The 103,697-nt window shown below is 41.1% G+C and overlaps 11 protein-coding genes across 18 annotated transcripts; 2 read left to right on the forward strand and 9 right to left on the reverse strand.

Annotated features, from left to right (window-relative positions):
- Positions 1–1,003: 1,003 nt before the first annotated feature.
- Positions 1,004–7,085, reverse strand: car15 (carbonic anhydrase 15). The gene is made up of 8 exons (XM_004538123.4): positions 6,899–7,085; positions 6,739–6,768; positions 4,678–4,854; positions 4,458–4,603; positions 4,256–4,348; positions 4,104–4,170; positions 3,855–4,015; positions 1,004–3,758 (listed from the first exon to the last, which is right to left on the reverse strand). The coding sequence occupies exons 1-8, from the start codon at positions 6,948–6,950 to the stop codon at positions 3,534–3,536; spliced, it is 951 nt and encodes a 316-aa protein (XP_004538180.1). The 5' UTR covers positions 6,951–7,085; the 3' UTR covers positions 1,004–3,533.
- An 807-nt stretch (positions 7,086–7,892) lies between these two features.
- On the reverse strand, positions 7,893–29,820 carry dgcr2 (DiGeorge syndrome critical region gene 2). Of its 3 annotated transcripts, none has more exons than XM_004538124.5 (11): positions 29,423–29,820; positions 21,054–21,086; positions 18,129–18,251; positions 12,891–12,968; positions 12,598–12,802; positions 12,267–12,343; positions 11,984–12,172; positions 11,694–11,897; positions 11,129–11,281; positions 10,218–10,454; positions 7,893–10,118 (listed from the first exon to the last, which is right to left on the reverse strand). In XM_004538124.5, the coding sequence occupies exons 1-11, from the start codon at positions 29,502–29,504 to the stop codon at positions 9,886–9,888; spliced, it is 1,614 nt and encodes a 537-aa protein (XP_004538181.1). In that variant the 5' UTR covers positions 29,505–29,820; the 3' UTR covers positions 7,893–9,885. The 3 variants fall into 3 exon arrangements, with proteins under 3 accessions (XP_004538181.1, XP_004538182.1, XP_004538183.1); XM_004538125.5 differs by having other exon boundaries at positions 11,990–12,172; positions 29,423–29,819; XM_004538126.5 differs by lacking the exon at positions 21,054–21,086.
- Positions 29,821–30,758: 938 nt separating this feature from the next.
- Positions 30,759–38,757, reverse strand: ess2 (ess-2 spliceosome associated protein). Its single transcript, XM_004538122.6, has 10 exons — positions 38,364–38,757; positions 35,809–35,977; positions 35,594–35,677; positions 35,214–35,383; positions 33,700–33,817; positions 33,438–33,571; positions 33,160–33,262; positions 32,754–32,863; positions 32,555–32,670; positions 30,759–32,456 (listed from the first exon to the last, which is right to left on the reverse strand). Exons 1-10 carry the CDS (start codon positions 38,508–38,510, stop codon positions 32,177–32,179), a joined length of 1,431 nt encoding a protein of 476 aa, XP_004538179.1. The 5' UTR covers positions 38,511–38,757; the 3' UTR covers positions 30,759–32,176.
- Positions 38,758–39,460: 703 nt separating this feature from the next.
- Positions 39,461–41,110, reverse strand: LOC112431577 (visual system homeobox 1). Its single transcript, XM_076887078.1, has 3 exons — positions 40,157–41,110; positions 39,843–40,075; positions 39,461–39,704 (listed from the first exon to the last, which is right to left on the reverse strand). The coding sequence occupies exons 1-3, from the start codon at positions 40,371–40,373 to the stop codon at positions 39,624–39,626; spliced, it is 531 nt and encodes a 176-aa protein (XP_076743193.1). The 5' UTR covers positions 40,374–41,110; the 3' UTR covers positions 39,461–39,623.
- Positions 41,111–47,430: 6,320 nt separating this feature from the next.
- On the forward strand, positions 47,431–50,998 carry LOC112430010 (uncharacterized). The gene is made up of 2 exons (XM_024803322.2): positions 47,431–47,699; positions 49,926–50,998. The coding sequence occupies exons 1-2, from the start codon at positions 47,570–47,572 to the stop codon at positions 50,636–50,638; spliced, it is 843 nt and encodes a 280-aa protein (XP_024659090.1). The 5' UTR covers positions 47,431–47,569; the 3' UTR covers positions 50,639–50,998.
- Positions 50,817–55,817, reverse strand: rnf185 (ring finger protein 185). Of its 3 annotated transcripts, none has more exons than XM_024803323.2 (7): positions 55,691–55,817; positions 55,186–55,454; positions 53,588–53,606; positions 53,346–53,458; positions 53,202–53,256; positions 52,055–52,172; positions 50,817–51,974 (listed from the first exon to the last, which is right to left on the reverse strand). In XM_024803323.2, exons 2-7 carry the CDS (start codon positions 55,347–55,349, stop codon positions 51,874–51,876), a joined length of 570 nt encoding a protein of 189 aa, XP_024659091.1. In that variant the 5' UTR covers positions 55,350–55,454; positions 55,691–55,817; the 3' UTR covers positions 50,817–51,873. The 3 variants fall into 3 exon arrangements, with proteins under 3 accessions (XP_024659091.1, XP_024659093.1, XP_024659092.1); XM_024803325.2 differs by having other exon boundaries at positions 50,817–51,971; positions 55,691–55,816; XM_024803324.2 differs by lacking the exon at positions 55,691–55,817 and having other exon boundaries at positions 55,186–55,684.
- A 2,595-nt stretch (positions 55,818–58,412) lies between these two features.
- LOC101467407 (chemerin-like receptor 1) lies at positions 58,413–61,446 on the reverse strand. 2 transcript variants are annotated; one of them, XM_004538117.2, is made up of 4 exons: positions 61,372–61,446; positions 60,384–60,514; positions 59,309–60,271; positions 58,413–58,926 (listed from the first exon to the last, which is right to left on the reverse strand). In XM_004538117.2, exons 3-4 carry the CDS (start codon positions 60,261–60,263, stop codon positions 58,916–58,918), a joined length of 966 nt encoding a protein of 321 aa, XP_004538174.1. In that variant the 5' UTR covers positions 60,264–60,271; positions 60,384–60,514; positions 61,372–61,446; the 3' UTR covers positions 58,413–58,915. The 2 variants fall into 2 exon arrangements, with proteins under 2 accessions (XP_004538174.1, XP_004538173.1); XM_004538116.2 differs by having other exon boundaries at positions 58,413–60,271.
- A 7,189-nt stretch (positions 61,447–68,635) lies between these two features.
- On the forward strand, positions 68,636–71,054 carry LOC143419506 (iron-sulfur cluster assembly scaffold protein IscU-like). Its single transcript, XM_076886486.1, has 5 exons — positions 68,636–68,794; positions 69,792–69,905; positions 70,085–70,195; positions 70,306–70,384; positions 70,481–71,054. The coding sequence occupies exons 1-5, from the start codon at positions 68,693–68,695 to the stop codon at positions 70,570–70,572; spliced, it is 498 nt and encodes a 165-aa protein (XP_076742601.1). The 5' UTR covers positions 68,636–68,692; the 3' UTR covers positions 70,573–71,054.
- A 781-nt stretch (positions 71,055–71,835) lies between these two features.
- tmem119b (transmembrane protein 119b) lies at positions 71,836–76,893 on the reverse strand. Its single transcript, XM_024803234.2, has 2 exons — positions 76,737–76,893; positions 71,836–74,804 (listed from the first exon to the last, which is right to left on the reverse strand). Exons 1-2 carry the CDS (start codon positions 76,737–76,739, stop codon positions 73,941–73,943), a joined length of 867 nt encoding a protein of 288 aa, XP_024659002.1. The 5' UTR covers positions 76,740–76,893; the 3' UTR covers positions 71,836–73,940.
- Positions 76,894–77,787: 894 nt separating this feature from the next.
- Positions 77,788–81,837, reverse strand: LOC101466560 (uncharacterized). The gene is made up of 3 exons (XM_004538113.5): positions 81,588–81,837; positions 81,223–81,326; positions 77,788–80,796 (listed from the first exon to the last, which is right to left on the reverse strand). Exon 3 carries the CDS (start codon positions 80,776–80,778, stop codon positions 79,495–79,497), a length of 1,284 nt encoding a protein of 427 aa, XP_004538170.1. The 5' UTR covers positions 80,779–80,796; positions 81,223–81,326; positions 81,588–81,837; the 3' UTR covers positions 77,788–79,494.
- A 3,440-nt stretch (positions 81,838–85,277) lies between these two features.
- Positions 85,278–100,758, reverse strand: coro1cb (coronin, actin binding protein, 1Cb). 3 transcript variants are annotated; one of them, XM_004538112.4, is made up of 11 exons: positions 98,572–100,758; positions 92,028–92,227; positions 89,908–90,030; positions 89,514–89,643; positions 89,117–89,298; positions 88,907–89,026; positions 88,475–88,579; positions 88,229–88,374; positions 86,974–87,031; positions 86,598–86,840; positions 85,278–86,268 (listed from the first exon to the last, which is right to left on the reverse strand). In XM_004538112.4, the coding sequence occupies exons 1-11, from the start codon at positions 100,451–100,453 to the stop codon at positions 86,149–86,151; spliced, it is 3,309 nt and encodes a 1,102-aa protein (XP_004538169.2). In that variant the 5' UTR covers positions 100,454–100,758; the 3' UTR covers positions 85,278–86,148. The 3 variants fall into 3 exon arrangements, with proteins under 3 accessions (XP_004538169.2, XP_012772852.1, XP_012772847.1); XM_012917398.4 differs by lacking the exon at positions 98,572–100,758 and adding an exon at positions 95,377–95,442; XM_012917393.4 differs by lacking the exon at positions 98,572–100,758 and adding an exon at positions 95,094–95,430.
- Between the last annotated feature and the right edge of the window lie 2,939 nt (positions 100,759–103,697).

The following is a 103,697-nucleotide window of genomic DNA, read 5'->3' on the forward strand; positions in this document are numbered from 1 at the left end:
GCACACAAGGTTTTCACAGTTTCACAGTTTTCATGTGAGACTGGTTCCCTGTATCAAAATTTCAACCATCTAGCTGTTGATTTGACATGAAGTTGAAGATTTCGCAGGTAGTTTTTCACCACCAGTACCACTGGCAAAAACAGCCCCAGAGCACGATGCGGGCAGGTGCAGATGCAGCTGCAGATTTTAGTTGACTTTGAAGGCGTCAGCAGCCTCTCAGGCTGGTGACAGTAATGCTGTTTCAGCAGTTTCCCGGTCATGGCAGGGAAGAGACCTTTCCAACTTGTGTAAATCTACAATTCAGCTTCTTACACCTTCACTGAGGTTCTTGGACTGTCCTATTGCTCGGAGCATCGGCCTATCCAGTGAGTCAAAACAAATCCTTTCTATGCTGGCAAAGAGAAACTACTAGTTGTAGTCAATCATAATCCCTAATGAGAAGATAACAGGCCATGTACATGCCAAGTTAAAGGACACTGTAGAACCTTTAGCACCTCTTATTAAAAGATTTAAATGAATGTATGTATATAATTTGACTGTGTGGCCTCAAGAAGATCTAAAAAAAATAAAATACAGCCACGTGCACCTAATTCTTGCCATTAAAACCATTAATGACATATGCTGTACAATCATTCCACCCTGACGTCAAATAAATAAAGGTCCAAAATTATCATGACAATCATGTCCACGGTGACTGGATGCAAACGTCTGAGCCCAGCTGCAGGTAGCTGCTTGGTGGAGTATTTGCATTTATTTGCTTGTGTTATAAAAGGCCTGAAATGCTAAATTTAGAGAGATTTACATCCCAGACTTGGTAGATGATTAAGGTCACATGGATGTTGTCACAGTGGTGACCATGATCACCATATATTCTACACCTGTGTGAGTCGGCTGGCATGTTTCCCCATTTATTGCTGACCACAGTTCAGCCACATACTTTAACCTATACTGAAACCTTTTTGCATGAGGAATAACAAAAAAACAACAGCAGCAAATAGGATTTTAAAGAATGATTTTATTGTTAGGATACACAAGTGTTATAAGGGAGCGAGTCACACTTTAAAGAACAGTCACACAGAAAATATTAAGGCTTTTGTTTCCTTGCAGGTTTCTTTTTTTCCTGGCGTAACCCGCAGTCCTCCTTTACACGACGTACGGCCACACTTCAAAATTCAATGCAGACTTGAGCACTGAGTACAAACTAATGTTTGCATGTTTTTGCGTGACGCTGGTAAATCGGCTCATTAGGCAGCCATTACTGTGCTATATTCTAGCACCTTTCCTTAACGCCCTCTTCTTTTCAAAACAGACCTTTCCTCCTGCTACTGTAGGAAAAGCAGGTGAGGCACCATGCAAAGTAATGTAACTTTGGATTTCAAAATGTCTGCAGTGAAAACGTACTGTTGCAGGAATAACCGTAAAGCACTAATGTTCGTCCCAATCAAAGGCTAACAGTGCCCAGGGGGACATTTTGCTTTAGCCCAAGTCATTTGGAAAGGAATGTACAGGCCTGCATGATGTAATAGTATCATAAATCTTTTAAACAGCCAGCTTAAAGTATGGCTAAATCTATTAGAGTTGAAAGGGTTAGAGTTTATCGCTAACCAACACAAGCACACAGTTAAGCAATGAGTAGCTGGCTCGGTGGTTAAAACAGCTAAGCATCCTCTCCATGCTCTCTTGACTACTTTCTGAACTAAAAATTAAACCCTTAGAAAACACACACAGTTAACCTTAATCAGTAATGTTAATATCACAATTAAGGTGCTGAAAGTAGTTTGGAAAATTGTTAAAATAGCTATGAGTAAATTATAAAGAAGTTAAATCCTTAAAAGTATTGCATTACATAAAAAAGCTGAAACTACTGATGTTAATATATAACTTACACTAATGAGTAAATAGGAAATAGCTACAAACGCGGACAGTTTAATGGGTTATAATCTATCAATTTTCATATCATTAAGTGGTATTAAGTGTTAAATAACAATAATTTTGAATGGTGGTGATGCTGACGGAGCAGCGACATGTCTGTGCTTCAGAACAATGTTGCGATTGACTCTGCATCTATTGAGGTTACTGAACAGAGGAGTTACACTTAGAATTAATATTAACCTCCTAGGACCTGGCGTACACATATGTGGACATCACATTTTGGGTTGTCTAGACCAAAATACTTAATTTTTCTCTACAAGGACCTGATATCCACTTACGAGGACGTTATACTGCCACTGTTCTATCAAAGTTTAAAACGAATGTCCTCAACTGTGGATCTCATTTTTCTCAGAAACTAAAATTAGGTTTAAAAAAAAAAGAAATCTGCTAATTCTTTGTTTTTAAATTCATCAAGTCCCAATCAACCCAAATAGCAAAGAAAAATTAAAAATGCATGCCATGAAAGAGTTCAGGTCTTAGGAGGTTAATATTAATTAATATGAATATATTTTATAGTTTTGCCTCATTATAACACAACAGTGGATACTTTATATTAAAACAAAATCAAGAAATGATTGAAGGGTAAGACCTTCAGCTTCATATAGTGGCTTTTCACTCTAATTTTAAATGTGAGGCCCATAAAGGTGGAAGTACAAGTAAGGGAGACCTCTGTTAGCCTGAAATACATAAATCTATCAGAGCGATAGCAAAAGCTTTAGCAGTTCAGTTCAACCTTAAAGGGAATAAATACTAGGCAGCTTGGCGACATCAAAAAGGTCTGAAAGACCACAGAAATGGTGAAGTGGATGACCACAGAATTATTTCGATGGTAAAGAAAAAACAGTTTCACATCTAGTCACACTCTTGAGGAAGTAAGAGTGTCAGTTTCAACAATCTTTATGTTTAAATTCATATGGTTTGTTCAATTAATTAAAAGACGGTATATAAATTTTATAAAACGTTTATAAATTAAAACTGAAATTCTCATTTAAATCACATCTCAACTGTTTGAAATCCACTGTAGTGACATACAAGGACATGGAAATTATGTTGTCTAATGAATTATAGATCTAATTGTATTTTTCTTTATATATTTCTTTACTTTTTTCATAAATCTGCATTACTGCGTTATTTGGGCATATTTTTAAATCATTATCATCAGCTTAAAATGCCTGACCAATACTTTTAATTTTTCAAATGTTTTTTAAACAATCAATCTTGTTAGCATGCTAACATGCTATGCTAACCAACCAAGTTTTGCTTTGACTTAACTTTGCTTTTATTTTTATTTTTTAATTGCTCACTACAGAAAAACAAAGGTATACGCATGTACATTAGGTTGTAGTTTTTAAAAGCACACTTTGAATGCAAAAGGCTTCACATTAAACGGTTAGCAACATGCTAATAAATTCAAATTTCCTGAAAACACACTAGACGTTAAATAACACTTACAGTACTCTTCTTCACAGTTTGCTTGTTTTTCCTAGAGTATTTCTAAATGTCTGAAAACTTCTCCTTAAATGAAAAGTTCAACTAACCTGTTCTTTATTTAATTTTAATTTTGGTGTTGTACTATTTCACGCCTTGGATTTACCATGGTGCTAAAGTCCAGATAAGAAGCCTCCCAGTAAAAGGACTGGAAGCAGATGCACTGATGTAGCAGACAAGAGGCTTCGACCTGCCGCTCCTCTGAGGAGTTTGGCATCTATGGAGGCTGAGACAACGCGACTGAAGATGTGATGAATGTGTCTAAAATTGTTCTGGAGAGGGGTCACCTGCTCTGCGTCCTCCTCTGTGGAGAAGATCTGCGAGGTAAACTGAGCCAGCTGAGGAGACAACCAAACCCAAAAATAATATTTTAAAGCAACAAGTAAGTCTTTTAAAAAAATAAATAAAACCTGATCTGAACCTAGGCGACTTACTTGGGACCATGAAATGTAGATGGGGACCTCATACAAAGTCCACACAACCGCTTCAGAACATGGAGGGGTGGTAAGGCTGCCGTAATATCGGTAATACTGACTCATGTTGTGCTTCGGCAGGAGGCTCATTAGAGGAAATGGCTTTACTTTAGTTGCTTGCCCTGGGGGAAGGATGCACAGACATAATGAGAACATTGCTACGACTAACACAAGAAGGCAGGAGTGGATTTTTCTTAAGGCTCCACTCACCTTTGTAAGCAACAGAGGAGAGTTTCTGTGAGATGTGTCCAAAGTGCACATTATCTGCATACACAACCTGAGAAATATGATAATGTCTTAATAGTTTTGCTTTAAAAATCCTTAAAAATGTAGTTCAGGACTAGGCTGAGAAATAAACTGACATCAATGAAGAATCCAAGAACGGCAAGTCCCGTTGGATCGTCGAGGGCTGCAGACAGATTTGGATGGATGGACTTCATGTTGACTATGTGCATCTGGAAGTAAAGAAAGTCCACAGAGACATTAAGGGAAGGCTGCACTGCATCTGTGTGCTTACACAGGTGGCTTGTGACTGTGTAACTCCGTCTACTGACCATACTGTACCTCCATTGGGTATCTGCGTCTGTCCACAGTGTGCTCTGAGCCGTTGGACGCCGGACCTCCCCAGTGGAAGTGCAGCTGGATGGTGTGGTACACATCTGGAAGACCGCCACCACTCACCGCCATGCCGCTGCCGACCTGCAGTATGACTGAGAGCAACAGCGCACGCGTCACCCCCAGCGCCCACGCGACAAAAACGCGCTACAATATGCGGGGTATTCACCTGAGTGCCCGTCGTTTTTGATCGTCCAGTGGCCTGTTTGCGTCTCCTCGAAGCCCTCTAGATACAGAGCGCCCAGAGAGGCGTTTCTGACCATGTGTTCGTCCAAGTTGATGGGAGAGTGATGGTGATTAAGTAAAGAGTAACAGGAAGGGACCATGTCTCCCCATGAGTAAGGATCTGAGGATGTGAAAGAAGACTCATGAGCTCCAGACAGACAACTAAAAAGTGTAAGAAGAACCTTGCTTGCTTAACCTTAAAATCAGCTCACAGCATTCAGTTTTGGACAACCCATGCTTTCCGAATATCTGATATTTTGGCTTTTATTTTGAAAGGATACTTTAGACCCAGGGTCCCCAATCCCAGTCCACGAGGGCCGGTGTCCCTGTAGATTTTAGATCTCACCCTGGGTCAAAACACCTGAATCACATGATTAGTTCATTACCAGGCCTCTGGAGAACTGCAAGACATGTTGAGGAGGTCGTTTAACCATTTAAATCAGCTGTGATGGATCAAGGACACCTAAAACCTGCAGGGACACCGGCCCTCGTGGACTGGGATTGGAGATCCCTGCTTTAGACTTTCAACAGTGACTTCAGCTTCAGATCATCTAATATATGTCTTTTTGCCTTCAGCATTGCCTTAACTCTTCATGGCAGAGATTGAACAAAGTGCTGGAAAAATTCCCCAGAGTTTGGTCCACACTGACATGCGAGCATCACATCCATGATGTCAGTCAGCTGTTCCAGCACATCCCAAAGGTGCTCTGTTGGGTTGATGTGGTCAGCAACCATCCGGCTGATAGGCTGTTGAGTTTTAATGATGCTCAGTTGGTACTAAGGGCCCCAAAGTGTGCCAAGAAACCCACACCATTACACCACCACCAAGTTGATACAAGGCAGAATAGATCCATCCTTTCATGTTCATTTCTGATCCTCGCAGGCAAATGTTGCAGTAGAAATCGAGACTCATAAGACCAAGCGTCAACATTTCAACTCTCTATTTTCCAGCTTTGGTGGGCTCATGTGAATTGTAGCCTCGGCTTCCTGTTCTTAGCTGACAGGAGTGATACCTAATGTGGTCTCTTCTGCTACTGTAGCACATCTGCTTCAAGATTCACACACTTCTGCACACCTTGGTTGTAGCAACTGGTTATTTACTGTTGCCTTTCATTCAGCTTGAAGCAGTCTGCCGCTTTATTCTCTTCTCTGCTGCCCACTTGACATTTTGTCCTTTATTTATTTATTTTTAGACCCCGTACAGTAAACTCTAGACATGGTTGTGTGGAAAATCCCAGCAAATCAGCAGTTTCTGAAATACTCAGTCAGCTCATCTGGCATCAACAATCAAAGTCACTTAAATACCCGTTTTGAACTTCAATATGCCCCCTTGACCATGTCTACATGCCTAAAGGCATTCAGTTGCTGCCACGTGACTGACTGTTGTCACATTCAGATGGTCAGAATTTGGTGTGAACCATATGAAAGCATGAACTCATCCTGTGTGGTATCAATGGTTCAGGCTGCTGGTGGTGCAATGGCAACTGAGCATTAAAGCACTACCACCAGAGTATTGTTGCCGGTCACGTCCATCCCTTTATGACCACAGTGTGGCCATAATCTGATTCCAGTAGGATAACATGCCATGTCACAAAGCTCAAATCATCTCAATTTCTTGAACATGACAATGAGTTCACTGTACTCAAATGCCCTCCACAGTCATCAGAGCTCAGTCCAATAGAGCACATCTGTGATTTAGTGGAACAGGAGATTTGGATCATGGGCGTTCAGCTGACAAATCACTGAGTAGTATTTCCAGCACCTTGTTGAATCAAGAATCTGGCAGATCTGAAGGCAAAAGGGGTACGAGCAAGGTGTAACCAAAGAAGTGGGCATTTGGTCTGTATTGTGCACTGTAACTGTGTCATTGATGGAATTTGATAAAATCCTTTCTAAAGATTTCATACTATCATCGTGAATCCTTTTCACCGTTCTAATCATAAAGTGAAAATGTGACATCGTGACAGCGCTCGTTTTAAAATTAAAAAACAAATAAGTTACTCACCACAATGTGGCTCATCATAACAGTAGTCATCTGCGAAATGAAAACGGCACAGTGACGACAAACATCACCTTTCTTTCCCTTCCATCCAATTACACGAAATTGCGCGTAAGAGACGTTCGCAATATCTTTTCACCCCGCGAGACCAGAGTCGTGCCCTCACCTGAGTCAGCGTATGAGCCGACGATCACGAGGAGAGCTGCGGTCCAAATCATCCCAGGATCCTGGTGGAGCGCACAGTGAGGTAGACTGAAACAATCGAGGGCGAACGTCCGGCTTAAATATAGGAAGGAAGGTGAAAGCTGAGATTTACTTTCTCCTGGGCTGATCAGTCAACCGTGTCATTACCAGTCTAGTGGTCTTTTCTGATAAACAGGCTCATTGATACAGGGAGAGCTTCACCCCCCCTACACCCACACACACCCCCACCTCCCCAGCTGCTGCTGCTGTAAGCATAGATGCCCAGTGACTAGTAACAAGACCCATTCATCTCATGGGAAAGTCAGAGGATGTGTTAGGAGGCTGGATTAGAAGTGAACAGAATATATATGACTCGGTATAAAGAGGCTGTAAAAATGACACCGTGTTTAAACTTCAGAGGTTCTCTTTATATTTGCTCATCACTGCCCCACGCTTTACAGTGGGAGGGACCACCCTCTAATCAGTGCCAAGCTCTGGGAATCCAGTTAAAAACCCTCAAATTAACACCTAATTTTACACTTAAACGCATGTTTTTAAGTGATGTTACACTTCCTCTCCTAACAGCTCAGTGTTAAGTGTTACGTGTTTCCCATCCAGGAATAGATTGTGCGACTCCGTCACTACTCAGCCTGCATGAACAAAGCCTCTTTTCTCCGACGGTGCTTCTCGGCTGGGTATCACTCTCTCCTCTCCGCCTGCCCCCTTGTGAGTCACCGCAAGGTGCACTATATCTGCTTTCTTTAAATTATGAGAATCTTTTCATTGCCGTGTATTGGACACTGGTGCGAGGAGGCGGGGGGATTTCCCTGCATCCCACCTTAATCTAAATTGACATTTGGTGACCGCAGACGAAGGAATTTCCTCCTCAAAGCCTCGCAGACCAGCTAAATGTCACGATGTAGCGAGGTTCAACGTAAAGTTCAGCATGTGTTCAGAGCCACTGACGCACAAGCTCGTCCTTCATGGTGCAATTTATTTGGCATTTGATTAGATGTACATCTACCTCAGAAAAAACACAAGCTCCCCTGCAAATTAAGCATTTCTTTTTTAAATGGTAAAGGCTATGAAATAAACATCAATGAAATGTAGCATCTGCTGTATTGTACATAAAACATTTCAAACCCCGCTCCCCCTCCAAATCCAAAAAACAAGCTCTCACGCCACCATCAACACCACCTTCTAGCACAGAAACTACAGTGTAAATGCAGCCGGATGGGTTGTGGTGGGCACGTTTTGGATGCATACGGGGATATTAAACTATATGCAGGAGTCTTTTGAGCCTACTGTACAGGACACATGGTTGAGCATAAAACATTTTTGCCCAAATCAAAAAGAACAAAAACTAAAACTAAAAATCTCTCAGCATGCCAAAAGATTAAAAACATGCACCACAGGTCGAAAACGCAAAAAAAGCAAAAGAAACTTGATTTAAAATAAGAAAAAAAAAAAACATAAGAAAAATCAAACTGAATACATCATTTCCTAAACACACATGAACACTTTCCCACAATTTCTGTGAACATGATTTTGTTTCTTGGACAATCCACTGTGGATTGTCAAAGTAAAGAAAAAAAAGGGGGGAGGGTAGTTTAAACAAAAATAAAATAAAAAAACAAGCAAAAAAACCCCCCCCCCAAAAAACCAACTTCTTTTTACATACAATACATTCAAACATAAGTTATACAGATGTGCACAGTCTGACATGTTTAAGCCGTTTTTCCCTCCTCGAGGCAGATCATGAGCGGCTTGGATGCTGGTGGTTGTGGGTCAGCTCTGATCTGCAGACGATTACTCCTCTGATGATTGACACCGTAATTCTCCCCAAGTATACAGACCCTCATCACTGACACATTAAAAAAAAAAAAAAAATCCCGCCGCTGCAGTTGGTGACATCCCATCACTAACTGAAGACAAACCTCAGTAACGGAGTTGCAACTGCATGAAGAATAGCACAGAAACGCACCTGATCCAACCGAGGGAGGAATTAAATCACAAAGAAAATGCAGAATTATCCTGGAAAGAGTTGGTAATGAAACAGAAGCAACTCTGGGACCATCTGGATGATTATACGACTTAATGATTGGAGCATTTATCTCATATAAATGATTTTGTTTTTTTTGGGGTTTTCAAACTTGATCTTCACATATACGCTCATAAAGCCTTTTGTCGCTTTGTTGATGGACAGGGAAAGAAAATCAGCCTATATCTATCCCACAATTAAACAATCAAGGTAACGACCTGCAGCCATAAATTATTATCAAAAAAAAAGAAAAAGAAAAAAAAGAGCACAACATCCTTTGACACTACGACGCCACATGTCAGCTTCGCCCGATAAAAACCCCACAGCAGGAAATTTAGCCGTATCTCGCGAGGTTGAACCTCTCAACTACAAAACATGTTTTTCTGCAAACTTGCTCTAAAAACCTGGAAGACGGCTTCGTGTGTCAGACTAATAAACACCAGGGGACAGTTTCTGTACGCGCTGCAACAGACTGTGGGGTGGATGAGAAAGTTATCGTAGCCTGAACACTGATTGATACGTATGTGTTTGAAAGTATGCCGCAAACACAAACAAAAGTTGGCTCTTCTGTCCGTATGCGGTTATTTTTCCTCGTGCTGTTACAAATCTGACCAAAGGGTGTATTTGCACTAGGGGCTTTGTTTTTTTATGACCAACAGGCCCGTTTTGAGATGTTTGAAAAGCTTTTCTCAGTCTGGGCTAAAAGCAGAAGTGTGGCCTTCTCAGCCTGGATGTAGAGTTTTTGTCTCTTTGCTCCTTCAGATGTCATCGTCTTTAAAAAAAACAAACAAAACAAAACAAAAACACTCTGATGAGTCTGTACAAACTGTAACTGTCCTCTCTGCAGTCAGCATTTTGTGCTCCTGGTACGGAAAACATCTACGACCCTCCTCCAACTGTGGGTAACGTGCAGGTGTCTGCCCACAGTCTTATACCACGGTGCTGAGGGAGGAGGCGCAGTCTGCAGGCATGGAGACGGGGGCGTGGCCATCTGTCGGTGTGTCGGGCCCCACCAGGAGGGTGCTGCTGTCTATGGAGTCCTCCCTCTCCTGACAGGACGGCGCGGAGTCTGGCACCGGGCCTGTCGCGTTGGGAATATTGGCCTGGAGCCCGTCACCCATGGCGTTCATCTGGCTCGGCACGATGGAAACCCCACCATGCCCTGAAGATACAGACGCAGACAGAGAAGTGGGAAACGAGCATTTATCACTCCGCACATGACGATGTTGGTAAAGAACAAGAGAAAAGGATGTGCGCCTACCGAGGTCCACGTAGAGGAGGCTGTCTGGGTTTATGGAGGCTTCGTATGGAGGAGGGGGGTCGTCGGGATGCTGGATGTCGGGGTATTTGTAGGCTGCATAAGGCGGAGGAGGCTCTTGGAAATGAAAAGCGCCTCCCTCCCCATCATCGGACAGATGCAGGGGAGTGAGACCAGTGCCGAAGGCGTCTGGGCCGTAGTCAAAGCCTGGGACTCGTCTTCCAAGGTTAAAGTGGTGCACTGAGATTAAAGCAGAGTTTAAAGTTTAAGGTGCATTTAAAGTGAGCTTTTTGGATTATTCAGACCATCTAAAAATAATAATAATAATAATAATAATAATAATAATAATAATGGATTGCATTATCATCTCTGTCTTATTGCTGTTTTATCGCACTTAAGATGCTTTGAAGATGGCAACTGACTGAGTGGTCGCAGATCTGGTCTCCGTTTCCAAAGCAACCACTTCAAAAACAACAAGATTGTAAGTTGTCACAAAAACTTTGTGCTGCCATCTCCAACAACCTATTTCCCCAATGTGACTGCAGCAACAGCCAAGACTGTTGTTACTCTCATTTGTATGAAGATGCAGAAAAATAGAAATAAATGTAAAATAGAAAAAAAACAAACAAATACATTTTAGCTGTATAAAGCATAAAACAAGAGGGGAAATTAAACGAATTAATAAAAATAAGTAGCTTAAAACATAAATATCAATATTTAGAATTAATTTCAACAATTATTTTATTTATTTATTTACTGTTGTTTGTGGCCGTTTTTGCCATCCTTATTGAGTTTTCATTTTTAGAAAGGAAGATTTTTATCTCAGCTTTTTAAATCGTTCCTCATACAGACAAAGATTAAAAAGTGACCACAGGTGTAAACTTTGGATCTCAGTGCTGCAACACTTTACTCACAGTTTCCTCCAATCAGCGTTTCGATGCGTTCACGTCTTCTCTGACGGAGTCTGTGTACCATGAAGAGCAGCAGAGAGAGGATAAGGAAGGACGAGATGCAGCTGACGATCAGCCTCATCCCGCTGGCCATCGAGTCAAACAGACTATTCCCATCTGACGGAGAAGACGGGAAAAATCTAATCAAATCAGGATATGTCCTTGCAAACGTACTTTGTTAAAAACGTTCTTTTGCTGAGCTTCGAAGGAAATTCTGCACCGTTTATGTGTGAATGTGACACAATTTGCACATTAAACAACACTTTCACATCTTTTCCTTGCAGCACTATTTAGAAGAGGAGCAGGAGCTAATTGTTTATATAAATTAGGCAATTTGAATCCTCCTGACTCATTTAACTTAATATACTGAATATCAAACAGTGTAAAAATGTGTAGGTGACGAATCGTGATGCAGAATAACATCTTATAGGACTACGAGCACTGGAAGGCTTCTAATGACTGATAATCATTACACACTGGTGGTGGTGGTTTGTAACCAGTGGGATGTGTTTGGATGCGGTGGTAGTACCTGGATCGAGGCAGGTGAACTTGCAGCACTCTTTGGGATCCTTGCGGAAGTGCTGGCAGCCTTGTGGCCGCTCACACAGCGCGGCGACGCACATCTCAGGCTCGCCGTCATGACACGTGCAGCTGAGACACGGGTCGTCTCCTTTGGGGGTGAAGTAGTAGCCCTCGTTTACGACATTGTCTTTTATATCCACGCACGTTTGCCCTGTGGCACAGAGAATATCAAAATAAACACATGGCCCCAGCGGAGCAAATAACTGACACATTTTTGATAACAAACAGAAAATTAACCCGTACTCCTCTTGCACAGAAACGGAAACTTCTTGTAGCAGTTCTCAGCGTGCCAGCTGTGCAGGCCTCGCTCGTTCATGCTTTTGTACTGAAAGCGCTGCAGCTGTGCACAGAAGACATTGTCTTGGGTGGCGGAGGCCTCCCCCAAGTCTTTCAGACCCTCAGGAGGCAAAAACACCTGCATAGAGCCTGAACACAAACAATTCACACATTAAAGCATTCAAATAAATTACAGAAGACAAACAGCACATGTAGGTACTTCACAAAGCTGAATCTTTTATACCTTTGTATGCTACTTCCCAGCGGCCATCCAAGGAGTGGCTCTGATTGGTGATCACATACTGGTAACCCACCCAAAATCTGAAACAAACAACACCACTTACACCATGTCTAGTGATGACGCATTAGCTACTACCAGCCACTAGATGGCCTGCAACCAGCTACAGAGCAGTATAACATCTAAAACAACAAGCACACGCACTTCTGCAATATCTTCCTTATTAAAAAAACAAAAACAAACCAGAATTAAAGCAGAAGTTTAAAGACTGAAATGAGATCTCTGTTCAGGAACTGAAACCTGGCAGCTTATTTCTGTGGCAATAAAGAAAACTTACTTGCACTGATCTCTGCACACTTTATCGTCAAAGTCCACCTCGATCTTCAGTATGAACTGCAGCTCCTCGTTGGTCACAAACGTGGCCAACGAGCCGTTGACTTTCTGACACGTATCCACGGCCTGCCAGTAGTTCTCGTTCTTCAGGTACACTTTGTAGCAGCTCGCTGTTTTCTCGTAGTGATGCCACCCGCTGGGACATTTCTCTGCAGACAGAGAAGACAAGAGTGAGCACATGATCGCCATGCAGATTCGATTCAAATAAATCTGCTGAGAGCAAAGTGAGACACTTACTGTTGAAGCGCACCGGCTGAGCCACACCGATGACGTCTTCCACCTGGTCGTACCCGCTGCCATAACGAAACCTCTCCTCTTTTATAACAGCACAAATCAAGACAAAAAGGTTAAAAAAGTGGACTTGTTTGTACGTTCTGCCATAACAAATGTAACTGAGAACAACAGATGGTGTTTTCAGTGTGTAGGATAATTGTTAACAGCCCGCGATAATATTTAGAAGTCAAAACCACCACACATCAGTGAAAATAAGATATATACTGAGGCTGATTCTAATCTGAGGAATATGAAAGCAGAAGCAATGCTTTGCTGACCGTGCAGATAGCATCCTCTACTATGTTTTATCAGGAGTTCACAGAGACTAAAGTCTAGACTGAGGGAAGCACCCCAGTACCGTCTATGTGCAACACAATATAATATACACTTTTTAATGACAAAGTTGTTAATGCGATGGATCTCTTGCTACTCTTTGACTAGCTAGTAAGAAAATAAAGTACGTAGGTATGTTACAAACTATAAAGAAAACACACTGTCTCAATTGTGGCATCTTTACTACTTTTTCTTAGTATAAACTAGAAGAAAAAGATCAGATTTAAAAACGGGGAATATGCTTGATCTCTTAGAGCACATATGATATATCAGCAGATAATAGGTGTTTACTGATATTGGCATTTATAACAGCTGATAAATGAGCATTTAAAATGTAAAAAGACAAGAGAAACAGCCTTCAAATGCTTTTCTGTGTTGATGCTGCATAATCTGTCCACCAGAGGGCCCTCTGTAACTTCCCTGTTAGCAAAACACCTCTGGCACAACAACCAGAGGTGTGTTGCTTTTTTTGATGGTGGCTATATTGGACAACGGATGCTGGATTTGGAGCAGGCAGGAAGGAAGAGAGGACGACCTCAGAGGAGGTTCATGGATGTGGTGATGTAGAAAAGAGGACAGGCTGGTGTGAGACAATGGTGACCCCTGAAGGGAGTAATGGGTAGCAGATAAAAAAAGACTATTTCTCTGTTACATGACTCAATGAGATTTTGTTCTTGACTGATGCTTCAAAAAGGAAGGAACTGCAGGCTATAAAAACAGCAAATACTGAAGAACTTAACTGAAAAAAACCCACCAAATTTGAGGAGCATACACTTTGTTTACATTTATAACAGCATTTATTTTGATTTTGCACTGAGATTCATGACAACTAGAGATGGCACGATACCACTTTTTAAATGTCCGATATAGATATCATAAATTTGGATATCTGAAGATACCGATATGAATCCGATAGTGTAATTTTTAATCAATAAAACTTCTTTAAAAAAAAAAATAAAAAAAATATCTTGCTGCATTTTGTATAAGTTCATATTCAAGTCTAAAAACAAAACAAAACACTAAAGCTATTCTGCTATATTTGTATGCAAAAAATACACTGCACCCAAAATATTTCATAGTTCAGCAATACTGATCAATCTAATAAACTTAAACCTGCAACGTCCTTCCTATTCTGGTGTTTTAAAGAGTACTTAGCAGAAATATTAAACAACCTAACTAATAGGGATGTCAACTACCAGCAGAAAAAAAATAGGGAACAGCTAGACATTTTAAATGTGCCCCCGTTTCCCTGTTAATGCCCTATCGGCCCCCTGCATAACTTTGCTAGATCCGCCCCTGCACAGTTGCCAGCCGTCAGCTACGTAGAAAAAGATTCTGGTGTAGAAATTAATATTAAATAAATTCTAACAACAGCTTATCACGGTTAAACTTGCTGCTGTTGTTTAGCCGCTGGTTTCCTTTTTCTGGTGCAAAGTGGGCCAAAAACTAACAAGAGAGACGGACTCGCAACAGAAAAGCTGATCAGCCGATCATTGATCAGTTTCATGATTGAAGTAGCAACAGGAGAGGGAGGGAGAGAATGAGAGGCAGTCGCTCCATATATTGGTTGTTAAGCTTAACGTGGGAATGCTTTACAAACATTCACAGATGAACTTACACACTTGCTTTACTTCTCTCTGGGTTAACTTTCTCTGAGATGAAATGCCGGTTTGGTAGCGAGGCTCCAAATGCTCAACCAGACCGCCAAGAGGTCTCGCACGCTACAGCCGCTCTATCATGTGACACATATTGGACTGATGTGCTAAGGTTATGAGCTGAGTTACGCCATGTTGCAAGTTTTGTGAGGTGCTTTCGTGATATTTAATGGATTGGATTACATTTTTTATTTCTCTCCGACATCCGATCCAGTAATTTAGGTCAGTATTGGACTAATACGGATACATAATATCGGATCGGTCCATCTCTAATGACAACAATCTGTAGCCACAGTTTTCACTGCATACAGTGACAGGCCTTCAGCTGGGTATTTTCAACTTTTCAAGTTTCTCAACTGTAAAGTTGAGACGTTTCTTCTTGCATCGGCCACTCTGCTGTTATTATAAGATTGAAGGATTGCTTCACCTTTTAGTGTTATTAAAAAAAGTTAAGTGCCCTAACAAGAACAAAGACTCTCCAGCAAGCCGCTGATTAACGTGACAATAAGCCCTTGACTTGAGTAAGGCTTGCATTTCTCAGTAAGCTCACACTTAAAAAAAACAAAAGGTCAGTAGTTGTCCCTCTAAACATGCAGACTATCAGATATATGAATTTGTCCAGTTTTACTGCTGAATAAACAGAAAGAAAAAGAAGCAGAAGGAAATTACTTCTCAACTTCTTAAGCTGTTCTGTTAAAAATGGGGTTTTACTGCAGAATGAATAGACTTCAGTGTGAACCCTTAATCGTTTAACAGCAGTGCTGGCATGGAGCGTTAACTCGGAGCGTGGACGGCTGCTGTATGGAGGTCACATGCTGCACTCAATCCTTTCACTAACTCCTGTTATGCTGTTAGAGATCTCGGGATAAGGTCTTTCTAGATTTAAGCGGAGAACAATAGGATTTTGTGGTTAGCACTGTTGCCGCACAGCAAGAAGGTCCTGAGTTCAATTCCACCATCAGGCCGGGGTCTTTCTGTGTGGAGTTTGCATGTTCTCCCCGTGTTTGCGTGGGTTCTCTCCGGGTACTCCGGCTTCCTCCCACCGTCCAAAGACATGCAGCTTGTGGGGATAGGTTAATTGATTAATCCAAATTGTCACTAGGTGTGAATGTGCGAGTGAATGTGAGTGTGAATGGTTGTCTGTCCCTATGTGTTAGCCCTGCGACAGACTGGCGACTTGTCCAGGGTGTACCCCGCCTTTCGCCCTATGACAGCTGGGATAGGCTCCAGCGCCCCCCGCGACCCTGAAAAGGATAAGCGGAAGCGAATGGATGGATGGACAATAGGATTTTGGTCAAAGGCTTAGTGACATCTATGCAGTGTAGGACAGATGAACCAGCAGTAAACAAAAACAGAGACACATGTGCAGCCACTCAGCCTTTAACCCTTCTTCCCCCTGCCATCTGACGCTGTCAATAGAGCGGACTCACTGTGAGGGACTATGAGGACTACAAAACCACATCTGAGCAGCTGAGCAAAAGCAAATTTGTAAGACAGGACTGTTTATGTGGGTGGTTATTGTATTAAATGCAACTATGCCATGCTGCAGTTCAGACAGGGACGCAAGGGCCAAGATTTACTATTTTTACGTTTGGTAGGAAAAACCTCTGTGATAAAAACAAAGCTATTGTCAGTATCTGTTGAAGAGGTGCACTGAAAGGAGTGGACGCAGGTATTTAAAAGTCATAAAACCTGATCTACTAATGCTAAAGGCAGGTGATTTTACTGCCAACTGTGCTCAATTTAACTCAGTTCTCCAACTTCTCTGGAATGAGAAGGAGAGATGGCATGTGTTCAAAGTAGAAAAACTTAAGGCTGAGCGCCGCATATTTCTGGCCCTCAATACTACCGATATTCACCCAAGTGACATGTAATTCCTAATTTTCCACTTCCGAACTTGCTCAGTAACATACATACACACTGAACACCAAACGTGTGAATGCTCAGTGTCAAAAATAGCACTGTGAAAAAAATAAAAAACACTGACATGGGGCCAGCTGATTTTTCTGAACAAGAAAAGAAAGAAACAGATATTCTGGCTTCATCCAGTTCAGACCCAGTTAGTATTCCAACCGTCTCCTGTAGTGCAAAAGCATGTTTATGGATGGTGTGCGACTTGCTTTGTAGCCGTGTTCCTGTGGGATTACGCTTTAGCAGGAAATCTACAACCTAACTATGTCGAAACTCAACGCATTAGCCTTACATGCACCTCCCTAGAAATGTAACCACACATTGGGTTAATGCAGCCCACAACTACTCTGATTGGTCAATTATTCCTGTGTATGTCTGGCTACTTTTTGGTTCAGTTTTTCAAATTTATCAGTGAGAGCATAAAATCATCGCCTCAATGTAAGGAATAATAATCAATATTAGAACTCACAAATATCAGCAAATTCCTGAAGGGAGATTGTTGAAACTATCAGAATGAAGACGAGGGAGTGTACAAAGAAATGGAAAAAGTCCCCTCAAGCCCCCGAAGAACACTGACCACAACAAAGCATTGACATTGCCTGGCATCGCATGGAAAACACCAGGACACGACCACACTGTAATTAACATGTAATGCACCAGCACAAGAGTAAGTGCAAGCTGTGGGCTCCACAAAGCTTCCCTGCACAGGTCTGGCGCACTGGCGACCTGTCCAGGGTGTAGCCAGGTGGGATAGGTGGGATAACTCCAGCCTCCATACAACCATGAGCTGGATAACCGGTTTAGATGGAAGGAGATTACCCAGAAAACAAAAACATATTGATTTTCCTTCAGCTGCCTCTCATTGATCTGAGCTGCCATGCTCTTTCAAAGAGAAAGCACATGTCCTGTTCATCCTGCTCTTTTACTCCATCATATTCCTTAATACACACTCACTCAATCAACTCTTCTGTATGTAGATGTCACTGCTCATTAATGACATGGACTAACAGCGTCTTTGTTTACAAACTGAGGCACTGATGGCTGATCACCTGCAGATAACTTCCATTTACCCTGTATACTAAATCTGTGCATATATTCACCTGAACATCTCTCAGTTTGGCTTGATTAGATTGCGCTACATCCTCCGCACCTGTATTCAGAGCTGCTCAGCTGTGGTCTGATCATCCAAGCGTGAAAAGGTTCTAAAAGGTTCTGGGTGTTGCTAGACTTTCCAAAAATCAATCATGTTATGGGTGTTAGGTAACAGACTGAGTGTGAAAGGGCTTAAGTGAGCTGCACTCACGGGGACAGTCCATCTCGTCACTCTTGTCCTCACACGCTGTCCAGCCGTCACACTGCCAGGACATCGGGATACACTGCATCTTCCCACTGCGGCAGGCAAACTGCCCGGGGCTGCAGCGCTGCTCTGAAATACACACAAAAAAAAGAGGGTTTATGTGGTTAAACCTGCACATAACCAAGGCCTTTTTCCTAAGAAGAGAAAAACCATTTAAACTCAGAGTGCAGCAGTCTGAATGGCGCCGTGTGAGCTTTCAAGGCAGTTAATAAAATAAGATGTCTGAGATGGTGAATGGGTAAATGTACAATTAGAGCTGCTTGATCACGGCAAAAATCATCATCACCATTACTTCGTGAGTATTGACATTGGGATGATTTAACACAACTGCTTACACGCTCAAAACAAAAACAACAACAACAAAAAAACCACAACAGGCCAAATGCAAAGGAAAGGGATGCACTTTTTGGCCAAACAAGAGCATTATTGGAAAACACACAACGTTATTATGTTAATAAATGAGTGGAAGACAAAATTGTAACTGAATAAAAATTCAATCAACTGTGCTTCCTGTGATTGTGACTGTCCTAATTATTACTCTTAGGGTACTCTTAGGGCAGAGCTACTGTCCTAAGAGTAGCTCTGCCACTTTAACAGAATTTGTCTGGTATTTCCTTTGACGTAGTGGTGTCATTTCTGTGCCTAGGAAGTAATAGTGACCCTTAAGCCCCTTGCTTAAGGGCCTTTTTCCGCCCCTTGAGGCCACAGCCGCTAGCGATCACGTATGTTTGGATTTCTTAAACTTTATCAGAGATGTCGATCAACTGCAAGGAGGAAGATAATCTGCAGAGCCATTTCATCATGTCTGCAAGCCACTGCGTTATGTTTATAGCCTGACATTAATAGAATCTGCTGCTAAGAGTATTTCATGATATTCAGTAACATTAGAGCGCTGAGTACTCCTGCAAGCAGTTCAGTGATGACAGCAACTCAAGAAGAAGCCTAAGGCACACAGCAGACAATACTGAACTTCTATGTTCTGTCTGTTTAGCGGCCTATGAAATAAACTGAGCTTTCCCGATGCAGTTAAACAGCTCAGTGGGCAGTGTCAACATTACTGATCATCAGATCAATAACTTATCACTATTTGCTTGTTTTTAGATTGTTACAGAAAAGGGTAAGTTCAACATACTCGGGATATCGCTTGCCTTTACTTAAGCTGTCATATGAAAGTACATATACTTCTGTTAAGTGTTTCCAGCTGGGCATCGTGTACCTGGAGTTAGGGCTGCTCAATTAATCAAATTTTAATCACGATTACGATCTGGGCTTTCAACGATCATTAAAAATGACTGAGCCGATTATTAGCCCCTCCCTCATTTATCCGCGACACCTTAAAGGCCGGTCCGTGAAAATATTGTCAGGCATAAACCGGCCCTTGGCGCAAAAAAGGTTGGAGACCGCTGATTAAGAGGACCCGAGGGAAGCTCGGAAAGCTAAGCAGAAGTTATTTGGAGAGGAGAGTGACTGCCGTTGGTTGAAAAGAGAGGTAAAAAAAAAAAACCTCAGTGGTGTTGTACACTATTTTATATTATTTTTTAAAGTCATTATTCAATACATTGTTATTGTTAACCCTTTAAAGCCGGTCAGAGCACCATGCTCCGTTTTGTGTAACATTTTTAAATCCCTGTAGAACCTGAACCGTGTAAGCGAGGAGTTTTACTTACATCTTATGCCATCAGCTTGTCCTCGGTCACGGTTTCCTTCCACATATAGCTTTGCAAAAGTTGCATAAAAAGCGCTTGCAGGAACAAAAACATAATATTCCAGAAACACGCTTTGCCGATCCGATCAGCTGTTCGTAACACTTCCCACAGTGAAACAGACGTCAGCGCAAACTATCGCATGTCCGCCATTTCCTGCCCGAAACCGGAAGTGACATAATTTTCGCGGAAAATGTAGTTTTTTACTTGTAGGCTTTAAAAGCCTATACTGGTGTTTTTATAAGTCATGTTTGACTTTTCTGAATAGTTTCTGGGATGCTTGCAACTCGAATTGCACTGCTGGAAATAGTTTATTTTGATGCACCTGCTGTTTTTAGATTTCCTGTTGTTGTAAACTATTTTTTGCAACTTTTTTGTATTTAAAAGTTTTGAGGGATAAACCTCTTAAATTTCTCCAAGTAGAAATATATGTAAAAAAAAACAAAAACGATTTTCAATTTTTTTCTAGTTTATTGCACTTTTTTGCAATTAATGTAGTTACTATGGACTTAATGCATACATATTATTAAAATATGGGCTATAACAGTTGTATAGCAACTTGAAATGCTCCCACAAATGGCACTACAACATATAAAAAAATAATATAAGCTCTGGCGGACTTGGTTCTATAGTAGGTCGTAAGGGTTAAATAAATATTGTCAAATAATCGAGATCTCAATTTCAGTGAAAATAATCGTGATTATCATTTTTGCCATAATCGAGCAGCCCTACCTGGAGTCAAATTAAGAAATTAATATAGCCACTACAGTGACCATCAAAACGATGAAAAAAATATTGCCGTAAACAGTTTATTTTGCGACACCACGAAACAAACGATAGCGTAAAATGAAACGATAGACGTTTTTATATCGTCATCCGATATATATCATTATATCGAACAGCCCTAGGACAGAGTGAATGAAAATAAAAACTGAAATTTAAGTTCCTTTCCTTAATACAGGGTATTATTTTCAACAATAGATTTAACAGTCCTGCCCATTAGAGATCAGACTGTGCTACATGAAGCCCATTAACTAAAATCTGTTTTAGCCCACCTGGTTTATATTAAAATATAAATTTGACTGCTTTAAAAGGACTTTTAGTTTAATACAGGGTGACTCTTATATTGAAAATCTGCTTGAAAACCCCAAAAACATACTGTGCTTACCTGACAATAATCTTGCCAGAGCTACCCGTGGACCTGAAACAAATAGAAAAAAAAAATAGAGTGACTAGCCTGTATATCAGTGTGTCGTCTTTCAAAAAAAAGTAAAAATATATTTCATTTAATCCAGTCCGATTTAAAAAAAAAAAAAAAAAAATTATATTTTTTTAATCCTTTTTATGCTGCTCGTGATTTTTTTCTTTATTTCTTACTGTCACCTGTTCTCTCCACCCTCTTGTTTGTGAGGACACAGGTAGTCATGTAAACCTGCAGAGGAGCTGCATCACCCACTTGCCTGACAAATATAGCAACACTATTTTTTTCTTAGAAGAGAGAGAAAGGGAGAAAAAAAAAGCTTATTTAATTTAAAACCAGACCTCCAGCTTTGAAAATCAACACAGCTGCGACCACAACCTAAACTGGACTTCAGTGTTAAATATTATTTATTTGTACTACAGGTGGTGCAAAATAAATAAGCAATTACAAGAAAAAAAAAAAAACAGATTTCCCAAATAAAAGCTGTCAGTTAGTTATAAGAGTTAGTTTTGATGTCAGATTTTCTAAATAAAAGTTATTTCCCAGATGTCTGACTTCATTACCATCATACTTCAACTTTTATAGCCAAACTATTTAGCTACCGTTCTTTTGCAACAAGCATTAAAGCCCAACAACACCACCGGATTTCCAGAAAGCCTAGTTCTGATTGCTGCAACCTTACTGCACAAGGATTCCTTAGACACTAACAACCCTGTGGGAACTTCTCACTGGGCTTTACACCATGATTTAAGCATTAAAAAGCTTTTTCTAGTACTGGACTGTACATCCCTATTTTATAGAGAAGCAGGATGAAGAAAAAACCCCACATTGTGGCTGGGATGAATTCATTGCAATTTGTTCTTGGAAGCATTACAACGCTACCAGTTCATCTATATTTCAGTGTAATGCTTGTCCGAGGGTTAAACAGCGCTAGAGTTGTTAATTTAAGCTTCGGAAAGCTAATGTTAGATCGAAGCAGTGCTACTGAACCTGTAACCCTTAAGGTTAACAAGATCACACAGTGGTGTTTTAATAGCCATCTCACACAGAAATGTCACCTCTTGGTTAATGCTAAGTGGACTGAGGTGCATTACAGACACATCTCAGTCTCCAGGGAGTGAGTGCATCATCAAACTTGAATGTGTGTCAAAATGACAGATAACTTTAAAGACATTAACAATTAAACACATTAGAGGGAGCTAATAATAATAATTCATCCTTAAGTTTATGATAAATAATTGTTGGCGGATGGGTTAAAAAGCTTTGTTTACGGTAATCAAACAGGGGCAGAAGGTGATGGCCCTTAGTTGGAAGCAGGCTTGTTTTAGAGTCCGATTTTTTTTAAATCTAATGCCCCAGTTCAATCAGTGCATTGAATGAAGCTTCGCTCAGATTCCCTCATATTTGCCCTCTTAAAGTCCTGACATTATGACTGCAGGCAATCATATTTCAAAAGTGAGGGGATTTCCCCTTTAAATGCTTCCACAGGGGGGATTTATACACTTTGGGAGGGATCAGGGTCAGTTTGAGGATCAAACTGTTGGGGGGATAAGCCGAGTGAGCTCAAGACTGGAGGTCCGAATAACCGATAAGTAACGTGCAGGTCACTGGTTTGAGTCCCTGTTCAGATGAAGGCACTTCCTTTTTCTCCAGAGTGTGATCCTAGGTGTCTTAAGTAGATTTAGATGTCTGCACTCTGTCAATTTCACATCTTTTAAGTCTCATAGAAACATGGAAGGAAAGCACATCAGACGTTGTCCACATTGGATGTCAATTCATCTTTGGAGCAATTTGGACCAGTCCGGTGCAATGCTTTTAATTGTTTTGGGTATTTTCCTACATTATAAATGCTAATTTGAGGCCCTAGTTTCTGATATATAGTATTCTCCATGTGCAGGAAGCAAACAAGACTTTTATTAGCAGTTCTGGTTTCTATTTTGAGTCTTACTGACTAGCACAGACTTGGAAAATAGGAATACATTGGCTGAAATGAATCTCAAACACATCAACACTTTGTCCAATCACAATTCAGCTATTTATTGAGTTTAAATAAAAAGCTCCTTACTCATAGTCAGACTGCAAACAGTGACTGAAACACAAAAAAGGACATCCAGACTTATGTGTGATTTTTCTTTTATGTGGATACCCACCGGCTATGGTAGTAGCTAAGGATTTTGGGAAGTGGCGACCCTGAAAATTGATCATGAGGACAGGTTGACTTTCCATGCTTTTTATTTACAGAAAGATAAATAAAACACAGCCCAATAAAACCTCTGATAAAACCTCTGATATGCCACAATAAAAGCTGCTTCAAATCAAAATCCCTAGTGTTTCAGTGGACACTAGCAATACAGTTTATTGAAACGCGCATGCTTTTATTGTGAAACATTTTCTTGTGTATTAAATATATTACAAACGAATTAACCAATTACCTTATAATGTACATGTTTGCAGACTTGCTAAAGAAAACAAGCCTCTTGCTGTGTGTAGCTGAATAAACACTTTCATCAGAGAAGGATGTGAGCTTTTTCCTCTTCCCTACAAGGCTGCCAGATAATTGTAACAAATCCTCCGACAGGGAACAATATTTTAATTTAAAAAATTTTCCCCATACATTTCCCACTAATGAATATTGCAATAAGACTTGTTGCTAAGGCTAAGAAGCAAACAAAGCCAAATCCAGCTTGTTACTGGCTGACTCTTTATATAGTTACATGTGCTCCTTCAGAACTATAAAATACAAGCATATGTGCTCCATTTGAATGATGACTGTCTGTGCACATCAGTATTCATGCTTTCAGTGCATAGCTGGTATCTGTACTGCTCGAAAACCCACAAATGCTACTGGAATCAGAATAAGATGCCAGCAGCTGCCTGCTTTAGGTTATCAGACATTACAAGCTGAAATCAGGACTTGTGCATATCCAACCTGTTCATATATCAGAATAACAATGATTAGGCAGTTATTGTTTTGTTACTGCTGCGGGAAAACACAAGGTCAGAAAATCAGAGATCTCAGTTTAGTTAAAGGCAACAGGGGCAAAAAAAAAAAAAAAAAAAAACAACAACTAAAAAACCCCATCCCTTGCCGAGGCTTTTTTTCAGGATTTTATGATCTGTACATGTTGACAAAAGAATCAGCAAACACTGGTTACCCTGAGCGAAGTGAGCCTCTGCATCTCTTATATAACCGACAGGAAAGCACAATAAAGACTATGAGACTGCCCCAGCTCGGTCCCGCTCAAGTGTAACGGCACAGTGAACCGGCCTTGTGCACACGCTGCATCATCTCCAGCTGCTGATGATTCATATCAGCACTGAGCTTTGCTGTTAAAAGCACTGTGTGGGTATGGACATTCATTTATTTCTTTTTCATTGCACCATCTCACATTAACAAGCCATATTTTTATCTGCACCTTGTGCATGAAAGCACTGCTGGTCAGCTTCCTGTGATAATTAACCAAAGTAAAGCGCCTTTCCTGTGCTAACACTGTCAGTTCAGCTGTGAGACACACTTAATATTTAAAATTGTAAACAAAGCTGTGTGACTGGAAGCTACAATGTTATTAGAAAAAGTTAACACTGTTTCCAAAGTAAGTAGTGTCAAAGGGGCAATACGGATTATCTCTATAGACCAATTCACCATGTTAGCTATAAGACGCCTTATGAAATCAGTCCTTGAGTCATTTCTATATTATTTTAAATTCCTCTACAAAAGCAGTCCCCAGCAAACCAGGACGAGAAGTGTCAAAGTGAAAAAGTTTTGCTCTACAGCCAGAAATGTGAAAGGGGATGGGGGCTGTCTTACAGCAATCCTGCAGAAGGAAGTAATTCACCCGTATAGACACTATTTACCCCATAAAACAACCAAATGGAAACCATAACTTAGCCTCATGTCTGGACAATGTTGACATCAAATTTCACGAGTTCTCTCAAGCGCCATATTATCTCATTTACTGCTTTTCGCTAGCTGCCAGAATACACGTACACAGGGTTATTTTGCCCACATGTCATGTTTCAAACATTTGCCTCAGTGACCTTTCAATAAACTGCATCACTGTATTATTGCGTGGCTGTACTTCAAGTCTACCTGTTAAAATCCTCAAACGATAAATGGCACAGGTTGAAACACCGCCAATTTTTTTGTGAAAAACAGACTACTGAACAGCCGACAGTGCAACACAAATCGGCTGCTCAGACCCACAGACAAGACCCAAAGATTAGCTGACTGCAGCTCAAGTTTAAGCTGATGGTTGTGTCAGTCACACTACACAAAAACAACCAAGCTCTGTTCACTTTTATACGCTGTTGGCTGTGCTTAACCTCTTGACTCTTTTTTTAGAGCGCATACTGAAGTTTTTCACTCTCAGACAGCTCGGTTCACCTCTAGTCTCTGTAACCCACAGGACACATGCTAACCACTGGGCCTATCATGTGCATTTCTGCTTTTATCTTAACCATACATACTGCTTCTAGCGTGTATTGTTATGCATCATGCAAATGCAGGAAACCTGCTGATTTGCCTTATTTGCACGTGAAACTCAGCTGGCCAATTGAGATGATCCCGATCACATAGATTTGCCTTAAAATGTGTGACACTTCAGTGTTGCCTGCCTCATTGGAAAATGCATAATCTGAACCTTTGAGAGTTTGCTGGAGTCAGCTGTGAAACAAATGTAGAAAGCAGGTATGCCCTTTATAAGTGTTAAAAATGTATGAGGATGATGTGGTTTAGCGGGTTACATCAATACCAAGTTAATGTCTCCACAACACGAAGTCTTAAGCAATTATTTACATGTACGTTCAGATTTGGAGTTATACTCCCGCAGTCTTGATCTCAAGTCAAATGACCAAGTCATGGTTGAAATGGTGACAAAAAAAAGCCAGCCCAACTTATAAAAACACAAGATGATGCATTCACTCCTGAGCATTTAAGAAAATCATGACTGTACTATTTGGAAACTCCTAATATAAATAAACATTTGCCCAGGGAACAAACCTCGACACGACCGATAAAAAGCACGCCCTGTTTGGTGTGCCAATTGTTTTCTAGGTGGGAGGTTTCTCCTTTGGATCGAGGCAGACAATAAAGTGTTTATTCATAAGGCTGAACTGATAGTCTGAACTGAATATCAGGATCACAAGACCGGGATTAAAGCAAACCACAAGACGCATTTGGCCTTTCCCTGCTCAAATGGACATCTAAACAGCACCTTAGAAGCTCTGCATTTGAAACAAAAGTAGAACACACTTACAGCAGAGACAAATAATAATTTTTTTTTACCTGTTTGGATTTCTATGACCTTCCAGGTGTATTTTATAATTATTCACTGTCACCAGATGTGCTCAGGTACTTTCAAACAAGAGCTGCTGTTTAACTGTTGGCATTTCTTTTTAGGTACTGCTGTTTCCTTTGTGCCAGGCTGCAATTATAAAAAGCCTCATTGAAGGTTACACTGACTCACTAAACCATCTTCGAGTTTAAAATGGTATTACACAAAAGTATAGCACAGCACTAGTTCTTATTAAGTGGGCATCTCTTCAACACAATACACACAAGTCAAAGTGATTGTTCCTAAACATCAGTTGATAAGCTCTTACTTTGGGTGGTTTTTACAGATATGAAACAATATTGTGTTAAAATGGAGAGTAGTTTTAAACAAAAAAATGCATTTCTTTGTTTAGGGATTTGATTGTTTCTTTTTCCCTTTTCAAATGTTACAGTGTGTCCTGTGCAGGGGTGCCATGATATTTAAAACAAATACTGCCATGATGTTAATAATAGACATAAATCAGGGTTCCTTTTGCTCAAAATGAGCTTTTGGCAGTGACTTTTGATATTGATCAGGGCGCATGTAGTTAAGGCAAAAAGCCTGTGTTACCTGATTTAACAAACCTTTTCCTTTTATTGTATTTAACCTTAAATCAACTAAACTCAGCTTTAGAAAACTGATTTGCAACACACAATCCCCGTCTTTTGTGGACTCTAAAATATATATAATCATCTAAGAAAGGTGTTTTTCTGGCTACACTCCCTTACCCTACCTCCCTGCTAGGGCTGGGCCATATTATACCGTTCACGGTAATACCGGTATAATGTTAGGCAACGATAGGAAAATGAAATATCGCGATAGAATGGGAGTAAAACGCGCATGCGCAGTGCCTTTGTTTTCATACGCACATGGCCGATTGTTGAGTGAAACAGATGAACCAGAATTGGTTTGTAAAAATGGTGCAACTTCCGTGATGTGGAACTGGTTTGGTGTTTGTCCGTCAGATACACAACAAAGCACATTTTTTTGCAGAACATGCAAGCGGCCGTCGTTATTGTCATATTTGTTGGACTAAGATGCTCTTAAATCTGGGAGTAATCTGGGTCCTAAACTCCATATGCTTCAGGTCAAACAACACTGCAGCATCACTTAGAGTTAAAAACTGTCTAAATTCTTTCATCTTTAATAAAACGATCAGCATTGCTGCTTTACCAGGTGTAACTATAAAGTTTAACTTCCAGGCATCCATGAAAACAAAAGTTATTACATTTAACGGAGTTAGAAGTTAGCAGGAAGCTAGCGGAAGTTAGCTCGCTAGTTTCGCTAATTACCTAAGCATGATATTGCATGTTCTGACTGAGAGATTTCTGAAAAAAATCAAACGTACAGCTCTGCTATCACTTCCAACATAAATGAAGACAGGAAACTAAACAGCAGTGACGTTTGTAGGGTTACTGAAGTTGGGCTAGCTGGTATATAATGATGTGCTACGTGATCGCTAGCGACACAGCTATGTTAGCATAACATAAACAGTGAAGCTGGAGGACGAACACTAACACTTTTCCACTTATAAAAGTTAACGTGAAGGTTCTTCATGGTTAGAGACAAATGCAATCGCATGGCAGGATGCTGTAAAAGGACCAAACTTCAGTCAGGAGAACAACTGAGATAATCCATCCACAATACGAGGTTAGTCATTAATATACTGCAACAACATGGGAATAGAGCAGCTGCCAGAGAATTCAACATTAATGAATCAATGGTACAGAAGTGGAGGAAGCAAGAAGAATGAGTTTAATAAAGTTTGATTTATCTGACTGCTTTGTTTCGCTTAATGTGCCTTATAATCCCGTGCACCTTATGGTCCGAAAAATGCGTACTGCACCTCTTTTTAACTTCAGTGGATATTATACATGGTTATGCTCAGGATATGTCAGCCCATTTCTACTGGAAATGCCTTTTGGTTAAACTTTCAGCAAGGAATTTGCATTTGCACTGTTACATTTTTATAAAGCTTTAATGTACATAAAAACCAGCTTCTTGTTTAAGTGAAAATAAATGGAAGGTTGTCTTTTTGCGCTAGTAATGTTGTGGAGTTGTATTTTGTCTCGCATCAATTATATCGTCGGTTATATCGTTATCGCAAATTTTCAAATATATATCGTGATAAATATTTTTGGCCATATCACCCTGCTCTACTCCCTGCACTAATGTGCTGCAGATTTTTAGTGCAAGCAATTTGTCAAAATAAGACAAAACATCCAATAAATGAAGTTAAACTGAATTTTTCTATACAGATGTTTTTTTGACCACTATATTCATATAGTGGCACCACTAGCCCTGAGTATTAGCTTACGAGCTTATGTTGCCACAGAGACATGACGCATTACCCTTTAATCTCTATTCATCAACTAAGAAGTTTCCTTCAGACAGCTTTATCGTTTTAGCCATCACACTGGTGTGTAGTGCGATGTGCCTGGGCTTGCAGCTCTATGATGTGAGACAGGTTTAGTGATGCAGGAGCATGAATCTCTGACATGCATTTCAAATTGAGGCTTCACGGCGGAAGCGGAGACCAACCCTGGAATGTAGTGAAGCCTAAATACACCTACATTGTTTACAAAGCTTTGGATTGAGCCAAGATATCGTTTCCACCTTGCGTAAGCACAATTAAGTGAATAAATGATTATGAGCTGTATCAAAAGGTCAAAACTAGACGGTTGACTCGAAGCGACCTTGTTTATTTTGACAACAACACACAGCCTTACTTGATTTTCAGGTGAAATAAATTATAATTTCGTTTAGAGATTTCAAGCTGGTGGGCATTACTTTAAAAGATTAAACATAACAAGAGTGCCAGCAGCAGCAGTAAAGGGGTCCTCCCCGCTGTCCAGCAGCAGCAGGAACACGGGTTAAAAAGTACCGGAGTCCCCGGCTTGTGGAGCAGGCCTCCCCGGTGAACCTGCCGCCCCCTGCCTCCAGCTCTAATCCGTTTCTCCCACTTTCTAGCAGAGCCCGGGGGGAATACATGCACAAGAAAAACAACTCGGAGAGGCTATTTACCTGCCCGTGGTGGGTCCGTTAAGGTGAGGACGAAGAGAAGAGAGAAGAGGACGAAACTGCTGCTGTCAGCTTTCGGCAACATTTATCCTCCATTCATAGTAACTCCTCTATCCAGAAATGTAAGATATATTCCGAGGATCTGCACCGCCGCCGCCCTTTCCGAAACTACACCGCGAAAAGCTGAACGCAATTTGTGCCCATTTTCACGCAGTCGGAGCGGCAGCTGAGGGAAGAAAACAGCGTGTGCACAAGCATAGTCGTACCGCTCAGCGACCAGGGTCGTGCTTCCGAGGGGCTAACGTTAGCTAGCTGAGCCGCTCTGCCGTTAACGTCCCTCCCGCTGCTCGGTGCCGAGCGACTCTCATCCAAGATGGCCGCGGCCTCCCATCACAACAATCCCAAACATGCAGCGCGCACACACAGGCCATCAGCTGGAGCCAGGGGCGGGGCTTACTGCGCGCGTGCGTGTGTGTTTGTGTGTGTGCTGAGGCCATTCAACTCTAAATATCGCTAGTTAAATAATTTCTTTGACTCAAGATAAAACTAAAAAGGCACAAGATGTACATCATACTATTATTATTATTATTATTATCATCTCTGGGAAATAATAATATTTAACGTGAGAAAAGGGTTTTAAGACTAATGTATCGAATAAAACGTTCTAAATATAACTGTTATTCTTGTAAATTTAACTGATTGTATTTAGTATTGTCTTTTCTATTTTGTTGTAAATGTATTTAAAACAGTCAGTTCAGTTTAAAGCTGAAAATATTTACTTTCAGATAATTTGCACATATTTCAAGCTGTGTGCACATTTTATGTTTTCTTTTTAGAACTTTTTTTTTTTTTTAAAGAAAATTAAACTTTAGATAATTTATCCTGCAAAGTTATACAAACCTATGTCAATTCTGAAAGACTTTAAACCAAATAGTCTTTTTCAATAAAAAATTAAGGAAAAAAGCAGCTGAGAAAGAGTATAGTTTAACCCAACAACACTAAATCGTGCCAGACATTTGGAACATGTCTAGATGAAGTTTGTGGAATGTGGATGACAAACCTTGTCCTAAAGCTATTATGAATCTTACTTAAGTTTCCATTCAACCCCTCCAGCCGGTTGGGGCAGATGGCTACCTCTCCCTGAGCCTGATCCAAACAGAGGTCACTTCCTGGTAAACTGGAGTTTTCCCACAATCATCTAGTGCTTGCTCACAGGGGATCATCTGACTGTTGAGGTTTTCTCCAAAACTACTGCAGAGTTTTTACCGTAAAGCACCTTGAGGCAACTGTTGTTGTGTTTTGGCGCTGTATAAATAAACTTGAATTGAACTGAAGAAGCTTACATTTAAAATAAATCACATTGTTTGTGCACTAGAAGACCTAATGATCAGTGGAATTATTCTTTCAGACAACACAGACAGTGAATGCAATCTCTTCCCACTTTACTACAACATCATTTAGAGTCAGTAGCTTATTAAAAAGGAGTAAATTCAGCTGAAACAATAATGTTTTATTATTCACCCTTACCTCTATCAAAAAATGGAGGTAAGAGGAAACAGGTGAGACCTTTGTACGAAAATAGCTGTATTGTCAGATGACACCTACTTATGGAAGCTCCTTTCCACCACTGAACAAAAAACCCAAAACTTTTTTTGCCATCTGTAATCAAAACTTTGAGATAGCAACTTAAAACGTTGACAAGCTTTCATAACTACTTGACTGAAGTTTCGTATTGGCTTTATTTATTTTAAATGTAAATATTGTCTCTGCCATGTCTTAGTGCTGTCCTGCACAAGAAAGGAATCTCTAACATTGGAAAAATATATATTTTTTTAGTCAGGCCAATCATTCTTTAAATGGACATATGGACATGAAAAGTGTGTGGCAACTCTACACAAGCACCTTTTTCTTTGAGATAAAACATACTTAGATCAAATAAAATGTTAACTTTAACTAGGATGCACACAACTGACAGGGTGACACTTTAAATCTGTGGCAAGTTAAAAAAAAAAAAAAAAAAAGGGGCCTCTTTACCATCAGTTCTGACAGCAAACCAGACTGAAGGCAAACTGGAGCATTTGAAAACATAAAAGCATGACAGGTCTTTTTATTTGGACCCTGACCCAACTCCTTTAGCACCAACAGATGGGAGAACAAAACTATACGGCTGACAATTCATTATCTGATTGCAAACACAGATTTTAGCCCCAAAAGGTATATTTTACATTTAGAAAGTTTAGGAAAGGGTTCTACATCTTTATGATGGTGAGAGCAGGCTCAAGCTTTAATAAAACACATTTTCTTCTCCCATTTGGAAACACGGCAGCCGGAGATTCCTGTTCCTGTCCTGATTAATTCCTGTGAAGCAGAGAAACTCTGAAATGTCATCTCATTTATCTGTGAATTTTTTGGGAAAAACGTTCAATGACAATACAAATGATTTAAAATATGCAAATATTGTCTGTTGAGAATGTCAGTCTGTTAGAGTAGCAGGAGCTGTTTAAAAAAACCCAAAAAAAAACAACAAACAAAAACCCTTGTATGCGAGATAAAGACAATAAAATCAAAATAGAATTCAGACATTCAAATTATTTCTCTTGGACCTACAATGACCTTTGTTGCATTTTAGTGCATAAAGTTTTTATAGTCTCTACTCCACCATTTATTTCTTTTTCCAGTCCTCCAGCAAAATGATGTGCTCTTTAATGTATATGTTAAGTCTTTTTTTTGTACAATCCAAGCAGAGAGGTGCTGCTCTTAGAAAAAGTCCGATGCTTTCCGTCTTTTGGGAAGCTGCAGCAGATTGTCTGTGAGCGACGTGACGTCCTGAGAATTTGGAGTCTTTGCTTTGTTTGGCGTTGGCGTTCCCGAAGGAGTCGCCGGGCCCCCGAAGGGAGACTTGCATGCAGCGAGTCTGTGTGAGGGTGATGGGGTGTAACTTGCTCGCAGTGCTTTGTCTGTGTATTTGCTGGAAGTCCGATTTACGAGCCGTTGCAGGGCAGGCGAAAGGGCCGGGCTCAAACCTTTAGGCGTCAGGCTGCAAGACAAAGAATATAATGTTAGTTTCATTTCTTCAAGACTTCACAACTTTAATTCTGGTAGAAATGAAATGACAGACGCAGTGAGCATCAATACCTTGCAAGGTTCTCTGTGACTTTTCGTAACGCTTCCTGTTTCTTTGCACGGTTCTTAGCGGCAGCCTCGTTGGCCATCTTTAAACCAAGCCTTTCTCGTCTCCCTGGTTCTGGGATCTTTAACAAAAGGTAATTAAAGTCAACTATTTTACTTAAACAATTACAAATTAACCATCAATCCACCTGTAAATTCTCAGCACCTTAAAAGAAGGTCCATGATTCCTCTCAACATACGGGGTGTCTGATCCATCCAGACGAAATGGTGTGCTCTCGATCTCACCCCAGGTCATCAGAGGTGACTCAGCTACACCTGAAAGGACAAATGCATTAAGAGATCTAGTGCCAAAGCAGCTCCAAGCTGATTGTGGAAACAGATACTTTGGTATTCATGTTTTATCTGCTGTCTATCAAATACCACAATCGCTAACAATGAGAGGGGGGGGGCTTGATTTTTGGCAGCAGGCGAAGCGAACAGACGAAACGTAGTCACATCACGTCTTTGATAAGGAAACAGTTCAATGTGGTAAACTTTTAATTCTTTAGCTGCCCCAGTCAGATAATGGAACAGGTCTGTTCTATGCAAAGCACAATAATAAGATTACTCACCAGGTGCAGGTGAAGGAGTTTTTACGTAACCATATCCATTCATTGATGGGGATTCATGTGGGATAAGCTCTTTCCCATCAGGACCTACTTTACCCTGTTTGAACTACAGAAACAACACAACATATGTTCTGCATCATCAAGAAATCCACTTTTTTGCCTCCCCTACCTCCATTTGAACAGACTGGCAGGCAGTGCAAGCACTTCATTCAGAAATAAGTGGCACATAAAGGCAACGACAGTCATTGTTTTAAATACAGTATCACATTAACAACACCTACCTGTGCATTGAGAGCTGCTGCCTGCTGAATCTGGCTCTTGTTGAGAGCTTTGCTGAATGGGTCTCCAACAAAGCGAGTGTTCTTGTGAACCACCTCCCTTGGTTTCTTGAAGATGGCATCATCATCTTTAACACCTGATTTTAAAAAAGGAAGAAAATAATAATAATTGTAGAACAAAATAAAAACCTCACTCACTGACACACACAAGTGAATTTAGCCAATTTTGCAAATTCACACAACTACCGACGCTCAAGCCTCCTACCCTCTGGATAATACATCAAGGCATTCTTGGCTTTGTACTCCCAGGTCTCCAGTCCAGCTTTGGTGCATTCGAGTGCTGCCTTCTCTACTGATGGTAAGGCAAGGTTCTGCTCATGACGCTGGAAAACAATCACAAGCTTTTATAAATGATTTGAATGCAGCCAAGAGGTAGGATCTATTAACACTCACCTAAGTCTATTTGGTGACTCAGTTTAGCATGTTTTAGGTGAGTGGTTTACTACTCAGGGGCAGGGATAGCTCAGTAGGTAGAGTGGTGGCCCCATGATCGGAAGGTCGGGGGTTCGACTCCACTGAACGGCTACCCTGAGGTACCCCTGAGCAAGGTACCGTCCCTACACACTGCTCCCCGGGCGCTGCACTGGTGGCTGCCCACTGCTTCACTGGGTGAATGGGTTAAATGCAGAGGAACTATTTCCCTATGGGGACTAACACGCACACTTTACACTTTTACTTTACTCGACAAGCCTGTTGCTCTTATTTTGAAAGACTGTGAAACAAAGACTCCTGTTAGGAGTCTATCTTTAGAATAAGGGACTCATACTCATCCTCTTCAACTCCAAACTCTTCTCAGAAGTTACACTACGTCACACTAGCTTTACCTGGTGGAGTGACTAAAGTTTATTTACATTTATTTTGTCTTTTGGTTTTTTTTTTAAGGAGTTCTGCACAAGACTGTCTTGGTAAAAATCTTTATAAAAGCAATCTTCTGTTTGTACAGTAGCATCTGGGAAATAGCTTCGTGTTCTTGTTTATTGGCAGCTGACAAAGCTTCTGGGTGCACTAATGTCACCTTCTGGTGGCACAAGTCTATTACGTCATACCAGACATGAGTTTCTTTTTTCTTGTTTTAAAAAGAATGGAAAATGCTGTTTATCCTTTAAGACAAGAAACAGCTGCACAAAGTATTTTTTTAAGCAATGTAACTGCTATTAAAGGGGGGAATAAATCCTGAGTATAATTTAATTAGTTAGTATATAATTAGTTAGTATATATACTAAGTGAATATATAATGCACCTCTACCAGAAGGAAGTGGTATTAATGGTCCTACAAACTGTTCGCTGACCACCATGCGATGAGCAAATAGAAGAAGCAACACATTAGCTTCCATTTGCTGGCAGATAAAAGGCGTGTGGCACATTCAGATGCGATGCTACTATATAAAACAGGGGAAACATGCAGAGCCAAAGAGGACTACAGCCTGAAAAACAAAACAAAAAAATCTGGTTCACCGCAAACTCCACCAGGTAAAGCTAGAGTGAGCAATCTCAAAAAAACTGTTTCTAGTTTTTGGTGAATAACAATTCTAGTTTAAATGGTCATCCCTAACATACGTGCTCCACATCACCACAAATTATGAGTTTAAGTCTGTGGGAAACTAATGCAATGATTTAAATACTTTTACAAGTTTTTGCGATAAATTGACACTCGTGAACATATGAAAGCCCCAGAAAACAGATCAGCACACCTGCATTTACACAGCTAACCATCCATACCTGTTTGAATTCAGCTTCAGCCTCATACAACCAGGCATGCTTCAGTTTCTCCTTGTCTTTTGCCAGATCCATTATCTGTTCAAAGGATGCATTATCCTCACTGGTATTCTTAGCGAGGAAGCGGTCCAGGCTGGGCAGATTTTGTTCTTCTGTGTCGTCAGCCCTCTTCTCTAGAAAAAAAGAAAAAATACCAATAATTTCTCATAGTCGATCAATTTAGTGCCAAACATGTTAACCACTAATGAGAAACAGAATGGTATACAATATGGGAAAGCATGTAAATGTCAAAAGAAGGATTAACAGCGAGACGTGGATGTGAAGCTTTAACAAATTACACATTTACTGCATGTCGTTATGTGTTCATCACCCTGCTTACTTACCTCCATCTACAGCTTTAGCAGAATAAGTGGAAGCAGGGGATCCCAACTGGCCCACTGGTGTTTCAAAGCTAGCAGGCGTCACATCTTACACAAACAGAAGAGAAAGAAAAAATTTGAATGAGAAAAAAAACACCTGTTGAATTCAAGTATTTTATCATTAACAAGTATTTTACTTGGAGAACACATAATGTCTTATTTAATTCCACTTCACTCACATGGTGCAGAAGACTGCGGTGTAGATTTTGTCAACGAAGATCCGTATCGGATGGAAATTTCTCTCATCCTCTCCAGGTCTCCATTTTCCTCTGCTTCAAGATATTCCTTCTGTGCCTGCAGCTTTGTCACATCTGGGAAAAAGTCCCTCTGGATAATTTTCTCTAAGCTCTGTCAACAAAAACAAAACACAAGCAGAAGGTTAATACAGAGGACATATTACCAGGAAATATGGGCTTATGGCACATAGAGATGTGTTCAGATGTTTACATACACTCATCATGGGCATGGATGTCATGGTAATTTTAGTCTTAATTTTTTTTTTGAATAGTTTGTTTCCATGGTGCAATTACTGCACAGTACACGACTTTAATCAATTAAAAAATTAACAACAACAAAAAAACAAGAGTGTACACATTTGAATTCACTTTGGATTTTCTCTAATTCAAACAGGGTTAGATATATGTAAACAGGTTCAATATATACACACACTAAAATCTTTTGAGTGTTGCTAAAGGTTTAACAAAGCCAAAACAAGGGCAAGGACACAACAAGGACAAAACTTTGTGTAACTGATCACGACTGACTACAACTGGTATTTTCTCTTCACCAGCATAGAAAGGATTTGTTTGACTGTAGTCACTGGATTGACCAATACGCAGAACAATGGGAAGGTCCAGTGAACACAATGAAGATCTAAGAATGAGAAGTTTAGATTTACACAAGTTGCAAAGATCTCTTGAATCCATTTCTAAACAACTGCAGATTACAAGATCATCATTTCAAATAACTGTACGTAAAAGATTAACAGATGTGTCACCACTTTGCAGAGGTCTTAAAGAAAATCCAAACTGTCAACCTCAGATGACAGGAAATTGGTTAGGCTGTTCAGGAACAACCCTGTAACCACCAAGGCATAAAACCTGCCATGAACTGAAAACTGCTGAAGAAAAAAAAAGTTTTTCCACTCACTGTGGACCAACTGGGAGCTGACCAAGAAAGAAGCCTCTGCTCTAAAATCGATACCTTTAAAAACTCGACTTAAACTTGTTGCTGCCCACATGGAGAAGCCAAATGCCTTCTGGAGAAAGGTTTTATGGTCAGAAGTGACAAAGTTTGAGCTCATTGGCCACAATGTCAAGAGTTACATTTGGAGGACTAAAGGTGAGGTTTCCAAACAGAAGTTACGAAGGTAATTATGGTTCTGTGAATTCCCAGAAGACTGCCAGTGACAATAAACAATGCAGCTATGTCTTCTTGTGCTCAGTGCAGGTTGAGATTTCATATAAACAAAGTCAACTGTGTGACCTGTAGGCTACCTACGCGTGTACACCATAAAACCCCCCCGGTACCCTACATCCGATCTCTATAAATGTTCTTGCACTGAGATGCTCCAAGTGAACTGCATGACTGGCAGTTATCTGGGAGTTCACAGAACCGTGGTAACTTTTGTAACTTTAATTAGGTTTCTTTCCCTCCTGCCTACAGAAGTTGCAGTAAACAATGAAGATGACTTATACTAGCAGTGTCGTGAGGAAAAACTTACTGGTCAGCCAATGGCAGAATAGTTGAAGCTTGAGTGGGTCCTGAGACCAGATTAAGTCAGGTGACCCTAGCAACCGTGTAAGGCACTGCCAAGGATTCTGCTGCACAGATTTCCCCTCATGGAACACCTCGAATTACTGCCCAGGCAATGTTCCTGGTAGTGTGGCAACTAATATCTGAAGAGACTTTTTGTACATCTGTTTTACTGTGTCAACAATCTGGTGGGAAAGCTGTTTTGGCAGAGCTTTTCCCTTTTTCTTACAAATATAACATATAGCCCTGCTCTGAGCTTAAACTCTGAGTTGCCACAGTATACAGACACACAGGACCCCACTCACCAGACTGAGGAGTGTGGAGAACCAGATCCTTGATGGCCATCTAGGTCCTATCAAGAGACCCTGTGGTCTGACTGCCCCACTGTGTGAAACAGTAGCATTATTAAAAGACCCTCTGGATGGCATTGTGGCAATGGGCTGTGTGCTCCAACACAAGAAAATTTGTAAAACTTGTGGACTGCGGTTAAAGCCACGTCTGTGCCAGGAACCAAATCAGTTTAAATGAACTCTAACAATTCTTCTAAGAAGAGTGATCTAATATCCAGCTAGATTTATTTAGGGCTTTTTGATAGCTACTTAAGTGTCTCGTCGTGGTGCAACTGGTTAAACAATTTTTAACCAAATATTTTCGGGGTATAAGCATGCCATTACCATGCTATTCATGTAAATTTAGTAACTTAATCCTTACTTGAGCAATTTGCTATTGCACTTTCATATCGTGAAGTACTGTCATAACAAGCACCTTACTTTAAACCTATACGTAGATTTGATAAGTAAACACGTTTTCCACACTGACTGCATAATATTTGGAGCTGTTATACACTTCTATGTCTGTCCAGACTAGTACAATAAAGTATTTAGTCTAAAGAAATGTAGCTGTGTTGTACATTACCTGCCTGCTAACTTACAGTTGTTAGCTAACACAGTCGCGCCTGTCTATGTCTGCTATTATTTACCTCAATGTATTCCTCCTCATCCAGGACGTTTCTCTTCAGCGTTCCCTTCTCCTCATCCTCTGGTTGCTGTTGAAGAGCCACTGTTGAGACCGCCAAAGGGACGAGAGTCCCGGACAGTGCTTTCCTCACGCTGGCGCTGCCCTCCATTGTGGTCCCTGTTAGCCTCCTAGCCAGATGGCTAAATAATCTTCTACTACAAATAGCGACGAAAATTAAGCTATTAGAGGGTGTTTCTTTCAGTGGGTTAACACCGTTTAAATAGTTAACCAACAACGTAAAAACCCGATACTTAAAAATGCCCAACGCCACCAACTCTAACACGTTAGCTGACTTTTAGCCACCAGCGTACAAACAACGCACAGCCGAACAATTACGTCACCGGAAATTTACGGCTTCGCTAGAATTTTCCAAAATAAACCCTGAAAGCCAACAGCGGTTTGATAGTTCGCAGACCTTAACTTAAATAAATAAAAAAAATAATAAAAATATTTATATATATAATTTTTAAAAAGGCTTTATATAGTTTTTGTTTCATGAAATACACTTACACTCCATTTACAGTACAGAAGACAAACTCTAGTGTCATGTCTCACAGTGGCTTTACAAAAGCACAAGACCTTCACATGTGGAGTTTTTAGTGCCTAACAATTTAATAATTTTTTTATATATTTATTTACAGTGTAAACAATTAGTCAGAAGTGATTTAAACTTTTGAAACATTTTCATGCCTGTCATCACCAGAAACGAACAACATTTTGTGGGAAAATTTATATTAGACATACTAAACATATTAATGACTTCATTGTAATTTTCAGATATAGCAAACCATCCACTGAGCCATGTTGGACTCTTTGGCGGGCTAGTTCTGACCCCCTGGTCGTTTGTTTGACAAAGAAATGCTAAAGAAATCGATAAAGTAAGGCGTTAAAATTCTATTAAAAAAATAAAAAATAATAATAATAATACCGTAATAATAATAAGTTAGCTGCGTTTTCTATTGGTGGCACAAAAAAGGCATTTCTTCTTTTCTTAAAAAAATCCCCAGACAACTGTATTTTTTCTCAAGGACACGTTTTTTTTTAACAGTCTGTGCAAACTACAACAACCCATTTACAAATTCAAGGTTTTACTTACAGTAATAGTATCAATACATGCCAGGATTTTACATATATGGTTACATATAAGAATTATATGTTACATATAGGTATATGCAAACTATTTTGATTGGATCACACAGAGCCATGCAAACTTCTTTTTTTTTCACTTTTTTTCTGTGTTTCCCACAACAAATGAAAGTCTTTTCTGACGTCTCCACTTGGCTCTTCTGTTTTTAAACCAAACCTGATTGACAGAAAAGAGGCAACATTGTTGAGCTGTCATTTTATTAAATTCAGTATCTACAGTAGTCTTTATTCACATTTACATTATTAGCAGACCATCATATTTAATAAAAACAATTATGTGATGCTGCAGTGTTACCTCCACTCTCTCTTCTCTTAAGTGAGTGCGCTGTGCGAGTTTCTCTCTTGTGTTCACATCTGGGTACTGGTTCTGCAGGAACAGCTCCTCCAGCGCGTCCAGCTGTTCCTCAGTGAAAATGGTCCGGTGACGCCGGGTTCGCCTCTGTTGACTGGGTGACTGCTCCTCCCTGTGAGTGTCTCCCAGCCTGCACGAATCTGAGAGGATTGCTGGGTTCCAGCCATACTGACAAGCTGCAGGGAGGAGGTCTGATTTAAGGTTGGGGGAGCAGAATCAAGCTCAACCACAGACAAAAGCGGAAGGTATGGTCCTACCTTCGTGGATGAAGTCAGGCTGGAGTATGTCAGCACAGTGGGAGCAGTAGCAGCAGCACAGGCAGGCATGATGAACCGCCTCTGTTTGGCCTCCAGCAGGACTCACTGTCTTCTCTTTTAAGCCAAGACCACTCGCTCCGTAGGACCGTTTATCTCCACTCCTGCTCGGATACTTCAGGATGTTCTCAATAGTAAAGGGGAACTTCTGCCTCTCCATCCTGATCAGTCCACCTCCAAAGAGGTTTCAGTGAAAGCTCAAAAGCAGTGGTGATCACAGGTTATTGTGACACACACACAGAGGACTTTTCGAGCCTCAGTTGCTCTTCTCCTTCTCCTTCTTCTCTTTACAGCAGCGTGTCAAGCCCTTATAGTGAAATTGGGAGGCCAAAAAAAAAGAAGCAAAACCATAATCCCCCCCTATGGACCAGACACATAAAAACGGTTGAAACTTAATTCCTTGCTAATCTGGGCAGTTTTGTGAAGAGGTTAGGGAGGATGGCAGATTCAGTTAATCTCGCCTCATTCCTTTCTTCAAAAGAAATCAGATTTCGCTGCATAAAATGAGAAGTGGAGAGCTCCTAAGATCCTTATTGTTAAGGTTTTAGAGGAAAGGGGATTTCTTGGTATTAGAAACCTGGATTTAAAGATGAGCGTTCTTGGTGTGGCCACAGACTTGTGTATGCTGAGTCTGAGGATTAGTTCTTCAAATTCACTTCATAATGTCGCTTCCACGTATAGCTCTGTCAACAAACGATCCTGCATAAATTGGTATATTTATTTACACAAGCTGGGGCTACACTGTCAACAACAATGCAGACTTAAAGTGATTACAAAGTGATTAGGGCGCTGCAGATGATGGGGTGACTCATTTGGCCCGTGTATGTTTGCACACAGAGAGAGAAAATTCAGAGATATGGATCCATCCCAGTCGTTTGTATTCACGATCGTGCATCATGTGTCTTATCTTTGTGCTGCAGTCTTTTCAGTCTGACTTTTCTGACAATGTGCGCAGCTGAGGTAAAGCTATTACAGGTTAAATTCAGCCCCCCCACCACCACCACCTCCAACCCCGACAAATCCTGTGATTTCATACAAGGCAATACACCTTTTTTTTCCCCCTCCCAGAGAATTAATGGATTTCCACAATCTGTCCTAAGCTCCCTTTATAAGCGCTTTTTGAAAACAGATAACAATAAACACCATCTCATCCTTTTCACTCGGGTTTAATAGCATCCAGATTGTTGATGTATAGTTTGCGCAGAAAGTGAGATCCTTATCTGCAGTTATTGTGGTTCTCAATAGAAGGAATTGTACTATATCCATGTTGGTTCAAACAGTTCAAAATTCATTACTGGGGATTACAACAATAAAGATCCATTTTATTGTTGTAAGCAATATTTGGTACAAGGAGTAAAAGAGAAAAGAACCACAGCCGATGGGTGGCAGATGAATTCTTTTCCGCATTTTTAGGAGATTCAAAAATAGTATAAAACTCTTTGTCTTAAGGAAAAATCTTGCTTGATATGCTGGAATTTATTACACTGAATATCACATGAATTGTACAATGTATTTTTAAAAGTGCTTTATAAATAAAGTATGTTGGTATGGTATTATAAGGTAGTTGTGAATGAATAACTGTTCAAAATAATAATTTCATAATCATAATCATTAAAATGGACCTTGGCTCAGCACCTCTGTCAACATTCTTCTGATTGGCTGCCTCTACAATACACAGGTGGACAGGTTGACTATCTCCAGTGCAGAAGGTCTGCAGAAGTCTGGGGAGGATGTATCTACACAGCATCAGATAGTAGTCTGTAGGATGGAAATCAACAAGAGGAAGCGCGTGAAGGCAGAGGCAAGGATTAAATAGTGGAGGTTGAAAAAAGTAGAATGTTGTGCAGATAACAGATAACTGTTAAAGTGCTGAAGGAAACTGGCAAGAAGGCTTTTGCTGTATCCTCTGGGCAGAAAAGCAAGAGACTTGGTTGTGAAAATACAGGAAAGTATTTAAAGGAAGGAGTTGGCAAAGAAAAAGTGGGATAATCGAAGAGATGAAGAGAGGAGGCAGGGGTACCAGGAGGCTAGGCGTATAGCAGCAAAGAGACAAGAAAAAGGCTTTCAAAGAGTTATATTTGAGGCTGGACGCTAAGGAAGAAGAAAAGGACTCATGAGAGATTGAACTGATGGTCAGGGTGATTAAGGACAGAGATGGAAATACACAAAAAAGTGAAGAGAGTGAAGGTGAAGAAGCAAAACATAATATGTGTGTCAGTGAGAGGAAGATGGGTGTAACAGTGAAGATGCAAGGAAGAGAGGTAGTGAAGGTGAAATATCAGGCTGTACCTGGGCTCAGTCATCCAAACCAGTGGACAGAGCACAACAGAGGTGAAGATAAGAGCGCAGGAGGGTGGACCGAGAGGACACGAGTGTTAGGGGTGATTTGTGACGGAAGGATAACAGCAATAATGAAAGGATGATTAGACGACAGTGAGACCTGCTGTGATGTATGGTTCGGAGACGATGGCACTAACAATAAGACGGGAGGTGGATCTGAAGGTGGAAGAGCTGGATGCTAAGATTGTCAGTGGGAGTTATAGAGGCAAGGTTGAGATGGTTTGGAGATTTGGAGAGGAGAGATAGAGGAAAAGAGGAAAACCATAGAGCAGATTCATGGATGTAGTGAAGCAGGACATGCAGGGGGTTGGTGTGACAGAGGAGGAGGCTGGGGAGACGATGAGATGAAGGCAGATGAACCCTAAAGGGAGCAGCTGAAAGAAGAGAAGAAGATGACACTGTCTGTGTTTTATGAGAAGACTGAATAAATAAACTAAATGAGGCGGAGGGTGAATGAGACACTGTAATCATTATAATAACTTCTTTTTTGTTGTGTGACACTGCATTTGAAAGACAGAGCCTGGAAAATATTAGTTGCCACACAGAATGTTGATTTGCTTGGATGCTTCTGAGCGTGTGCGCTCTTTAGGGTTACGTGTCACAGTCTTATATTTTAAATGGCTAGTCAGACAGAAAGCGCGTGGGTGGAAAAAATGAGAAGATTAAAGGACACAAATCAAATCAGTGCACATCAGACAGGAGACACTGGATTATAAATACACCCACACACGGACTGTTGATAAACGAGCAGGGAGCTGTGCAAGGCAGCAGAACGCTGACGTGTGAAAATGCTCAGCTTCTCTGCTTGGTGCTTGGTGTTTGGACCCAGGCCCAATACCTCCTGCAGAAACAGAGATTGAATCAGGGCGACCGGGGGATCACACCCTCCTACTCTTTCTGTTTCCTCCTGAACTTGTGCAGAAAAAAAAAAAACTGTAGACATAATGCACCAACAGGGAGGAGGAATCTGGAGTACCACTCCATTGTTGCATAAAGTATTTTTTAATTGCATTGCACAATGTTTTTCTTTATTGTGTTTTTAAAAAATATATATTATATCCCCTCAAGGACCTGAAGTGGGATCTGGTGTTTAGTTTGTTTTGCTTCAAAATCATGGCGCAAGACTGAGCTTGCAAGAAAAAGATGGAATCAAAAAGGGAGTAACAGGGAAAAATTGCGCAATTTCTTTTTTTGGTCTGCTTTTTTCATTCTGCAGCTCAGGTTATAGAGACTCGCTTCCTCTTCACACTCATATTTACAATTTTATTCATTTCCCAAAAAATAAATAACAGCTAAACAGACAAAAAACACATTAAACAAATTAAAGATTCGATTTGTATCATTTTCATTTCATTTCACTGACAGCTCAAATGCACACATAAACAAAGACTTCAAGAGGTTTGTGCAGATGTTCTGCTCTTTATCACCTTTTTAATTTTTTTTTTTAAAGGAGTGCACACTTCACTGTGGATTGATCGACACAGGCCCTTAAAAGGCCTTTTCAAGCTTTTTCCAGTCACCTCTGAGGACCTGTGAAAGCTGTTGTGTTAGATGTGCACTTTGAATTTAATCATACTCTGTGTGCGTTCATGTAGGGGGAGGGACGCCCCTCCAGCCCATGCTTCCAGTTTCACCTCTTACATTTGGGACACTTGACTTCAGCAGTTGGAGAAATCTGTAGCACAGGGGTTTTGGTTCACTTAATATTTTTTTTATCCCTGCACCTTAATTGATTACTCGTGTACTCAATAAAGACATGAGAATAAAAGCACTGAGTACCTTATTGATTGTGTTTGTCTATAACTGTGACTTAGATGAAGATCTGACAACGTTCAGTAATAAATGCAGAAATCCTGTAGGTTATATGCCAGGGTTTCCTTACCTTTTTGACTTTTGACTCCTTAAAATGAAATAAAGTCTACTTGAGACCCCCAATCACAGGTTAACCTATAGAGATGCCTCAGTATGGTGATGACATTAAGGAAAGCCTAGGGTGCCAAAATAACTTAAGTAAGTACATCATTAAATAATGAATGAAATGTGTCTTTAATTAATAAAATATTAGGTGATTAGCTCCCAACAAACTAAACAAAGAGCACTTCTAATCTCCCACGCTAATCTGAAATCCGTGTATGTATGACTTAAAACATAAATACACATAAATCCTACATGTACAGTTTTACAGTATATTTGAATGCAACTTTTCCAGCTAGGTAAATATTGTAAGCCAGAAATTAAGCTAACAAAAGCTCCGAGGACTGCCTTCCCACAGAGTCAGCCGGCATCTTTCCTGCCTTTATTGTAGCTGCATTTTCTTTTCTTTGTGGAAGTAGCTTGTTGCTTTGTACTGTGTCAACATTTCCTCTCTTGGGAGCTGTTTAGGTGCAGGAAAAGTGGCGAATGTTAACATGCACTTGACCCACAATGGCAGTCTTTTGTGCTTTCTTCATAACCACTTTAGAAAAGTGTGTGCCCTGCAGTGTTGACTTCTGAATACTAGAGGTAGTCTTCATGTGGTAAACTGTCTTAACTAGATTGTTGATTTGTGTATCTGTGGTTTTGCATATTTTTCTCTTCCAGGTGTTGTGCTTTTCTAATTATGTTCTATCATTTTATTATATTCTCTTCCCTTTTCTTTTTTCTTCCAGACTTTCCCCCAATGTGCCAGCTTTGATATTGTTATAATACACATTAACCAAGTAATAATAATAATAATAACGACAATTTATATATATATATATATATATATATATATATATATATATATATATATATATATATATATATATATATATAAGGGGTGCAACGATACACAAGATTCACGGTTCGATATTTTTTCGATACAAAAAAAAAAAATGTTCATGCCTTTTTAATTTGTCATTTATTAAAATTATAAATATATATTTTAACTCAAAAGTACAGTTTTTAAATTTAATGTTGCTGAAACAACAAAGTAATAAAAAAAATAAATATATCTGATTGAGGAATCACTCATCTTTGGAAAAGAGAGTTTATTACAGAGAAATGGTTCTTTCCAAAATAAAAGCTATACTATACGCTTCTTCTGGGCTATATTCTCAGCAGCATATTAAACATATCAGGTCCCCATAAGGAGAATCGTGTGCTAACGGCTGTCTAAATGACTCGGGTAAAGTTTGTAGCATGCTTGTTGTTTTTGTCTTTGCACTAGGATGATGTCAGAGTAAATGTGCAGTCACATTCGTTTTGTTCCCACTAGTGCTGTCAGCGTTAATCTGAAATGATTTTAACGCCACAACACGGCAAATCTCCATTAACGAGCTACTGCGGATCGCCCAGTGCGTGGGGCTGGACGGCCAACACGTTAACGAGCTAACTGCGCTAACGCACTAGCTCCCACCAATGTAATTGAGCATTGCATGGCACATCCAACATACTGTTTTACTTTTGTCCATGACGTGCTTACCTTCAGGGTAATATCAGAATCAGAATCAGAATCAGAATACTTCTGATTCTGATATTACCCTGAAGGTAAGCACGTCATGGACAAATAATAATAATAATAATACGCCACATGAAAACCAAAATAGTTCCAACGCCACATCTCTCCTGTCTGGCTAGCTTGCCCTGCGCTCAGTGAATCTGCGTTTGATTACTCCACCTAGGCTGCAATGTCTAGCGCAGATCCACTGAGCGCTCAACACAGACAGCATCGTCAGAAGGAAAGTTGATAAAATAAATAAAAAATTTTGTATTGTTCGATACATATGCGTACCGAACCGAAACCACTGTATCGAACGGTTCAATATCGATACGAATATCGTTGCACCCCTAATATATATATGTATATATATTTATTAGGGGTGCAACGACAAACTTTACCCGAGTCATTTAGACAGCCGTTAGCACATGATTCTCCTTATGGGGACCTGATATGTTTAATATGCTGCTGAGAATATAGCCCAGAAGAAGCGTATAGTATAGCTTTTATTTTGGAAAGAACCATTTCTCTGTAATAAACTCTCTTTTCCAAAGATGAGTGATTCCTCAATCAGATATATTTATTTTTTTTATTACTTTGTTGTTTCAGCAACATTAAATTTAAAAACTGTACTTTTGAGTTAAAATATATATTTATAATTTTAATAAATGACAAATTAAAAAGGCATGAACGTTTTTTTTTGTATCGAAAAAATATCGAACCGTGACACCAAAGTATCGAACCGAACCGAACCGTGAATTTTGTGTATCGTTGCACCCCTAATATATATATATATATATATATATATATATATATGAAAATAAAGAAATGTGACAAAGATGACACTGGTAAACTGCAACAGCTACTATTCTGTAACATCTCTAACAGGAAGAAAACTCAATGGCTCCCTTCAAAGCATCCTATGTCACAAGACATTAAAGCTGTACAATGTTCCCACCACTAACACATGACCCTACGCTGTGTTCACTGCATCATTCCATGTTTGGCACTGATCACCACCTGCACTCATGTATATATCATGTATATATCTATCTGTCTACTTAGCACTTTTAATTCTTATTCTCATTTTTATTTTCATGTCTATTTAAGCTTAATTTATAACAGTATTTATAACAGTATGTTTGCACTGAAGCACCGCAGCAATTTCCTAATGTTGTAAACCCACTCAACATTTGGCAATAAAACCCTTTCTGATTCTGATTCAATAATCATAAAAAAATTCAAATAACAGACTTTCTGATAAAAGTTTATATTTAAAAAGAGGTTTCAAAAAGAAAGACACATTTTTTGAAATTTATTATTGTTATTATTAAGCATACATATTAAAGCTTCCCCGCTCAATAGTTCAGGGCTGACAGGTGACGTGCGCCCCCGTGTGGCGGAAGCCTGCAGTGTTGACAGCAGAGCGGCACGGCACGGCGCGGCAGGCGGCCCGCCACTCGCGATAACACGCGCTAGCAGCAGCTGCTGGGCGGAAAAGGCGGGAGAAGACTGCCGCTTCCGCGTCCGCGCAGCACAGACGACGCTGGGGCAAAATGGACGATAAGTTAATATTGGCTGTATTTAATTACCCGGAGCTTTACAACGTTACACTGCCGAATTACCGCTGCACAGAAAGTCGGACAAATTCCTGGAGAAGCATCAGCATGGAGCTGGGACTTCCGAGTGAGTGTGCCGCTTGTTTTTTCTGTTCGCTACAACTTTAATGGCAGTTATTATTTGTTCAGCTGTTTTCGGTGCGGAGGGCTGAAAGGACGCGAAATGTTAACTGCGCTTTTCTGAGAGCTGCGGCTGTTTCTCACACTGACCTGGGGGCATCTGTAATGGTTTTTGTGTTTCTCTGCACGGCTGACCTGCGGTGTGGATGCAGTCGCGCGCACCGTGCTAGCGGTAGCGGCTCGCTCGCACGCCGCCGTCGTGGGCCCGAGGTGCGCAGGCCGCGCTGCACCGAACCGCACGGTCCCGCTCCTCCGCGCTCCCCGCCGCGTGCTCAGCACCGCGCGGCGGAGGAAAGAAGATATTTGCGCTCCGGTACGGAGTCGTAGAGCCGCGTGCCTCTTTCGAAAGCTCGTGGGCAGGGAGAGCCCCCAGCCTCAAATACAAGCAGGTGCACTGCTTCGCGGCCAAGGGGTGAACTCATGACCTCCAGACTTTGCAAGGAAAAAGGAGCACAAATAAAAATTGTACAAAGAGATGAAAGTATCGTCAAAGCGCGTCACTTTTCTTTATAAAGAAAAATTCTAAAAAAAGAAAAGAAACGTCCTTTATTCTCCCTCATTGGGCAAATTCAGGTGTTCCAGTAGCAAAGTGACAGACATGGAAAGTCACTCAAAAGTAAAGAATACAAAATTTAAAAAGGAAGAAGAAAGAAATAAGAGGCAAAGAGTTAACCTGGAGTGCCTGGTGAGAAATTTGACCCTCCCCTAGACTAAACCGCATGAGATAAATATAATTCCTTTTGTTTATTAAATGGCTGTAAATATGTTACTTCAGGTTCACTGTCTTAAATAAAAGCACAACTAAGCATGGGTATAAAAACAAACAAACAAACAAAAACAACAACAAACCACCTAAAAAGGCCATTTCTGGGCCAGGTAAAACTCTGGTCTAGTATAAAAACACACACTCACCAGTGTTGTTAGGTACAGACATGAAAGTATGGATCCATGCCACCTTGTACCAACACTTCAGGCTGATGGTGCTGTAATGAGGTGGGAGATGTTTTCTTGGCGCACTTTGAGCCCCTTGGTATCACCTGAGCAATGTTACATGGTAAATGGCCTGTATTTATATAGCGCTTTACTAGTCCCTAAGGACCCCAAAGCGCTTTACATATCCAGTCATCCACCCATTCACACACACATTCACACACTGGTGATGGTAAGCTACATTGTAGCCACAGCCACCCTGGGGCGCACTGACAGAGGCGAGGCTGCCGGACACTGGCGCCACCGGGCCCTCTGACCACCACCAGTAGGCTACGGGTGAAGTGTCTTGCCCAAGGACACAACGACCGAGACTGTCCAAGCCGGGGCTCGAACTGGCAACCTTCCGATTACAAGGCAAACTGCCAACAGCCATTCATGCTACATTAAAGCAGATAATGAATTATATATGACAGAAAAGGTCCTGTTTTTTACTGTCTACTATAAAAATGTTGGTTAAAACAAAATTTTCATCAATTGCGAAAAACTGCCAAAACTTTTTTTTTTTATATATACACATTTATCATGTTGAAAAACTGAAATGTGGTGTTGAAATGACACTTCTTTATTTCATAGTAAGATATCTTAAGGATTAAATGTGCAATTAAATGTCTTTACACTGACAAAAATAGTTTTACTGGGCCACTTAAGATCAAAGTGGGCTGTATGTGCCCCTCGATGCAAAATGACTTGACTGATCAAGTCAGCAGTGGTAGGCTTTACTCTAGAGATGAGGGGAAAAAAATCAGTTCAATACAGTAGGTCTGCATCATTTCAGATAATTTAATTATAAAAAAAATTCTCGACAGATATTAAGGCACGGCTTTGTAGCACGCAGATGGGCTAAACGATGTAAACGCGAGCATTTCACCCACATTTGCAGCTAAGAATAGACCTGCAATGCAAACAGATTTAGGAGCATGTGAATAAAAAGTTTGACAACATTAAGCCCACACAGCCCCCAGTTTTAAACAGAAACACTGTATTACACGTCAATACAATTAAAGGTTTTAGTTGTTGTTTTGACAGATGTTGTATTCAGTTTTTAAATATTTCTAAAATGGACAGCAATGAGCAGTTCATTTCAAAAGACCATTGTTTTACTCTTCTGAATATTTATTATTGCTCATTAAGAAATGATCCTGTGGCTTCTTGCTTCTTACGTTCTGATGTTCTACTTTTCAAGCCGAGGATTGCAAAAGAAGATGGAAGAACATGAGAGACAGGTACCTGAAGGAGGTCCGAATGGAGCTTAAAAGCAAGAAGCAGGGAGAAAACGTTCAAAGCAAATGGAAATACAGACAACTTATGAACTTCATTGCGCCATTCACTGGGTCAAGAAGTGGACTGCAGGAAATCTCTGCCAACAATGATGAGGACCACGACAACCCTGAAGACTCTAGCAACGTGGATGGAGAAACCGCTTTGTCAGAGGCAATCAAAACACCACAGAGTGCTGTAAAGGTCCCCGCGAGTCTGCCCGACCTCAAACCACAGGTGACATTTGTAACGCAGCTTCCTCCAGCGACTCAGGACACACAGGTGGCTCAGCTGGCTGTTCTGGCCAAGATACCATCACCCCCACAGGTCTCGCCTGTCACTGGCGTTACTGGACAGAAACGGAAACCGGCCCAAGAGCCGCCGTCTGCACCTTCCTCCCAAAGTACGCCCATGCCGACAAAATGGTTGGTCAAAGACAATGTCCCCTCTTTTCCCACTAAGCCGCGGGACGAGGATGAACTGTTCCTGCTGAGCTTTGTTCCCGCTCTGAAGAGACTCGCTCCACAGAAGAGGTGCGAGACGAAAATAAAGATCCAGCAGATTATGTACGAGGCAGAGTTCAACGTTACACATTCAGCGTCTCAAGAAAAGAAGGTGGAGACAGAAACACAGCACTGATTACATTTAAACTTTTAAAAAAATACTTTATTGTATTTCTTTTATATAAACTTCTGCCACAGAATTAGTAAAAGTGGTAGATATTGAAGAAATTTTTTATGTGAAGTACGGTAGTTTGTTTCCCCCTGATTAGTGTATTTATTAGGCAATAAAGACTTAGAGGCAATGAGGTCATTAGATTTACACCATAAACAGACAGTTAATCTTTATTTACATAACTTTATCAATAGATTTCAAACATATTTCGAAAAAGCTGTTTCTTAGTCAGTCTTAATTTTTACTCTAATAATTACAGTATTTTACATGTAATTACAATTGCATACAGTAAACTGATGAGAATAAATGCGTAGGTGAACACTGTTTAATGAATGACTCTTTCTGCTTACATGCTTCTTTTTAAATCTAAAATAAAGATTCTTGTATTCTGAAAAAGTGTCCGTTTGAAGTCACCCTCAGCTATTTAGTGGGATTTATGCTCTGATCGGGTAATTTCATTTCGAGCAGTTCCTGGACAGATGTTTTTTTTAAGGTCACTACCATCTGTAAAGGTCGACACACAGTTCAACAGCTTCAGATTACATTTAAGTAATTTTGTTATGTTGCAAAACTCAGTTAAAATAATCACTGGATCCCCAAAGTATGTCCCAAAGGACATGCTCATTGTTACTGTAGCCAAATAACTTTAACTGCAAAGTGCATCAAGCCAAAAGTCCTGTTTGGCAAACTGTTTTTTCTTGTCTTTTCCCAGCATGCCTTCCATGCAGAATAAAGTTCTGTTTTCTCTTTCTGGCTGTAGACCCATACACTATGTCGCCATCACTAGCAAGACTAAACCACTAATTGTGTGATGAAACTTTGGGGTTTCTGAAAACTTTTTTTGCAACAAATGATCAGCACTGAGGTTGACCTTGTTTCAGTGACCAGACCCAGGAAAAAAAATTAAATACAATTCCAAATAATCTGGAGATCTTTAGATTTAGATGGCAACAATAACAACATACACTTCAATAAATTTAAACACTGTACATTTCACTCATCAGTCCCTAAAGAATGTTTGTATAAAACTTTGAACTGCTTTTATAAGTAGGATCATTTTGCTTTTTATTATTTATAGCATGAAAATGACAAAAGTTCAGTTATGTGTCATTTGTTTATGTATAATCACATTTATTGCAAGAGGGGGGGGGGGGAGAAGTATGAAAGCAGAATCACAGATGTGTCAGATCTCTTGAGTTTTATGCAATTAGCAGCCAAAACATGATCACGAGAGCCACAAAGAGGAAGAGTCGAGACAGAAACTGCTCGTCCGTGTGCTGCGGTGTCCCCGGAGCCGCTGCTTGGGAAATTGTTTTACAGGAGGTTATTTGACATGCTAAATGCTTGGAGCGGTCATAGTGATGTGTGACAAACAAATACCTGGAGGAGGTCTTCCATCATTGATGTTAAAAGCTGTTGCAAAAATACCAAACGGAAAGGCACCGATCCCAAACGACATTTGGAAGCCTCCATCTCCAAAGCCAAATCCCTGAAAACCCTGTAATACGTATCATCAAAAGTTACGAAAGTCTGAGTTGCCTTAATGAGCAGACGTGTCTTTGCAATATCTGAGGTACAGTTTAATGTACAGCAAGTGAGACGTGACGCAACAGCAAGTGCCAAATGATATCATTCTCTGGAGACGCGCTGGCTCTCCACACTTATTATCCAACAGATCCCGGTGGGGAATGTCAGTCTGTTAATGGATACAGCAAACCTACATCACTGTATGCAATGGTTTCATCATGAATTCATAATATTGCTGGGCAGCTTACAGGGCTATAAAACACTACACTATGTCTAAATTCTTTTTTAAAAAGAGCTTAAAATTTGGCATACTTCAGGATGATAATAAAAATATACCAGGGCTCTAGACTAACTTTTTGCCACGGTTGCACTGGTGCACCTAACTTTTTTTCTTAGGCACACCCAAATTTTTCAACTGCATCGCTTAACACTAAAGTTTTACCTGTTTGCTGCTGCCTGCTGCTGAAAGGCAGAGGGGGGGAGAGGGGACACTTGGGCAGTGCATTTATCGCAGCATATGTGTTTCCTGGGTACACTGTGCTTTTTCAGAGTTCAGAGATTGATGGCTCCGTGTCAGAGCACTGGCTATGAATTTCAGACGGATCAGGCCTTAACTTAACAAAAAGGTTATCAATCGTTCTTTTGATCTTTTCTGTGTGGTGTGTAAGCATCACTGCAGATGCCTTTGTGTCAAAGTAACTGAGAATAAAACACAGAAAAACATGAAGATTTTCCTGGCCTGGCTTTTTATAGCAGATAACCTTAAAAATATTCTGCAATTTTGCACAATTTTAAAAAGTCTAAACTTCTTCAGTATTGAACAGCAGAAATTAGGCTTTCTTGACAGACAGCAGCCGACAGCGCTGTAAACAACAGTAGACTGGCGGGTAATAATAAGCGAATGAATAATGCATAAAACAGAGATTTGAGATGGGAAACTGTTCTTGAAGTACACTTTGGTCGCACTCTAGAGCCCTGTATACTGATCTATAGTACTTACCCCACGGTTTTCTGGCTCGGGCCTTTGTCCTTGTGGTCGTGGGGGTGTTTTTTCTCTGTAAAACATAACCAGAATTACCCAAAATGACTCCAAATCACTAATATTTAATACTATCTAATTATCACAGTCACCAATTTTACCCACCTTGGATCCTGTTGACCTGTACTTCCGCGCCCATATATGGGGATTACTTTATCTCGGCTGATACCAGCTTTGCATACTGGACACACTTGTCTGTTGGGTCGAGTCTCCAGCCACTACAAAATTTAAAAAAAAAAAAAAAAAAAAAAAAAAAAAGTGAAGAAGCTAATCGCTTCCTTTATCTGTAACGATGTGCTGCTTCTGGTGGAGTGCAAAAACAAGAGGAAACAACGGTTTCAGCTTACCTGATGCAAACAAGGCCAGCTAATCAGGAGGAGATGCAAATGAAGATGGGAGAAGCTTGATTAGTTAGATATTAAATGTCCTTGAGCACCTATGAGTCACAAAGCAGGAACTTAAATTTGAAAATTTAACTTAATTTTGCCCAGAAGGGGTGTACTACAAAGCATGTTCTACAGGGTCAGGCTTTCTTTGCTTTAGGCCGGGATTATGCTTTCTGTGTCTGTAAGTCTGCTGGGGTTTGCTTGGATCCTAGTAATGTAAAGTTCATCTTGCATGCTTGGGTATTTTTTGTGAACACAAAAGACTCATCCAGTGAGAATTTACACCCCAGTGCACCAACTACACAGGCATTCCAGGTGGCTTCAAAGTAGTATAACAGGAACGACTACTCAACCAGCAGGTCTCCAGCTGTCTGTGTACACAACAGGTACACTGTGTATACTACAGGAATAAAGATATATCAAACATAATAAAACTGCAGAAAGGACCGCTGGAGCTGCAAAAGTGTCAGATGACAGAGTTGTTGTGAATTCACAAGTTGATTTATTTCTTTTAGCACTCCTGGAGCTGCTGCTTATTTGTGACAGGACAGCTGCACATTGCTTTCAGAGCCCTTGGTGTTGTCAGGTCAGGTCAGTGTCACAAAGCCTCATGAAGAAGATCTGGTAATCACTCAGTTTGTGGCCTAATCAAAGGGAAGTATATTTGACTGATTTAATATTCTCTGTGATAAAGAGCTTACAAATAAAATGTCCTTCTGACTGTTCTTGTTTTTCAGGAGTTCACCATGCATATTTGATTTTGCACAGATTTCATAACAACGGCCAACCCTGGCTCAACCGTCCTAATATTCGTGGGAGTGCACGAGCTTGTGAACCCCCAGGGCTCGGTTTGTGCCTCCTCCCCATCTCATATCAGAGAGAAACTTCACACACTGTAAAGCCACTTAATAGCCCACAAATACACTGATGAATTTTCTAAAACAGGCTTGGCAACTAATCAGAACTAAGAATCAAAGCACGTTTCACCAACTGAATGCATGATGCATGGTTTGCTTCATTTGACAGTGTTAGTAAGGTGAAGGACCACAATTAGGGCAAATGTGATACTTATTTAAAGCAAAACTCTGAATATAACCTGTTATGAACCAGGTTGTGTGTTCAGCGTAAGTTACCAAAGTGATCGAGCCACATCTGAGACACTTCACTTTATAGCACACCCCTTGGCTATTCTGTGTGGACCGAGGTTGGCCTGTATTACATTTGCAGAGGCTCAGAAGTGGAGGTGAACTCAAACCATCCCTGTTTACATGTTGGATGTCACACTGCACATCTGAAATTTTGTAGGACCTGCCTCACAATTTACTAATAAACAGGCAACATTAACTACTACTATTAACTTCTACCAAAACTTAGCATTTCCGTTCAGTGTTTGCCAAGTATGATGTGATAAGTTATGCATGCTTGGAAACGATCTCGTCATGTCTGCCAGTTACAAACCGATATTGGTCTTTAGGAGCTATGCTGATGTGTCCCCGACTCACCTGTGGCTCACAATTAAAAATATAAACATGTGTCACAGACAGCAGCACGCTTCTTACCAGAAGAGGTGTCCACATAAACTAATCACGGCGTCCTTGGCGGTGTCCAGGCATATGTTACATTCAAAGGTGCTGTCCTGGTTGCCACTGTCAGCGGCAGCCGAGCTACTAGATCCGGGACTTGCGTTTTCAACGCCCGGAGTCGGAGGAGCAGCGTTGGCCATTTGTCACACAGCTTAAATCCTCTAAACAAGTAGCTGGGGTGACTACAATGGCATCCGGGGTCTCAATACATACACATAAAGAGGTCCAGTGGCCAGGAAGTGGGGCTAACGAGAGGAGAAAGGAGTGAAAACAAACAAAAATACCCTGCTGGAAGAAACGTCCATGTCGAACATTTACGCTAACGTTAGCAAACAAGGAAAACTAAGCACAAAACGACAGTTTCACAGAGATTAACCAACAGCTGAGCGACAGATGTTAAACGGTGTCACTCAGAAAATGATTGGATGGTGAGTGACACTCATAATTTGTTGTGAGGAGTCTAGAAAATAGCCTTACAGACCTTTGCATCACTCTTTCAGCAACGCCACTTAACCGGTAGTAGATCCCTGGAGGGGGCGTGGCTAAGACTGAATCCGTGGGATTTTGTGGCCCTCAGTTAGGCCTTTCAGGTGAACCTGACAAAAGGTTCCACCACTTTTAAGCAGAGCTTTAAATGGTAAATGGCAGAGGTGGGACCAAGTCATTGTTTTGCAAGTCTCAAGTAAGTCTCAAGTCTTTATCCTCAAGTCTCAAGTCAAGTCTCAAGTCAAGTCTCAAGTAATGTCAGGCAAGTCAGAGTCGAGTCTCAAGTCACTGGTGTAAAAGTCCGAGTCAAGTCACAAGTCTGAAACTTTGAATTTCAAGTCCTTTCGAGTCTTTAAAAAAAAAAAAGAAAAAATAATGTTGCAGTTATGCTAAATGTAAATATTAGACCATGTAATTTTAAAATCTGTGTTTTTCTCAACACATGACAAAATAGTGAACTTAGAAAATATACACAAATTGTGAAATTGCACCTCTTTAAAATGCAGCTCAATTAAACCTAGCTCCAAGAATAATTTTCACCGACAGTTCTGAGATAAGCTGCATGTTATTCTTGGATGCGGTTGTAGGACCAGCTTTAAAATCGCATGACAAAAATATCATACACATTAAAAAAAACTGCATCACCAACGTAGCCTGGAAAACATTTGCTAGTTAGATGAAGTCAGCTATCTCATCTTAGCATATTTATATGCATATTTATAATCATACGGTTCTTGGAGTGAGTGCATACACTCATGAAGTTTAGTAACTTCAGGTCACTGCAACAAGCCCAGGTACAGTTTACCGACGGATGGGTGCAGGACCTTGAAATGCACCGTGTAGAACGAAAGACCATCGTACGTATCATAAGTTTACCAGTCTCACAAATTGTCATCATAAATACACATTCCTTAACCGTTTATTAATAGGACCTTTGAGCTCAACGGTAATTAATTAGTAGTGGAAATAATTTCTGGTAGCATCACAGAAATGTAGCAGTGACAATAATATTGGATGCTGTAATCGTACTGGGCAATTAGTGATACAAAACAACTGTTTTATCCTGTGAATAAAAGTATATGTTTTTGTCAATGTACCATAATAACAGAAGCGAAACGCAATATTGTGTCAGGACAATTCACTATTTATGCACAATAAATAAAGGAGCATAGCGTGACAATTTCTGTTCAGCGCCAGACTTGCTTGTAACCTATATCACTAATTATGTTATGAAAATGACGTATTAACTACTAAAAAACACTGACCTTCGTGTAAATGCTTGGAGCAGACTAACCTGTGAGCTGGAGTGTTCTGGGACGTTATATTTGATCTTTGAATGGCTGCGATCCAGGCCATCCGTCGCCTCTTTGTTACTTCGGAAACATGGCTCAAACAATTTCTCTTCAACGACGTAATCCGATAACAACCGATCTCTTTACCCGTCAGCTTCTCGTGGCTGTCATGCGACCGGCTATTGCAGTTAATAATACAACGGCTTCTTGACATTTTTGTGTTTCTTTTTATCGCTGTATAACTGATTTCAATTGAAAGCCTGCGTGCGCTAGTACCGCTTGCCACGAGTTCCCAGAATCCTTTGCGGTTCTACCCGTGAATGACGTCACATTTTCAATCTCTATATAATATGCATGTTAAATTTTATACTTGGGGTAAAATATCAAGTCTTTTCAAGTAAACCGGTTCAAGTCCAATTCAAGTCCCAAGTCATTGGTGTAAAAGTCCAAGTCAAGTCACAAGTCTTAGAACATTTTTTCAAGTCAAGTCTAAAGTCATAAAATTAATGACTCGAGTCCAAACCTCTGGTAAATGGTAAATGGCCTGTATTTATATAGCGCTTTACTAGTCCCTAAGGACCCCAAAGCGCTTTACATATCCAGTCATCCACCCATTCACACACACATTCACACACTGGTGATGGTAAGCTACATTGTAGCCACAGCCACCCTGGGGTGCACTGACAGAGGCGAGGCTGCCTGACACTGGCGCCACCGGGCCCTCTGACCACCACCAGTAGGCAACGGGTGAAGTGTCTTGCCCAAGGACACAACGACTGAGACTGTCCAAGCCGGGGCTCGAACCGGCAACCTTCCGATTACAAGGCGACCTCCCAACTCTTGAGCCACGATCGCCCCAAGATGTGGACATTTTGTGAAAGTTTGGTCTCATTTAACTGTGAAGAAGAGGTCAGAGGTCTAAAGTAACGTGATATTTAAAATCCCCATATATCATTTGCTGCATGCCTATGTTGTCAATCAACATACAATGGCAGTAAAAAAAAACAGCAAATAGCTCCATATGGCATTATTATCACTTTGACCTTCAAATCAGTCTATAGACCTTGAAGGAGAAGTCAGAGTTCAAATGTGACCTGATATTTAAAATCTTCATGCAGTACTCTCTATATACACCACACATGTAAGAATCATAGTTTGTAAGTTAAAAGGCATTTTATCAATTTTTGACCAATAAATCATTTGCTTGACCTTGAAGACCCTAGTGGATGAAAGTCAAATTTTAATGGATAGTTAACATGACCTCACTCTGGACCCCTACAAAGTTTGATCAGAATAATTAAAAAAAATTCGAGCTCTTGAATGAACTGAATGACACGCACGCACACAACCGCTACCAAAGACATAACCTTCTTGGCAGAGGTAAAAACTATCTACAAAGAAAAATAATCTGCAGGAACTTCAAAGTCAGGTGATAGTTTGATTTTTACTGAAAAAATGAATACAGGTACACTTAATATTTATTAATTAAAAGTACAAATATAAGTAATACAGTAATTTAGAGCAGACTTCCTTGACTGTACTTTGAAATGTAAGTCTAAGTAGCTTGGAAAGAAAAGCGTCTGGACTAATCACACGAGCTAAGGTGTGAAAATGGGTGCAGGTCGGGTGTAAGTTTGAAATGTAAGAACTTTGACAGAAGAAAGTGACAATAAAATACTACTATTTGTCAAGTTCCCTTTAAGGGAGACTGAGTGTGTATCTTTTTTTCAGTATTTTATTACATTCATTAGTGAGTCCACAGTTTTTGGCACTCATATTAATATTCATATTAATATTTACATGCATCACTTTGCTCCTCACAGTTCATCCATCTTCCCATTTTCTTGTGCTTATCCATTTCAGGCCTGAAGCCTTTCCAAGCTGCCAGGGAGCGAGAGGCGCAGGTACACCCAGGCCAGGTCACCCATCTATCGCAGAGCTAACAATGCAGTACAATAAGTAAACTTAAAATATAAAATTCAAAGGAAACATGACAATAATCAATAAGACAAGACAGTCATTCACACACACAAAAATACCTGAGCAAAGATATGCTTTGTTTAACCTGAATGGATTAAGAATTAATAGCAATTTCCCAGATTTCTGCTTGTCTGAATAACCGATTGTGATCACTTTGTCTTGAAATGTGATATTGTGCAAAAATCTATTAAAGTTACCATAATAACCTGTTAGTTCAACATTCAATATTATCAGTGTCATTGAGAACGGTAATCATATTTATGCACTGTGATGTACTCCTTAGTAAAAACTCTAATTTAGGCCAGTTTCCATTGTTTTGGACCTTGAGTGATTGAGACCACCTGTACGAATATCCTCTGCCAGAGCATCCTCAATCCTTGATGATAAAGACCGCCTTAGGGTTTTCTTAAAGTCATTGCCGATGAACACATAGAGAACTGGAGATAGGAAGCTGTTTGCTGCAGCCAAGGTGGCCCCAACTTTTAGTCCAGTTTTAATGACCTCCAGGTTGTGTTTCTTAAAGTCTATCTCCAGCAGGACAAAGGTGTGGTAGGGGACCCAGCAGGCGAAGAAAGACAAAATGAGCGCAGCCATGATTTTGTACGGCTTTGTTGACTTGTGGGTCAGACTTCTGAGCTTTATGGCAAGCACAGAGCAACAGAAGACAATCATTAGGATAGGAATCAGGAACCCACAAATGAAACGGGTCAGTACCACCGCTTTATGTCTGACCCCATAGTCCGTGTGGCACTGAATGACCGAGCCGTGGACCGTGGTTTTCCTGTACATAAGTGAGGGCACTGTTAAGAATGCAGAAAGAACCCACATGAGGATGACGGCTCCAAAGGCTTTTCCTACTTTGCGGTGGTTGTGCGACCACACAGGAAATAAGACCATGATACAGCGGTCAGTGCTGATGAGAACCAACAGGAACACACTGCTGTGCATGTTGAGAAACAGGGCAGATGAGGCGAGCTTGCACAAGCCTTCTCCAAAGGGCCAGTGTGAAGTTATCATGTACACAACTTCGAAAGGCAACAAGGCACAGAACAAAAAGTTTGAAATGGCCAGGCTGATGTACCAGATGGTGATGACTGTGGTTTTCATTTTCCATCCACAAATCCAAATCACCAGGGAATTTCCTGCAAGCCCCAAAACGCATATGATGATGTTGACTGCCACCAGAGCATAAGTTGAAGAGGACGAGGCGCTATATAAATTTAGGGTTCCTTCAGTGGTGAGGTTGCTATCGATGTCTGCGGTGTAGTTATCATAATCAAAATACTCCACGTCCATGATTGTTCCTGAAATATATGGAACCACGACTTTTAAAAATACAAACATTTACACATATAAGCTTTAAAATTATAGGTTATAAATAACACAAAGTTTTTTTATAGAGAAAAAGATACTTACATAGGGATTTTATGTCTCGTGTGAAAATAGAGAGTTTAAAGTTGCTTGTGCCGTTGGGTGGACTTTCTCACTTCTGTTTCTTGGGCAGTAGTACTCAGTAAGTACTGACGTAGGTATTTTGCAACAGGAAACTAGAAGAGAAAGGGAAAAAACTGCTGTAATATCCAAAAAGAGATATCCTCCAAAACTTAGGCAAAAAAATATCACATTTCTTGACCAGGATTGTGCCTACAGATCATTTTAGTGGAATGGAAGTTATTGTGTAAAACTGTAATCTGTGGTTGAGCTCGCATTAGACCTCATAAGAAATAATTAAACTGGTTTACTGCAGATGGGAGACATACAATACCACAAATATTACACATGGCATCTAAAAAAATTGAATTCCCACATTGTAAAAACCAGTTTACACAACATTATTAGGTAGAATGAGTTATGGCTCAATTAGCTCACGTGTACAGGACATTCTGAGTTCTGTGCTAATGTTCCTTTTGCAGTTCCCCAAAATCAAATACCAAGCTGTTATGCAACAAACCAAGTGGGGAAAAAAGATTAATAAACAACTTTCATTTCAGGAATCACAAGACAAGGAAGCAGTAAATAAATCTCACTCACGACACATTTTAGATTATTATTGGTACATTTATACAGCTCCTCTCTGTTTCTTATTAGTAAAGCTCAAGGGTGTGGCTTTAACCTAGCAGCAAAAATACACAAGCCTGTGACAAAGTGGCTAGGACAGAATTCATTTGCCATTTGTCACTTGCATATATTGTTATTTTGTGTTCTGTTATCCTGTATAGTCTATCATAATGCTTTAATGTAAACACAACACATGTAACCTTGGCTCTACATACTATCCTGGGTCTGTTTGTGGTAGCATTGGTTATATTCATTTCATCTGTGCAAATGTACTTAAAGCTAAATGTCACTTCATCATTAATTGATTTGGATCTTTCATTTGTTTATGTAGTTTGGTTATACTTACCATTGTGTGTTCCTTTGAGCAGGTCCTATGTGTAAAACAGGTATGTGGGAAGGGCCGCCCCAGTACTTCCTGATCATGTCAATTGGGTGTAACCAAATGAAGGGGTGTTTCTTTTGTGTAAAATTGTTTATTTCATTTAAAATAACCTCATGAGTCAGATTACGTGAAGAGATTGACTTTTCAAACTGTTTCGTTGGGTGAATGAGTTTGTTAAGTGGAAAAATGATTTTATTCCTGTTTCTTTGTCTAGACTGTGTTATTTAGTCTACCCTGTTTTCCCAATTGTAGAGGTTAATGAGATCCAGGTGTGAGTGGAATTCTATATAAAGCAGGAGAGCTTTTGACTGACAGGTACACAGGAGGGTGATGTGGGGTGAACTGAGTGGTGGAAGGGAACTTACATTTGGACAAGTGGTTGATAAGTTAAGTCATGGTGAAGGGAAAGTGGTGGTTTTTCGTTTTTGAGAAGTACTGGTCTCATCAAGAGGATCTGAGGATTCAGGAGTGACGGACGGTTAACAGCCAGGAGATAGCAGTAATGCAACAGTTTTGGATGCAAGCTGCCGTTAAACTTGACTGAAGAAGAAGAAGACTGACAGGTTCAATGATTAATGATGTGTTTAATGACATAGAGGGTGGGGTGTTCACTTTTTGCTGATGATGGAGGAGAGGGAGGAATGTTGGTTTTGTTGTAAAGAAGTTACAGGAAGCGGTTGGTAAAGTGGAAGAATGGTCGTGGGGATTCAAGTTTTCAGTTGATAAGACTAAGACAATGTTTTTTACAAGTAAGAGGGTTAATGAGGAAATTAAGCTGAAGCTATATGGCATAGGATTAGAAAGAGTGAGGAAATTTGAGTTTCTGGGGTTGTGGTTTGATGAGAGGTTAACTTGGGGTGCACACGTTCAGGAATTGGTGGATAAGTGTAAAAAAGTTTTGAACATTTTGAGGTGTTTGGGAAGGATTGGGGAGCAGATAGGGAGTCCCTGAGGGCTATATACACTGGATTGGTGAGGTCAACGTTAGATTATGGTTGTGTGGCATATAATTCGGCAGCAGACACTTCTCTTAGAAAGCTAGATTTGATTCAGTATCAGGTGTTGAGACTTTGTACAGGGGCGACTCCCACTGTAGCCTTGCAGGTGGAGATGGGGGAAATGCCACTAGGGTTGAGGAGGGAACAGCTTACATTGACATAATGGGCAAACCTACAGGGTCAGGGGACAGATCACCCTGCATTAGATGTACTTAGACCTTGCTGGGAGAAGGGCAGAAGGGAGTTAAAGAGCTTTGGATGGGTGGTGGGGGGGAAGAGCTAGGGAACTTAAATTGGACCACTTAGACATATGTCGGCGAGTGCCTAGGCCTGCAATCCCTCCATGGATACTTCCTGAAGCAGCTGTAGATTTTTCTTTGTTGCGCCAGAAGAGTAAGGACGGGGCAGGCGGTCTAGACTCTAATATAGTTCAGGGTTTCAGAGATCAGTATTATGGGTATGTGCAGGTATATACGGACGCTTCGAAGAATCCAGCTAGTCAAGTGGGGGTGGCAGTGGTAATTCTGGACTTTATGGTAAAAATTGGGATGAGGATTAATAATGGTTTGTCTGTGTTTACAGGAGAAATGATAGCGATTCTATTAGCAGTGCAGTGGGTGGAAGATTTGAGGTCATTGAACACAATTATTTGTTCAGATTCCAGTGCAGCCTTGGTTAGTCTACAGAATGGTCATTCGAAAGGTAGGTCAGATATTTTATTAGAGGTTCAACAAACCCTTTACAGGATACATATGATGGGTCTATCGGTAGTGTTTGTATGGGTCCCTGCTCACTATGGGGTAAGGGGGAATGAAGCAGCGGACAGGTTAGCAAAAGCAGCCACTAATCATGAGATAGTTGATCTGGCGGTGAATTTTGGTCAGGAGGAAGTAAAGAGTATTATTAAGCTAGAAATCAGGGGAAGATGGCAGAAACAGTGGGACGAAGACAGGAGGGGAAGGTGGTTATATAAAATTCAAAGGGGGGTGGGAGTGAGGCGATCCACAAGAAGGAGTAGGCGAGAGGAGGCGGTGGTGTCAAGACTGAGATTTGGGCATACGGGTTTGAATTCCACACTGTTCTTGATAGGGAAGCATGCCTCAGGGAAATGTGATTATTGTTGAGCGGATGAAACTTTGGAGCATGTTATTTTGCAGTGTCGGAAATATATGGTAGAGAGGAGACGGTTGGTCCGAAATCTCAGTAGCATTGATATGAACCTTGATCTTGTAGGGTTACTACAGAAGGAGTCGGGGGATAAATGTTATCAGGCATTGTTTCAGTTTTTGAGAGAAGGAAAGTTGTTTGGGAGGATATGAAGTGTTTTGTTTTTGTTTTTTGTTTGTTTTTTTTTAGCGTGATTTCTGTCCATACTCCATACCAGTGGTGGCGGTAATGCACCATGCAGTTGTTTGCCAACCGCCAATAATACGTAAAAGGAAAAAGAAGAAGACTGAAAGGTTCTTATGTTTTTGTGAAACAATTGTTGAAAGGCTACGCCAGAAAATAAAGAACACTTAAAAGAAACTTGAACAGTCTGCAGATGCTGTCTTCCTATCACTTTCCATGCTGCTTATGTTACGCTACTTCACAAATGGTGGCAGCAGTGGCTCCAGGCCAATAGGTGATAGCAATGCAGAAATCAACCAAGTCAAGGAAACCTCAAGGGCCAACAGATTTTCCCCCAGAGGAGGCCCCAGATGATGGCAACCTGCCAGAAACTACGGGTGAGCACAGCACCAAAGCACAAAGTCTCTCTGAGCTCTCAACTTTATTGAAAGGCCTGATGCAAAAGCATGCTGACCGTGAGGCAAAATGGGAGCAGGACAGACAACGCCAGGATTAACGGTGGCGTAGAATGCAACACCAGTTCAGCCAACTGCAGCAGGAGGTCCAGTCGGAGCGCCGGGAGCATCAGGTGCTGTGGGAAGGTGCAGTAGCTGATTCCGGAGTGCCACTGAGACCCTCAGTTCGGCAAAAGGTGCAACAGCCTGTTCAACAGCGAGGAAACCCCCCTGAATCTTTCGCAGCACCACATTCATCCAATCTGGGCAGAGTAAGCGGTTGGAAAGGCCCGAAGATGCAGCCCTATGGTGAGGATGAAGATATTGAACATTACTTAACCACTTTTGAGAGGATTGCAACAGGATGTCCACAAGAAGAATGGGCACTGCATCTGGCTCCACTTCTTAGTGTTAAAGCACGTGCGGCATATGTTGCTATGGACACTGATGGACTATGATAAAGTAAAAACCGCCATTCTTGAAAAATTTGAAATAAGTGCTGAGACTTACCGAATCAGATTCCACGACATGACGGTGAAGGACGATGAGACACCCAAAGAGCTGCGAACCCGCCTTAAAGACCTATATGAAAAGTGGATGCTTCCAAAGGAGAAGACAAAGGACCAAATAGGAGATGTCATAGTGATGGAGCAGTTTCTCAGAGTTCTTAACCCAGAGCTGAGGACCTGGGTGAAAGAGTGCAACTCCACCACTTCAAAAGAAGCTGCAGAGATGGCAGAGGCTTTTCTTGCAGCCGGATGCCCACAAAAAGGGTACATGGTAGGAAAACCCAGTTCAGCCCTTGTATTTGTGGGTAAGTCAGGGGGTGGGAATGGGTCCAGAGCTAAAGGCCCTAAACAAAGTTCTCCAATCACTAGCAGTAGCCACGCTAGAGAAGTAAAGCAGAGAGGCCCATTGGTATGTCATGCTTGTGGTCAAGCAGGTCACTTTAAGGCAGATTGCCCAGGTCAGCAAGTCAGTAAGACTTACATGTGTCTTTCACCACAGTGTTTTGACTTGCTAGAGGAGGAAACTGAGTCTCTCGTACCCTCCAGTGATCAGGAGCACACCATCTGTGTTTTCATTGAGGGAAAGCCGTGTGTTGCCCTCTTGGATTCAGGCAGTAGCCGCACACTTGTCAGGCAAGATTGTCTCCCTAGCGACACCGCATTTTGTTAAAGTCTGGTGTGTTCATGGTGATAATGTTGATTATCCTATTGCCAATGTTTGCCTTCAAGTTAATGAAAAGGAGTACGTACTTACAGTACCAGATTGTCTTGGACCCGGACATGCCAATTCTTGGAGAGTTATTAGCAAAGACAGAGAAGAGAAGAATCTGCATGTTGCATGTGAAGGTCTGCTAGTCGTCACTAGGTCTGGTAATAGAGTGTCTCAGTCAGAGCTAGGTTTGAGTGAGTTGCCCTTTTCAGTCAGTGAAATTCCGGATGTTGATGGACCAAATAGGCCACATTTAAAGAAAAGTAGAATGCAGAGAAAACAGGAAAAAGTGAGGGGGACAGAAATTGCTGAGTCACTCCCTGAACCAGAGATTGAGGAGCTCCTGGTTGTCCCGAGCAATATTGTCCAACTCCAAAGGGAGGACCTCTCTTTAGCACCCTTGTTTACTAAGAGCATCCAAGAATCAACACAGATTACAGACAGAGTACGGGAAGTATTCATTGTAAAGAACGAACGACTGTATCGTCGTAGCAAAGTTGGTGAGCAGTTGGTTGTTCCCAAAAGCTGAAGGCCTGTAGTTTTGCAGTTGGCTCATTCACTCCCTAAAGTTAAAGACATTACAATAATACAACGAAAGCATGTATGGAGGAGTTCAGGAGAGAGGTACAACAGTAAGTGTCTATCTGTCAAACACGGTGGAGGCTCTGTCGCGGTGGAGACAGTCCAGTTGGGCATCTTGTCAAATGAAATGATAAAACTGTGAACACTGAAAAGTACCCTCAGATTTTAATCCACCAAGCAGTAACATCTCAAAAACTACTGATTAGAAATAGCTTCATATTTCATCATAACAGTGATACACAAACAAACTGGCAATGCAGTAAAAGCATGGATATCACTCAGCCTCTCCAGAGCCCAGACCTCAACATCACTGAAGCAGTGTGAGATCTATCTGACAGAGAACAGAAGAAAAGGCAGCAAACATCCAAAGAAGAGCTCTGAATATCTCAAAAAAAATAAATAAAAAAGTTTCGTCTCACTCCCATTTCTTCTTGTTGCACGTTGAAGCTTGACTTGGAACCTTGTTAAGGTCCAACCATGCACAATATGATTTTTTTTTGCCATTTTTCAAGTGGACTTAAATTTTTGATCGGGACTCTATGAATATGGAGCTGCCAGGCAGGAGCAAAAGAGGAAGACCACAGAGGAAATTCAGGGCTGTAGTGAAGGAAGACATGCAGAGGGCTGTACGACAGAGGTGGATGCTAGAGATAGGGTGAAATGCAGGAAGATCTGTTGCGCCAACCCCTCAAGGGAACAGCAGCAAGAAGAAAAACCCACATATAAGTTGAATGTAATCTTTTGACTCTGGAGAACATAAAGGTTTTCTTTAAATACTAGTGCGATGCAAATATCAGTATCGATCTGATACCAAGTAAATACAGGGCCAGTATTGCTGATGCAGCTTATGTAGTGGAGAGCAGTGTGTCTTGATTTATGACATGAATCATCATCAATTAGCAAATTCTGAACACATTTTACTCCCTACTAAATCATTGTCATTTTCTTTCAACTTCACAGATTAATTAGTTAACAGAACAAAACCCACCTTTCAGCTTTTTCGTGTATTTTGAAACTTGTTTTTTGTTTTTTAACGTGACTGTCTCCTATTTTGGGTCAACGCCTGCCATTTAAATGCTTCTTAGGCTATAAATAAAATGGACCTAACAGTCAACACAAAAGGGCTCAGGAATTTTTCAGAATTCATGTCTGAGGTGTAGTTTTTCATTTCCAATAAAATAAAGTATTTAACCAGAGATGGGCAGTAACGCGTTACTTGTAACGCGTTACTGTAATCTGATTACTTTTTTCAAGTAACGAGTAAAGTAAGGGATTACTATTGCAAAATCGGTAATTAGATTACCGTTACTTTCCCGTAGGAACGCTGCGTTACTGCGTTACTAAAACCGTGATTTTTTTTGCGAGAATGTCTCATGACAGTGACGTAAGCAAGTGCGACGTTGGTGACAGCAGCTGTGTGCAGATCAGCAATGGATAATATATCGAGTGCGGGAGAGAGTATGAGCGTGCAGCGTTTAAAGTGTGGAAGTACTGACCTTACTTTGAGTTTGATTCCATAAAAAGTGACAAAAACATTAGCGTCCATCGTGCGTGGGAAGAAAACTTCTTTTTACAGCGAAAAAAATCCCTAAACTTCCGAGCAAGCACCGAGTAGCTACGACGTGATGGGAAACTCACAGACACTCGCGCGGATTCTTCAACTGACCGCAGCACACCTACACCAGGGTAACCCTCCGCCTACCCTGCTCCTGCTTTACAGGTGAAAATAGAGCAAAAGGACCGCTGAGTCTTTGACTTTATTTATTTTCTGCTGTGTTTTACTTGCATCTGTTTGAAAGAGTGAGTGAAAACACAAAAAATATTTTATTTTATGTGCTGGAATGTGTAGAAAATAGGTTTAAATGTTAAACTAATTTATTCAAGTCAGAGAATGTTGCATATAATTAAATGTTTTGCTTGATGCATAAAGTTAAAAGATTAAAACTGATAAAACAAGTTAAAAAAAGAGATTTTTCCATTTGATTACATTTTGTATGATGGATTATGTAGAAAAAGTAGAATTGGGCTGAAAGATCTATCACTTTATCACCTCTTCAGGTTGTAAATCGTGTTTTTAAAAAGTAACTAAGTAACTAAGTAATTAATTACTTTTGAAAATAAGTAATCAGTAAAGTAACGGGATTACTTTTTGGGGGAGTAATCAGTAATTAGTTACTGATTACTTTTTTCAAGTAACTTGACCAACACTGTATTTAACACAATTCAGTGGGCTGAATATATTATTTGAATGTCTGAATATAGTCTATTGTTAATCAGTTAGCAAACCTAACAGCCAAGACGACCAATAACACTTTATTTTTATAATTAGTTAATGTCAAAGTGACTGCATGAGTGGAGCAGCGATTGCACAGGCATGTTTCTTTTTTGATGAACCTTAGAGGACAGAAATAAACTAAAGTATGAATCCTGTGGCACTCCATATTTGGCTTAATCTACCCACCTCTACTAAATGCTTGATAAAGACTCGTAAAGAGAGATAATTTGATCAATTAAAATACAAAGAGAAAAAAAAAAATAAACAAATGAAAGTCTAATTGTATTGTATTATCAAAAGAGCGTTTTTTGTAAATTGCATAAACCAGACATGCGCAGATGTGATTATTGTAGCTCCTCCTCCTGTCAGTGACGTGTAGTTCCATTCTCTTGAGCTGCGAGCTTTCTTAACTGCGACATTGGATCAACATGGCGAGCACCGTGGCGAACAAGTGTCTCAGTCCTCTGGCTTTCCTCACTAGGAGGCTCTCCGCTCCCGAGTTCATCACTCAGTGTTGCTATCACAAGAAGGTAAGTGGTCCAGTCTGTAGCTTCTCTTTAACGGGGAGCTCGGCTTACAGCGTCGCAGCTGCTTGTTGGTTCATGTTTACTCCTACTGAAAGCATCCTGGAGTATATCAGCTAACTGATCTACTAAACACGGGCAACCACGACTCTGTAAGATCTTTCTGCTCGGGCATTTTGTTGACAACCATAGGACGGTGGCTTATATTTAGCTGGCTGCACAAATGTTTCAAGTTACATCAGACTGCCTTTACGCTGGTTATCTCAAACCCTTCACCTCCATGATGCTAGCCCGTTAAAATGAACAAATGTATTGTTTCATTGTAGCTATTTAGCTTACTGAAGGCTGGAATAACGTCACTAATCTGCAACCAGCTGTCCACTGCCACAGTTTTAACCATATCCGATTGATGCGCTTTAAAGGGTGGCAGTATGTTGTGCTAGAGTCAGGTAAATGTTATGTGATACCTGTGAAGGTGTACTGACGCAACAGCAGGTTAACCGGGTCATGGCAGCCATAACTGTGATGTATTTATGTTTAGCTGGATGTTTTTGGGTGATTGTGGAGGTTTAGACATTATATGCCTTTTATTAAAATTATTTCTTGGATAAGAGGTCATGTTTTAGCCATCAGCTGAGGAATCTGGCTTTAAACCTTTAATTTCTGATGAAAAATGCAAAAGGTTTTGCGATGCTCGGCCACTTCACACTGTCTTGGTCAGAGTGACTCAGCAAGAAATAGAGTAGGAGGGCTGAAGGACAGAGTTTGCACTGTGTAGACCATGAAATCCAGTCCTAATCTGCTCATGCCAGTGTCAGTTATGCAAGTGAGTCAAGTTGTAGTTGTGTAACAAGGATGCCAAGACTTGTACACATTCTTTTTACCATTGTATCTGAATATAGATGGCATTTCCTTCCTGCAAATATGTGATTGTTGAATTCTGACAGCAACAGGAAGAGTGCATTTGGCCTGATGCTCCTTTTCCCCTCTCTGTTGTCTGAAGGTGGTGGATCATTATGAGAACCCCAGAAATGTGGGCTCGCTGGACAAAAACTCCAAGAATGTTGGAACTGGTTTGGTGGGTGCCCCGGCCTGTGGGGATGTAATGAAGCTTCAGGTATGTTTGTTACGAAGTGTGTGTGACTTAAAGGCGTTTATTTTTGTTAGTTTAGTAGGGATACATTTTAAAGAATGGGAGAGATTAGGATTGTTTGGGGTTTTTTTTTTTTTTGGTTTGTTTTTTTTTTCTTGCTCATTTTTTTTGGTCACATGAGTAACAGTCAAAACTTTTCTCAGATTGAGGTGGATGACCTGGGGAAGATTGTGAATGCCAGGTTCAAAACTTTTGGCTGTGGTTCTGCCATCGCCTCAAGCTCTCTGGCCACCGAGTGGGTGAAAGGCAAATCTGTGAGTGAACACATTACAGACCTGCATCTCAGCTCCTTTGAATGTTTAATCTATTAAATATTTAGCGTGTTCTTCTCCGCTCATGGCTGTGTGTGGGCTTTTATTTTCAGGTGGACGAAGCTTTGAAGATAAAGAACACAGACATCGCCAAGGAGCTCAGTCTTCCTCCTGTTAAGCTTCACTGCTCCAGTAAGTTTTCTTTTAATACGCCAAGGCTCTTCTTTTTCTTTTTTCCAAACTTCTCTGCACATGTGCACATTTAACCTCCAATTATTTCCTGTTCAGTGCTTGCCGAAGATGCCATCAAGGCAGCCCTTGCTGACTATCGTCTCAAGCAACAAGATGACCAGCAGGAGGCAGTCGGAGCCAGCAATTAAATGGAGTGCTCACGCTTTGTGCTGGGCCCGGTTTGGCTCCCTGCTGCCAAGAAGAGAAATAGTCCAGCGTCAACACCTCACTTTCCTGCGGCAATGATGACGAGCCCACCACCTTTCAACCCTCTGTAGCAGTGTTACACCAGGCTGTTTTTATTAGTCTGCGATCCTCTAACCGTGTATACTGTATCTTTTAGCCTGTCACGTAAACGCACAATATAAGCACTGTTTTGGGTTGTTGGTACAGAGATGAGCCTTATTTTGGAAATTGCTTTGTACAGGTGGAGTGTTTTTTATTTTGAAAGGTGTGATGGAGGTATGGATGAAAGCTAAAAGCTGTTTATACCCTCTGCACTCTAAACGCACTGACCTGTTGATTAAGCAAAGTGGCTTGAACCAAAGAAAGGGGGTCCAGTAGTTTCAAATGCAACTTATATTTACAAATGCTTCTTTAAAAGTCTGTAATAAAATTATCCCTAATTGTACTTTTTGAATCCTGTTTATTATTTAAACATTTGACCCTCCAGCTACAGAAAAATACAGGCATAACTAATGAGGTTATTCTTAATTCTCTTTAAATAAGTCATCCTTGTGATCCATTTGAGTAAGCTGCACATAGACACAGAGCCTGCAAATACGCCCATGCACTTCCTGCTACAATAACGCACCTAAAAAAGCTCTGCAGCTGAGATCCGCTGCAGCCAAAACACACCAGATTGTGGTTTTATACACTTGACAAATCCTGACTGCTTCGCTTTATCTCAGTGTCTCAGCTTCTCTCTCCCTCACACCCGCTTTCTATTTCTCTGACTTACGTGCACACAATTTTGAAAAGCGCCTTTGCAGAACACAGCGACGTTCAACATCATCTGCACTCACTAGCTTTATTGGGCTGTTAAGACCCGACATGCCGTCCGATTGCCGTTTTGATTAATTTGGAGGCTTTTCACAGAGGCGGCTGCGTTGGAGTCCCACTGAGATGTGTACGAGCCCACATGTTTAAGCGGTCCAGCGTGTGATGTGCAGTGATAAAACCAGTCAGACGGGCTCCGTAAAAGTATGGAATCCTAAGCGTGCACCCTAAAAAGAGAAAAATTTAAAACTCCACAGTTTTACTCTTGGAGTCTGCTGGAGTAGCTTTACATGACTCGCAGGTCAAAAATCATCATGCTGTTTTTTTTGTTTTGTTTTTTTTTTTTTTTAAAGAGCATTGCCTCAATGCATCTACTTCCTGAAACAAGCCATTATCAGGAATGTGTACCCTGGTGATGTCACAGAGAACTTTTTATTTGAAACTCCGGACATGTTTAATATAAAAGTCCACCCTACTGTAGCAGTGTATATATGACAGAAAATGGGGAAAAGCATAACAGGTTCATATTAAAAATTCAAAAACGGAACTGAGTCCTAGTTGTTCAATTTTGTTTTTGTTTTTTTTGCATAGAAGCAGAGGTGGGACCAAGTCATTGTTTTGCAAGTCTCAAGTAAGTCTCAAGTCTTTATCCTCAAGTCTCAAGTCAAGTCTCAAGTAATGTCAGGCAAGTCAGAGTCGAGTCTCAAGTCACTGGTGTAAAAGTCCAAGTAAAGTCACAAGTCTGAAACTTTGAATTTCAAGTCCTTTCGAATCTTTAAAAAAAATATGAAAAAAGCATGTTGCAGTTATGCTAAATGTAAATATTAGACCATGTAATTTTAAAATCTGTGTTTTTCTCAACACATGACAAAATAGTGAACTTAGAAAATATACACAAATTGTGAAATTGCACCTCTTTAAAATGCAGCTCAATTAAACCTAGCTCCAAGAATAATTTTCACCGACAGTTCTGAGATAAGCTGCATGTTATTCTTGGATGCGCTTGTAGGACCGGCTTTAAAATCGCATGACAAAAATATCATACACATTAAAAAAAACTGCATCACCAACGTAGCCTGGAAAACATTTGCTAGTTAGATGAAGTCAGCTATCTCATCTTAGCATATTTATATGCATATTTATAATCATACGGTTCTTGGAGTGAGTGCACACACTCATGAAGTTTAGTAACTTCAGGTCACTGCAACAAGCCCAGGTACAGTTTACCGACGGATGGGTACAGGACCTTGAAATGCACCGTGTAGAAAGTAAAGACCATCGTACGTATCATAAGTTTACCAGTCTCACAAATCGTCTTCATAAATATACATTCCTTAACCGTTTATTAATAGGACCTTTGAGCTCAACGGTAATTAATTAGTAGTGGAAATAATTTCTGGTACGCGTTACAGAAATGTAGCAGTGACAATAAGACTGTATGCTGTAATCGTACTGGGCAATTAGTGATACAAAAAACCTGTTTTATCCTGTGAATAAAAGTATATGTTTTTGTCAATGTACCACAATAACAGAGGAGAAACGCAATATTGTGTCAGGACAATTCACTATTTATGCACAATAAACAAAGGAGCATAGCGCGACAATTTCTGTTCAGCGCCAGACTTGCTTGTAACCTATATCACTAATTATGTTATGAAAATGACGTATTAACTACTAAAAAACACTGACCTTCGTGTAAATGCTTGGAGCAGACTAACCTGTGAGCTGGAGTGTTCTGGGACGTTATATTTGGTCTTTGAATGGCTGCAATCCAGGCCATCCGTCGCGTCTTTGTTACTTCGGAAACATGGCTCGAACAATTTCTCTTCAACGACGTAATCCGATAACAACCGATCTCTTTACCCGTCGGCTTCCCGTGGCTGTCATGCGACCGGCTATTGCAGTTAATAATACAACAGCTTCTTGACATTTTTGTGTTTCTTTTTATCGCTGTATAACTGATTTTAATTGAAAGCCTGCGTGCGCTAGTACCACTTGCCACGAGTTCCCAGAATCCTTTGCGGTTCTACCCGTGAATGACGTCACATTTTCAATCTCTATATAATATGCATGTTAAATTTTATATTTGGGGTAAAATATCAAGTCTTTTCAAGTAAACCGGTTCAAGTCCAATTCAAGTCCCAAGTCATTGGTGTAAAAGTCCAAGTCAAGTCACAAGTCTTAGAACATTTTTTCAAGTCAAGTCTAAAGTCATAAAATTAATGACTCGAGTCTGACTCGAGTCCAAGTCATGTGACTCGAGTCCACACCTCTGCATAGAAGCGCAGAGTAATTGGGACCACACCACCTACTGTTACCAGCAGAGATGTTTAAATTCAAACACAGGAACACAAAAAATACTAACACTATTTGTGTACTGTGAAACTTGTACAAAGGTGCATAAAGAGAGTATCATGTATCATCTTCAACTCTGCCTGCTGTATCTTTAGTAACTTCTCTGCATTTCCTCAAATAAAATCCTGCAGAAATCTTTGGTTTTCTGCAAAAATGTGATTTCTTAGAAGGCAGTTTTCTCTCCTGCGATGAGCTGAAGTGTAGCAGAGTCATTGTGAATGTGCAGAGAGGAGGGCCGCGGACTCCTGCCCGTCAAAGGCTCTTGTGAATCAACTTCCTCTGACCGAGGCAGCTCAGGAGGATTCGGCTCTGAGCTGCCCTCTGTGGTGGTGGCCTCACTGTCGGAAAGCTCGCTCAGCTCATTTTCCTCTGGGAGACTTGGGAGCTGATGGTCTAGGATGCTGTCATCTGCTTTTGAGCTGTCCTCGGGACTGTGGTCTGCTACTTTCTGACTGGGATCGCTTCTCTCTGCAGCATCAACAGATTTATTTGGAGCGCGCAGGCTCTTGGCAGCCCTCATAATGTCAGCCTGGAGCTGCTTGTGAGAGTCCACTGGCTCGCTTTCCTGCCCCGGGGAAGCTTTTTCTTGAACTTCGTTAAAGGGTTTAGCACCTCCACTTTTGTCCCTGTCATCCACATACATCTTTGAGGGGAAGGAGGAAGGATAGTAAGCGTTGACTTTGCGTCTGTGGCTCATGAAAACTGCCCCGCAGATGATAAGGAAGACGAGAAGGATGAGACTGGCTGCAACGAGGATGAGGAGCATGTTCTCATTAAGAAAGTTCACAAGCTGATTCAGAAAGTCAGTTTCCTCCTGGGCTGTGTTGGCAGGTGCGGTCTGGTACTCTGTGGAGACATTGGTAATAGGCAGATAGAAAGTGAAGTAGTTGTTGTCTTCCTCATCTATGCTTCCCTCCAGAGTATCTGAGTAAGGCAGAGGTGTGGAGAGGCTGCTACTGATGCAAAGCACCACGCACAGACCAATGTGATGAAGGGCCATCAGGAGCGGCATTTTTCCCCTCGGAATCTGTAAATAACACTTAACATCAGTGACACACGTCAAGAGAATATGTGCTTTGTGTGTATTTGCTTAACATCTTTTTTTCAGAAAAGTAAAATTAGTAGTGCTGCTCTTGAGACATTCAGTCTGCTTTACAACAAAAACAAAGATGGATGACTGAAATTCCACAGTTTACAAAGAACGAGAAGATCATGTTTTATTAGTTATATTTGTCTATCTTAATGTTCACTTGGTTGCACTGTTTTAAATGTCATGAGTAAAAGTTAGAGTAGAAAAGGCTCCCAGCTCTGGGTTAGTTGAAATTGCACTTTGAAAGAAATACATGTAAACTTATACTTATGCCTTATACGCTTATTGCCACTGTATTAGGCATACACTTTCAACTGCTTATCAATGCAAATTTCTAATCAGTCACATGGCAGCAACTTAGTGCATTGATCTGTTACAGTTCAAACCGAGCATCAGAATAAAAAAGAAAAGTGATTTAAGAGACTTTGTTGCTTGTGTCAGACAGGCTGGTCTTGATCTTCTCTAGGGTTTACAGAGAGTGGTCCAATAAAGCAAAGCTATCCAGTGAGCAGTTCTCTGGGTGAAAATGCCTCGTTAATCCCAGAAGTCAAAGGAGAATGGCCAGACTGCTTCAAACAGATAAGACGGCAACAATAAACTAAAATCACCACAACCGAGGTATGCAGAAGAGCATCTCTCTTGAAGCAGACTGACTACAGCAGCAGAGGACGACACCAGACAAGAAGACAAGCGTGGAAAACATTGTTTAGTCTGATGAAATCCAGGTGTTAAGGTCAGAATTTAGCATAAACTACATGAAAGCATGGATCCATCCTGCCTTGCATCAATGGCTTAGGCTGACGGCTTCTTGGCACACATTGGACCTAATAGTTCCAACTGAGAATCGTTTAAATGCAACAGCCTACCTGACTTTTGTTGCTGATTATCTCCATCCCTTTTATGCCCACATGCTCCCAGGAGGATAACGCACAGCTCAGATCATCTCAAATTGGTTTCTTAAACATGAGATTGAGTTCCCTGCACTCAAATACCCTCCACAGTCACCAGATCTTGATCTCGATGGGATGTGGTGGAATGGAAGATTCACATCACGGATGAGACACAGCTGCAGCAACTGTGTGCTGTCATGGTAATATGGACTAAAATCTCTGAGGAATGTTCCCAGCACCTTTTTGAATCTCTGCCATGAAAACCCTGAAGTGCATCCAACCCAGTACTAGCAATGTGTATCTAAAGAAGTGACCATAGAATTATATCTCAAGCAAATTAACCAAATCTCTACAAATTACAATTTTTACTACACCTTTTTACATATTAGAATAAATTATATTGAGCGTATCATTAACCCGAGAGGTGTTGATTTAGCAGGAAAACTTCCTGCTCAGATATAACCAAAAGTATCTTACATGGCTTTCTACAACAAGAAGTATAAATAGTATGTGTGTTTGCAACTTGATTAATTTAACCGAACAACCAGAATTCAACCAGAACTTTGATCACACTAAGCTACGTCCTCAGTCTGTCTCCCAAATCTTTCTGCGCCATCTGTGTGCAAGCTGCGAGACATGAAAGTCTGGGAAACGGGTTCTGATGTTGTTGTTTCTTTCTTTTTTCCCAAATCAATCACCCTGCTCACCCTGGACCTAATATACACTGACACAGTAACACGCACAGAAGGAGGTCACAAGCACACACAAATCTTCACTCAGCAGATTTAACAAGTGCGACTATTTTATTTGCAAACGTAATGTCGAAAACTTTTATCTGAACCTTGTCTCTACTTTTTTATTATCATGTTCCTAATTCCTGAGTTTGAATCCTTCTATCATGATGCTGTCAAACAAGGTGTCAAGATGCTGTTATTGAATTTTAAGGACAAAACCTTATGAAATGACACATTTGACTCACCATCCACTGCAGAAGAAGAGCTGTCTGCTGAAAAGCCCTCAGAATGAGGAGGATGAGACTGGAAAAAAGTGAACTTAGCACAGCAAAGAGCGGCGAATGCTCGGTGAAGCACGCCCCCTCCGCGAGTTTCAGGTTTCAGTGTGGAGGTTTGTCTGGGTATTTAAAAAAAAAAAAAAGCAGTTTACCATGAGGAGAAATCCCTCCTTCTGCCTATCCACTGTTCTCCTCCCCCTCCAGTTTCCCCCGAGAGTGTCTGAGCTCTCCGGCCTGCACACAGATTGTTCTTGTTATGTGGGAGTTTATAATGTGCTGTGGGGGCAGGGACCTCTTCTCCACTCTGATGTTTGGCTCAGTGGATGTGGAAAGCCAATTCCACAAAACAAAATTAATTCTTAAGAGCTATAAAAGCATCACAAATAAATAAACCCTCTAAAAATAAAACAGAGCCTCTGACTGACAGCCTTTCCTTCGTTTTACCCCCTTAGTCCCTCACACTGATGAATAACAGCAAACCTCTGGGGCTAAAAAAAGAGTCAGAGAGCAGCTTGTATGAGTGATCTGCCAATGCAGGAAAAGGTTAATGGTTCCTGTGTGGACAGCAAAGAGAAGGGGGAAGGTAAAGGCCACACGCTGGAGAATGTGGAGCATTTTATCCAGAGACGAGCAATTAAAGCGTGTGTGTGTGTATGTATGTGTGTGAGACCACTTAAGGGAGAGAGTGTGACTTTGTTTGAGTGATTGCATTTTTCTTGCATGTCTGTTTTGCTTTTGATCGCTCACGACAAACGTAGCTTTATATGGTCATGAGGAGCGTGCGATGGGTTCCTGCATCCTCCAGGTTTACATTTGCCTCAGCTCTGTTGATAGTCACCGACGTCTGTAAATGTCGGGGGAAAATTTAAAAAGAGAGAGAAAAAAATGTGGTCTCATGGCCCTAATATGTATTCAGGGAATTGTTTTCTTTTCTCAGGAAAGGAAGTGAAATTGAGATCCAGTCAGGAGCAGGAAAAAAGCTTTTTTTGTGAGGGCTTTCATAAACGAGGGCACTGACGGAGATCACAGAAAGTTTATTTCTATTTTGACTGTTTAGAAATTTACAGACAGTTTTTTTTTTTATTAAAAAGGCTACTTTTAATGTTGAAAATATTCATAACACTAAGCACAATATGGATTGCAAGGCATAATCGTTTTGAGGAAATCTTTCAGATAAGTTCCTCAAACTTTTGTTGTCATGAGAGAACCACAGAATATGTTTAACTTCTACACTGAGAAGTGATCAGTTCTAAGTTTGCAGAAATGTTTTATTCTTTTTTTCATTATGACTCTTAACCTGAAGAGTTACTAAAATGTTAAAGTTAACAAAGACATTTATTTAATAAATTATCAGAAAGTAGATCTCTTCACACACACTTAAACAACATGAAATTAGTTTTGTGCATTGTGACGACCCCCATGTTGGTTTGTTTTTATAGGTCATGTGATACATGTGGACCGAAGGTGGCCTAGTCGGGTGATCCTATTTTCTTACAGGCTTGCAGGGAGTCCATACAGAAGAGGAGAGGACAGGACACAAAGAGTCACCAGGACTGCTCCTTATATGCCACAATCAGCCCCTGATGAATGAAAACCCTACAACTAAGCCATGTTAGCTCCATGCCAGGGTCACATGACCTACCAAGACAAACTGACAAGAGGGTCATTACATCATCAAGCGTTCAACCATCTATGTATCTGCTCATCTTTTGGTGTGAATTGCACAAAATTGGTGATATCCATCCATCCATCTCTTGTTTTTTCTCTTATCTCACTTTTTTTATTTAATATAATGGTGTTAGATATTAAAATTATGGTGCTCACAGCTTCAAAAACTGTCTTTGAAACCTCCCTGGCTCTTATCAATCATAACAACCCACTTATGGAAAATAAATCCACCATAACGAGCAGTTTTGTGTGGTTACATTTTCTTTTTTCTAAAGTGCACCAGCCAATTGCATCACTTTGCAGAAGGAAGTGTGCCACTGCACAACGACGTTGTGACAGGATGTAAACACCGATTGTTTCCCCCCTTAGCTGAGGTGTGATATTAGCTTTTGACTGGCTGATGCAGTTAGGTCGAAAAGACATAGTTCCTGCATAAAACTGCTCACAACACCATTTGAGGATGATTTCTTGAAAAAGGAAATTTGCAATGAGTAGCAGAAGTCAGTTGTAACCTGGTTCTGGTATATTCAAGACAAGGAAGGCAACTCTACAGTAAATATCTGCAAACACCGGCACATCAGGTGGACAAATAGCACTACAGGCCAGCAGAACAACATGTAAATTTGACTTGAGGCTGAACTGTCCCTTTAAGCGTTCAGCCACCTGGATAGTTCTTGTAAACTGAACAGTGTCTGAACAGAGCAATAATATCCCTTTGCACAGCAAGTCTTCCTGTCCCCTGTCGTAAAGTGAAATACCAGCAGGGCTCAACTCCGGATGAAAAAAAAACAAAAAACAAACTTTGATCACTCTTCATCCTGTGGAGGCTAAAGTCATGCAAAAAGCACAGACCTTGTCAAATACCACATGCAGTTACAGGCACTTGCACATGAAACCGTGAATGTTTGTCTGTTTGTGGTTTCTCTCTTCCTCCACTGAAATACGGCAGGTACTGAAGCAAAACCAGTAATATCAAAGGGGAAGCAGGAGTTTATTAAAAAAGCAGCTATTTCCATGCTGACTGATAGCAAACAGATGAAAGCATAGTAAAATCCATCTACACGTAGCGATCATTCTCTGGAAGGAAGCTGCTGAGAGTCAGATTATCTCCCACCTCGTCATCGCTGTCTTCAGCCCTTGGCATCACCAGGACACCATTGGGCACCGGATTGTGCTGTCTCGTATAGTTGTAGCTCCTCTCGGGCAGCAGAGCAGAAATGCACATCATTTCCGTTTCCTTTTGAGGTTTGCGCTTGCGCTTCCTCGATGACAGTTTGGCGCAGAGGACAATGGTAGTAAAGATAAAGATTGTGCACACCAAAGCCAGGCAGGCGATGACAATGAGGCACTGCTTCACCACGTTCTGGGTCAAGCAGGGTTGAACCTCGGTGCTGGGGGTTGATTTTGAGATTTCACCGTGTGGCGATTTAGTAGCTGGGGCTGGCTTAGTTATTGGATGTGGTAACACCGTGGGCCTACGGGGGAACGGGATTATTGCAATGGTGGAGTTGGGAGATTCAGTTGACGTAGAGGTAGCATTTGACTGTGTGGAGATAGAAGAACTCGAGGCAGAAACGGACTGAGTTGCAGATGAAATCTCAGGGCTGGTTTTCAGTGTCTTGGCTGTTGTGGGGGGCAAAGAGGTGGACACCTGTGGCACACGTGTTGTCTCTGAGATCGACTCTGCCGTCAATGGGCGTGCAGTAGAAACTGAAAGGCTGCTGAGGTTCTGAGTGCCTGGAGCTGCAGTAGATTTCTCAGAAGAGAAAGTGGATGATAACACTGATGTCATTGCAGACTCAGTGATGGATGTGGGCTGTGGAGAAGACACAGCTGCTGTTGATGAGAATGTTGCAGGAGCAGTGGTGTCTGGCGCTGTGGTTGACTGTGGATGGGACCCGTCCTCTGCATGTGTTGTTGTTTCTTTCATGGTCACTTGGTGGGTGGGTTGAGTTTCAATCAAAGCTGTGGAGGTATGAAGTAACTGCGGAGCGGAGCTGCTTGGGACTGCTGCTGCAGGGCTTGTAGGAATCAAAGTGACTACACTGTCAATGGAGCTTTTAGTTTTGTTACTGATAGCTGCCGCGCTAGTTTCCACTGTGGTTACCACTGTGCTCTGTGCCGCTGCAGAAACAGTAGTAGCTGCAGGTCTGTGAGTTGTTCCCCACACTGCAGGGTGTGAATCTGTTTTATTGTGAAACGCAAGTGCAGTTGTCAGCTGGGCGCTTGTCTTGTTGGGCTCAACAGTGTAGGTAGAACCACTGGTTTCTGGGGTGGAAGCAGCCACGATGAATATTCCCCATAAAAAGGCTGGAAATGTCTTCATGGCGAGGAGTGTCATAGCTGCGTTAAACCAAATCTGAAATTGCAGAATAAGTTAAAAGTTAAAAAAAAAAAGATACATGGAAAAAAGATACATGGGAGGAAAAATCATTGTGTCAAGTGTACCAGTTACATCGTGTGATGAGGCAATCATGTGTCTGTCACCACACCCTTTGCTTTACGTTCACACCAAAACTCAAAAGTATAGCACTGAATATTAAATGTGAAAACTTTTAAGCAGACTGACAGAGGATTCACATTTTGTATTTTCAGTCAGAGAAAATTCTAATCTTTAAAAAACAAAAACAAAAAAACAAACCAAAATGTAAAATATGTAGAGAGAAATAAAATCTGATAAATTGGACTCCTGTGCCAGAACTTATCTGGCACCATTAAACATAACGAGATAAGCGGTAGATCCTTAAGTCAGAAAAGTTTAACCACAGCAGTGGACGTGTCTTACCTGTCTGCAGGTGGAACAGAGCACGGGTGAGGACGAAAAGTGATAAAAGTTCAGCTCATTTCAGCCACTCTCAGAGGACAGTCTCGCAGTACTGACTGTAGGTGCTTGACAGAAAGAAGAGAATAAAAGAAAACAGGAAATGTTCACACTTTTTTTTTTTTTTGAAAAACCCAACACGGCACTATGTAATGTTTTCAGATACAGACAGTTCCTTTTGAAGCACACAGCTTAAGCTTGCATCAGCCAGGAGGCAAACCGTTTCACAACCTTGTTTCGTTTTTATCATTTTTATAAAAAATAACATTTGAAGACATAACCAAGTCCTGTCAGCTATAATCGGGTATGTAGCAGAAGATCTGTCTTACCTTTCTGATGGAAAGCTCAGAATGGATCAGTTGTTGCTCTTTGGCCAGTCTGATTACTACTTCATCTAACGTAACAGGAAGTACTCAGTTCTGCAAACTGCTCAGATGCTTCCCGCATGTCACCCTATGGTCACATTTCTGTCTAAGATTTAAAGCTACATGTCATGCGCATATCATGGTTAACCACAGCGACAGGACACAAAGTTACATATAAACGTATATACGATGGATGGATCGTGTGTAATAGACGGATACCTGATTTGGTGTCTTATGATTTGAAAGCCTGTCACCTTGTAACAGTCACCTCACAAGAAGCTTGGACACCCACATTTGCACGCTGGGGAAACTGAAATGCTCATCTTCTGTGGAAATGATAACTGTCACTTCCTGTACTGGTGAGTCACACTGAGATGTGGCTACAAAAAAAGCAAAACGCAAGCTTTAAAAGACAGTGACACAAAAATGAGATTTTTTTTTGTTCCGTTGCCAAGAAGTGAACAAAACAAACAAACAAACACACACACACACACACACACACACACACACACACATACAACTACCAAATTGAAAAACTGACAACATAGATCTACACAGATCATGCAACGAAGCTCTTTATCTAAAACATTGAGCAGTTAGATGATTACATGTGGCTTAAAATAATCCATCAATATTGGCTAAATCTCACTGTCAATATCTACAGTTTGTCTTCTATTATTGTATAGTGGATATTTATAGCTAGGTGCCAGTGCTGTCAGATATTGTTAACCTGCTTTAGATGAGAAAATTCACTGAGTAAAACTGTAACTGCATACAGACTTTTTTCTTGTTGGATTTTTTGGAAGAAATATTAAGACTAAAGCTGTGCAGCTGTATCTTCTAGATCAGACTCAAAATTGTCCAATCATGGCCATACACTGTACTTGTGTAGTGCTTTTTCGACTTAATACAAACACGTCTAATTGCTGAGGAAACTTCGACATGCACACTGTGGGAGCCTTCTGATCAGCTGCTCCAACGCCTGAGCAGCAGCTGTCTGAAGTGTAGCACCATGCTTTTAACCAGTGCTTTATTTTATTTATAAATTTTTTTCTGGAGCCAACAGTGATCATACCAGGTGTGTTTAAAGAAAAAAAAAGAAAATCCTGGAAATCAGTCCAAAAAAACTAAAAAAAAAACCCTAGTTTTTTATCTGGCTGATACCTCCTTAATAGTCACCTCTGGACCATTTTAAGTGTTCGTACTGTTTTTGCCACTATGCATACGTTATGGGCCTCTTGTACCCGTGCCTCTTCATAATGGTAAGCCTCCAGCTTTACTAACAAGAAGTGGCCAAAGCCGCAGAGAGGCAGATTTGGAAAGTAGGTTTAAGGTGGTTTTGTTGTGGATGAAAAAAGCTCACTTCCTGGGCACAATGGTGGGCTGGTCTGCACAACAACTAAGGTTGTTTCCTTCTGAATGCCCTGCCCTCCACTCAGGGCGCACTGACAGCCAGTGTTGAAATTCACAGTGCATGACCCTGTTAATTGTATTAAAAGATGATGCGTACGCTCTTGACCTTACTCCTTGTTCCTGGAAATGCTGGACTCTTCAAAGTTACAGTTGGAGAAACTGGGGTCAGTTTGAAATAAACAAGTTTGTTGCCGTCTAGAGAAATGACCTTCAAATTGAAATCAGTTAAGGTTTCTGATTTGTATGAGAATTATTCTCATTTCCAGAACTTTTTAATCACACCGCATATTTAGACATAGGGTGGATGCTAAATAAAGCAAGCACCATCCAAAAGCTCAATTAATTAACAATTAATTAACTCAAAGTAATAGACTGATTAACCACAAGAATTTCACTCACTCACTCACAGTCTAAACCACACAGCAGGCCATAATATTACAACTATAACTCCAGTAATGGCACCACCAGCACAGTCAGAGGTTCAGTGACTCACAGACAGCGGTTTTACGTGCAAATATGTGAGGAATGACTCGCTTTTGAAGTGAGCCACAAATGGCCATTAAAGAAACTGCGGATCACCTCCAAAGTCGCAATTCAAGCTTGTCTATGTGCATAGATATTTGGCCATGCAGAGTGAAGGACTCCAGGTATACAACATCCGCAGATGTGCAAAAACCCAACATTAAGTAGCTCACAATGGCTCTTTGTGGATGATGTTGTGCACAGAGCTAATGCTGATTGGTTGAAAATTGGGCCTGAACAGTTAAGGGAGAACCACTGGAGTTAACCACTGAGGAGAGGCACAAAAACCATTTAAAAAAAGACGAAGAAAAGACCATACAGGGCCTGCAGTGGACACATTTAGTTATCTTTAACACTCAGTTTCACTTGAGCTCTTTGCAAGTTTGAACTTCAGTCGTCTGAGTGATGGACCAACAACAGCACAAACACAAATAGCTCACAGTCCAGTTGGTCCACCTCACTTTTTTTGCCCCCTGCTGACAGTAAACATGTTGACAACAGTCCACAGAGCTGCGTGTTGGCTCTGCACAGAACTAACCCATAACTGTCCCTGCCCCTTTATACTAAAACAGTTGATCGCAAACATTTTTTCTGACATTCCCCATCTTTACAAGGGTCAAGGTATTTAAAGTCAACACTACAGCAAAACCAAATTCTTGTTAATTTTCCCTTTAAAAAAATCATTTTAGCTCAGCTTAGCATAGGTTAGTGCGCCACTTCTCCCCTGTGTAGGCTCTGTGCTCTGCCCTCATAGTTTGAGAACCTCTGTTCTGAAAGCAGAGCCCAAAGTTGGAGCAGGAATCTAGTCCCTCCTCAGACCACTTCACAGGTTACTTTAGATTTAGAAAAAACATAGCCTGACCTTTTCTTTAAAGCATCACAGTGCCAAGGGGCCTCCTGGATTATCATTATTGGTCTATTTACACATTAGAGAATTGTAATAAAGGTGCTGGTCAGCTCAGAGTACAGGTTAAATGATCTTGATGATCACGGGGGCCCACAGGCCATTGTAGTGCTAGCACTGGTACCAAGCCTGGATAAATAGGAAGGGCATCCTCCATTAGACTTCCATTGACTATCAGCTGAGGCCTACAATAACAATGACCACCAATGATACTGCTGTGCTAGTGGAAGCTGTGCTACTGTTGACTAAAAACAAAGGAGGAGAGGAAGAAGGTATGCATGGAGGCAGCGAGAGAGGAGGGAAGACAGGAGTGTGGAGGCGAGAGTGATTTGAAATGTAGGGACTACAAACGACACAGAATATAGATCCGCCAGGCAGGAGGAGAGGAAGACCACAGAAAAGATTCATGTACATGGTGAAGGACGACATGTAGAGGACTGGAGCGAGGGGGAACAGATGGAAGCAGCCAAAGGAAGATGATTTCAGCCAAGTAACAACACATTTGAATGCTAAATGTTGTGAAATAGCTACAGCTGTCATAAGCAAAATGGAATCTGGCAACCTTGTGAGATTACCTTGATCTTGTAAACCTGAGATGTAAGAAAGTGGTAGAAATGCTAAATAGTATCACACTTACAGCAGTCATCAAATGTCCTTCTTGCCAACAGTGACTGATGCGCAGTGCGTCTCCAGATGAGGCCTGTAAAACTAGCCTGAAATGCTACGCTTAATTTTTCAGTGTGAGAACTTGAATGAGACAGCATGATGGGTTTGGATTGACGCACCAAAAGGATCAGAATAAACGGAGGCAGGTGGAGGGTTCCCATGTGTAAAATCTTTATTATGTGCACAGAACTGTTCGTCAGGGGGAGGGGTTTGAGTGAAACACGAGCTGGGTGAGTGGTCCCTTCCCAACACCAATATACACTGGAGAGGGCAACCTTTGACCCTTGACAGTGACGAGAGGCACCACTACATTTGCACAACATTTACACCAGAGAGATGCACCCCTCCCACCCCTCTCCCTCGATTAAAACCCCAGTTAAATTTAAAGCCCAGAAGATCAGGAATAAAATGTTTTTTTAAGAAGGGATTCTTTCACATTCATAAATCTGATGGATTATCATTGAGCAAACTGATGGGAGGAAGAAGCATATACTGTTTAAAAAAAACAAAAAACAATCCAGGTTGGCTATATCATTCTACCAGGCTGTGACTGGAATGTACAACAGGAGAAAGAAAACAAAATGTAAAAGCAGTGCATGAAATGGCACACAATCCATATTTGGCAACACAAAAATGAACAATGGAAATACTGATGCTACATACAGTTGTAGAGTACAAACGTTACATAAGAACCACAATTTGAAAAAAACAAAACAAACAAAAAAACAAAGAAAATAAAAGAAATTAAGACTGTTCCTTCAACAAAAATGTCTTTGCTTCAGATGTGAACACGGGCTGCGAGAGTTTTTCCTTTTCCCGCCGTGCTGTCGGGGCGAAATGTGAGACAGAAGGCTTTGATGAGGAAAGATAAAAAGTTCATCTTGGAATGTGGGCTTGGAATCGTCACGGGGACGATGCCAAGCTCGATGAAGCCGAATCTGTTGAATTTGGCCGTGGCTGACCCCATCTGGTCGGTTCTCTCCCTAAAAACGACGAGTGGTCCTGGGAAGGGGCCGCGTCTTACATGGCGACCTTTGCGACCTGCTCTTCCAGTCTGGCGATGCGACGGTCCTGAAGGATGACGCGGTCCCTGAGCGACTTGAACTCTCGGAGCACCTCTTCCAGCTTGTCTTCCATTTTCTGGTCAAAAAACACAGAGTGAGTTAGCTCCATGAAGCCATTTAAAAACGTCGTTTATCATTTTAAACATTTAAACAACTTTTTGGAAACAGTGATTTTTTTATTTATTTCTTGACTTAGAGACCCTGCAGCAGTTAACATTTTCCTTTGCTGTCACACTCAATTGTGACTCCAACACCCGAGTATGTGCTGATCCATAATTTTAGTGAATTGTTCCAACCATAATAATAATTACTGGGATCGGAGAATTGAAAAGTCAGCTAAAAGAGGGAGCAGTAATGAGACGACGTTACACAACACAGATTCGGCTTTTCAGTCCCGACACTCACTACTGAGGATTGTGGAGAAGCGTGCTTCTGGACAGTCGGGACATTTTCCACTTTTGTGGCCGGCTTGCTCTCCAGAACATTCGTCTTGACCACTTTCAGGTCCCGGTTCTTTGTGGAGACGTAGCCATCTTTCAGTGAGATCAGGATGGGCCCACCGTTCTTGCCCGCAAACCACTCCTCCGCCTCCAGGGAGGGATCAGGGCCGGCCGTGTCTGGGTACAGGTCGTCCTGGAACAGATCCGACTGGGCAGGTGCAGATGATACAGGGAGAGAAAAAAAACAAAAACAAATGTTGAGGTGTAAAAGTTAGAGGACCTGGTCTTTAGAGCAGCAAAGGAAGCACAGCAGGCAGGTAAAGCTATATAAACAGACTTACCTTACGTGGGACTGTCATGATGATTGGTTCGCATTTTCTCTCGTGTAATTTGTAAAACCTACAGAGAAAGTTAATATTAGACAAGAATACGAGCTGTCAGAGGAGCAAAAATATCAAAAGAAGTCCTACTTCTAGTTTCTAAAGCAGGGCCAGGGACTAAAATTGGCCTGACAAAGACTCCAATCTGGACAATTGGACAGCTTTAGAAAATATAAAGGGGGACATAAGCTTGGGACTTTTAACTGCATTTTCATAAGTTTTACAGCTTTTCCAACTGATAAAAGCCTTCGCGCATTGATGTAATATGAATGAATGCCAAAGCAATAGACATTTAAACATTTGAATAAAAAGATGTCACTATTATAGAAGTTTTTTTCCCCCCTTATGGCTTTACAGTAAAAACAAAACAAAAACTTTCCATTATGTTAAATGAGTTTTACATGAAGTCTAAAGTGTGAATATTTTGATACTGAACATCTGTGGATTGTTGGTCACATAAAATATTATCTGAAACACAGATTTTGCTGCTTTGGGCTTAGAGTGAAGTTTGGATTAAGCTAAAAATAGAGTTATGAACTTAACACACTTGTTTTGCTGGCATAAATAACCACCACATCTACATACACACACACACATTTTCTATGGTATACCACAACTACATTATTTATAAAAAAAATATTCTGTGATTCCCTCAACTGTGAGTCACATCTCCTTGGGGACTTTCCACTTTGAGAATTACTGGTAAATCTAATTTGGGGAGGCTGCGGCTCTGGAGGTAGAGCAGGTCGCCTACCAATCAGAAGGTCGGCGATTCGATCACATGTCTACATGTCGAGGAACCCCAAGCTGCCCCTGATACACGCATTGGAGCGCAAGTGCGTAAATGTTGGGTGAAACGGGATTAGCCTTAGAAGAAAAAAAAGCCCTTCTATGCATATGGGTGAATATGTAGAAAGAAGGTCCTTTGAGTGCTCAGTCGACTCACAGACTTGCTCGTCTCAATAAACACGTCCATCAAAGACTCATCAGGCAAGCTGTAGTAAATTTTTGACAGAAAATAAAACTAATGATATTTCCTTTATATTTTTATTTTAGTTCATTTTTCCAATTTCAAAAAAAGAATTTAATTTAGCTTACTTTTTTAACATGTCTCATATTCCTTTTAATGAACTAAAATGGGTTTTCACATTGAATTGTAGTTTTTAGTTTATTTCTAGTTAACCTTGGACATCGAGTAGAAATATTATTACTGTACCTTGCTATTTCACATTTGTTGACATCCAGACCTCTTTTCGGCATGTACCCCATGCCCCTCTGGGGCTCCTTGGTGGAAAAGGTGTTGAGGTAGTGAACGAATGGTGCCTCATCAGTTATCTCAAAGTACCGAATGCTGCTGTCACCCTGAGGACACATTCACAGCTTAAAGTTAAGTTTGTGAAAAGAGTGATAAAGGGTAATTCAAATAAAAAGAAAAGCATTTGTAAATAAGAGGTTGATGTACCTTTCCACACAGGTAAACTATGTTGGTGTCGGGGTCATAGAAGGGCAGCAGGACTCCATTACTGGTGTCCATCTCTTGAACACATATTGGTTCATCCATGCTATCCTGGAAACATAAAATTCCTCCCATGTAGTGACAGCATAGTGTCGGATAACATTTACAGATCTAATAGATCTGCCCCTGTTAGACTTTGATTTGACTGCCCCCAGCTGGAGATGAGGTGTCATAGCCTCAGAGTACAGATAAATGCTCCTCCTGTACCAATCAGGACAGGAGAAACTGACGATGCCCCTGATATTTTGACTTGTATTATTGGACAGAAAGCAAAATTCCCTAACCTTAACATTACTTTAAAAGACAGGAGTGTCGTGAGGATAACAGTGTAATGTGATGTATCAGTGTGTTCAGTATTAAATGACTTCAGTGACATACAGTTTTCCAGAGGGCTAGCTGGCGCTCGCTCATGCGGCTGAATCCAGTGGTGAAAATGTTTCCATCTGCTAAAAAGATTGCTCTCATTGGCCGAGCTCCCTCGTGAGCTTTGTCCTTCTCCTTAAAACAGAAACACACTGGTCAGATTTGGCGATCAATGCTTTGAAGTGAAGCGCTACGGCCCCCGAATCCCTCAGGGCTTTCACTTACCGCCACAATCTTTTTTTTACGAGGGTCAATGACGCGGACCTTCTTGTCCTTGCAGGCGGTGCAGAGCAGGCTGCCGTTGCGGCTCCAGCTGACACTAAAGATAACATCAGGGTGCATGTCCTCCAGGTTTATCATAGCCTCTCCTGTGCCCACATTCCAGATGATGATCTGATTGTCACACCCTAAAATGGACACGCACAGTGTGAGTGCACACGCCTCTTTGTCCGAGTTTATTTTCAGCACTTTACACCACACGGAGCAATGCAACGACGGTAGGGGGTCGAGATAATCGGTCAGATCTGGAGTTCAGCTGTGTGCAGAGGATGAGTTACCCATGCAGGCAGCATTACTGCACTTGGAGGGAATGGATTGTTCCAAAGCTTCAGGTAAAGGTTACCTGCGCTGAGAAGAACATTGCGTGCGGTGGGGTGCCAAGACACAATGCCAACCCTTTTAGAATGGCCCTCTAACACAACCACAGGCTCTGAAAGGGGAGATTCCAGTCCGTTCTCAGGTATCTGCCAGACCTACACCGGACAAAGAAAGTTAGAGAAAATCTGCTGAATAAAGATCTTTTTAAATAAATATTACACAGAAAGTAGTGCAAGTTTTACAGCGGTACATTAACTCCATTCTAGTTTATAACAACATCCTATTTTCTCTTATATTATACAGCACATAGTTCACAATACATAAACTGTAAAGGGCAACTGCACTTAAAGTACTGCTCTGTTAAATACTAAAGCATAAACCATAAAAACCCCAAGAAAAATCAAATGTCATGTTCTTACCATGACTGTGCAGTCCTCCGAGCTGCTAGCAATGACATGGTCATTATGAGGACACCACTCGATGTCCAACACTGGGCCTGTGTGACCACATACTGTCGGGTAGGCCTTGTCTATACGGCCAGTCTACAACACACAGCACAAGCTTATTATAAAGAGGTCAAAAAGTGTAAGCTAAGGCAGCGCAGTCAAGTCTAGCTAGCTGATAGGAGTTAAAAATAGGCAAAAATTGCCAACAGAAGCGATTCAGTCCTGTTGAATTTTAGTAGAAAACACATGTTCATTCACAAAAGTCTGTTTAATCACATTTAGTCCATTACAACCCGTAAAAAGAGCACCTAACATTTCACGATGTTTTCCAAAGACTGAATTCATTTGTGGCCGAAGTGGAGGTGGTGAACTTTGATATTCAGCTGCAAAACAACTTGCTGCAGACGGGAGATCAGTTTAATGCTTTTTGGGTATTTACTTAAAATCTGATATCCAAGTATCATTTCTGTCTTTTCCACATGACTCAAAGTAAAAGCACTTTACTCCAGATGTAGGACACTGAGCAGCAACTATAACCTAATCATCCAAGCAGCCTAAAATAATGTCAGAGCAGCTGTCCTCTGTGTGGATTATGTGTTGACTGATACAGCTGTAACATGACACAAACTGAATGCCTTTAGAATCGTGCGAATTTAAACATTGATTATCTATGGGCTAACAGCAGGGGCGCACTGAAGAGCCGGTATTCATGGTTAATTCACCATGTTCTGAATGACAGAGTGTGCTGCAACACCCCCTGTGCCTCTGGGTAAGCTTTACACTATCAGTGTCCAATTTTTGAACCAGGAACAGTTTTCTAAAAGATTTTTTTTCCAACCTGACATTTAAAGCCACAATTTTTGCCTTTGATATTAAGATCAAAAACATTTGCAATGTCATTATGAAACACCCCAATCACATCATATCCATAAGTTCAAATGGGCCTTCAGCCGAGTTCCCAGCTGCGCTGGTCTGAGTATTTAAGAAACTGCTGGTCTACTAGGATTTTCCCTGTACAACTATCTCTTGGGTTTGCAGACAATGGGAAACTATCCAGTGAGCAGAATTTCTTTGGGTGGAAATATTTTGGTGATGTCAGCAGTTAAAAAATCAATTTAAAAATAATCTGTTAATATATAACAGATCAAACCTTGAAGCAGATGTGCTACACCAGCAGAAGACCAAACCAGGTGTCACTCCTGTCAGCTCAAAACTAAACTAAAACAAAATGAACCCAATTTACACAGCTTCCACAAAGTTGGACAACAGAGTGGAAAAACACTTCTTGCTCTGATGAGTCTCAGTTCAGGTGATAGAGTTAAAATTCAATCTAAACAACATGGTGGCCATCACGCCTACTGGTGTTGGCCAGAGGGGCCGATGGCGCGATATGGCAGCCTCGCTTCTGTCAGTCTGTCCCAGGGCAGCTGTGGCTACAACTGTAGCTGCCTCCACCAGTGTGTGAATGTGAGAGTGAATGAATAGTGGAATTGTAAAACGCTTTGGGGGTCTCGAAAAGCGCTATATAAATGCAATGCATTATTATTATTACTAGTACCTAATAAAGAGGCCGGTGAGCATATCTAGTTATAGAACTTAGAATTTCTTTGATGTTGCGCCCAGACAGGTGCTGCTTATATGCAAACATTCTCTCAGTAGATCAACTAATTGGTGGTCACTGAGATCCCCCCCAATCTTGTTTTTCTTGCAATTATTATTGGTGAACTCCAAAATGTAACAATTACATATATTCTTATTCATGAGGTGCGTAAAGTATAACAGCTTTCACACTGTTGTTCAGTAGCTGTTTCTATCTATTCAGTGTTGTCGTGGTGTTAGCTTGTTTGGCCAGTTCTGAATATGAATTACCACTTGGATACTGTGAGCTGCATTTAAAGTGAAAAAACGCTGCACTATCATATCACATGAACATCATTTGAGGGACATTTTGTAACAAAATGATTTCCCACCACAGCGGAAGAAAGAACATCACAGATCACATCACACGACTGCACACTTCTATTCTCTCTTATATCATTTAAATGGATCTGCCATCACAACTCTTTGACACCGATGGAAGCAAGGCATCTCACCTTTTGGAGAGGAAGTACAAGAAAAGCACCTCCCCCGCTGGCCTCTATGATGATGGCGACAAACTTGGGGTTGACGGCACAGAAGGAGCTATCCCACGTGACCCTGGACACGCGGATGTCATCGTAGCACTGGTCGTTCCTCACGGCCTGGCCGAACACGTGACGGAACTTGCTCTGTCGCACAACTCGCCGCATCATATCTGCAGAGAGGATGTCAGGGTTTTGTGCATTTTGCAGGCAAATGTTCTAATTAAATGACGACAGTTTGCTACACAAGTGAAAACCAAGTGGCCTCTTGGTCTGCACAAATCTGACAATTACCTCAGATTTGTGCAGACTGGTAAACGCACTAAACCAAAGTTACCTCGGGGTAACTTTGGTTTAGTGCCAGCACAGACTCTCATCTCACATTATGCTCATTAACAGTGACTAAATTTGGCCCTGTGCATGCAGAGGAAACAAGTCGGCTCTACCTACTGGCAAATGCTATGAAGTTAAACCATAGAAGAAGACGCATCTTGCATGCCGAGTGTGACACGTACACATTAGATGGGTATATTAAAAACAACCCAAGGCGGTTCATTTCAAGTCTTAAACATGTACATACAAAATGTATTTTGGGTCTATTGATTCAGATGCAGCAACGAAAGTTCAGCCCCGTCATCGCGGATGTTATATTTTTAAAGTGCTGCATCAGTTCCTGTGAGCACACCACAGATGGCCTGTTGTTGCTCCAAGATTCTGGCTATGATCTGAATTGTTGATGCACGCTGGAGCTCTGTGTGTCTTTAAGCACATTACCCCCGTGTCTTATTGAATTCAGCCCAAGTCATCAGGTAGTAAGTGCAGACATCTCATGAAGTTAACCCTGGCTTGTCTTAGGCACAGTCTATTGTAATTCCTAAACTCTCGGTATTCAGGACTTTTATTCCGTTTTAGTGACAGGCTTTATTGTATAATTATGTGGGAAACATCCTGTCTCAGGACAGTAATTAAGGTGCCAGTCTGAACCGACTGAGCGTTACACAAGCTGCAGGCTTTCTTTTTTCCCTCTTGACATCCACAGGTCTGTCAACACACCAAACCCACCTGCTTTCACACGTCGAGCCACAGATTCTGAAAATGGAAAGCTGAATCACGCATTATTTTTGACTACCATCATTTTTTGGCAGTTTAGTTAAAAAAAACAAAAAACAAAACAGCTTTGCAAATAAGTTTTCCAGAATTTTACTGATTTTAAAGACATTTAAAGCAGAATGAGCTGCTCCAGTCTCACCAATCTCAATGTGTCAAGATAAGATTGACGCTGTAAAGCCCATTATACACCCACACTGAATAGATGTCTTTGATTATTCAGGCTGGTTAGACTTCAGGACTGTGCGCATGTGTACAGATCAGGACTGACTGACACTCTTCTGTAGTTTTGCTGCATCACGTATAATAATGTGGCTGCTTTTTAATTCATATTTAGTGTGTAAATAACTACCTCACCAGCCACAGTTTATACTGCCCATATTGATAATGCCTTAAAAGCACTTCTATCTGCAAATATTATCACACCTTTGTGCAATATAAGGAAGTGGTGAATTGCTCTTCCTAGAAATACAATGCTTGCTCTGGAAATTCCCATGGCAATTCCCAAAGCTGCAAACACTGACCACATTGCTGCAGGGCTGCATAATGCTTGAACAGCAAAGCGCTGCTGTTTACAGCCCATCGGAACAGCATGTTCCCTCAGTCAATATTAGATCTCCATTCAGCAGCAGTCACCTTCACTCCACATATTCACCTGACGAGATGAGATGCCTCACAACCCCGCAGGCTTTAGTTGATGCTACTTATTTAAAATGATGCTCTCTGCCCTCCACCACCCAACCCCAGCACACACATCACTGAGCGTCATGATGGTGGCCTTACAGACAGCAGAGCACACAGTATTTAGCCTTGACGCTGCAGGTAAAGACTAGTGCTAACATTTTGTGGTCCGAGAGTCAGAAGGGGGACAGTTTGGTGTGTGATGCTAAAAAGACTCAGTCAGCAGCCCCCCAAGGTGTGTGGCCTCCCTGGCTGCTATACTCACAGTCTGGGCAACTGTGATTAAATGGGTGTGTGCGATACTGCCACTTTAAATACAATTCAGCTTTTGTTTATAATAATGGCCACATACATGGGATATATATTTTAAAATTAAAGGCTGAGTATTTCATGTACGTCGTATTCATTGGAGGCTCTGTGCTAGCGTTAAACAAAGGTTGCTGGCTAACGTTAGCCGACACAACCACAAAGCTCCGCATGTCCCCTCCGCCCCCCGCTCTCCTCTTTAAATCAGTTATATTAATAATTTTATTTAGCAGTCAATGTTCACTTGTGATTTTAGATGACCTCTTCAGACTCTTAAAAGTAGATAGTTACCGTTATTTAAAAGCTTTACGTGCCATCAGCAAACCGGCTTTAAAGAAGAAGAAAAAGAGGATGGGGGGTGGACATGTGTGTTTTGGTCAGTATAGGGTTTTGGGGGAGCATTCCCCAGAGATATCCAAGAAACACAGCACTAAGCGAAGTTTAATCTAAGCTTTAACCAAATACGGTGTAACAGACTAAAAATTATACGGTTCAGGGGAAGGTGATAACCGCAGACACTGTTCCGCCGCACTGCCGGGGAGGGGGGGGGGAGCTCGGCAGCTGTGCCGGTGGGCCGGGGCTGGGTCACCAGCAGCGGCGGGCACGCAAGCGTTTCACCGCCAGCGAGTAGGAGGCGACGGGCGGGGAGTGTTTTTCCTCACACATGCGGGGTTTGTGTGTGGTTCACTCAGCGTTTACCGGGGACGAACTACCGCTGCTCTAGCTGGGCAGCGCGTTTTGCATCCTAACGGCTAGCTGCTAACAGTTAGCTGCGGTGGAGCTCTGCCAGCTGACGCAAGTGCAGATATTTCCACCCAAAGGTTTTTTTCCCCCCTTCTTTTTTGGCTGCTCCCATTCTCAAACCCATCCAACGAGCTACACAGATGCTGCACAACAAACCACTGATATATAACACGCAAAATGCACAATGTCACTCTTTCTTACCTCCTAAATCTATGCAAGATTTTTCGTACGCACGGGGAAGGGGAGGGGGGGCAAATCAATCACAACTCATGAATGTGGTAGTTTAGGCGGGCCCTTATCCTGCAGGACGTTGCTAGTATCCCTTGACTTCACCACCAAAAAAAAGAAAAAAAAAGAAGCCCAGCCGCAATGCTCTTATTCCCCTTTCTTCACTGCAGATGGGTAGCCAGAGGCAATTTAAAAAAATCTAGTGGTATTTCAGGATGCCAGATGGCAAACAGAGCATCTCCAGCTCGGTCCTCACCTGCGGAAGTCTAGTATTCGTCTATTCTCATCTCGTTATTGAATTCAATAGAATACGCTGACGACTGGCTACGGCACATGCGCAAATGAAAAGTCGGATTTTTTTCTTTGCTTCTGATTAAATGGGATGGGGTTTGCTGGAAAACTGGGTGTCTTCACTGTATCCGCGTGTTTCTGTTTAAGGAGACATTCTGAAAATATTCGTTTAGCGCAAAAAAATGTGGAAAAACAGGAGCATCTTTTGTGTGAGGGTCCCTCCCCTCCCCCTCCGTCCCATTCCTCCCACCTACCAGCTTGTCCTGTCCAAAAACATGAAAAAGAAAGGACGAGCGCTCATTTGTACTGTTCTGTACTTTTGGTATTGATCCACTATCAAGTAAATACAGGGCCAGTATTACCGATACCAATACTTTAAACCTATGCGGACACCTTATGTTTAATAATCATTAAATCACTGTGATTTTTTACTTTCCACAATGCCTTTCAATTTTTTATGTAGTTTGAAAGGGGATTTTTGATTTTTTTTTTTTTTTTTTTGGAGACCAGGAATGTAAATATGCCTTTCTTTAAAGCACTTTCGGACAACCTTCGTTGTTTCTGTTATGCTATAGGTACTATAGGCCATAAATAAAATAGACGTGACAGTCGGCACAAAAGGTTCGGACATTTTTCACAGTGGATGTTTAAGGTGTATTGGTTTCATCCTATCGCGTTAGTATCCATCCCATACCAGTGTTGGTATGGATACTATCGATATTTGGATTGATCCGCCGACCTCTCGCACCCAGTCTAACAAGGGGAATCAGCCATTAAATGCTGCCTTTGTTGAATTAAGTGACTATATTTTCACTGAACATATTTAACCTCCTAAGACCTGAACTCTTCCACGACATGCATTTTTAATTTCTCTTTGATATTTGGGCATATTGGGGCCTGATGAATGTAGAAACAAAGAATTTTTGTTTTTAAGAAAAATGAGAGCCACATATGAGGATATTCATTTAAAATTTTGATAGAACAGTAGCAGTATAATGTCCTTGTAAGTGGATATCAGGCCCATGTAGAGCAAAATTTAGTATTTTGGTCTAAATAACCCAAAATGTGATGTCCACATATGTGGACGGCAGGTCCTAGGAGGTTAAAGCAAAGTACAGATGAGCTAAGTACAGATGAGGACACAAGTATCATCTCCTCCCCCATGAGATTGAAAGTTTTTGTCAAAATTTTCTAAACAAAAACTGACCTTTTTATTGAGCCACAGCACAAACCACTGGTATGCAATGATGTGCTTTAATGTTATAGGTTGTAAAATCAAGTTAAAACTGAGGGTTATCTTCCAGTTTACACACAGTATAAAAACACCGGCAAGGGTTCGACCTGTCACTTGAGAAAACATTGTGCCAAAAACAAAAGAAATCAGTTTGGGCTTGAGAAAAAAAAAAAGATTCTCTCAAAGCAGGAGATGGATATACAAAGTTATCACAGTGTTGCCAAGCTGGAATGGGAGCTAAGGTGGGAAGCACAATATGTCAAAGACTCTGGAAAGAAAATTAGAAAAAGACACGAATAAAGACCCCAGAACAACTGCCAGGACATCAGTGAATGACTTAGCAAGGTTGAAAATTGTAGTCTCAAAGAAGACAACCACTTGAACCCTGCACAGGTAGGGACCGTGAGGTTGCAGAGCAAGAAAAATTCCACTTCTGCAGAAGAGACTCCTTCAAACCAGAGTTAAGTATGCCAAGGACAACCTGGAGAAAGATTATGAATAATGTAAATGTGTTCTTTGGTGAGATGAGACCAAACCAAACTTTGGCCACAGAGAAGGGAGAATCATACAACCCAAAGAACACCGTCCCTATAGTGGATCATGGTGGTAGAAGTGGGCATTCTTCAGTGTGTCTGGAACTGGACAGCTCATTAAGGTGGGAGCACTCATGAAGAAAAAGTATGTGTGAAGATTTTGAAAGAAAAACTCAAGCAGTCAGCAGCAAAACTGGATCTAAGTTGTCGCTTTGTCTTCCAACACGACAACGACCCAAAACATACGCCGCTTCACGTGAAGAACTACCTCCACATTACTGATGTATTGCACAAATGAGAAAAATCTGTGGCATGAACTAAAGAGCGAGGTTCATGCCACAAGACGATCAAATCTGGACGAGCTTGAGTGATTTGCCAAAGAAGAATGGGCTGGATTTGCTGAGGAGATGTGTGTTTGACTTGTCCTCATCTGTAGATGTTTGTGATAGAACCAGTTTCCCTTATTGCTAGTTGATGCCTAAAATAAAGGGTTCAGTTGTTTTTATGCAGTCTAGTAATTACATGTCTGATTCAAATTTTTTTTAAAGTTGTTATTGACCTTTGGGACAGATAAGAAAGTAACAGGCCTATTTCAGGCCTTTCATTCCCATCATCATGTCTTCATAAAGGTCAACACTGACTTCTCATTAATTTCTAATGCTGCATTTCCAATTTCTTTTCCCGCTTGTTACATAAGGACAAGGGCTTTGGAGCCTATCCCAGTATGTGTCAACAGAAGTTGGGGGAAAATCATGGACAGTTTCCAAGACTGCCACTGGGATTATAAGGTGGTCTATTATATTAATATTCACATTAACACCTCAGGGTTAACTAGAGTATGCGGTTTGTGACTGCTGTTCATTACCTAGACCTTATTGTAGACTTCTGTTTCACTCAGCATGAGTAAAAGGCTTGCTGTAAATAGAGCTGTAAATAGAAATGGAGCTGTTTTTGGTTATTGCTTTTACCTCTTCAAAGAAATATCTAGCTCCACTACTCATCAGCCTCCTGCTAACTCTATCTGTCAACTGTTTACTCCTGTCCACAAGAGTTATGACGTTAAAGGTCAGACTTAAAACCAAAACAAACTACTTAAAGAGGCCAAAAGGACACTTCTTAGAGCTGCAGGAAACTGCAGCGAATTCTTCTCTGGGTTATCAAATGAAAATATATTATGGAAACACTTTCCCTCCAAATAACTGGCACTCAAGCACATCAGTCTTAATCAGCCCATCGTTATGTAGACAACCATGACCTTACTTTGAACATAAATGTTTGAATTGATCAAACGACACTTCTAGTAGATTTCATATACCACGAGATAACTATTTTAAGTGAAAGTCAACATTATTGCTTGCATAAATGGTTTGATAGAATATATGTAAGAACTTACCTTTCTTTGGAGACTGTTGCACTTCTGCTGGCCTTTCTTTGGATTTCTTTGGGACATCAAAGGCGTTCTTCATTTGGGATACTTTGATGCTCGGACTCTGCTCTGACACACGAACTGGAGCTTTGGACCCTTCAGGTCCCCGTCCGGCTTGATGTCTCTGCATTTGGTTTGCTTCTCTGATAATTTTTGCCACAGGCTTGTAGGAACCAATCTCACTGCCATTCCCTGCATCTCTCTCAGTGCTGCGATCACTTATATCTCTATGGTAAGCATAGTTAACGTGGTTATGGTCGCTGACCTGTGTGTGGACTGTTTCAGGTTGGACCTCTGGGTCTATTTCTTTTTTCCCTGAAGACGCAGGGTTTGGTCTTTCACCTTCATTCTCAGCTGTGACCTCCGGTTTGGGAAGTGTCTCAAATGGATTCGAGGGCTTTTGTGCGTAGGGTGGAGGTGACCATTTACTTCTGGTCCGTCTCTCTGGGAATACTCTTTTCTGCCACATGTCCAAGTTTTGTGTCTCTTCCTCTGGAGACAGATTTGCCATTCGCACACAGTACTCGAAGTCAATCATATCTCCATACCGGTCATCCATGTGCCTCAGTGAAAGATGGTCCCAAGGGCTAAGGTCAGCAGAGAGTCGACGAATGTTAGCTGGCACAGTGTAAGTGCCCTTTTCATCCCACAGTAAGCACATGTCCTGATTAGCTAGAGTGCTGCACGGAAGGTCTCTGTTAAAATGAAAAGTGTGCCTCCTCTTGACCCTCTCCTCTGAACGCAGGTGTTCCTTTCCTCGTCTTTGCACATCTGTAGACATTAACTGTGCAGTTTTCAGCTTTATAAATGGATTTTTAGGCTTTTTGGGAACCGGTGGCGGTGGACCTTTGATTTTGGGCTTTTCTTTTGTCACTGATTCACCTTTGTTAGACGTGGCGTCTGGTGCCATTGTTGAACTGACCGCATTTGTGTCAAGCTGCTTCATCATTGTTGTGTCTCTATTGGGCATCACATGAGTTAAAGGTGGAGGGGTGATGACAGCAGAGAAGCAAACAAGCTCGCTCTCCTTCTTTAGGCTTGCGACCTGTATCTTTCCATCACAGCCTCCATTCTCTGGCAGAGGAGGACTAGGGATCAAATCACATTCTTCCACTGTAAATGGGGGATTGTCTTGCAGTAGCAGTGTTATAGAGTTGGCTGCTTTGCCAACATCTTGGCTGTCATCTTTCTTGGTGCATGCTGAAACAATGCCCGTGACCCCTGCTTTAGCCCTCTTATACACAGCCCCAGCAAACCTGTTCTGGTACGACTGATCCACTTGTTGTCTTTGTGCAAGAAACCCCGAACTGTGGCTTTCCTTATCCTGACTTTTGGATTTGTTTAGCGTTGACAGGTGCTCCTGCTGGATGTCAGTAGAAACTTTCTCCTTGGTGTGGTCTCTCAAGTTTTGCTCCCCCTCTGCTATTCCGCTACCAGTTGTCTCACTCTGGGCTCCAGCTCCAACACAACCAGCTCCTTTTAGCTGACACCTGCTGCCTGTCACTTCAGCCAAACGTTGACCCATTTCCCTCTTAAAACAGACCGTGGGTGAAGTCCTAGCATGTGTGTCAGCTCCCATTAAAAGCGTGTCAGAGTTTCCTCTGCTTTTCTTTTCATTACCCTTTTCCCGAGGGGTATTCTTGGAAGGATGTACAAAGTTATCGTCATTGCAGATATCTGGTGTGTCTTCCTTACTTCCTCTTTTATTTAGTGATTCAGGCTTTTCTGTGTTTATCCTGTGCCTCAAAACAATATCGTTTTCCCTTTCCGGTGACGTCCACGTCTCATCCTTCTCAAGAACCACAAAGTCTTCCTCAGTAGTTGGATTGCATGTGGCTGATTTCTCCATGGCTGTAGTCCCAGCACAGGCCACAGCCTTATTCTCAGAGCCTTGCTTTTTGCCAAACGTTTGTCTAGTCTCCTTAGCCCTCGGGACAGTTTTTGACTTCTCTGTATTTCTACTTACTCCACCCACCCACTCTGTCCTAGTGTTCAGAGGGTGCTCCTTCTGACCTAGAGGCCTGATTGGCTGCCCACTTTGAGGGTCTGTCCATGGAGATGTGACTGTGTGCTCCCATGCTTTCCCAGTGGCTAGGCTGCTGCCACTGATCCCACTAATCTCACCAATACCCCGCGGGGTGACAAAGCTGCCATCATCCTGCTGTTTGCCCTCGTCTTGTTCTGCTACCTCTGTCTGCTGTGTATCTCCGGTTTGCTCTGAACAGTCAGAGTTATCAAGTGAGTCTTCGTCTTTTTCCGACAGCCTCTCCAGCTTCTGGCCCATGGCTGTTGCTCTGTCTTAGCATTAGGAAAAGAGCGTTAGGGACACTTCAAGATTCAGCATGGCATAATGAAGTCACGCGGATGGCTTGCCTGCCCATCCCAGTGAGATGAAATCACACAACAGACGCTACCATTATCAACTATCTTGAGTCTTTCTCTATTTTTGCATAATCTTCTGCACTGTTCACACCTGCCCTCCTGAGGCCTCTCTCTCTCTATCTCTTCCTATTCTGTCAAAGAGGAATGCTGTGGCGGCTATAATTAAAGTGGGTCTGGCTGCTGCCAATGAGTCAGGAGGCCAAAAAGGAAACACGACGAGTTATATAGGAGGTCAGCTGCCAGGTGCCAAGGTCAGACAAGGCAGTCTGAACAAATCTAATATCACTGAATAAACACATAACACCTAAATCACTACATTAATAAGCATTCAGTAGCATCTAATCCATGTTTTGTATAATTTGTGAGTGCAAGAAAATACATTTTAGTCAAGCTTGTGCCTTTGTGAGGCGTCATGCGCTGTCAATTACTGCTTCTGAGACAAGGCGTGTTTGTGCTGTGCGTGCCTGCCTTCAGACTGTCTGTAAATGTTTGTGATTGTTTTGGTGACGGGGTTTAGAGAAAGGTCAGCTGGAATCGTTTGTCCAGGGTCTGATGAGAACAGAGTTTAACCACAGACATGATGATGGATGGTGTAAGGTCCATTATTACAAAGGGGAAAACAGCTTAACGGGCTTCAGTGTTATGTGGAATTGGTATTCTTAGCTTTCAGGCAAACCAAGTGCAAAGCAAGGAGAGTGTATTGTTGCATGAGGTAGTTTTGTGCACACACAGACTTCATTTCAAACACCAAATCATGAGCTGCCGCATGAGAAGTTTTCTCACTGAGTAATCGCCATAGTAATACGGATTTTGCTGGCTGAAAAAGGAGTGAGGAAACTGACCAAACCTCTTCAGGATTTGGAATGAATGTACTTCTGCTTCAGCCATTTCACGCCTGAGGAGCACCAAGTGGCTCATCACTTCTTTTAAGCTTGTCTACCTACCTAATAAGATAAAAACAGAACTGTTATCTTTGAACCTTGACCCCTGTTTTAGCTCCCTTCACATAAGATAAAGATTGTGTCGAATCTTTACCAATTAAAAAAAAAATTCTGTTTGTTTGAATGTAAAAATATATTATTCTATTAAATAAAGTGATGCTAAAGTGATAGCCAATGGGAAGGTGGTTCATCCAAAAATATGTTTAAATACGTATCTAAAATTAAATAAATAATGCTCTTAATAATACTGTGAGTGTCTGATGGGAAGGTAGGATGTAATTCATCATTCATTGTTATTTCTCCAGCTCTGGTTATCTGTTATGCGGCTAAAAACAGCTCGACTTGCAGCTTTACTGTATCTAAAGTGTTAAAGTGTTATTTTGGGATGGCTGTGTTACAAGGGCAGCCGGCGGAGGCATCTGTGACACTGACTTTTAAACCCCCACCCCCTCTTCATTTCCCATTCATGTGTCTGTCATGCTTTCAATAGTAGGCACACGGTTTATAAGAGACTTGTGACTTGGAGTACCCAAACTATTAGCCTGGTCTCTGCATAGGCTTTGTTTTTCCAGTTAAAACTACATTACTGTTCCTTTAGAGTGTTAACTCACAAAGTAACAAGCTCAAATTCAAATTCAGACTGTCAGTACAACGGGATGATATTCAGATGCATTATCTAGTCTGACAGTAAAATTTCCATAGCTTTCTGTACGGCTGGTCATAAAAAGGTAAATGGCCTTCAATTTTAAAGGTGGCATGATGGATTTAAATAAACTAAACGCTCCAATAAGGTGTTTCTTAAACTTGAAAAACATTTTCATTAAACATCTACCATACATATGTAATTATATAATTACATATCCATATTAAACATCTAATGATAGTAGATGGTGATACAGCAATGGAGCTTTTCAAAGCTTGAATGAAAATTCTTATGTTGTTAAATGTCATGAGGCAGTTACATACATTTTTCTACTAGCTTTCTATTGTAGTCTTTACTGTTAATGAATACTTTCTGAAACTATTCTGAATTCCCCTCGAGCAATTAACTGTCCATAGTTTTGAATGTTATCTAAGCACCACTGACATGAAAACACTAAAAATGTTTACAGAAAGCAGATGGAAAGAGGAAGCTACTTACTGAGGGTGATGTTTCAAACAGATGCTTCGCATGCCCGTAGGTCTTTGGACTTTTTGCTCCTCCAGCAGTCACCTGCCCTGTGATGTCACACCGTCTTCATTTGACTAATTCAATAAGGGTGCTTTCTGCTCTGTCCATTTGACTAAAAGAGAAAGACAAGACCAGAAGATTTGCTGGTCAGATTTGCTTCATTTCCCTTACATTCTCTTTAGTAGTAACGTACCAACATAACTAGACTGCATCTAAAGAAATTTTTTTTTATTTTTAACTGTAGGTACACCTTACTAGTACCAGGTTGAACTCCCATCAAAACAGACTTATTTTTTCATTGCAAAGAATCAACAAGATGTTGGAAACATTCCTCAGAGATTTTGGTCCATGTTGACATGATAGCACAGATGCTGCAGATCATAGATGAGACCTCCTGTTCCACCACACCCAAAGGTGTGGAAGCCATTTGTACAAGAAACCAGTATGAGATGATTTAAGCTCTGCGACAGGGTGTGCTATCCTGTTAGAAGCAGCCATCAGAAGATGTCATAAAAGGATGGAAATGGTCAGGAACAATACTCAGGTAGTCTATGGTGCTTAAATGATACTCAATTGATAGTAAGGAGTACAAATAGTGC

The sequence above is a fragment of the Maylandia zebra genome, linkage group LG7, assembly GCF_041146795.1.
Source record: "Maylandia zebra isolate NMK-2024a linkage group LG7, Mzebra_GT3a, whole genome shotgun sequence".
Lineage (NCBI taxonomy): Eukaryota > Metazoa > Chordata > Actinopteri > Cichliformes > Cichlidae > Maylandia > Maylandia zebra.

Excerpts from the sequence above, each read along its gene's own strand:
- LOC143419506 (XM_076886486.1), top strand. The coding sequence starts at position 68,693 with ATGGCGAGCACCGTGGCGAACAAGTGTCTCAGTCCTCTGGCTTTCCTC. Across the intron at positions 68,795-69,791 it reads AGTGTTGCTATCACAAGAAG|GTGGTGGATCATTATGAGAA; the intron begins GTAAGTGGTCCA and ends TGTTGTCTGAAG. Across the intron at positions 70,385-70,480 it reads TGTTAAGCTTCACTGCTCCA|TGCTTGCCGAAGATGCCATC; the intron begins GTAAGTTTTCTT and ends TTTCCTGTTCAG.
- dgcr2 (XM_004538124.5), bottom strand. The coding sequence starts at position 29,504 with ATGTTGCCGAAAGCTGACAGCAGCAGTTTCGTCCTCTTCTCTCTTCTC. Across the intron at positions 11,282-11,693 it reads GTTCACCTGCCTCGATCCAG|ATGGGAATAGTCTGTTTGAC; the intron begins GTACTACCACCG and ends CTTCTCCGTCAG. Across the intron at positions 10,119-10,217 it reads CCTCCTCTACGTGGACCTCG|GGCATGGTGGGGTTTCCATC; the intron begins GTAGGCGCACAT and ends CTGTATCTTCAG.
- rnf185 (XM_024803323.2), bottom strand. The coding sequence starts at position 55,349 with ATGGCCAACGCTGCTCCTCCGACTCCGGGCGTTGAAAACGCAAGTCCC. Across the intron at positions 53,257-53,345 it reads ACAGGTCAACAGGATCCAAG|AGAAAAAACACCCCCACGAC; the intron begins GTGGGTAAAATT and ends TATGTTTTACAG. Across the intron at positions 51,975-52,054 it reads TGATGGAAGACCTCCTCCAG|CAGCGGCTCCGGGGACACCG; the intron begins GTATTTGTTTGT and ends CAATTTCCCAAG.
- car15 (XM_004538123.4), bottom strand. The coding sequence starts at position 6,950 with ATGATTTGGACCGCAGCTCTCCTCGTGATCGTCGGCTCATACGCTGAC. Across the intron at positions 4,855-6,738 it reads TTATGATGAGCCACATTGTG|ATCCTTACTCATGGGGAGAC; the intron begins GTGAGTAACTTA and ends TCACATCCTCAG. Across the intron at positions 3,759-3,854 it reads TCTACATTTCATGGTCCCAA|CTGGCTCAGTTTACCTCGCA; the intron begins GTAAGTCGCCTA and ends TTGTCTCCTCAG.
- ess2 (XM_004538122.6), bottom strand. The coding sequence starts at position 38,510 with ATGGAGGGCAGCGCCAGCGTGAGGAAAGCACTGTCCGGGACTCTCGTC. Across the intron at positions 35,978-38,363 it reads ATGAGGAGGAATACATTGAG|AGCTTAGAGAAAATTATCCA; the intron begins GTAAATAATAGC and ends TTTTGTTGACAG. Across the intron at positions 35,678-35,808 it reads ACCGCAGTCTTCTGCACCAT|ATGTGACGCCTGCTAGCTTT; the intron begins GTGAGTGAAGTG and ends TGTTTGTGTAAG.
- LOC112431577 (XM_076887078.1), bottom strand. The coding sequence starts at position 40,373 with ATGGAGAGGCAGAAGTTCCCCTTTACTATTGAGAACATCCTGAAGTAT. Across the intron at positions 40,076-40,156 it reads GCCTGACTTCATCCACGAAG|CTTGTCAGTATGGCTGGAAC; the intron begins GTAGGACCATAC and ends TCCTCCCTGCAG. Across the intron at positions 39,705-39,842 it reads TAAGAGAAGAGAGAGTGGAG|GTTTGGTTTAAAAACAGAAG; the intron begins GTAACACTGCAG and ends TCTGTCAATCAG.
- LOC101467407 (XM_004538116.2), bottom strand. The coding sequence starts at position 60,263 with ATGGACGTGGAGTATTTTGATTATGATAACTACACCGCAGACATCGAT.
- LOC101466560 (XM_004538113.5), bottom strand. The coding sequence starts at position 80,778 with ATGACACTCCTCGCCATGAAGACATTTCCAGCCTTTTTATGGGGAATA.
- coro1cb (XM_004538112.4), bottom strand. The coding sequence starts at position 100,453 with ATGGAGAAATCAGCCACATGCAATCCAACTACTGAGGAAGACTTTGTG. Across the intron at positions 90,031-92,027 it reads TTGTACTTCCTCTCCAAAAG|ACTGGCCGTATAGACAAGGC; the intron begins GTGAGATGCCTT and ends TGTGTGTTGTAG. Across the intron at positions 86,269-86,597 it reads CTTCTCCACAATCCTCAGTA|AAAATGGAAGACAAGCTGGA; the intron begins GTGAGTGTCGGG and ends TTTTTTGACCAG.
- LOC112430010 (XM_024803322.2), top strand. The coding sequence starts at position 47,570 with ATGGACGATAAGTTAATATTGGCTGTATTTAATTACCCGGAGCTTTAC. Across the intron at positions 47,700-49,925 it reads CATGGAGCTGGGACTTCCGA|CCGAGGATTGCAAAAGAAGA; the intron begins GTGAGTGTGCCG and ends CTACTTTTCAAG.